Source organism: Salvia splendens, chromosome 16, assembly GCF_004379255.2.
Source record: "Salvia splendens isolate huo1 chromosome 16, SspV2, whole genome shotgun sequence".
Classification (NCBI taxonomy): domain Eukaryota; kingdom Viridiplantae; phylum Streptophyta; class Magnoliopsida; order Lamiales; family Lamiaceae; genus Salvia; species Salvia splendens.
In genome coordinates, this window is record NC_056047.1 from 7,481,164 (window position 1) to 7,591,116 (window position 109,953).

General features: G+C 36.7%; 6 protein-coding genes, 1 long non-coding RNA gene, 2 other non-coding genes and 1 pseudogene across 13 annotated transcripts; 4 read left to right on the forward strand and 6 right to left on the reverse strand.

The window, feature by feature from the left end:
* Positions 1-6,092: 6,092 nt before the first annotated feature.
* Positions 6,093-11,336, forward strand: LOC121772540 (glucose-6-phosphate isomerase 1, chloroplastic-like). The gene is made up of 14 exons (XM_042169675.1): positions 6,093-6,793; positions 7,063-7,179; positions 7,598-7,696; positions 7,791-7,874; positions 8,126-8,269; positions 8,373-8,438; positions 8,905-8,973; positions 9,084-9,191; positions 9,433-9,485; positions 9,616-9,754; positions 10,040-10,196; positions 10,358-10,436; positions 10,850-10,916; positions 11,007-11,336. Exons 1-14 carry the CDS (start codon positions 6,287-6,289, stop codon positions 11,139-11,141), a joined length of 1,824 nt encoding a protein of 607 aa, XP_042025609.1. The 5' UTR covers positions 6,093-6,286; the 3' UTR covers positions 11,142-11,336.
* Positions 11,337-13,325: 1,989 nt separating this feature from the next.
* LOC121771484 (BEACH domain-containing protein B-like) lies at positions 13,326-40,786 on the reverse strand. Of its 3 annotated transcripts, none has more exons than XM_042168270.1 (41): positions 40,638-40,786; positions 39,811-40,048; positions 38,996-39,059; positions 37,371-37,590; positions 35,337-35,483; positions 34,310-34,636; positions 33,942-34,161; positions 33,384-33,452; positions 32,643-33,101; positions 32,118-32,445; positions 30,825-31,286; positions 30,570-30,728; positions 30,324-30,473; positions 28,632-28,787; positions 28,372-28,413; positions 27,896-28,237; positions 26,017-26,190; positions 25,702-25,862; positions 25,311-25,626; positions 24,784-25,213; positions 24,340-24,667; positions 24,027-24,215; positions 23,306-23,567; positions 23,008-23,199; positions 22,716-22,934; positions 22,451-22,627; positions 20,892-21,007; positions 20,319-20,780; positions 19,780-19,993; positions 19,045-19,266; positions 18,488-18,952; positions 18,095-18,400; positions 17,565-18,011; positions 17,438-17,484; positions 17,245-17,338; positions 16,747-16,953; positions 16,154-16,279; positions 15,705-16,076; positions 15,388-15,619; positions 14,124-14,874; positions 13,326-13,750 (listed from the first exon to the last, which is right to left on the reverse strand). In XM_042168270.1, exons 2-40 carry the CDS (start codon positions 39,930-39,932, stop codon positions 14,180-14,182), a joined length of 9,720 nt encoding a protein of 3,239 aa, XP_042024204.1. In that variant the 5' UTR covers positions 39,933-40,048; positions 40,638-40,786; the 3' UTR covers positions 13,326-13,750; positions 14,124-14,179. The 3 variants fall into 3 exon arrangements, with proteins under 3 accessions (XP_042024204.1, XP_042024203.1, XP_042024205.1); XM_042168269.1 differs by having other exon boundaries at positions 24,781-25,213; XM_042168271.1 differs by lacking the exon at positions 28,372-28,413 and having other exon boundaries at positions 24,781-25,213.
* Positions 40,787-48,875: 8,089 nt separating this feature from the next.
* LOC121772488 lies at positions 48,876-52,295 on the reverse strand (annotated as a pseudogene).
* A 719-nt stretch (positions 52,296-53,014) lies between these two features.
* Positions 53,015-53,087, reverse strand: TRNAA-AGC. Its single transcript has one exon. It is a non-coding gene; the product is annotated as a tRNA-Ala (tRNA).
* Positions 53,088-57,315: 4,228 nt separating this feature from the next.
* LOC121771498 (protein SABRE-like) lies at positions 57,316-86,001 on the forward strand. Of its 2 annotated transcripts, XM_042168289.1 has the most exons (23): positions 57,316-57,599; positions 60,053-60,164; positions 60,421-60,681; positions 62,185-62,432; positions 65,243-65,462; positions 65,759-65,929; positions 66,007-66,084; positions 67,311-67,562; positions 70,599-72,689; positions 73,309-75,163; positions 75,450-75,547; positions 76,530-76,886; positions 77,003-77,121; positions 77,655-77,904; positions 78,308-78,532; positions 79,709-79,848; positions 80,449-80,521; positions 82,710-82,811; positions 82,895-83,056; positions 84,033-84,344; positions 84,437-84,604; positions 84,781-85,150; positions 85,426-86,001. In XM_042168289.1, exons 1-23 carry the CDS (start codon positions 57,529-57,531, stop codon positions 85,563-85,565), a joined length of 7,875 nt encoding a protein of 2,624 aa, XP_042024223.1. In that variant the 5' UTR covers positions 57,316-57,528; the 3' UTR covers positions 85,566-86,001. The 2 variants fall into 2 exon arrangements, with proteins under 2 accessions (XP_042024223.1, XP_042024224.1); XM_042168290.1 differs by lacking the exons at positions 57,316-57,599; positions 60,053-60,164; positions 60,421-60,681; positions 62,185-62,432 and adding an exon at positions 64,381-64,725.
* A 680-nt stretch (positions 86,002-86,681) lies between these two features.
* Positions 86,682-87,098, reverse strand: LOC121770121. Its single transcript, XM_042166913.1, has one exon. The coding sequence runs from the start codon at positions 87,096-87,098 to the stop codon at positions 86,682-86,684; it is 417 nt and encodes a 138-aa protein (XP_042022847.1).
* Positions 87,099-96,363: 9,265 nt separating this feature from the next.
* On the forward strand, positions 96,364-97,868 carry LOC121771698. The gene is made up of 3 exons (XR_006044199.1): positions 96,364-96,483; positions 97,062-97,154; positions 97,781-97,868. It is a non-coding gene; the product is annotated as an uncharacterized LOC121771698 (long non-coding RNA).
* A 1,123-nt stretch (positions 97,869-98,991) lies between these two features.
* Positions 98,992-102,702, reverse strand: LOC121771711 (protein CLT2, chloroplastic-like). 2 transcript variants are annotated; one of them, XR_006044201.1, is made up of 6 exons: positions 102,133-102,702; positions 101,486-101,585; positions 101,212-101,404; positions 100,456-100,830; positions 99,547-99,672; positions 98,992-99,479 (listed from the first exon to the last, which is right to left on the reverse strand). XR_006044201.1 is itself a non-coding variant. In XM_042168565.1 (6 exons), exons 2-6 carry the CDS (start codon positions 101,564-101,566, stop codon positions 99,322-99,324), a joined length of 540 nt encoding a protein of 179 aa, XP_042024499.1. In that variant the 5' UTR covers positions 101,567-101,585; positions 102,133-102,702; the 3' UTR covers positions 98,992-99,321. The 2 variants fall into 2 exon arrangements, 1 of the variants encoding a protein (XP_042024499.1); XM_042168565.1 differs by having other exon boundaries at positions 100,456-100,579; positions 101,212-101,262.
* Positions 102,703-103,560: 858 nt separating this feature from the next.
* Positions 103,561-109,603, forward strand: LOC121771710. Its single transcript, XM_042168564.1, has one exon. It carries the CDS (start codon positions 103,841-103,843, stop codon positions 109,475-109,477), a length of 5,637 nt encoding a protein of 1,878 aa, XP_042024498.1. The 5' UTR covers positions 103,561-103,840; the 3' UTR covers positions 109,478-109,603.
* LOC121773099 lies at positions 104,393-104,499 on the reverse strand. The gene has a single exon (XR_006044672.1). It is a non-coding gene; the product is annotated as a small nucleolar RNA R71 (small nucleolar RNA).
* Positions 109,604-109,953: the final 350 nt, after the last annotated feature.

Here is a 109,953-nt window from a genome sequence, read left to right on the forward strand (position 1 = left end):
AATAATGAGTGAATTATATGTTGACTTTTCAGATTGACATTAATTAAATTCGTAAAATAAGTTTTATTTGAGATTTATATTCAAGAATAATTAATTAAAATATCATTATTCATCATCGCATCCAAATAATTCATGGACGACCAATATAACTTTTGTCACTTTTCTTGGTGCGCCACTTTTAAAGGGAAATTAAAGATCAAAATCTTTGTTTTGAGACATTTTTTTCTTACCTCATACCTTACATTATACCGCATACATCATCTTATTGCATTTTACGTCTGTAACAAACCCAATGAATAAAAAAATTTATTCATTGGCGATAAAAATTTTACGTTTGTTTTGGCAATACAAAATTTTATCGCCAAAAATCTCAAACTCTGATTCTACAAGTTAATTTAAATATTACAATGAATAATAATTGTACCATTATTCGGTTTGCAAGATTAAATAGTATCAAGACATAATCTATGATAAAACATGAGTACTAAAAAAAATGTTTGGTTGGAATTTCAAATTTAATACTCCTTCAAGCATGTTTTGGTTTGAAATATTATATAGTGCCAAGATACTGTATATTTACTATGATACCCTTCTAATACTTCTCCCAATCATTTGGTCTAATATTTTATATTACTATATGAATTTGCTCCGAAAAAACAAAAATATGTTAAATTCCATTTCCAAATGATCTAGCAAGGACGTTATTGTTTTTATGCTTCAATATTAAATTATCAAAACTTCAAAATCAAATTTCTATGATTCTATCAAATCTGCAATCATTCTTATGCTTCAATAATAGAAGAAGTCTTATTATAACTGTCATTTTTAAAAAAAATTAGGCATAATGCATAATATATTAATATATGATAAAAAATACACATTTTAATAAAATATTATAAGAAAATTATGACCATACCGATTTAAAAATATTATAGGAAATAGGTTTATTAATCACATCAGACCTATTGACAAAATTAAATAAAAAATTACAAATCAAATACTACATTGCACAAACTGTTGACAAAATTAAATAGAAACACCAAGTTTAAATATCAAAAGTTGCCAATATCATCAAGTCATATCTCGCTGCATATATATGTTTATAAAAAACAGCCAACATCACCAACTAATACTACCTAAATAGATTGTTTAAAAGCAGCAAATCATAGCTGTTAACATGTCATAAAAAAATAACACCCAACGTTTGGTGATATGCGTGGCATAATAGTTTGGTAAGTTCTATGGCAATACCTTCTTTGTCATCATCATATTCACGAATGTAATATGTTCTAAGAGATTGAGGAATAAATCTGTGATAATTGGCTTCTAGCATATCAACAATTCAGAAAACCATGTTAAGGCCTTTGGCTCTTTCCTATGCAGGGATTGAAACTTGAAGAAAAATGAGGTGTCACCAACTAACAAAACTCAAGTATCAGTAAAATTTTACTTCGATTTGGAAAGGAGATAAGACTTATCCTCTCGAACCTGTAATGGATCATAAAATTCTAATAGGCAAGAGACAATGGAGTAACAACGGTGATTTTCGGTATACCGCAATTTTCGGTAAGGTATCATACCTTACCGATTTATTTCAGTACGGTAACATTTTGAATTTTCATATACTGAGATATACCGGGATATATCGAAAATACAGTATATACCGCAATTTTAGTATATACCGAAAATATGGTATATACCATAATTTTCGGTATATACCGATATCAATATATACCAAATTATATCAAGTAAATTCATACTTTTACCAAACAAATAAATATTTACATGTAGAAATCAAATCTTGTCTCGTTATAGTTGTCGGGTAATCATGTAAATATAAAATCAAATAAACTCAATTAGGAAAACTTGATATCGTTGAATCAATTAGTTTCAAACAAATATAAGATTTTAGTTAAATTAGTTCCAAACAAATATCGTTGAGCGTTATGTGATTGCGTGGAGTTTAATTGTTGCAGTTTTTTTATTGAATATGTTTGAGTTTGATTAAATTTCATGTTTTCTAAGTATTTTTAAAATTTTATTTTCATTTGTGTTTGTATTTAGAATTATTTACAAAATAATGATATTTTGGTATGTCGTATTATAGTCCAATATACCGTAAAACTCTGGTATACCGCAAAAGTACGGTATACCGAATTTAGATATAACATACTGAAAATAAGGTATGGTATCTATATTGAAATTTGTCATACCGAAAATAAGGTATACCGAAAAGGTAAAGATATGATTTTTTATTATATCTAATTTTCGGTAAGGTATACGGTATGATGGTTTCGGTAAGGTATACCGTACCTACCCACCCTTAACCAAACATAAGATTAAACTCATTTTGATATTAGTAGGGGCAACCGAACGGGGGGCTTTATGGAGTAGTTAATATTTCGTATTCGACTTTTATTTAAAGGCCGGATCAGATTTCTTATAGGAGTACTATCCACTACTACTATTACTTAAATGCAAGGTTTCACAAATTTTGATATACACGTTATGTTCTGATTTATTTTATATTTCAGTGATTATTTAACTATAATTAATTTATTTATTTTGATGTAAGATAAAAAGCCTTTTACATATTTTGTATCTAATTACGGTAAAAATAGTACTAGTATTAAATTTATGACTTGCACCTGCATCGCAATCGCAAGTCCCACTAAACTAATGTGATCTATAAACCCAGTATGATAAGATTCTATTTCCATATAGTTTTATTAAATTATTGTATTTTGTTCAAAGTCGACGACTCATACCGTGAATAATGAAATGTTGAATGGGCCTACGAATATAATAAAAGATAGTAATAAAAATAAAGAAACAAATCATGAAGAAGCCAGACAACGAGCATAAAAATAAAGTTAATCATAATTAGATAAAGCAATTCCACAAAGGAATTACTGATTAAAGGAAGGCGGGTAATGTAAAGTAAGGTTCAATTGCAGATCTGAAATTTCAATTTTGTAAATAATTGAATCAGATGGTTAAAATCTAAACTTAAATTATACTCCTACTATTCAATAAATAAGTAACCAATGCTTAATAGTATAATTATTTTTAACTAACCAGTAATTGAAGTTGCTCAAATTCCCTAAAAACAAACGGTTTTAATTTTGTTTAAACAACAAGATCAGTTTTAAATTCCTTATTTAATTTATTTTTTCATACTTTGAACAATGTCTGTTTCCATGCTACTTTATTTTGGATAATATGACGTGCAATGAATATTTATAAATGAAAGATCTTTAATTTGATACTATGTGCATAAAAAACATATTTTAAATATATTTAAAAAGTCAAGAACAAGTTAATGAGACCTTGCATTAATAAAGGACATCTTTATTAATTACCGCCGTCTCCTTCCAGAGTGGACTTTGTGAACCATATTTTCAAGAGTTTAATTAATTTTTAATTCTACTTAGGGTCCGTTTTATAGACTGGATTTCCATGGAAAAGGTTTATTACCTGGGTTAATCCCCTGTTTTATAGCTTGGATAAATGCAACCCAAGGCTCGAAAAAAAAAGGCGGCGGCCCGCCAGGCCGCGTGAATAGTACTATTTTTCACTATTGGGCTTAGTTAATTAATCCCAAAAAAATTGTGGGTTTATGCACTGTTTCAGCCCGTTTCCCCTCCTACCCCTTTCTCTTTCCTCCTTCCCTTTTCTCTTTCCTCCTTTCTCTCCCAATGAGGTCTTTGCCATATCCTGCTACTTCTGCGCTGAATCTCTCTATTTACTCTTGATCTCGAGCAACCCTTTCTCCTTCATATCTCCCTAGCCTTCGTCTGTGCCATGGCCGCAGACGGTAGTGGCAGCGATCGGCCTCGACCACCAAGTTGTAGATCCCCGCAAATCAGCAGCCGTCGTTCATGCCTCATCCGCCGTCGTTTGTGACCAGGCTGTAGTGGTGGCGACTGTTGCTCTGAAAATTTTCTGGGTTCGTTTCTGAGTTTGTGAGTCGATTTTCTGGGTTTCATTCTCAAATTGGAAATTTGCAAAATCCAGCTGTGATGAATTTCCAAAGGATATTCCAGCCTCCTTACTCCCCTCCAATTTCTTCTCTATGCGAGGCTCCCCAACGTAATCTGCAACCTTTGCGCCATATAATCTTCGAGCAAGCGGCAGTGCGCCCTTATCTAATTCTTGCTAAAAAAAATTGTATCTATATTTGCATCGATTTTTCAGCGTTGCTTGTTATATTTGACTTCTAAGTAAATTTTTATGAATTAATTTATCTAAGTTTTGTGCTTATTCATTGGTTCATAGTAATGTTTTTGGGTTTTTTTTTGTGAATTTTGTTGATTTCTAGAGAATATACGATTCTTGATGAAGTTTGGGTTGGAAAATAGAATCATAGATGAATTACAAGGACGATCTTGATGAATTTTATCACAGATAGCGAGTTCCAATTCTATTTGAATTTCGAGCTATCACATTTTTAAAACACTACCTCCGTCCTTGAAAACAACAATTTTTTTAATTATAGTACTCCTATGTCTTTAAAAATTATTTATTTACTATTATTTTAATTTTTTTTCTAATGAAATATTCTCCCGGTTCTCGGTAGTGAAGACATTTTCTTTTCAGCACGCGATTTAAAAAAATATATATTTGATGAATTAAGTAAAAGAAGAATAAAGTTGAAAAAATAGAGTTATTCTATATTAATAATATTTTAATTATTTTTTATCTATTTCTTATTTTATTAAATGTGCATTAAAATTTATAACATTTTAAAAAATTTAATTTTTAAAGAGCATAGTGGCTCACATCAAAGCGCACATACTCAAAGAATATGCACACTACAAATAATGAATACACAAAATCACATACTACAAATACACATAACTAATGAAATTCATATACTATTAAAATTATCTTACTGTTAACCGTCGAAATTTGCTGAGACACAAAGAAATTGAATTGTAAGACCATCGTTAACGCAGCGGGCTGGATCGCTGTTGGGTCCCGGCCCGCGTCACAACACTTTGGACGAGAGCAATTTTCGGCCTGGGCCGGTCCCGACCGCGCGTTAATCGTGCTCGTGCCGCACGCCCAGCGTTCCGGCCCGGCGTTGGATGTCTTCCGGGTCGGGCCGCAAGTCCCCAACATTTATTTTTTTCCCGTTTTATTGCCTATATATATTCCATTTGTGCACCATTCTTCCACACTTTGCCCATTTCAATCCTCTTGTATTACAATATTTTGAATTTCTAGGATTTTTAATTTTCTTTTTTTAGGATTTGTAATTTTCTTGTTTTCGACTAAATAATAAATTTTTCCCGTTTGAATTGTTCGACGTATTCTATTTTATGAGTAAAATAGGTTGAAGTTATGAATAGTGCAATTTAATAATTGTGGATCGGGATGGGGCCTGCAGTGTTAGAGCAATTGTGGTATGTGACTCAAATTTATGAGAATGATGACATGGAAGGAACTTGAGGCCTGAAATGGAGATGGGTTAATGATACTCTAATTATCTTATCATTAAAACAATTAATCAAACGTGATATCACAATGGAAGCAACTAGACACTACTTTTACAAATTTGAAATGACCTAAAATAGCCCGGGGGCGTAGCGCGGTTGGCAACAAATGGGCAGATCTTGCTGCAATGAGCCTGGGTTCGAATTCCACTGCTGTCGGCCTCCCCCTTAACGGACTACTGCGTTCTCTGATTGAACCCCCTCCCCCTTAACGTACTACTGCGTACTCTGATTGAACCCCCTCATATAATGTCGGGCCGGAGTGTGGCTTCCGCCAAGGTGAACCCCCTCCCCCTTAACGGACTACTGCGTACTCTGATTGAACCCCCTCATATAATGTCGGGCCGGAGTGTGGCTTCCGCCAAGGTGACGGAATCGCCTTGAAGACATATAATGGCTTCCGCCAAGGTGAACCCCCTCCCTCTTAACGGACTACTGCGTACTCTGATTGAACCCCCTCATATAATGTCGGGCCGGAGTGTGGCTTCCGCCAAGGTGACGGAATCGCCTTGAAGACATATAATTGTTTATTAATTAAATACACAGAAAAGAGGACCAGCGCTAGTACATCAGCTGAGTTGGCAAACAAACCTAACTCGAAAATATCGAAAGTCAAAATAAAAAATAATCTCTCTGCAACAATCAGTCGCTCTCTCTCTCTCTCACAGCGCTCTGCAGAGGAGACGACAAACCCAATGGCGAATCTCATTCTCTCGTCTTCTCTCATCTGATCCATCGCCATAACCAATTTTAATCATCACTCACACATCCAATTTTAATTTTTCACCATGGCTTCCTCCGTTTCCGGCGGCCTCTCCTTCAAGCTCACCCCGCACTCCCTCACTCACCGCACCACCCCGTCTCTCTTCTTTCACCCCGCCGCCCAATTGAGGGTGGCGCGCCAGGTCCCCCCGGAGACGCTCTCCAATTCCGCCTCCGCCACCGACGCCGCCGTGCGGTCGTCAGCGCACGCGCTGGAGAAGGACCCCCGCGAGCTGTGGAAGAGGTACGTGGACTGGCTGTACCAGCACAAGGAGCTGGGGCTCTACCTGGACGTGAGCCGGGTCGGGTTCACCGACGAATTCTTCCGCGAAATGGAGCCCCGCCTCCAGAAGGCCTTTACCGACATGGAGGAGCTCGAGAAGGGGGCGATTGCCAATCCGGATGAGGGCAGGATGGTGGGCCACTATTGGCTCAGGAATCCCAAGCTCGCCCCCAAAGCTATCCTCACTCAGCAGATAGAGACTACGTTGGAGAGTATCTGTGATTTTGCTGACCTTGTCATCAGTGGTAAGGTCAGTTTCCTTTTACCGTTCCTTGCTCAATCAAAATAGGGTTTTCAAATTGGGCAATTCGATGCTTAATCACTGATTCCTGAATTTACCACTGGTCTCGACCTAATTACATTACCTAATAACAATAAATAGATCTCGTTTTAGAACAAGAGTTTTTTCATGTAAGGTGCTAGGGATAGATTTCAAGTGAAGCCAGATTATGGATGAACCTTTCTTTTTTCGTGCCCAATATTCTTGTTGTTTCTGAGATTGAGCTTGTTATGATGCAGATTAAGCCCTCTCAGAAAGAAAGATTTACCCAAATCCTTTCTATTGGAATTGGTGGTTCAGCTCTGGGGCCACAATTTGTTGCAGAGGCACTGGCTCCTGATAATCCCCCACTTAAGGTATATATTAAACACAATCTTGTGTGTATCAGGATGCTCAGTAATATTTTACATGAGCAGCTTGTTTTTCCTTGACTCGCTCATTTCAACTTTCACAACTATCCCCTTAGATGGAATCTCTTGATATGTATACTTTACCTATTACGAGGAAATGGCATTTTATTCGAAACTTCAGAATTTATCTTATTTTTTCCTGAAAGTTCCTCCTGTATCTTGTTTTATTTGGGGGGTTGGGGTGGGGAGCAGACTTTTATTTGTTTACATATCCATGCCTGGTTATGAGCAACAAAGGTTATGAAAAAATCAGAGTTATAAGAAACTTCAAGCTTTGATAGTAATCCTATTCTTGATCTCACAATTTCAGTAGTTTAGCTGTATGTGCTTGTGTCCTAATTCTTTTATTCCATAACATTTCCAGATAAGATTCATTGACAATACAGATCCAGCTGGGATTGATCATCAGATAGCGCAGCTTGGCAGTGAGCTAGAATCTACGCTTGTAATAGTGGTTTCAAAGGTATTAGTGGAAACCATCTTCTAGTTAATTCTGTTTCATGTTTATGGCTTGGCAAATGCTGCAAGCCCAATAATACATACTTTTGGTATTTTAGAGTGGAGGCACACCCGAAACAAGAAATGGTCTACTTGAAGTTCAGAAAGCCTTCCGTGAAGCTGGTCTGGATTTCGCAAAACAGGTATTTGTCTTAGTTTTGTTACCTTCCTGCATTTTAATTATATAAATGACTTTTGCATCCTGGTTTAAAGCAACTGCAAGGCTAACTGGGATGCAGCAGAATGCATTTGCTTGCTCACTTACATATTGGAAACAGTTACTTGAATGTCTTTGTGAATATTTGCTGGCACTCAGCACCTGTATTCATGCGAGCAAGCAAGCATTGCAGAGATTTTCTACTTTTTATATCATCTATGATATTTTTGTGCACAGGGTGTTGCAATTACACAAGAGAATTCATTGCTTGATAACACAGCCAGGATTGAAGGCTGGTTAGCAAGATTTCCCATGTTTGACTGGGTGGGTGGTAGAACGTCAGAAATGTCTGCTGTTGGTTTACTTGCAGCTGCACTTCAGGTTTCTATTTATTTTATTATATATTACTGACTTTTTCTTTCTTTAAGCTGCATATTCTTGATATGAAGAACTAATGCCTCCAAAATTTGCATGATCTTCTCAGGGAATTGATATTAAAGAAATGCTAGCTGGTGCAGCATTGATGGATGAAGCCAACAGAACCAAACTAGTAAGACTATAGTTTCATCTTTTCATACTTTTATCAAATGATTTGTTTAAATAGTCTTGATTCATTAATCTTCCAGGATTAGTTCACTTTAGAGTTTGACTAGAAGTAGGAGTCTTTATGTAATCTTTATACTTATAATCCATAGTTAAGTATTATTTAGGACGGTGGGCTGTTGGCCTCTTTGGAGGATTATCTGATAGTATTTGTTTTTCAGTTGTAAAGCATTTCGTTTTCATATATCTTCACAATCTTCCCTCTTTTTGCTAATCCAGATGCCCAAGCTCAACCGTAATACACTTTTTCTTGATTATGGTACTTGCCAAAAAAAATAATTTCCGACAAATATGTTTCATGTTTTAGCAGTATACATCCTGGTGTCAGGAATTTATTAGTGTAACTGTTGAGATGAATCATATAACAGAAACAGAGGAACTGCATTATAGGCTTTTAATCATATATTATTCAGGTCAGGGATAACCCAGCAGCGCTGCTAGCTTTATGTTGGTATTGGGCAGCAGATGGAGTCGGATCGAAGGTATGTTAGTCTGATTGAAAAAAGTGTGATGCATAAGGATTTCAGTCTTTTGAGAATTTCAAAGTGGCTATTACGGATAGAAATGAAACTTTGTTTTATGGCTACTGTAGGATATGGTTGTCCTTCCTTACAAGGACAGCTTATTATTGTTCAGTCGATATTTGCAGCAGCTAGTCATGGAATCACTTGGAAAGGAGTTTGATCTGGATGGCAATCGGGTACTTAACATTTACTGAACTACTCTTTATTTTTCCATTTAATAACAAGTTGTATCAGATATTACAGCAACCAATGTCAATGAAATAGCCATAAATTAGCTGTGTAGTCAGCACAAAACTCTGCTTGCTATTTGTCATTCTTTTTTAATTAATTAACTATTGAAATATAATTTTGGGTTATTTAGGGAATATTTTTCCATTTAATCCTTCAGTCTCTCATTCACCACCTTGTACATTGTAGGTAAACCAAGGGTTAAGTGTTTATGGTAACAAGGGAAGCACTGATCAGCATGCGTATGTATTTTATTCACATTTTAATATATATATATATATATATATATATATATATATATTTTAAAATCCAAATGATGAGATTTGTACCGCAATTATCTTAAGATCTCTCCACCAACCTCTCTCCCGTCAGATACATTCAACAGCTCAGAGATGGGGTCCACAACTTTTTTGTCACGTTCATTGAAGTGCTACGAGATAGACCCCCTGGTCATGATTGGGAGCTTGAACCCGGTGTCACCTGTGGTGACTATCTATTTGGATTCTTACAGGTTACATTTTGTGATCCTTTTTTGCTATTCCCTTGCCACAACTTATCGTTCGACTTTCTCATTAAGTTATTTGGTTCAAATTATACAAACTTTATTTGGAATCTACCTAAGTTGATTTCCATTTCTAATATTTCAAATTTTCTGCGAGAGATAGCTTGTTTTACCTATTTGATCTGTGATTCCATGATAATGATCCTAGAATTGTTTTTTTGAGTGCAAAGTGTAAGTTCCATACATATTGCTCTCGCCTACATATATTTATAGTGGTTTAAATATTATATACAGGGGACCAGATCTGCTTTATATGCCAATAACCGAGAGTCTATTACAGTCACTGTGCAAGAGGTGACACCCAGGTCCGTTGGTGCTTTGGTAGCCCTTTACGAGCGAGCAGTTGGGATTTATGCCTCATTGGTCAACATCAATGCCTACCATCAACCTGGTATAACATTGCACTTACCTTGTGAATTTCTTGCAGCTGAACATGTGTATATCAATGCAACTAAGTCTCTTCTTGTTGACACGTAGACATCTGTGATTTTTAAGGGTTCTTTTTCTCTGATCCTAGTGTGGAATAAAAAAATTCTTGTTACATATCTGCAGGAGTTGAAGCGGGCAAAAAAGCAGCAGGAGAAGTTTTAGCTCTTCAAAAACGTGTTCTTGCTGTATTAAATGAAGCAAGGTATAATACTGGACATCAATTCTTCTGCTTACAACTCAAGAGATGAAGCAGTCTCTCTGATAAATTGCAAAGGACAGTCTAGATCATACAAATCATCTGAAAGGATTTTTGCAAAAAAGTTGGTTTTGGTTTTAACCAGATGAAACTTAGTTTAACTGCTTCTTTTATGTAAGGTACATATTTGATTCACTTGACTTTTTTTGGCTTTGAATTGTCTCATGTCACTAGGAATATTATTGATAATAACTAGTACTTCACTGTCATCTCTAGAAGCTTGTTAAAGTTGTAGGTCTTACATGAGCTGATATGACATACATTTTTGAACTTTCTATTCTATGCGATTTGGGATTTGGAATTTATTATCGAAAACTTGGAGACTGATATTAATCTTCCTACATTTTTGTACATTTTAGCTGCAAACAACCCATTGAACCGTTAACACTAGAAGAAATAGCTGATCGTTGCCATGCTCCTGAGGAAGTAAGGACACTTGGTCTCCTACTTTGTAATCCGTTTTATATACATGACACAACGAGTTGATGACTGTTTTGTACTTGTTGCTGATTGCAGATTGAAATGATCTACAAGATTATTGCGCATATGGCTGCCAACGATAGAGCTCTAATAGCTGAAGGGAGCTGTGGTACACCAAAAACCGTCAAGGTTTTCTTAGGGGAGTGCAATGTTGATGATATGTACCCCTAAACTTACTTGGAAAACAACTCTTTTTCTTGACATTTTTGTCATCGAGGGGGTTTAAACTGAACGGGAAGGTGAAAATTGTCACGTTTTACCCGCCATCAGAAGTTGATAAATTTGCAATGAAATAATTGCCTTGTGCAAGAATGATTGCCACTTATTTCAAGGAAACGGAATAAACAGACAAATGGTTTTGTCTTACATAGTCTTGCTCGCTTATATTCTGCAGCCAATAAATATTATGCATAACATATACAAAGCACTTGATAAAAGGGATATAATTTCTGCAAGATTCTAGACCAAATTTACATATCCAAAAAACTTTTTAGTCCTACTAAGTATAATAAATTCTAGTTAGAGACAAAATGTTTTGGTTTATGTTCTATATGTAAAATTAAGACTAAAGTCCTTTTTTGGTCCTTAACATTTAAGGATTTTTTGATTTTGGTCCATAACATTATCTTTTGAATTATTTGGTCCCTCACAAATAAAAATCGATCACATTTGGTCCGAAATGGATGGAATCGTTAAAATTTAACAGTCAACGGGTTTTAAATCAATTCTGACCAGATTAAGTTAATAATTATGTTTAATTAATGTCTAATATCTAATTAACCAAAATCTAAAAAATTACATATCGTCGTGGATTTCTTCACTGAGGGAAAATTTGGTGAATGCTTCGTTCTAGCATGGCGATTCCGTTCACAATTAACAAAATTATTAATACAGCAAGGGGATCATGTACATTGAAGCCTTAGCGAAGGAATTAACCCTAAATCGGAGGAAATCGGGATTATTACTGAAGATGCTAGCGAGATAGGAGGACCAGGTTCGCCCTAATCCGGCGGCGCCGACGATTCCTTCGAGCAAAATGTTACCGGCGGCGATGAACGCGATGAAATCCCCTAACTCGAGGCGGAGGAAGGAGGAGGATCCACCAGCGACGGGGATCTCGAAGGCGAATTCGGTGTAGCAGAAGACGGAGAGGAGAGCGGAGAGGCCGGAGATGGCGTAGGAGGCGATGATCGCGGGGCAGGCGGTGTCGCGCGTCTCCAATTCGGTAATGCTGAAGATGCCAGAGCCGATGACGGAGCCAGATCAGGTCCTACCAGGTGAGGCACTTCTTCATCTCGTGCTCGGATTGCTTCTTCGCCTCGATGAGCTCGTCGGATTCGGAGGCGCGGCCGAGGAGACGGTCGCGGAGGCGGCGGTGCGGTGGCGGAGAGGGCGGAGAGGTAGGCGGAGGAGCTCTGGAAGGAAGGCTCCGGGAAGAAGTCGTGCTTGCTGAATCGCGATTTTTCTCTGGCGGTGAGGGGAGAGATGTGAGGTCGTCGAGATTTTGATTTCGGTTTTGATTAGTGTATCGCATTTGTGGAGAGTGATTGAGATTTCTTATAACACAAGAGTAACTGGAGGAATTGGTGGATTTGGCAGAGGAATTGAGATATGGATTTACAGATTTGGATGAATCTTTTTTAAAAAAAAATTAAAATTCTAATTAGATATTAGACATTAATTAAACATAATTATTAATTTAATCCGGTCAAAATTGATTTAAAACTCGTTGACTGTTAAATTTTAACGGTTCCATCCATTTCGGACCAAATGTGATCGATTTTTATTTGTGAGGGACCAAATAATTCAAAAGATAATGTTATGGACCAAAATCAAAAAATCGCCAAATGTTAAGGACAAAAAATGGACTTTAGTCTAAAAATTAACGGATGATCGGATTATTGAGTTAAATAACATCTTTAATTAATTATTTTAACCTAGTAAGTTCGCATATTGAGAAGCGACAAAATGACATCACTGTTTGTTTTGTATTAAAATGTGTTTTATAAATAATAACTATATTAGGTTAAAATAATCGGTCAAAATGTAGTTGATCATTAATTTTTGACCGAACCACTCAATATAAAACAAAACATATTTTCTACGACCAAAGCCTATCACAATTAATGTGTTTGACCAAATATAGGTTTGACAAGTATGCGAGATCTTTGGATTTTACGAAAAGATGACAGTTTTTCAGTTGCGAGAAAAATTCATAAACGCTGTTGCAGAAAACTAAATTGATTTCTAAGGCAATCTCTTGAGAGACAGTTGAAATAGGTCATATTTTATAATATACATCAACCACTGCAACTGGCACAACTCACTCAGAAATTAGTTTCAAGTGCACGCACATACAAAATGTAAATGCATTACTGTCAATACAGATAGTGTCCTATATTACACTTACAACACTGCACAAATCGCACTGATTCCTAGGATTCTTTGTCCCTCTTCTGTTATTTTTTCATATGTCAGCTTCTGCATATTACAACTATCTTATTCCTTTTATCATACATTTAGTCTTTGCATTGCTTTCAAGAGCATGTACATCTCTCTCTCTCTAGTCAAAAACTTGCATGCCAGAGGCAACCTTGTTCGCCTCTACCTACCACCTTCCAACATACTGTATTTATCTCTGTTGCTCCAGTATTCAAGATGTCAAGAAAGAGGAAAAACAGAGCACGTGCGCTGCTCTTGCACTTGGATGCTCCATATCAACGACCCGAGTCCCAACGCTGACCAGCAAAATTTTGACGACCAACAACAGCATCCTGCATCTGAGGTCAAATAGAGTATTCATCAAGGGGATAATACTTCCTGGCTGGCTGATATTGGTTTTAAGGATGCAAGACACAACTTTAGCACCGCAACTTTTTTCTACGGCTCAAATGTATTGTTCTGGGAGAATTGTTTTTCAAGTTCAGAAACTGACAATAATCTAGAGAATGGCAGCACTAAAAAATGTTTTAAAATTTCACCAGGCACAACCAGCTTGTCAAATGAAATGTATATAACAATTTGACTAAACCCGCCAGCATGTAGGGTAACATGAGTTAGCAGGGAATAATATGCAACAAGCATAGAACAGAAATATTCACAAGATTTTGAAAACAGATATCTGGTCATTTGATATATGATAGTTCTACATACCTCATACCAGGATGGCGCTCCCTTTCACTTGTGCATCCACAACTAAACTTATGAAGTCATGTCACAAATGTTTTTGACTTGGAGTTCTTTTGAAGGCTAGCCTTACGAAGTTGGGGATTTTCAATGGAATATACTAGAAGGCTTCCATCTTTAGTCCCAGCTATGAAGCATTCTTCAGGGGTCACATAAAGTGAATTTATTGATTTTCCACAACCAGTATATTTCGCAAGAATTTCAAGGGAGTTCATAGAGCGTACTGTAATCTGTCCCTGATCTCCAGCACAAACTAGAAAGTTACCACAACTACTCAGTTCAATGCAGCTAAGGCGGCCATTGGACTCAGCAGTTGAAATGTGCCTCCCATTTATGGAAAAAAGATGCAAACTAAGATCATCCGCATACAGGACAATCTGGCCATGGCGAGAAGCAACAAGCTTGGACAATGGTCTGCCAGAAGGATGTCGAATAGATCTCACATATCTACCTTCTTGTATAGTATGGAAGACACAAGTTCCATCTTTCGAACCACTTATTACTAGATCAAGCTCATTACTTGCACATATGCATGTAATGATGTCATCATGTCCACAGAGAATATGAAATGGAGTATCAGCAATGATGCAGTCTTTCCATGAAAACTCTGTCCGTGTATTTCTAGATCTCTTATCAGCAGATCTAACACGAAGAATTTCCCACACCATAACGGTGGTATCATAACTTCCGGTAGCAAGTATGCTTCCATCATCTGTCACTGCAAAGTTACAAATGATAATTCAGATCTAAACAAATTCTCAAGGAAATATGAACTGATAGGATAACTGCAAAACAGATAAGACGGAAGAAATTCACTTTTAAACACAAAATATGATTTACATTAGAGAGGCTTCAGCTTAAAGTTTTTCAGGTTTTGTTTTAAATACATTTCTGTAAGGTAATCAAGTTGCAGGTAAGCTGGCTAACCTTTCATCTGATACCGGCTGGTGGCCTTCAGTTCACCCCTTGGATATTTTCAATTATTTGACAGGGACATGCACTCTAATGGTTTTATTCGCATTTGTTCTAAATTTTAGAGATTTATACTTCTTCCTACTCGAGGGTTTGTCGTTCGGTTTATCTTTAGAGTATTAAGAAAGCCCGACTTTTGAGATTTTGGTTTGTGACTTCCGTAAGCTCTAGGACTACGACATTATAATTTATAACTAATAACTAATATAACCAATTGTAAATTGAAACTGTTATAATTTCTAGCTGGTAAGACTCTTACCTGAAACACAGCTAATGACATCTTTATGATGTCTGACACTCTGCACCATCCTTCCATCATTAAGGGACAGGACCTGGAAACTGTTTTCCCAGTTGCCACAAGAGATGAGGAAGTTCTCAGATGGTGTTTGCAAGGTTGCAAAGCACTGTGCTCCAGGCTCAAAGTTGTCAGTCAAAGGACTTCCAATTTTACAAGGAGGGAGTACGTCCGGACCAATAGCAAAAAAGGGATCCTACATAAAATTTTAAGTTCAGGGCATATGCACTTATATTATAAACGATAAAAAAGTCTTCTACATGCATTAATTAACATCGCACCTGAGAACCAGAGAATGTAAAATTCCCACCAAATTGCAATTGTGTTGTCAACCAAGTTTTAACATATATGTTGAGGCTCTGGTCCACAGAGATAATGTACGAGTCCAACACATTGATGTAAACCACAGCTGATGAAGAATTAATTGAACATGGAACGATAGAGGTTAAATTGATAGACCCAGGAGCATATCGCAGAGGATGAGTAATTGGGATTGGAGGCCCCCGCCTTGGGTGTTTCTTCTTGAAAATCTGAATGGGTGTCTGACCAAAATTAGCAATCTGGTCTTCTATGGCCGATCTTTGCAGATCATCTTCCATGTTATCCATGTTTACAGCTCCTTCATAGGTTAAATAATAAAAAATATTTGCAGCCTGTACACCAAGATCACAGATCAGGTAGAAATTCATAATCACGGGTCTTGACATAGAGTAAGGGAAAAGTATCTTACCTCAACTGCTGGTTTTCCACGCTGTTTGTAACCAAACACCAAATCAATCCAGTTGTGAAGGTTTGAACTAACATACTCACTTTCAAGGGCCTCCCTGTTTTTGCTGATAAATTCTTCTGCTGAGCCCTGGAGATTGTTTTGATGGAAGATTGTTATTAGAACATCATAAATTATCAAATTAAATACCAAAAAAGATAAAAATTAACGCTAGTAACAATATCAGGGCAAAGAAATTGATCAGCAAATACTGATAAAAAGAATAAGCATGGCCTCAAGTAATCTATTTTTCACAAGCTTCTCCCACCACTCTTCTTAATTAATCTAATAACAACAAGAGCAGACTAGCAAAAGCTATTACTGGGAGAGAGCACAATCAAGTCAATTAGCTCATAGAACAAACAGAAACCCCAAGAAGGGCAAACCAAAATTGCAATCACTCACAACCCTCACAATTGTAAGTTTTTAAATTAATCTAAAACAGTGGAAACGTGACAAGAAAATTCAAGAGTTTGTCCCAAGGGATGAGAGAACTACCTTTAAAAAACAAGATACAAAAGGAAGTGATTGGAAATAAGTTGAGAAATAAAGGATACCTTTGCCCATGGAGGGAGGCAAACATCACGTATTAGTTCCCCATCTTGTTTTACTCCGAAATGGTATGAGTTCGAATTCATTAAGAATTCTGGCATGTAAAAGAATTCAGGAATCAATTCCTTCACATCACTTGTATTTGTAAGGCAGTTTCGGTATGTGCTTTCAATGCTGTGAAAGAGGCGGTCTGCATGGTCAAATTTACCACCCTGATTGAAGACACAGGAAGGATGGATTTTTTAATAACAACAATAATGGCGATATGATGATGACAACAACAGTGATGAAGATAATAATGATGATAAATATAAACAATCAAAATGGAACTACAGAAACAAAGAAAATCAAAGAAAACAAAAAAAGCCGTAAAATCTTGAGTAGGCTACAATAGAAGAAAGAAATTAACTTCTTCGAGTGCATAACTAGTATCAGATTTCAAAATGGAACAGTAATGTAATAACAAGAGAAAAACCAAGTAATTGTGGGTAGCAAAATCATGCCTGCAGACTGCGATGGAGGGCTGTAAATGGCTCTAACCGAAGTAGGTAATACAGCACTATACCCATGCTAGAGTAATGAGATCCATAGTAGAAACTGTAGAAGGAAGCAGAGGGAGAGAACATGAAGAGCAAGATAATATAGATTCAAATCATGGAAATTGGAACATAAAATACATCGAGGGGGCCAAATTACCTGGGAATATCAGGATCTACAAAGTTATGGTACCTATCCTCAAAAACCTGAATCATTGAAAAATAAGTAAAAGATATAGTAACCGCACAAGGACAATGTACTGGATAAGTATGGTAAAAAAATTAACCTCAAATCGTTTAGGATCGAGGGCTCCAACAGGCTTTGATAAATCTCTGAAAGTGGCAGATTGTTTCAAATCAAGAGTTTCAGATGTATAGTCCGCCAATATCCAAGGAAAGACGGGATACTGGGTTAAATCATTGTATGACCTTCCTGCAAGGGTGTTGAGAATCATCAGATATTCAAAGTTAGTCATCTCTCTTCTTCTCCATCTTTCCTTAGCAGTTTCTGCCATTTCCTGAGCTACGCGTCTGTCAACAAAAGGAATAACTCCGGTCTTTTCCTTATAGCTCTTTAACGTAGATTCATTTCTGGTTTTCACTATCAAACTTCCGACATCCTTCGCATCTTTTTGAGAAGCAAAATTCAAAAATATTGGTGCAATAGAGTTAACAAAGAAGATCTCTACTGCAGTGTTTCTCAGCAAGAATCGAGTCCAATGGACAGCCTTAACCTGCAAGCACAAAGTGGCAATTAGGTTTACCCATATAATGTGCTCGACTGTAACAAAAAAGAAGCATAAAAAGGGATAAGTACATCTAGTATGTTCCACCACCGGTGACGCTTAGTACTTATATGCTGCTTCTGACATCTGTCTCCAATAACTATATCAAAATTCTCTGGGTAACCTAGTCTTTCAGCATCTCCATTCAAACTTGTGGGCCATTTTAGAAACTTCTGCCTCTGAGGTCCTCCAGAATGTTCAGGTTTCAGAACAGGTGATCCTCCTGTACCTTCAACACAAGACTCAGCAAGGAAATGTAGGGATTTCTTTATAATTGCCAATCGCCCAGATAACTTCCTCCTTGGTGTTACAAGAACACAGGGTACTTCCATGAGAACCTGCAAATACATTAGTAAAACAAAAAAACATTGTGAGATAAGAGTGTTCGTTGCTCTATGGCTTCACTATAGATGCTCAAATCATACCTCGCTGGTCTCTGATTCTGTTACCGGCGGGTAATCTTCTCTATCTTGCAAAATTTCCTGCTCGGTACTTTCTCTTGTCACCTCTTGTCTGCCTGATGTATCCTCAATCTCAACAATCTGTTGCTGGCTAGATTCATCCTCATTTTCATTTGGCTCTGAAGATCCCTCGTCAGTAATTCTTTGAATTCCTTTAACAGAAAATTGTTTCATTTTCTCCAAGGTGACACTCCCCGAACCAAATTTGCTATCATTGGTAGAAAGAAGTGCCTCATTGTTAGATGAAGTGGAGGAAGGCTGACAAAGCTTATCATCAAAATGATAATTCCGTCTTAACTTTTGCCTACGGCGCCATCCGTCCTCGGTCTTATCAAGTTTCCAATGTGCATCTATGCTATTGGGGAACGGATTAGCAGACCATGGACCCCTTTCATCAATTAGCAAGCGAAAGATATGAACCCACTTCTCCTGTACAAGGTAAACTTAGATGTGAGCACTACGTGCAAGAATAGAAAATGTTATATAATCAAGGAAGTTAGCCAAAGATATTCATATATTACAGATACAATTTGCTGGTCTTCATCCAAAGAGAGCTGGCAAAAAGATCTTCTACTTTCATCGGAAGAAAGAATGGCACTTAAACTACTCTGTATCTGGTCCTCAGAAGCTTTCTTTTGAGTAGATTCTATAGACATATGTTCTTCCATTTTACTTCGCAGCTCATCTAATTGCAATTTTCGATCTACTGACACACTCTTAATGTATTTGACCTCATCCGCGACCTGCAATAAAAAGATTAAGATTACAGCCAGTAATAGCAACAACTCTTTAAGAGTATCACTTCACATGTTTTCTTATCTCGATAATTACAACAGAAAATCTTGTTCCGCTTATGATATCCTTAGTAAGAAAAAGAAGAAACAAAAAAACAACACTTTGCCTGCGACCAAAGGAAAATTTGACGAGTAACAAGAAAATTCTGGGCCAATGGATGGCTAAGCAGTTTCCACTTGTACCTCACTCTCCAGTTTGGCAAAACTTTGAAGGTATACTTTAACAGAAACTACTCAACAGTCCCGAGGTCGGCTGGCACATTTAGGGATTCAAAACCCTTACCTTAATTGGGAATAAACCAACCTTCTTGTTACCGAGAAAAATAACAAATTTGTTCATGTTAATATATTTTCCAGTTTATCTAAAGTTTTATGTATTCATTTGGGTGCATATGACAAGGATCGAATATTATGTTGGCACAGTAGCTAACTATACTAAAACCTGGAAGAAAAGAAACATACCGCGCCGAGAAGGCGATCTTTCTGGATAAAATTCAATATAGAGTTCCCTTCCTTTGATGCACTACTTAAATCAGACAAATCATCACTATCCATGATGCTTGTAGCTAGCATTGACTTCCCGCAATTGATAGTTTCACGTATCAATCTGGATATAACATGAATACGAACTCCACCATCAAGCATTCCATACTGTGACCTAACAGCATGCAAGGACCTGTGCACAAATCAAGCGGTCATTACCTAAAACATACTCCCTCCGTCCCATAAAAGATGGCACGGGATTTTAGGAGATGCGATTTTGTGTACTAAGTGGAGAGAGAAAATAATATATTTATATTAATGTAAGAGAGAACTTTTTCCAAAAAAGGAAATGTAACATCTTTTGGGGAACAAACAAAAAAGAAAAGTGTGACATATATTATGGGACGGAGGGAGTACATTTTTTATTAATAAAAAACCACCAAATAATAATTTAATGAACCAGACATTAAAACAGATCCTGCAAACATTTTTCAGCTGCAGATGATAAATTTTATTACCAGATAAAAAGTTGCAGCCTACTCTTGCTCTGGTCATCATCAGGAGTCAAAAGGAAAGGCAAAGCAGGAACAACCTGTTGGACGCACCGAGATGCTCTCTCAAGTGATGTTCTACAAAGATAGAGGATCATTAATCGGTTAACGAATCTTAAGCATTTTTCCCCTCTTAAGAGCATAGCCTTATCAACAGCTTTATTTGGTTTTCCAACTAGTGCACTGCTGATCCCCCCTGACACAGCTGCAGCCATCTCAGCAGCTGGGATGTTTAATGATTCTACCAAGCCACGGGCTCTTTGGCTTAAAGATGGCATTAAAAATGACGAAGATATTGGTAAACTCTTGCTCTGTCCCTTTCCATTCATTTCACTGATAATAATCCAAAGGTTGTCGTATAAATTCCACCACTCATCACAGATTTTTTCATCTTCATTTAAGAAATGTTTGTTTGGAATCCCATAATTCCTATTAAGAAAAAAGTGAACTATATTAAAAAGAATACAGAGAGGTTCAAGTGAATCATGGATGCAGTCAACGTCTTCGAATCCCAAATATTAATAGCAAAGATGATGATACCCAGGTAAGTTATTGGCAGGCTCTCCCTGCAAGGCTTCAACTAAAGCATCATTAAAGTCTGGGCAGTTATCTAGTTCTGGAAAATGAGAAGAAAACTTGGAGCTGCATGCTGGAAACTGTTGAAAGGGAAAAAAAGTTTCTTATATACAACACAATAACATGCGATGCAAAAGGATTATAGTTCACCCTACACCAATTTAAAATAACATGCGATGCACACACAACATGGCATCCCAGAATGAGTACCCAGTGCATTTCTGTTGAATGGAATGAAGAAAAGGATTATCTTCTATCAGATTCTTTGGACTTTTCCAAGGCCATGCCATCTTGAAACTATAGAGATGTTTCCATTACACTTAGTTCTTCAGTTCATGAAAATCAAGGAAAATTAAAACCACGATGCACAGATAGGATCTGGCATTGGATGGTCCAGATTAATCATCAAAATCATGTCATTTTGAGGGTTTAATATTGCATTGCGGGGGTAATTTTGTCATAATGGGAAAAATTTAGGCATTTAATTATGTAACAAATTCAAGCTAGCCACTCTCTGCTCAAAATTATATCAAAACTTTAAATTCCACATAACTCTTTCAATTTATAAATATTTTTCACACACATCTATCAAATTAAAGGTAATTTTACGAGAATTCTAATGATATTCTAATTGCATATCTTCACATTAATTATGTTCCTAGCTGAGGAAATATGAGTTAGCTGCTTATAGTTAATGACATATGAAAACATGCAGAACATGGTTTTGTGCCTTTACCGAGCATAAACTTCCCCCATTTTTTCTCTTCTTCTCTTACTTTACTGATTTTGCATTAAAACCCGTTCCATTTCCAAAGTTCAGATGGAGTAATAAAATGTGATTGTAATGAGTTAGTGGAATGTGGGGTCTACCATTTATAAAAATGAACCGGGACTCCTAATGGCAGACAGAGGGAGTAGTTAAAGTGAAGAGAGAGTCTTCTCTATATGTTTCTCTTTCTTACTTTACTCTCTGCTTTAACTATTTATTACTCCCTCCGTCCCGGCTAAGATGACACATTCCTTAGCCGGCACGGGATTAATTGGTGGGTGTAAGTATTAAAATAGAGAGAGAAAGAAAGATGAATATTTTAATAGGAATGGGAAAAAGTGGTTGGGTGTATTAATTGGAGAGAGAAAGTTTCCAAAAAAGGAAATGTGTCATCTTAGTTGAGACAAACTAAAAAGGAAAACGTGTCATCTTAAGTGGGACGGAGGGAGTATCATTTTTTCAAAACGAGTGCAAAAAATAAATGCATCTAGTAGCTTGGGACAGAGAGAGTATTTTCTCTCTACACTTAACACACAAAATAACATCTCCTAAAATTTCGTTCTATCACTACCCAAGTGTGACATCTACCTTGGACGGAGGGAGTACTATTATATACCTAGGAGCAAACTTTAAAAGTCTCTTACAATTATGAAAGATGAAGTGTAGTCTCACTATTTAGAAGTGAGGATAATTAGTCATATTCTAATGGGGCATGGGCACATCAAGTAATGGAGGTTGAATAGAAACAACATACTGGAAGCCGATTATCTAATTCAGAGATGAGCATTTCATCGACTAGCTTTACAAGGTAGAATGTGTTGTCTCGACATGGCTGACAGATGAAAATATTTTCTTCAGCAGATGAGCTTATTAGCTTCTGGGTCAAATCTTCATATATATCACGAACAAATGACTGATACGAGATGCCAACCTGTAGAAACATGACTTTCACAGAGTTTGTTCTTTGGTAATTTAGAAAATGAAAAATTATAAGTTCTATGAAGTAGTAGTAGAAATACTTGTTCACTTTGAATAAGCAGAAAGTTCACAGTCTCTTCTAAATTCTGCCAGCCACCTTTCACGGAAAGAACATAATGAGAAAGCACAAGACTGTAAATACTTTTCACCATCTGTTGCTCATCTATTTCAGAATCATCACGAGTTCCTATTTTCACTTTGTAATTTATTAACACGTCAAGCTTTGCAGAGACTGTCAACCAAGAATTCCACCCATTTTCCTACATAAAACATTTACTTATGTTAGAGGAATTTATTTTTCTTGACAGAGTACAGAAAGCAAAAAATTAGTACCATAAGAGCTTCAATATTTGAAGGATTTGAATCTAGTAGATCTAATAAATCACCCATGAGTTTCACTCTTGAAGTGCGATTCTCACAACCTGACAAATATATGAAAATGAGAGGTAAAATTTGAGGAAGGTAGAACTCAGAATTATTCCTGCTGTTTTTCTGTGTATCAGGTCGGTTCTGCTTCTGCAAAACCTGCAGGCAAGGCAGAAAGAATTGTAAACTCTGCTGCATATTTTTTAACCCACAAAGAGATAAATGTGAACACCCTGATAAAATAGGTTTAACTTCTATAAGCTACCTGTTTTGGGCTAGCACCACCTAGGAGAACATCAAACAGTGTAGCACACAGAAGGTCTGTCTGGGGGTATTTGAAGATCCTGTCTGATACTATGGAAAAAAATGTTTGAGTAACTAAGCTGACTTTCTTATGACCTTCAGATAAAGATTTAGATCGCCCCACTGCAATGTTGAAAAATTTGGACACTTTCTTCTCAGAAGGAAGACCAACAAGAAGTCTTCCAATAAACTGTAACCCAAGCAGTCTAACTGGCTCAAAATCCCTACAGTAATGATAGACACAAAGGTATATGAAACCGAACCACCAAGTATTAAGCAACAAAGCAGTGTTCATGCTTTTGTATGTATTTATAATAGCTCAAAAGATTTTGAAACATTCTGGTAAATAGTGGACAGTGGAGGTGGTAAAACTGCTAAGTACACTGAAGATCTCTCTGACATTCCTTCACCTAAAATAGGTTCCCGTCACTCCACTAAATACTTAAGCATGATGTGAAGAACTCAATAACTACAAATTGCAGGAAAATTTCAGCACAATAAGATGAAAAATAAGTTGAAAGAATTAGAAACAATGCCAAGAATTATAAATGACATCATACCAGATCCAAACACAAAGCAATGTTGTCAAATGTTTGAAAATTCAATGAAATAGTATAGAAGTAAATGTCATCTTTGTCATCCTTTCTATATTAGGGCATTGCATCACAAAATTAGATAACTACCTGGACAGAAGATTGACAAATATGTGACAACCTCCAATTATGTTCACTTGTTCCAGAAAGGAAGCAAGGAGTTGTTTGTCGGAAATTGCGCGTATTATCATATTTAAGATGTCTTCAATGCAAGCCGTATCTTTACAGATTTCAGAAAACGCAATGAGTGCTTTTATGTCAGATGCTGTTATATGCTCCCTACAAATTTAAATAAACCATTAGAATAACTAAATGAGTGTTACAAAAATATCAGAAGCAATACCCAGTAAGTATGGATATAAATACAGAATCAGATGTAAACGCATTAAAACACATAAAGTACCTGAGACTCATCTCTCCAAGACTCAATAAAAGAAGACGGATTTTATGTACTTCTTCACTGTCAGGTTTCTCTCCGACAATTTGGTCTGTCAAGGCCTGCTTGCTCCTGACAGCACGTTTGGTCTCAGCATTGCCCCAGTAAAACTGCCGAATAATATCAAGAACACGAGGAAGCCTACAATGACTCTTGAGCAACCTCAGATCATTATCAAATTGCTGGATAAGGGACACGTATAGCTCGCGTTGCACCTTGTAAACTGTGTGGACCCAGATATGAGGGTTTAGAAAGACATAAGAAATAGCATCTTTTACCAGCAACTCAGACAAGCCTGTAGGTAAATGTGAAGTAGTTATAGTGTGAAGGGCATTTGAAGAGAAGCATATGATCTTATATACAAACTAGCTGATAAAATTGATGAGCAATTTAGGCTTCATTGTTTACCACCATTAGAAACAACACCAAATAAATGCTTTAATGCTGAAAGTGTTTCCAGATTTAGCTGATTGGCTGGAGCTTGCTGCAGCAAAAATCCCAATACTGAAAATCCAGAAAGTAATAGCATCTGCTGTTGATTGGCTAAATTATCATCCAAGACCGATGCTATTAGCTTAATAGTTTCAGCAGTTAAATTTCCCAGAGTAATAGGAGGTAGCACCATCTTATCATTCTGTTTGCTTCCGTCTTTTTCATACATCCCAGGCTGTTTTAAGAGAGGAAAAAATACAGAAACTCCCCCAACACAGTAAATAATCTGCTGTAAAAGCCGTCGAGAGCAGAGCTGTGTTCCACCCAATACAGTAGCTTCTAAAGTCCTCTTATCATTTGCATGGTCAGCAATTGGTGAGACATTGGATAATGTCCTACCAATACTTGCCTGGAGAGAGAAGAAAAGAATTTCTTTCAGTCTCGGCAGTTATACAAAAAATTAAAGATCCTTGTTTGATCTGACATACTGCCTAGGAAATAAGAACCTGCGCATTAAGTCCAAATATGATTTTTGATGCAAGCCCATCTTTAGCATCAAGAAATCCACCAGGCAGAAAGTTATCCACATATGCTGAAATGTCATTATCAAGGAAGTAATACATATAACTTGGTCCTAAAGAACAAATTCCCCGTACAAGTTCAGCAGGGATAGCATCGCTGAACAAGTATGTTGGACCTATCTGGCCGCAAAATGGCAAAGCGTCTTTCACAGAATGCATGACATTCTCGTCCTCGTACATTGGTTGCTTGAATTTAGTGCCAATTGTGCAGGTCGTCAATGGTTCACTGATTTTTGGATATCTGGAATTTATAAGAATGAATATGAAAGATCTTTCATTGGTTTCCTTGAACAAAATCAACAGGAAATTAGATTACCTGCACTTTTCTGAGGATAAAAGAACACCATCTAAATAACACTTCAGCTGGCTTCCCCCAGAAAATGCTCGACCAACAGAATGCACTAAACAGAAAAAGTACCACTTCTTCCTGACAAGGTTGAAACTCATAGATGCACATTGTCTTTTCTGATTAATTGACTGAAATATAAAACCAGGGTTACTAAAAACATGATAGTATCACTTCATTTTGCAATGATATCTATCACAAATTCACGCTCAAAAACAGATTCCAATGTAAAAAAGATAAGGCTACTATAGTGGGAAAGAAAAAAAATGGAATTCGAAGCGCCACCTCATATATTAGCTTATCCATCGCAAGAACAGCATAGCATCCCCGTCCATTTTCCGTAAGGAAACTAAAGACGCCCATTGGTCCATTTTGAGGAAAGCTTTCTATCCTGAGCCAACATGTAAAAGAAAATCCTTTGTTCACAGGCCACTGAACTGGGGTTTTGATTACTATGCCCTGCATAGGTCACATTCACATCTGTTAACCGATAACATATCTTGTTCAAACTTCAAAAGATGAAAATAACTATGGAATAACATCCCCCCCCCAAATGAAGGAATATGTTAAACAGTTAACACACCATATCATAACTGTCTTGCTGAAGTATGATCAGAGGTACACTCACCCTTTGTTTTTTAAAACATGCTAGACTTTCTGAGTCACAATAACATATACCTGGGGATTACATGAAGCATATTTTTCCTTATTAGGGTAGCAGCCTTGTATATTAACTTGGAGTAGTCAGCCTCACACTGAAGTAGTAGGAGATCACATGGAATTGAGGAAAGGTTTTCCTCGTGGATTCAGCTTTCTTTTGTTTTGGACTTGTTTAAAGAGTATAGAGATAGCCCTTGTAATTATTGCTTCATTTATTTTGGAGGGGGCGATGGATATCTTGTCTACTCTATTTATCTCCTCTCTTCTTAACAAATAAAATGTTTATAATAAATTAATAATTAATGATTGCTTTATCATAACCTGCTTCCAGTTGAATATATAATGTAAATCCAAATTTTGTATGAGTACTGGATATGAATAATTGGAAATTGAATATTGTTCTAGAAACTGGATTTTACAGGGTTGAGATTAGCAGCTCTAACAGATCATAATTCTGTACCATAACTTCAAATTTTAGCATAAGTTCTGGATAAGGCACATCTTTTACCAATAACTATAAGTAATTTCTACTGGGTTAGTATACAAATAACTTTCAGTAAGTTCTACTGGTTTAGGTGACTATACGAGTTTAAAACTCAATTACAAACTATGCAAGCAATATTTTACTGGTGCTACTAGAACAGAAAGTGCTAACTTATATTAGAACTTTGGAGCAAATGAAAGAAACTGACTCAAACGTGTGATGATTACTTTTGCAAAAGGAAAAGCTGAGAGACCAAACATTTCAAGTAAGTAAAAAATGCAAATCATAGACATGGTTCTAAGTCCAAATCCAATATCTCTGGTTTGAGCTGCAAGCCCCAACTAGTCATGAGCTGAAGAGTGACATCATCTATAATGATTAAGCACTACAGGAGAAGCATGAAATTCTGACGTAACATAAGTTTCCTTGTAAAAAAATAGGATGTTTGAGAATTTATTTATTGCTAACAAAAAACATGTCAGATAATTCAATGTAATTCTATGGCTTATCTATGTTGGAGTATGATTCAACATTTAAATAAAATGTAGCTCAGAGGACTCCAAACAAAGGCTTGATTATGTAATAATCCCAATTCCTTGTTAATTGAGTCACTTCTTTCGGCACGGAGACTAAGAAGAGATGTTTAGTGTGTTAAGGAGAGGGAGAATAAAGTAGAAGAGAGAATAAAGTAAGAGAGATGAAGAGAAAATAAGAGAGTATTACTTTTTTGCCAAACATAGAAATGACTCAATTATCTTGTAACTTCACGAAGTATAAAATGAGTCAATTAACAAGGAACGGAGGGAGCACAGAAATCAACCTCATATATCATTGGGGTTCTCGGAATTATATATTTGGATACCTAGCAGTTTGATTGTGTGTGTAAGTGTTTGTGGGTGTGTGCTAATTCTCCTTTTCACATGAAAATAAAGTCTAAATGACCCTCTGTTAGATTTATGACACCCGAATTAATACATGAAAATCGAGCAGGCTGTAATGAGGGAGAATGATCGAACTTACAGAGTCAGCACCATTAAGGTCAAAGAACGCTGTTGGCCCTTTCTCATTAAGCATTGCTAACATGCTAGTTAAGAGTAATGATCTTGAGTGATGTTGACCAGCTCTCTCACTCCGAAGCAGAGCAAATATTTTACGGATATCCTTTCCAGATATGCTATGCCCGCCAACAACCTGAATCAACCGAGAAACTTTCCGAACAATAGTTTCACAATTTTCTTCTGAAAACCAATTCAGAAGAAAGTCTAGCATTCCAGCTCTAACACATGATGCTTGATTAGACAGAGAATCTCTTAGCAGCTGTAGGAACACATCCAGCCCATGTTGCTGCAATGAGTCACTGCTCTGCCCAATTATTGAGATAGGTAAATTATTCAACCAAATTTAAATATTATAACAAGAAAACAGATAAACTGAAAGGTTACTAGAGGGAAAAAAGTACAGGAGATAAAGAGCGTGCAAGCTTATAACTAACAAACCTTTTGAAGAACACTAAGATAAAGCAAGATAGCATCTTCATTCTGATCCAAAAAGAAAAAGAAGAAAATATGAAAATTAGGGTATATAAAATAGTATGTATCTGTCAGTTTTTATCCATTGTAGCGCTCATCAAGTTACCTCAATGAGTTTGTTTCGGGCCATGTAATGCAACATCCCCACAGTAAAGGGTGAGGTGTAGGGTCCAGACCCCCATTGTCCCCTTCCCGAGAATAAAGAAATTAAAACAATAGAAAATTACCTTAATGGCATAATTCACTTTAAGATCAAAATCTCCATCTACAAGCATATCGAGCAGAGCACTTAAAAGTAATTCACTAGGCTGCCATTGGCAGAAATCCAGCAGCAAACTCCTCAAAGTCTGATAATCCTTGCCAACAAGGGTCCTAAAAGCAGCCTTGAACATTGAAAGTGAAATTAGTCAAGGAACAGAAATAAAACCAATGAAGATTCCCCAAAAGCACCTAGCCTTTCTTACTAACCAAACTGCCATGATTAGACAACAAAATCACATGAATTTCAATTTTTGTTTTGCTTTCACCAAATACTGTTTATGCTATCTATATATGCTTTCCTGTCTAAACAAATATTGGAGGCATAAATACATCAAATCTTGACACAGATAGTTGAGCATTATAATTTATACTCCCCATGTCCCATAAAAATAAGGACACTTTCCTTTTTCGTCCGTCCCACAAATTTATCCCATTTCCATTTATGGAAAGTGCTCCCAAACTCAATACTCATATTCATCAATTTATTTACAACTTATACCACTAGGGCCCATCATTAAACACTAACAATAATATGGGTCCCACTATCCACTAACACTATTTTAACTACTCTTCTCCTCATCTCTCTTACTTTACCAATTATCCACTAATTCCCGCCGTCCCAAATGTCCTTATTTTTTTGGGCAGGAGGGAGTATGTATGAAGTCAGTCAATTTTCACACAAATTAAGATTACATATATGTTGAGCAGCTGGGATGCTATGAATAATCAATTAAGTTTCTTACATGGGTAAACAGGTGGATATTTGTGAGTTTTTTTAACTCAAAGAAGATAACGGAGTTTAGAAAGCTAGACTGGAACTATTATAAGTGATATTGAGACTTACGAGGCACAAGCCTAAAACTCAAGAAAACTAACAGGCTAAGATGGAGACGTATGGGGTATCTCGAAAAGTAAGTTTCTCACATGTTTGTTTCACATTTTGCGATTAGGCCTGCTAAACCAAGTCAGGATAATTTTCCAAATGTATTGTCTAGCTGAAGAGCCAGAGAACTTGAGTAGCCTAACAGATTTTCATCTGAGTACAAGCTTCCCTAACCTATGCACACATTCTTCCTTCTATATATGTATACTCTACCATGGAAATACTATGAATAACATCCATCTTTGTGCATACCAACTTAATTTCAACACTAGTGTTTAGTGTCAATTTGGGCATACTTTGATAAGAGTACACAGTTTATCACTTAGTTCACAATACAGTATCAATACAATTATACTTTTAGAGTGGTAGGTACATCCTAATATATTGAGCTACAAACTAAACAGCATAGGATGCAATAGTCTTAGAATCTAGCATTTCTTCGATAGCTTATTGTTTCAGCATTCCTAATTAAATATGAAGTACATTATAATCAGAATATACTTATTCGTTCTAATTTTCACACGCTAAACCTTGTCTTTTGTTGTAGCTTTGCATGTCAGTAGATTTAGTACATCGTCTGCATTTTCAGTGAAAGAATTGCCAGTTTCAAGTTCTCAATCCAGAGACTAGCAGGAAAAAAAAGTCTAAAAAAATGAAAAGGAAAAAGAAAAGAGAAACGGAAAGAGGTTGGTGAATATTGTTATATGACTCTCAAACTTATCAATATTGAGAAGGCAACCAGGTTACATCTGCTATGAGGAATCAAAGAGGGTACCTTTGAATCATCATTCTGCGACAGCAATGAAGTCAGAGTTTGAATAACATTTAATGCCAGTTTCTCTCCATTTTCAGCATCCAGATTTCCATTCAACAAAGATACAACATGCAAGAAGCATTCGCCATCTCGGAACAAGATTTGGAAGTACTGAAAAAAAATTAGACATGTGAAATTTTAAATGACAAGACTTCAGATGTAAATCTTGCCATATAAATGAAAAAAATCAAATACACTCATTGGTACTTTTTGATCTGTTAGTAGCATCTCTCTCATCCCGACCAGCAACTCAATTGACAAATCTGCAAAGTTCTTAACCCGTTCTTTCAAATGTGTAAATGTCTCCAAGTACTTGGAGCAAAGGAAACTTTTTGCCTTACGGTCCACTTCAGAAGATGGAACTACCTGTTAAATAGAAAAACATGGAAGAATGAATGGTATTTGCTCATTTTGCAGTATAAGTCAAATCAAAATAGAATACTGGACATAAGAATTGGCTACCTTCATAAGATCAAAAACGTAAGTAAGCATAAGATCTCTGAGATCTTCTTCCCAGAACAAGTCAAATATACAACTGATACATAAGGAACTGCACAAAATGGAATGCTTTGCCTCGTCTGATGCTGAGAAGTACTCTGCAAACAGTTCCAGGAATTTCTTGATACATTTTCCCCAACCCTCAGTCAGCACAGGTGAATAAGAAAGTCCCTGGCTTTGAGGAGATGCCACACCTCTGGTAGTGGTTTCTGCAAAAGCAACTGGAGTTATGGGCCTTTTAGACTCCTGGATCAGGATACAGGCAACTTTAAGCCCCCGAGGAATGGCAGCAAGTCTCTTGAAAGAAGAAACAGTTTTTTCGGATGAAAGTTTCAGTATATGAAGCAGGCAATTTGCCAGGGCAGTGGCAAGCTCATGATTACAGACAGATTGTTCGAGAGCGTCCACCAAAACAGTACATTCAGGCTGCCATATATCAATCATCAGACAAGGAAACAGGCAATGGGAGAGCACACACGTGAACCAAACCCCACAAAATAAATATATATATATAAATAAATAACATGAAAGATTAGTCAATCCATTCTCAGACATTTTAACTAAACCCATACATACTTTCAGAACATAGGTGATAGTAATTATGCATGTAGACCATCAATTCATCAAATCATAATACACTCTGGGCGTGCTCATTTTGAAGTGAGTGAACGGAAATGGAACTAGACATGGATGCTTGGTAAAACCGTGAAAGGGAATCAAACCCTGTATTGTAATCCTATTGGGGGGCCATGAATTTGGAGCTGGATTCATGTTTCAATTCTCATTCCCCTCCCAAAACCAAACACCCTCTAAGAATACATACATGTATTTTAAATGTGTACTAAATCTATTATAAACACTTTTTAATACTCCCTCCATCCATCCCATCTAAGTTGAGTCGTATTCCTTTATGGGATGTCCCAACTAAGTTGAGTCATTTCCTTTTTAAAAAAAAAACAAAACATCCAATCACTCTTACTTTATTCCTCTCTCCTACTTTCCAACACAATTTCTTAATCTCCATGCCCAAAAGTTTTGACTCAACTTAGTGGGGATGGAGGGAGTAGAAAACGAAAGAAGCTGAGAGTCTTATAGCATTGTTTTTTCAATACTATAATTTTGTTTCTTGTTAAAGAAAGGAACTGCAAATGACAGATTAAGAAAATTGTAAAATACTTGACTACATGAAAGAAATATAAGCAAAGGAGTATGATGTCTAACAACAGCAACATCAACCAAAATTGAAGAAGAACCAACCAAGTTATGGGAACTCCCACTTAAAGTTGCTGCAAATTCCATGAACGAGATTACTTCAACTTGGATAGCTTCAACTTCTTTAGCACTTGGTCCATCCTCAAAATTACTTGAATCATAAAATCCTCCATCATCTAATCGAGAAACCTCATTCCTACTAGAATTGTTCCCAAAGTATTCCGCAGGAGCTGGACCAAAGTAGAAAAAGTTCTCAGAGAAGATAAAGTCCCACACACCTTCAGCACGGAAGACATCAATCAATGATGGTGCAGAAAGAAGAACCTTCTTAAATGCAAAAAGAATATAATGTTGCATTGTGCAGGCAAATATCCTGCGGTGAAACCAAAAAATAAAACTAAATAAATATTTAAAAAATTGAAGAACCGTATGATTCTTAAGGCATCAATGAATGTGAAAGCAAAATAAGCCATGCTTAAAAAAAGCAGAGCTACTAAAAGTAGCATACAATCAAAGAAACTGTAGGTGAAGTGGAGGAAAAGATGAAACTGCACAGAGTTGATCGACCACCTTAAGTGGCTAGGAATCTCTTCCTGATCTGAACAAGCCTTGATACAAGGGAAAATTGTCAGAAGCACTCTTGTGAACCACTTCACAGAAAGCCCTGCATAAACTGCAGGAACCAATGGGGAAATTCTGCTGCTAGCTGGTACAGCATGGCAGAGTGCAGTATCTTTTGCATCAAGAAGGAAATAGCAAAGAGCTTCACTCAATTTGGCAACATAATCTTTCCAACTTTGTGAATAAAATGGATCAGAAGGAAATGAAGGAAACAGGTGTGCATGTTCTTCAAAAACTTCTGAAGTTTGTCCTTTTCTTCCCTCAAACTCATTAACATAATCTTTGTTGGATGAGACCTTGCGCTGTTTGTACTCTTGAAGCATGAAAGCTACGGAACAAAAGCTATTTGCAAATTTTTGTACCCTTCCATTCTCGCAAAGAAATTGCAAGTTGTTGAGATTTCCAAAGCTAAAGACTAGTTAAAGAAATTAATTATCGTAAAAAACATAATTCATAAGGAGTTCTTTACTCCACCCTCATCTCATACAAAGAATTGGCATGTAGATATACGAGTCTCATATTTCTGAATTATAGATCAACCCATAACATAGCTGATATTTTTTTAAATGCTTGAACCTCCGACTATTAGACAACTTCAAAGGGAATATATCATGCACTATATGTGGTTTCCATGATTAACAAAAACATAACCATGTGAAGCATTGAAATGGAGGTGTGCTGAAAGGATACATAGCTTCCCTGAGAACCTCCAATGACAGAACATGAACATCAAAAATATCCTGCAGTGGATTTTTCTTCCTGAAAACAGAGAGACAAGAATTAGAGGTGAATTAAGACCTCAACCAAAAAACATAGTTTGATTGAACTAGTGGAGATGATGTATGTATATGATAATCATTAGTAGCCAGAATTATTGCAGATAGCTATTACTACCTTTTAAAACTGATATTTCCATTTTCAGTCTGTGGTCAGTTTTATTTTATTGTCCGTTATTTGTGGAGTTGGGATCTTAACCCCCCTTAATTGTGGTTGTGTGACTGGATGAAGAAACTATAGAGTAGAGACTAGTTATGACAGCGAATAAACAAGCAACAACTTTTTCGCGTAGTAGGCTGTAACAAAGCCGAGAGTCTATTAAATTTTTTATATTCTAGGTCATTTTAAATGGTAATTAAAATTGGAATATGTTTTGACAGATGGCATCGTTTAGTCCACGAACAAAAGGAATGCACAATAAGAAGTGGTTGCATTAGTAAATGAATACTTCTGCAAGCCCAACGAGATCACCTTTCCTCACAGTGTGCTGAATCACTCACAACTAAGCTATCAATTGAAGGAACTCCCAGTCCATCCAAGAGAACTTCCAAACCTCCAATACTTCTAAAGTGATTCTGACCACGGGGATTATCCACTAAAGCTGACCGAAGAGCTCTGAGAGTCATGTGCTGAAGGGAAATATCAGGCCACAGTTCTTTCATTATCAATCTCCTGATCAAACGCAATATCTCTGAAACCAAAGTTACACCTCGATGATTATACTTCCAATGATACATGAAGCTCAAACATCAAACAGGCGAGATATGTGATGTGGGACTCAAGTGTGAGGAATGAACAAGCAGCATGAAAGGCAAAATAACATTAACTGAATACGTTACCTAATAACCAATTAAGACCACCAGCTTCCATGACTGAAACAACTGTTGTTTGATGCCAAGATAAATTTGTGTCAGAAGCAGGAGATTTTACAGGAACAGAAGGGTCATGATATGTTTCTTTGCTCTTTCCAGCAAAAACTTCCATGCCTGTACTTCTGATCAGTACATTTTCTGCTGTACTTGAATGAAAATCAATGAAGTTGCAGATGATGGAAACCACATGAGTGAGTATCTTCTGTAAAACTCCAGCATATTCTACCATAGTATTTGACAAATTCTCATCCGTTGGAAGAGCACTAGTAACAGTCTTAAGTTGGACAACAGAAACTGGAAAAAATGGAATTCATGAGTAACTATTAAGCATGTGATGTGATGTGATATGGATACCAATAGGAACAACTTGGGGGGGGGGGTAGTGCAATAAGAGTTATCTGAAACAAAGTAACACTAGCTAAAAAATGATAAGTATATAACAATAAGTCATACAGAAGATGAGCTCGATTGGAATTTCAATAGTATGTATGTATGTATAAACTTGCTCCTATCCCTTGCAAAGCTAGAGCCCAAGTCAGTATTAACTTATGACATGAATTGCTGACTATAGATTGTCTGACTGAAGGGTGAAACCAAAGGAAATTGATGCAATACCTCAAAACGAAAAAGTAAAGATGTCACCCCCAAGTTCCCAACCACCTCCAAGTTCTGTACTTTAACATCACTCAACTTCCATCCTTCTACCCATTAACTACTGCTACAGAAAAACTATGTGCAGGTGCAAACATGTTGCCGATGCTTGTCTTTAACTTAGAATATATTACAAAATTAAGGGATGGAAGCAACAAATACAAGATTTTGATTGTACTGGTGAAATAAGCATAAGGAAAGAAATATTTATGCAAAAGCATATCAATAATTTTCACCTTCCAAAGACGAACTATAGATCTAAATAAATATTTATAAATCTGATTGCCACAATCTCAGTAAAACAGAAATGATGCTACGGATCTTTGGAACATGTTAATCGTACCTTTCATCAAAGCTGTAAGCTTCTGAATTCCAGCATGGTAACCAAAAACCTTACAATTATGAATAGAGAGTGTCACAAGGGTCAAAGCATCTAAGGCCATCCATGATTCATTTGGTATATTCAGGCTTGTGGTAATGTTCCCTTGATCTGCAGATGATTCTACTACTATTAGCAAAGTGACAAACAACAGGAAAGACCATCAATAACATAGCAAATGTAAATATCATTTCAACAATTGGGAATCATCATTTTGAAGCAGAGTGGTCAAATGGGCATTTTGACTATCCTTGAGCTAGCTAATACATAGACAATGAAGCTGCTCCCACTCTCAAAACTACAATACAATGAGTGTAAGTTAACCTCAACTAAAAAAATTACACGCATTAAAATATTCCAATCCAAGCACACTTCTATACCAGCATTAACCTTTCGTATTTGCAAAACCAACTAAAGATCTTATTTGGCTTATGCACATCACCTTATCAGCGACATAATTCTTTATTAAGTCCACTTCTTCATAGCAGAACAATCGACATTGAACATTAACCAGCATGCAAAAACCTAGCTTACCACTACCATTGCCTATTGCCTGATCAACCTCCTCACTTTAGGGAGCAACCTAATTTCTACTTTCATATAAGCACTTGCATACTGTTTCCAAATAAATAAATAGGCCATATGCTGAGAAAAGAAGAAAAGCATGGGTTTTTTCTTTTTTTGTTCTAGAATAGAACTTAGATTCCTCGTTTGTTCTAGAGTTTTTTTTTTGTTCCGGGTTTGGGAGAGACGCATGACCCTCATGCGTCTCTTTTTAATGAGACGCATGACCCTTATGCGTCTTTCATAGAGACGGCTCATGCGTTTTAGGGAGAGACGCATGAGCCTCATGCGTCTCTACGTTGTATTGATCATAAGTCCACGTTTATTCCAAAATTTATACACAAAACGGAATGAGTAGTTAAAAAAAGAGTATTGAGAAATGGGAAAATTGAGGGAGAGAGCGCGTGGAAAGTGGGAAGGGAGGGGACAAAAACTTTTTGGACAGAGACATGCAGCGTGGAAAGTTGTATTGGAAAGTGGGAAGGGAGTTGTATTGATCATAAGTCCACGTTTTGGACAGAGACATGCAGCGGTGGGCTCGAGACATCGATTTTCTCTTACAATAATAAATATAAGATAGGCCACTAGCCTCATGCACTAGAGACGCATGGATAGGCCACTAGCCTCATGCACTAGAGACGCATGAATGTGATGATGTGATGATTTAAGCAACGTAGAGACGCATGAGGCTCATGCGTCTCTCCCGAAGACGCATGAGTCACATGCGTCGTCTAATAAAAAAACGAAAAAAAAGAGAGACGCATGACCCTCATGCGTCTCTATAAAAGACGCATAAGGGTCATGCGTCTCATTAAAAAGAGACGCATGAGGGTCATGCGTCTCTCCCAAACCCGGAACAAAAAAAAACTCTAGAACAAACGAGGAATGCTAACTCTATTCTAGTACAAAAATAGAAAAAACCCAGAAAAGCATAGCAAAGCAGGGACTTATAGAACATCAATACTTTATTTCAACCACAAATTTTAACCCAAAAAGCTTATGCTTAGATAAATTCATAGCTCACATTAATTCTCAACAGTCCATTACAAACTAACTCATTTTCAGTTTTAATTTATTCTATTAAAAAAACAGAACTGGTTCTATTTTCATTTGAAACAATAAGTAGTTCAGTTCAGTTGGATTTAAGATACCAGTTTAAGAGAAATATATTCAAATAAGTGAATGCATTTTACTCACTGATGAAGTTCTCATCTAAATTTTCCTGCCAACAACTAAATGCAATCGGTGTTTCTTAGGATGAAGAAATCTGCTTTATTTTTTGCATCTCATGTGGAGTTCTCAACACCAACATCAAAGATCGAATCAAGGCAAGTTATTTAATTTGGAGTGGAAGAGGACAGATACAGATTGGCAAAGAAAAACCTATAGCTCACTGACATCAAGAAAATAAAAAATAGCATGCAATTTACTTACTGTCTGTAAGCAATTTCGTTATGTATGTGACTTCCCCTATCAAGATCAGAATTATTTCAGCAGGGTGACCAAAATAGCAACCAGCCGCCACATCCACATCATCTCGCGTAGGTAAATCAGTAAGTGCTTCCTCTGGAGTACCCTGGTTAAATGGTTTCCAATCCCGGAATACTGTCAAGAACTGCTTCAGAAAAATATGGAACAATTTTCGCTTTTCCACCTGAACATTTTCAATAACATGAGAATAACACAAGCTGGTTTTTCACAAATTAATTGGAAGTATATAAACAAACCAAAGATATCAAACAAGGAGGTGTATCCATTAACTGCGTAAATAATTATAGTGATTAAGCTGATATAGCTTGTAACTAGTGAGTTACAGTAGGCACTCAAGAATGGGAGCCCTAACTGCACCCAAAAGCTAGCCCAAAGGTGGAGAGTTGACTCCCACTAACAGTTACTACCCTTTGTTTCAGAATTCAGATAAGAAACAAAAACATCTTATCAATTGTACAAAGGACATATGTAGTAGATAAAACATCTGCCACAATATAAAAAATTGAAAAGAATAAAAATAGAGAGAGAGAAAGACAGAAAGAGACAAGATTACATTCATTTCACAAGAAAGCTATCAGCAATGTCTTAATTAGTCTGAAAAAAACAAGTGGTTCATGATTCTGTATCCATGCAGCCACACTAAACTATATTTAGTCCAAACACTCTACTCTGTTAGACATGCACCCTTACCTTTAAAAAGTTCTCTTTTTTTCAACCATGTAGAATGATCGACACTTCTATAAGCTAGTAAGGATATGAACTACTACTTCCATAAGCTACTATGGGCGCAAATATATTAACATTCCTTTGATTTTTTTTAGCATTTGAAGAAAAAGAGATATGCATTTCATACTTCAGATGTAATAAATACTTCGCTGAGTAAGACCCAGCTGGTATCAGTGTGAAGGTCAGATGAACATAGCATGTGGAGAATAAACAATAGTAGCACAACGTATGTAACTAATGTAATTAGGAATATAACTGCACATGTTACATGCTTTTTCACTAGTCAGAAGATAACATCTTATATTCTTAAGGTTATAAAATGCCAGATGATATAATTTAAATTAAGATAATGATGTGTTTGAATATAATAGTGATACGATTATCAATGTTTAGAAGGTTTCTATATAAGATCTCATTCTCAAAATAATTTAGGACTATGATATTTAAAGATCATATAAGCTCATTCTCATTATAATTTTGTAACAAATGACAGGATATTCATTGAGAGCTGAAGGATCTCGGTACAGGGATTTTGTTTATCAAAACAGAGTGGCTAAGATATTTAAAGATCTTATAATGTCATCCAAACATCCTTCATATTATCTATACATGCCCATCGCAGAGAAAACAAAACATCAAATCAATAATTAGCATGGGACATAATGGCCCAAGTTTTCAAAAAAGTTGAAGTTATAGTCAAAATAAGGGGTGCTCAAGGCAAAGACAGGCTTTTGGAGAAAAGCTAATACGTGTCGGCAAATAAATTAAACTTTTCTAACCAAATTCATTGGATACTTACATAAATAATGATAAATCAAATCCACCATGGCAATTACACATACCTCATCAACAGCATTTGTATATCTTTCCAGTAATTCCTTCAAAATTGCCTCATCGCCTACATCACTGCAGAAGACATGATTGAAAGGTTATGAAAGCATTCATGAATGACTTAATTGCAGCTAACGTCATAGATTAATAGGTTTCTGAAGAGAAACTACAAGCTAACTTTATGTAATTACTTCTTCCATGGACATTTACTGATTTGATTCACAGTGAATCAGCAAATAACGAGATCCGAACAATAAATAAATAAATAAAATAGTGCATTGACTCTCTTTATAAACTCTTTTTACATGACCCAAGTATCCAACAATATAAAGTCCAAGGAAATGAAGCAGAGCTAGATTATATAGAAGACAATAATGATCAATGTGGACATCCAGCATAGTCACTTTCAAATGCTTGATATATTTGCGTTTTATGTGTGCTTAATTTCATAGTATCAAAAATTAGTAGGCAGGTGAATTAACCAAACAACAACCCCTAAGGCTCTCCTAATGCAAATATATACCAAATTTACCAAAAGAACAGTTAGGCATGAGTGGCTTTACAAAAGATATGCAGATATGTGATACTGATAAAATGTCTAATGAAAAACTAAATCAGATAATCTGCTTCGTATCACATGATAAGACTAAAGCTACAGACAAATGCTTCATTTCCCTTTACTTTATATACTCAAATTCAGTGCACACAAAATCATATTTGGGATTTGCAAGTTGATTGTTTTAATGCTATAGTAATCAGCAGGCAAATTGACCCCATAGATTGTGAGCCTGAAACAGATTATCCAGTAACAGGTAGTGAAAACTACCTGAAAATGATATCGGGAGTTGGGGGTGAAAACCTCCCAGATTTTGAGGGTGAACCACATTCTGCACTTTGGGGATTCGAAGTCCTCCAAAAGAGGTCTGCAACACCTTTGACAATGTTCATGCCTCCTTGGCACACCAGCTCGTGGGCCCAGCTAACAGCTACGTAACCATCCACAAATAAGCAAAGAATAGCTCCAACCAACCATAGCTTCCTCGAAACCCAAGCTCCGCTACACACTAGCAGAAAATTTTCAAATATAAATAAATAAAACAAAACTATAGCGAGCTAGAGACTAAAACAATGCTCAATCAACAAAAAATTGAGGCATGATCAGCATAAAACATGCTTAGGAAAAAAAACATAAAAAATGAATTGGACGGAGCACGTAATCAGGGGCGTAGCCAGAAAATCACGCCACAGGGGGCAAAATTATATCCAGAGTAATTTTATGAATTTTAATAAGGGGACATTTAGTGAAGAAGTTGATATATATTTGGAAATTTGTACCAAAATACAGAAGGATGAGTGGGGATGAGGAGGGGCAATTGCCCCATCTAGACATAGGCTAGCTACGCCCCTGCACGTAATCATTCATTAAACAAAATGATACCATAAATAAGCAGCTCCACGCGTATCTAATGAATTGGACGGAGCACGTAATCATTCATTAAACAAAATGATACCATAAATAAGCAGCTCCACGCGTATCTAATTCAAATCCAAAAAGGATTAATATAGGTCAAAACGACGATGGTGCAGCGTGTGAAAACATATGCAGTAACCAAAGAAGGAAGATTAATTGCGAAAGGAACAATTGACGCAAACCTGATCGGATCAAAAGGTGTATATGTTTATTGAACCATAATTCATAATTGTTTAAATCAGGGTTTGGAGAATTAAGATCTGAGATGAAGATTCTTCCTGAAGTTCGACTAATAAGTTGTGTGGATTTCCCAATTTATGAATTTATGAATTTATGCTGTCATTCGCTTCTTCAACCGTTCAGACTCCGTTACTTTTCTATTTTGAAGTCTATTCCTAAATTTAAGAGGTCGGTTGGTAGCTATGTTACAGCTAGATAAAATGATTAATCCGGATTTATTTGTACATTTGATAGCGATGTTACTTAAATTTAATAGTCCGTGTTTTATATCAGACCCGCACAAGACCCATTTTGGTATATTACATATCTAGGATACCTAGTTAATATTAGCAAAATATATTTTTACCCATCGAATTTTATAATCCTAAACTAAACATACGCCTCACGCCTCCCTTCTTTTCTTCTTCACAAAAATTGCTTCTGCCTCCCTCCATTTCTTCTAGCGACTCAAAAATCCGGCGACTACATTTCTTCCGGCGACACCATATCTCCCGGCGACTCTATTTTTGAATCAAGGTTAGGATGTTTGCAATTATTCTTCCAGATTTTTCGGCAACAGATTCTCGCCGCTCGACGCCGGACCCTCTCTCCACTTCTCCTTCATCCTCTTCAACCTATGCAGTAACAGAATGGAATTTCACAAATTAATTAAAAAAGGGAAGACGTCGACACATTTAAAAAGGAAAAACCGAACCTTTGCAGTGGGAACCTCGCCGGAGACAGGAGACCTGAAAAAGGTCCCGCTTGGCAGGTGGGCACAGTGGAGTACAGGCGATCGGGTTGAGGAAGGGAATCGGAGCGGAAATTGGTGCAATTTCTTGAAGGGGGTATGATTCTTGACCGACATTTACAGTCGACATCGGCTGTGATTGAAGGAATTTCCAAGAATTGTAGAGGCGCCGCCGAGGAATTGATTATGGTGGCCGGAGAATATATGGTTGGCGACGGCGATGCGGCGTTGGAGTAGTGTTGAAACGAGGGATTGTTGAAGGGGGGGGAAGAGGGGATTGTTAGAGATGATGTCTTCTTGATGGATTTTTCAGAGGTAGTTGCCTTCTTCATCATCCAGAGCTAGCCTCTCATTTGTTGTGTTCGGTCTATTTTTTCCAATTATTTCTTCACCATCCAGAGCTCGCCCAACGATGATGACTAAAATTTGAGCATTCAGTTTGTAGAAGATTCTTCAACAACACTGAAACAGCTCTCGGTGAATCCATGAACATTCTGTTTGCAAGAGAGAAGTGCAGCGACAATGATAGTTTTAGTCATTAAGTTAAATTAATGAGGATAATTTGTACAGTTCTAATTTTTATTCTCATGTCTGACTTATTGTACAAATCATATAAATAGAATAACTCACAATTATCTATAGCTACCAAACACCCAATCAAGATAAATTAACTAATTAAAACTATTATAACTATCACTAATTGTATCATGTCTTATCTAAACATAACATAGCTATTAAACGATGTCTAAATAGCCGTAGTCATTTTTCAAAGCCTAAATCCAAAAGTGGTTGTAAATATAAAACCGTTTTAATAGTAAAATTGAAAATTACAATACACATTTTTAAAAGTTATAAATTAGTACATAATTAAAAAAATAAAAAATAATTTACAAAATAAAATTCTGAAAAATTAAATTCAAAGTTAAATAAAATATGTAAAAAGTTATTCATCGATTGCGGCGATATATTTGGGTTTAGGCCAAAACGAGGCATGAGAAGCTCAATTGTTTGGTTATTTCTCGTTTATTGTAATTGTTCATACATGAAGTGTCAATCATTGTTGCAACAACAAATTCTCATTAAAACATCTATGGAAGTTTGGGAACCCCTTGGTTTGGTTCACCTAGTCCTCTACCTCTAGTTACTCTCGCCACCGACTCATCCCAACGGGCAATCGTTGCGGATGCTCTAATGGCTACTAACAAGGACATTAATCAGATCAATTGCATTCAATCGATTTCCATCATGGGCCAATATTTCTTCGTGATCAAATCTGGCACTATACAATTAAATTAAATTAAATTAAATTAAAATCAAAATAAATTAAGAAACATTCTATAAAAAACACATGATAAAAAAAATTATTTCAAATATTTCTCTAATTCTTCACAATATAATAGTGTTGATGTGTAAATTTCGAGTTCAATTATCAAGTGTAAGATCACACGAGTTTAATAAAATAGCTCTAATATTACATCAATACTGCAAGAATACAGCGTCAAATGTAATACTTCGAGTGTCGATCCACAGGGAATGAATTGATTATTTAACTCTAAAACAAAGGAAAGACATACTAAAAGGTGATTTGTTTTGAAGGTTTTGATTTCCAAAAGTTAATGACAAAATAAAGCTACAGGTTAACTGAAGAAAGACTATTCGAACGGGAAAATATGTCACTCCAAGTTGCTCACTAGGCTTGTATTGTTCTACACCTTTAATAATGAAACATATGAAGGGATTAAAACATCAACCTAATCACATACACTGAACATGTACACGATGAGTAGTTCGCAATTAGCTGAACACATAACCTACGAACCAATCTTCAATGTTTACAAACTCCTATGAAGCGTTAGAGAAATAAACATCTACTATAATCACCTACTTAATCCACTATCAAATTATCCTTTGAACAATTCTAATTCAATAGCAATCCAACAATCAAACATTCCTAAACTATGTTAAAGAGACAATAGCAAAGGAAATAACAACACTACATTATTAGCCAAAAACATAGTGAATAACATTAAGCACATTGTTGGTAACAAACATATGAGTTCAATGGTGTAAAAACATCTATACAAAGCCTAGATTACAACTTGGAGTTACATAAAGAGCTTAGCCTAAACACATATTGATATTTGCAATAAAAACCATAGGAAGCATGCTCTCGTTGAGTGGAATTGAGATTTGGAGACGGATCGTCGGAATGTTGGCCGGAACTTCTTCCTTTTCTTCTTCCTCCTCTCTTTCTCCCTTTTCTCTCTTTTTTCCTCTCTGGATTCCCCCCCCCCAAAACATGCCAGCAACTCCCCTTTTTCTCACTGCCCAACTGCCGAAAACTGCCCATGAAACTGCAATATTGCAGTTTGAATTGATTCACCCGGTCGGGTGGAATTATTAGGCATAAAATTCACCCGGCCGGGTGGCAATTTTGAGGACTTGCTGGAATTTTCGTATTCTGAAAATCATACCCGGTCGGGTGGAATTATTAGGCATAAAATACACCCGGCCGGGTGCCTCATTTTGAGAGCTTTCTGGACTCACGACGCAAACTGGGCAGTCTGTCAAATTGGGGATTTTGCACAACTTTTTTCACCATCCGAGCTTCATTCCTTGTTTCGTTTCACCATTCATTCCTCTTCCTACACTATAAAACATACTTTTGCAAGCATCAAACTATATAATTCATGTAAAGTTAGGGGACTAAAAATGTACAATTTGATTCGCATCAAGTGTCATTATCACTAAATTATTATGCTCTCTTCTCTTCGTTTCCTAAAAATAAAAATTCTTTTTTTATCTGTAACCTGAAAATATAAACTTTTCATTTTAAGAAATGACACCACAATCCACTAATATAATTTTACTATTTTTTCTCCTCCTCTTCAGTTACTTTATTCATTTTTGCTCCTAATCTCTCTTACTTATCAATTTTACGTCGAGATATGTCCCGTTTCCAAAGTTTCTATTTTTGGAAATTTGGAAATTGGGGGAGGGGGGGTTTACAAAACTATATTTAGAATTGGAATAAGATTATGATTAACACCTAAATATTAAAAATTCAAGGGGCTTGTTTCATCAACTTTTATTCTATTTTCACACTCCTCCTTCAGCTTTTCTCTCTAGTGATCAACTCACTATTTCCCAATTTCTTTTAAATTGCTTTAATGTAGTGAAAGATTTTGTGAATGTGGGAAGACATATATTTATAGGGGAAGAATTGATTGTTATTGAGATATGGTGTTGAATGTGAAATTAATTGTGGCAGATTTTTGGGTGATAGGCCGTTTAATTCCCCTTGAGGTGATTGGGCTGCAGATCCAAAGTGGACTCAAGAAGAAGAAATAAATAACTGTATTGGGCTTCTCCAAAAGTGTCTTCAAATAAAAGAGTGGGCATGAAAGTGTCTTAATTCCCTTATTTACTTGATAGACCCAATAGTGTATAGCCGTACTGTTATTTTGCTTTTGCTTTAGCTTTTGCTTTATAAAAATAAAAGATACTAGTAACTATACTTGTAATGTTTAGCACTTAATTATATTGGTGTTATTTCAAGTACTAAAATTTGAATTTTTTTTTATCATCAATAAAACACATCTCATCCTTTGATTTCATTCGCATCTTTCATAATGGTCGCGAATGAATAATTAAACATAAAAAGAACTTGGGCTTATAAATCTTCAATTAGAGCATCCGCAATGGGGTGGACGATAGGCCGCCCGATGCCTCAGGGCGCGCCATCGTCTGTCCACTGTGGGTGCGCGGACGATGCCTGATGCATCGTCCGCGCCCTATAGATCGCCCGTGCCATCGTCTGCGTCATCGTCCGCCCACTGTGGGCGACGCGAACGATGCAACGCGTTTTTATTTTTTTTAATTTCGAAAAATTTATTAATATAAATACCCCATACCCCACCTTCATTTGTAACCTTTCCATTCACTTTTCCACAATCAAATTACACTATAAAATGGATTTCGGTGAATAACTAAGTCTGAATAGTCCGATGTTTGGGGTTGGTGCACGTTGGCCGGGTACAGACCCTGATAAATATCGGCCGTTCGACTCCAACACGCAGTACGATCCCGAATTCAGTACGGATTCGTACGGTCTGTCTGACATGGAGCCGTCTCCAACTCGCCGCCGCCGCCCCTTCCCACCGCGTCGCCGCCGCGCCCGCCAGAAAGTAGCGGAACCGGGCGTACAAGGTGCCACCTCCGGAAACGAATGAAGAGTACGCCCTCAGGAGAACGAACTACCAACCGGATGAAACCATCGTCTTGGCGAGGTGTTGGGTGGATATTTCGGAGGACCCGGTATTCGCGAACAACCAAAAGCAGGTTGCGTATTGGGAGCGCATCGCTGAGCGCTACAATGAGGCGAAGCCGCCGAGCGCGCTTAAGAGCATCTCCAATGCCGGCGTCAAAATCGCGACGCCGATTTTTCGCCAACGCCGGTTCTGACGCCTAACCATTGGAACCGGCGTCGGCGAAATCGGCGTCAAAATCGGCGTGGCCATGCCGATTCGCGCGATGACGCCGGTTCCGACGCCGATCCTCACGGTGCCATTGTGGGTCCCGGATCGGCGTCAAACCGATGTCAGATTTTATTTTATTTTTTTTTCTTTTGAAAACACTATATATACGCGCTTTGAACGTCATTTTCATTCGCACCACTTGTTTTAACGAGTACTCTCTCTCTACCTTACTTTCTGTACAAGATCAATTTAAGAAATGAGTAATGCCGGTGGTAGTGGTGGGGATGCGGATGAGTACGAGCGTATGATGAACGAAGAGCTAGATGCCTATACGAGCCGTGAGGTTGATCGATGGATGCAGAGTTATATGCAGCCGGCGGCACCTCGCCCACGACCAGTTGTCCACCGTCGACAAGTGGTTGATCGTGATCATGAAGCTGCACATCAGCGCCTGTTCACAGATTACTTCGCAGAGGAGCCACGTTTTAACGCCAACCATTTCAGGCGTCGTTTTAGGATGAGGCGGGACTTGTTTATGCGTATTGTTAACGCTTTGGAGCAGCGATATCTGTATTTCCGCTTCAGGCACGATGCGGCTGGCAGACCCGGCCACACCCCTATTCAAAAGTGCACTGCGGCAATCAGGCAGTTGGCCTACGGCACCGCGGCAGACATGTGGGACGAATACCTCCACATCGGTGAGACGACTGCCATCGAAAGTATGAAGTATTTCTGTCAGGGCGTGATCGAAGTATTTGGTGATCAGTATCTCCGAAAGCCTACCCCGAAGATTGCCGGAATCTGCTGCGGATGCACGGGGATCAGCATGGGTTCCCGGGAATGTTAGGCAGCATAGATTGTATGCATTGGGAGTGGAAGAACTGTCCCGCTGCCTGGAAGGGGTTTTACACGACCGGCTACAAGGGAAAAAATCCCACGATGATCCTCGAGGCCGTAGCTGATTACCGGTTGTGGATTTGGCATGCGTATTTTGGGATAGCCGGTTCGAACAACGACCTAAACGTCCTCAACTCGTCGCCCCTTTTCAACGAGCAGTGCCAGGGCGTCGGTCCGGCCATCAGTTTTGTCGCCAACGGCAACCAACATGATATGGGCTACTACTTGGCGGATGGGATATACCCTAGGTGGCCCGTCTTTGTGAAGACGATCCGGTGCGCATCAGATGCGAAGAAGGCCTACTTTGCGACGCGGCAGGAGTCGGCGCGAAAGGACGTGGAGCGCGCATTTGGTGTGCTTCAGGCTCGGTGGGCTGCAGTTAAGGGACCAACGCGTTTGTGGAATGTCGACTGCATTGCTGATATAATGTAAGCCTGTATTATCATGCACAACATGATTGTCGAAGATGAAGGTGTACAACTGACTGATTGGGCCAACGACGATAATGAGGCCGGTCCAAGCCACGGCGTCGCCACCGCCAACGTACGAGGTGGGGTACCTCACTATGAAGAAGCCCTCCTCCAAGCACATGCCGACATGCGTCAGACGGAGGCTCATATTCGACTCCAAAAGGATTTAGTTGAAGAGTTGTGGGCGCGGAGGATTGCAAGGCGTTAGTTTTTATGTAAATTTATGTAATTTTTTTAAATGTATTTTTTTTAAATTATTGTACTTTTTGAAATTTTAATAGTATTATTCAATTTAAATGTATTTGTCTCGTAAATTAAATTCCGTATGTTGATACGAGTGTAAAGTAAATTATATAATTGTTATTAGTGATGTGGATAGGTAGTGTGAAGGCTATGTGAGGGCTATTTGATGTCCAGTTGATGTGGCAAACTGATGTGGCAGGAGAATTGTAGTGCTGATGATGTGGCAGTGTGAAGGCTATGTGAGGGCTATTTGACGTCCAGTCTTACTGGAGATGCTCTAAGCGTCATAGGGAGCAGCTCTGCAAGCACTGGGATCAGGTGAAGAAGCAAGTCAACCTGTTCTCGGCGGAGTACGAGATGTGCTCGAGGGAGCAGGGAAGCGGCGAGAGCTTGAGCGATGTGCGCGATAGAGCGCTGTTGTCGTACCAGTCAATGTACGACGACTTCAAGCATTTCAACATCTGAGCGCTCTTGAAGAACAAGCAGAAGTACCATGGCGGGATTTTGCCATCGGCTGTGCCAAAGAGGACAAGGACCACCGAAGCCGGTGCTTACACAAGCAGCGAAAGCGGCGCATATCCGGTGGTCCTCAACCGGACGATGTACGAGGAGGAGGAGACTTCCGGCACACCGGTGTCTTCCCGACGTCCCATTGGCGTCAAGACTTCGAAAAACAAGGGGAAGGCAAAGGCGAAGGCGACATCCTTCTTGCAAGCCGCAGCCGCCCCCCATCGCCGATCCCGACCCCGACCCCGGCGGCACTTGCCTACACGGAGTTGGCAGCGGCCGCCAACCGGAGGACGTTGTTGGACACGCACAATGCCCTCATGCAATGTCAGGACCCGGCCAAAGCCGAATACCTCCAGGGGATGATCGATGAGCTGCGCCGCAAGTTGGGACTTTTGTAGAGTAGTCAACTTTTTTTTCATTTCTAACTCGTGTAAAACTTTTTTTTAAATCAATGTAGGATTTGCCGTTTTTAATTAATCGTGATATTTTTAAATTATTTTGCATTGACATATTTGAAAATATTTAAATTAATTAAAAAAATAATAGTGAAACCTATAGGGCGGCCTTTAGGGTAACTTATAGGGCACCCCACTACAGGTAGAAGGATAAAATGCTGACGTGACGGTGAATAGGGCGTCCCTTAGAGCGCCCCAATGCTAATGCTCTTAATCACCAAAAAAGAAACAAAGATAATATTCGACGTCCGTTTGCTAACAAGCTAAAAAAATTAGGATAAGGCGGGGTGTCGCAAGAACCATGTGAAGTTTTATTTCTTACACAACTTAATATTTCTCCTCCTGTCTCAGCCTAAGTGAGGATGCCTTTATATTGTTGCTTATTTACCATAAGAAATGAGAAATAAAAATAGTAAAAAACATAGAAATATTATCACATCAATACCCCATCAATACCAAATGATAATATTATCATCGTGGTCTTGGAACACCTTTTTGGGCATGTGAAAATATTCATTCTATAAAACATGTGAAACGAGTGGGGAAATTGTGAAAATATAAATGTTTCGCCATTTTCCATCAAAGAGTGTGCATCCTGGGTCATACTTCCGGTACCTTACATATATCGTAGATTTTGTACCTATTTTGCATGAAATCCCACCAAATTTGCAAGTGAAAATGTGTTTCTTAGATACAACTTCAAAATGTCTCTTCATTTCTGCTTTGATCACACTTTTCAAAGAGCTGCTTATATCACCAACGGCCCAAGCTACGGATATATGCGGGCGTGGATTCTGTGAAGACCAAAGGTAAAACTTCTTTAATGAATTAGGAACAGTTACATCTTAAACCGAAACATATACGAGACCAACCTGATAAAACTCTAGGATATTGTGAAGCTTGTAGACTCCATTCACCAACTCAATTTGCTTCTGGATCTAAGCAAGAATTGTGATTTCACATCAGTCTTAGCATCAGAAAGACGATGTACACGTCTAGGGGTCCATATAAGATATGCAACTCGCCTCACATAGAAGTTTCAACTGCACTTCATGCTAACAGGAGTGGCATTCAACGAAATGTTAATAGCTAATCTTACCAGCCATGTTATAACTTACAGATGCCTATGATCTTTGATCGTACAGATAGTCTCGTTTTAAGGGGTACTTTTCAGCAAATTTGTCGAAACAAATGTTTTTGTTGTTGTTTACCCAAAGTATCTCAAAAAACCATGCATTTAAACACCTAATTATAATATTAAAAACATGTAATAAAATGTTTTTAAACAGCAGTATGTTCACTAGCACAACAACCAAGAGAAAGTTCAAGCACAAATCAACAGAATATAATCTAATTTGATGAGATGATATGTTAGGCACAGTTATTTTTATGAAAGTATTCATTATTTCTAGAGAAAAAGGTTCAGAGACTAAAATAGAAACTGATGAGAATTTGGGCACGTTATAACAAGAACGACGAAGTTCCATACATTTTGAAAGATAAAGGAAGATGCGATTGGCTTGTATACTTTTTAGTTTTAATCATATCATTTGCAAATTGCATGTGAACCAAGACTATAACCTTTTATTTTATTAACTTCTTGTTTCACCCCAAGATAGACATGTAACACCAAAAACAGCAAAACAGTAAGTGGGCTGAATGGAATAACCTCCACAAAACATTTGCAAATGCACATGAAAAATGTGGTGGTTTCTCATTTACCTCAGCTAAGCCTGCTCCAGTGACTTCCAATGAGAGAAAGGTCCGAGTACAATCATCATTGACAAAAACTTCCCATTTGTCAAAATCAATCCAATACCTATTTCATCTCAAGAACATCAACACGAAGTCACTGCAGCCAAAATAGAACTCTAAAATTCAAATGATGCTCCTTACCGCTTATGACACTGTAGTTTCTGCCGAAGCATAGCTACTAGTGAGTCTCGCTGGTGCACTCGAATTGGAACAGTCCTTCCCAAACTCACATGGAATTCCCTCCCAAGAACCACTTGATTGAGCTTTTGCTCGTCTTTGATTAAATTACTTAAGGGGATGTCAACATCAACCACATGAAGCTCATTCACAGCAGCTGCAACCCTTTCCAGGAAGGGCAGAATCTCCCTTCTTGATGAAATGAGAAAATACACTAAAGCCCACCGAAATTGAAGCACAAACATGCATACCAAAAGTGAACTGGAGAGCAAGATAGTCAATCAAATCACAAATGTAAAATAAAGTATAATGGAACTAACCTGGAATATAAACATGCAAAGCATAATTACCCTCAACATGGGGGAAGCTGCGGACTCGATTTGGATGATCTGTATGCAAAACATATGATATACCTTTTACAAGCACAATATCAAACAGTTTGTGAGCAAAATAGAACTGTGGCTAAAGTGTAAGGGAAAAAAATATAGATAAAATCGGAAAACCAAGTTCACCTGCTGAATTTGGGGGCTGGAGAAGAGACAACGGCGGCGGGGGGAGAGGGCTGCGGTCGGGGATATGGGTCGGACATGATTCTGAATCAGAGTCAGATGAAGTATCACCATACAATGCTCTCAAGGAGTCCATCACCGCCAACTCGGATTACACACAATCATTTGTAGAGATGTAACGCCCCCCATCCCTAGCGAACGAGGAATTGCTAAATATACTATGATACGGATTTCTTTTATTTTGATTTAAAATTTTAATGGGAGTAAAAAAAGAAATATAGTACTACTTATTTCATCATTCCTCCTCATCATCAAATATTATATATATAACAATGTATCTGATCCCTCAGTGGGCTATCAGCTCATGTGATCCCTCGTGGGCCACATAAGCTCATATGAATGACGCACGACACAACAATAAACATAATCATGGCATGTACCCACTATGCTTACAGATAAAGTAAAACCCGCCTCGAAAGTTGCAATCCAAAATAACCCCTTGAAGCTTGGTTCGGTTGTCCATCCTCGAGCCCGGATGCCCCACTTCTAGCACTTAAGTACTTTAACTTATTTTTAAACTTTCAAACTTAAACTTGAAGATTAAAGTAATTTTAAACTTTAAGACACCTAAACCTTATATTTTAAATCATAAAACCAACTAAGCGTAGCAAACAACTTCAACTAAAACAAAGAGAAGACATAATCCTTTTAAAACTATTTTCCAAACCTGCCAGAAACAGGGCAGTCCTTTTAGAAAGTTCATAAAAAAACTCATATGAACTCGGTTGAAGCTAAATTTTGGCAACAATGTAGAAGACATCTAAGGTTATCTACAGGTAAAATATGAGAAGAAAATGAACTCTTCTGGTCTGTCAACAAAGCCCTGAAACCCACTGTTGAAACAATATATTTATTGGCTATCAAAGACTTTACTCCCAAGTTCATTTCTTTGATTCTGTAATAAAGTATAGGATCAATTGCATCAAAAAAATCAATTTTTTGCATCTTTAGGGTTACAGTAATCATACTACCTAAATCAAATTTCTAATTCAAGCCATCAATTTACACACTTACACCCCCAACAACCGAAAAAAAAAACTAAAACAATTAAAATAACTAAAAATCCTAAATTCGTGATAAAAGATAGAAATTCTCACTTTTATACATTGACAACCAAAAGCACAATTCTTCAATTCAAAACCACAAACATTAACTTGGGTTCAATTTCTACCTTAAACAGCAAGAAATGAGTTTGGGGAACAAAGCTTCAACCTTCAAATCGAGGGACGGGCGGTCATCAGAGAGGGCGGAGTGTATGTCGTTGAGGGCGGTCTATCCTTTTAGTTTACGAATGTGATGAGTGTGGAAAAAGATGTGTTAATAATTCATAAATACGTGTAGTGTGTTAAAAATAGGATGGGCTTTTCTTTTAATTCCTTTTATTGTAACTATTCTCCCATTTTAATTTTTATCTCATATTTACTGGAGTAATTTTTTTTTTATTAAAATTCATGTATGTTTTAAAGTTTCTATTTTCTTAAAGTGGAGAGAATATGTGTTAATTGCACATCACATTTAGTGTTGTCAATTTGGATATCGGGTGTCGAGTTTGAATATTGAGTATGTATTTGGGTATGATAATTTTCACCTTAAGTTGGAGAAAACGATCACGTGAAAATGAGTACTATAATTTTGTTATAATGTAATGATATTGTATAATAATAATATAAAATATCTACAGTCGCCTAATATTAATGTTGCACATGTTTCTTTACTAGTACTTTTTGTTATGATATTAAAAGAATAACGATTTTGGAAAATGTATTTTCCACCCAAAAACTAACTTAGAAGAGATAAAATTTCGAGACACTAATTTATAACTGCTCACCAATAAAAACTTTACAAATATCAAAATAATGAAATTGAACAAAATAAGAGAAAAAAACCCTTGCGAATAATCGAATATATAGATTAAAATTTGAATAAAATGAGAGAAAATTAAAGGCAAATGAATATAGTAGAAAACATAAATCATAAATGTATGAATTGAACTTTTTGTAAAAAAGAACTAAAGAATATGGTTTATAAAAGCATATGGAGATGCGGGGTATCGATCCCCGTACCTCTCGCATGCTAAGCGAGCGTTCTACCATCTGAGCTACATCCCCATGATGCTGTTTTGCAGAGTTTTATTTATTAAATTGGTAATTGAGTCCATACATTCATATTAATTGGGCACGTAAATTACTGTTTTATTTATTTAGTAGGGGAAGATACGAAGTGATTATTTTTCATTGACATTTGCAGTGCAATGTTTCATTGATTTGAAGAACTTGTTCAAAGTCGCGCTCAAATATCTAATTTTTGCCTTTTGGGAATGTTTTTGCTACAGTTTTGGGGAAATTGATGATTTTATAGTATATATACGTGAAGAACTTGGTTCATTCATGTTGTTATATTTCTTATTTGTTTATGCAAGATACAGACATATGGATTTATACAATTAAGTAATTGAGTTTTAGTGCCATTTTGATATGTACCAAAAAATTAGTTAATTTTATTTTTAATTTCGTTTTTATTTTGTTAAAATAAATAAAGTAAACATATTTTCTGTTAACAGTAGTTTCATTCGATACCTTTTTATTTTTATCTCTCATATTTACTATTCCATTTGTACTGAAAAAATATGAACGTTTAGTTCAATAAGATTTGAATATATAATTGGTAAAGTAAGAGAGACAAATAAATGGTAGTGTTAATGGAGAGTGGGCACCACATCGTTGTAATATAGTGTAACGGTATAAGTTGTAACTAAAATGATGTGCAGGGTTAATATGTTGTTTAACTATTTCAAAATTAGAAAGTTCATACTTTTCAATGACGGACTAATAAGAAAATAGTTCATACATTTCAGGGACGGAGGAAGTGATTTTTTTACTAAAATTCATGTATGTTTGAAAGTCTCTATTTTCTTAAGATGGAGATAATATGTGTTAATTGTACATCACATTTAGGGTTGTCAATTTGGATAACGGGTGTCGAGTATTCATGATCTGATTGGATTTTTTGGGTATTTTTCTAATATTGGGTCCATATTCGGGTAGGATAATTTCTTACTTTTTTCCGAGTTACCGGATTACTCGACCATGTATCGAAATCTGGTTTTGAGTAGTTCACTTTTAATTTAATTATATCTTAAATCACAATTGCAACAATGAAAAATGACATTTGGTCACACTCTCAAAGATTAATGTACAAACATGTGTATGTATATATGAAAATTAAGTGTACACTTATTATTAAGATTAATTCTTATGATATTTTGATTCTGAATATTGCGTGATTAGTAGATCTATTTCGAATTTTAACTTTTGAACAAGTTGGCAATTTGCAAACTTAATATGATATATATAGGGATGTATTCAGATTCATGTGTATAAAATTGTTAAAAAGGAAAACTAATTACATCATTTGATCATGTGTGATCTAATGGTTAATATATGATCCACTTAGAATTAATTAAAATAATTAAAAATTCCAAAAGAGTATGGATGGTAGAGCCAAAAAATGTCAAATAATTAAAAATTCCAAAAGGGTATGGATGGTAGAGCCAAAAAATGTCAGTTATGCATAACCCATGATTCACGCCTCCCATGATTTGGTGGTTAATGCATTGATTTATTTTCCTTTCTTAATTTTGAATATATAGTTGATTAACTTAATTATTTTTTAGCATCTTTATATCAACCAATAAATCAAGTCCTTATGATGGCTATGTTTAAAAGTGACGACATACATTATTATACCGTTTTCGTACATTATCTTATATAATTTCTGTTTGTATCTTTGGTTTTGGTTTCATACGGAACTTGATATACGAATATGGTTTTGAAATGTAAAAAAACTTAGTTTAATGTACGAAAGAATTAGTTTGATGTCTTGCAGCACGTTGACTCCATATCCTCCGGGTTTAGCATTCCATCGGGCTAGGTTGTAGTACCGACCGACTAACGAAAACTTCACCAAGAGCAGGGAGATAATTCTTTTCCCTCAGGGTTTAGCAATCCATTTGGCTATGGCATATTACCAACAACTTTCTATAATTTTTGTTTGTATCCTTTGGGTTTTTGATTTCACACGAATCATGTGTACGAATATGGCTTCGTAATGTACGAACGACTTAGTTTAATGTACAAAAGGTTCAGTTTAATGTCTTGTAGTACGTTGCATCCATACTCTTTGGGTTTAGCAATCCATCGGGTTAGGTTGTAGTACCGACCGACTAACAAAAACTTCATCAAGAACAAGGAGATAACTCTTTTCCCTTAGGGTTTAGAAATCCATTTGGCTACGACATATTACCAACACTTTCCTTTAATTTCTGTTTTTATCCTTTGATTTTGGTTTCATACATAACTTGATGTACAAATATGGTTTTGTAATGTACGAAATACTTAGTTTAACGTATGAAAGAATTAGTTTAATATCGATGTTAATGAACGAAAATGATATTTGAATGTATGAATCTTAGACATTAATATAATTAAATTACTGAATAATGTATGTGCATATATAGCTACATCATGTCGCATTGAATGATATTTTGAAGTCATGTATAATTATGCACGCGTAATGTATCATGGGTTGAGAAATGTTGCATGTCCTCCTCAAAGTCCTCATCACCAATATTTATTGGGCGCTTTGTACCTATTCAAAAATATTGACATTGAGGAGATTAGACTACAAGCAATATCAAACCAAAATACGAGGAGATTACACTTTAAGCAACATCAAACAAAAGTACATCAAATAACAATGTAGATAATCAACTGTGCGTAATGTACAGAACATGTTTACCAATGTAACTCAAACTACCATAACACATATCAATATAGTAGATATCAATAACTAATCTCATGTTTTTTCCATCAATGTACTTCTGAAAACTATCCACATAATAATGTACAAGTTCAAAGGTAAATACTGTACATCAGGGATTGTATAATGTAGCAGTGTATATCAAAATGATGAACAACGAGATTTTGTTAGTGAGTCGGTACTATGCCCTAACCCTATGGATTGCTAAACCTGTTGGGGACGGATTTAACTTCCGCAACACATTAAACCCACTATAATCTATATTAATACGAATGTGACATACATTAAACAATCATAATCGTACATTAAATTCAAAGAAGTATTCACAGTGATTATTTGATAATCGTATATTAAATAACCATAATCGTACATTACCGAATTAATGTACCAATTTGTGTGAATAATGTACACGATTGACAACAACACACAGCAATAACACATGATTTAATATGAAACACAAATGAGCAGTTTGTAATGTAGATATATCATCAAAACATGAAATCTTTTATTGAAAAAATGAACAAATTATCAATTAACATAAATCGACAACATCCGAAGAAATTAGAGCAAAAACCACATACAATCACTGAAGAATAGACGTCTAATTGCAAAACCCAGTTAATTTATGGTAGAAATTTACCAGAAATGCGGCTCTTTTACATAACGCTCTCCGTCGTCTTCAAAACATCAGCGACTGAATCGATGATGGTTGAATCGCAATAAACATGCCTTGAAATAAAGAGCAATAGACCGTGAATTGATGAGATTTGCAGTATCTTCTTCGGAGAGTGGTCGACTACACCAAAAAAGAGAGAATTTGTGATGATTAGTAATGAACCGAGAGATAAATTGGGGATATTAGGGTTTGAAAGAGAGAAAAAGTGAGGGAGACGGAATATTGGTGGGGAGAGAGGGAGAGGGAATGGCTGAAATCATGGAATTGAAGTTTAAAAACAACTGTAAATAATAGTTTTTGTCGATTTTGCCATTTAATGTACGAAAACGATGTAATAATGTACCGACTGACATTTAATCAAAACCATTGGATTAATAGATCCAAGAGATAATATTAGACATATGTTTTATACTAAGGGGTGATAAGGAGTTTAATGCACCCCTACTGCTATATTCCCTTTGTTTATAAAAATATTTTATTTTGGGATGTTCATAAAAAAATACTATAATTCAAATAATTGAAAATTTCTCTTTCATATTTTACCTATTTTTTTTCTCCTATCGCATACTTTATCAATTTATTTAAATTACTTTCTTTCTTATTTTACCAATTTGTGTTCATGGGCTATTTGTATGGAGAGATAAGAATATTAGTTACTACTATTACTTAATAGACCCAAAACAAATTAAAAAGACAGTAACTTGCCGTACATCCATCCGTATTGGATCCGAGCCCATTGTTCTTCTGTACTCTAGTTTTACCTGTCCATCATAATTTAGACCATACCTCGCGGATCGAATCCTTCCTGCACCACTTCCCCATTACTACATATAAAATGTTTTTTCATTTTCTCTCTCCTACGGTCAGTGCTCCCCACATCTCTCCCCCACCTTCTATCTCCCTAGACTTTGTTATTATTCCGCCAAATTAAATGCTTGATCCTTCAGCTACTGCTCTCGCAATCGTTTCCGATTCGGTACACATATGAAGGCATGCACCGCTGCTGCGTAGACCACAAATTGGGGAGGATCCGCGGCCGAATTCGATTGGGATAAATGGAGGCCTCTCCGGCCAAGTTCCTATCCGGATTCCTCGTCGTCTCCGTCCTACTATGGATCGTATTCATGTACGCTGCCACTACTCATTTTTTATTTTTCTTCTATCTCGATGTCGTTGATGATCACGTTCAAACTAAGCTTATTCCTCTTTTGTGATTAGAGCAATGAGATTCGTGTTGTTGAATTAGGGGATATCGAGTTTCGCTTGCCGTGCCTTTGTTTTCCAACTTTTTAGCGAACTAAAATAAACATGAATTCCGTGCTGATATGCACCTTAGTTCGATTGTTCATTTTGTGTCTCGGTTCTGTGAGATGAAGTGGTATTCGTTTTAGCTGAACCTGTGCGCAACATAGTTGTGTAGCAATTGTACATATTATCTGCTATAAAATTTTTGACTCTCAGGTTTACTTCTAGTATGCCTTATGATTTGCTTTTTGGGGGCGGTTGAACTTGACTCAGTGCATTAGCTAGATGTCATCTTTGCATTGGACCTGAAGGTGGAGCTTAATTTCTTGGAATGCAAAACCTATTGGCATAAAACTTTTTATTAGTTAATTTTCATAAATCTATGTCATCAACTAATTGTAGTAACATTTAATACCCAAACATGAACAACCATTGATCATTACAGTATATGGAGGATGTGGTGTTTTTCTTCTACTAAATGCCATTGGCTAAACTGAACAGTTGGGCACATATATATTCATTGTTCAACTAGTAACTTTCTCATAATTCTATTCTGTTGTTTATTTTGTCCATTAATTGTTACATGTCATGGTACCTCTTGCATTGCATGTATCCCTTCTGTTTTCAAGCAGTCGAAACCCAACAAGACAAATGTAATACCCATGTTGTAAGCAGCAGTGATGTTTAAACAAAAGGAAATGCCCTGCTGAACTGTGCTTTCAATAACTATATAGGGCATTCTCAATCACCCCCATATGCTCCTTTGTAAATTTATTCGGTGTTAGTGATGTAGGATCTAGAACGTGAATGATCCTTTTTATCATTTTTAAAATATGACCAATGCTTATTCAAGGTATTCCTAACAATGATGGACAGGGGGCTTGATAATAAATACTACTAACAATTATGACTTGGAAAAACAGCATAAGAGTTCAAAATATATGCAATCCTGCATTATTACTGAGCTCTATAAATAGAGCCTTCGCATAGTAACCCGTTTGAATGGGCTTGTAGACATAGAAGTCTGCTAGTATAAATTTGTATATTGATGGTAAAGAAATGTACTTATTTCTTAGAATAAGCGACTTCTCTAAAGCTCACATTCTGGAAGTAAAAGTTTCTGTATTTTGCACTCTTCTTGCACTTTTGATGGATGGACAAATAAAAGTATATTTTAGTTGATCACAACAGAGCACTTAAGTTTCAGAAGTGCCACCAAACATGCAGAAATGCAAATTATTCATTGAACAATGTACCATACCATTTTATGGGTACCTTCTAGCCTATTCTTTTTCTATGTTATTTCTGGTTAGTTGTAGATGCTTGGGGAAGAACTTTCAAAGAAATGTAATGAGTTTTATGGTGGGCATGGCGTAAGATCTGTGGTGACTCTGTGTTTATTTAATGGATTCGTTTCAGAACCCGTTGAGTCCTAATTCAAGAAATACATATGCCCTTAGTCCATGTGGAAACCTTTGAACAGAAATAGTCTCGAGTGAAGGTGGTTTATGCATCAAATCTGCTCATCCCAGAGATATTAATATTTAGAATAAGCTTTTGTCTCAAGCTCTGACCACTATCAGTTCTTATAGATTTGTCTCAACTTCTTTTTATTTTTCACTCAACTAGATCACTTTCGTTCACGAGAGGTGTTGAGAAGTTCATGTTATCTGGCTGTCCAAATTCATTACAACTTAATCTGGCTACTTTGGCCCAGAATACCTGCCAATTCAGTAGAAATAGAGAGCAAATATGTCATCAACCCACCTTTACAAACATTTTATTTGACTCAGACAAAGTTTTCTTATGCATTTCACGTACCTTATGAGAAGCTCACATCTGTGAATTCTCATTGTTGAATCATAAGCATTTGCTCCATCAATTATGCGAGGTTTGCTGTAATAATTCTCTTACTTCTTGATATAAGTTTTTAGAAACTGTTGTAATGACTTAAACACATAGATTGCTTAATAAAATTTTAGGTTCCTATAAAAGAAACAATAATTTAAATAAGTTCTTGACACTAGATAAACTTTTTGGTTGGAGGGCTATAATGGGGAAAATAAACATTGTCGAATATCATAGAATAATTTGCATTGTGGAAAGTTAAACATTTTGGAACAATTTGCATTGCTATCCATTTTGCTCTTAGACCTTTGCTGCCTATTTTGATTTCATGAACATGATGTTTGTCTGATTTCATGTTGTCTTTTCACTCTTTCTGTTGTGCATATGGGCAAGAAACCCCTTTTGAAATTTCTATTTATTAATCTATCAGCAATTGGTCATGACTCAAAGGATCTGTTTAACGAATAATGATGATCCTTCTTCCAGGTTTGCTTCCAGGTTGCTGGCATGGATATTAAGTCGAGTTATGGGAGCTTCAATTGGATTTCGCATTGGTGGATGGAAATGTTTGAGAGACGTTGTTCTGAAATTCAATAAGGTATTTATTTTCCGAAAATGCTAGACTACTTCGAAGCTTTATAAAGGGCAACAGATCAAAGTGCTTATATCCTTTTGACATGTAAAGCAAGAGCTAATGGTCCTAGCCTTACATATTCTTAGAAATCTTATCCTGATTAATCTCAGAAAAGAAATCTCCGATTTTAGGAAAATATTATTGTCACACTTAGCAAGTAGCATGAACAGTTCGTGCTGACATTGTATTTTCACATATTCGGTGGATCTGTTGACTACAGGGTGCTGTTGAATCTATCTCTGTTGGTGAGATCAGACTCAGCTTACGGCAATCCTTGGTTAAGCTTGGGGTAGGCTTCATATCAAGAGATCCAAAACTGCAGGTGTTAATAAGTGATTTAGAAATTGTCATCAGATCTTCGAAGAAAAGTCCTCAGAAATCCAGATCAAGGAAATCTCGCAGCTCAGGTCGTGGGAAGTGGATGGTTTTGGTTAACATGGCAAGGTTTTTGTCGGTTTATATTTCCGATTTGGTATTGAAGGTAAGTGGTATCCAGTTTAAATTAATACTTCCACTTAGTCTTAGTTTTGCATCACCATTTATTTTTTTCCTGAAACATGCGAATAGTGCTTTTTCTCTGTGCATGAAAAGATTCTTAGAAATTAGCATCAATATTAGTCAAAAGATGAAACTGTCCTTTTGCCCTTGCCTCAAACCTAATTCCTTATATCCTTGTTTTTTCACCTTGGCGAAGATGCTATCCACATCAAACATAATTTGAACTCACGATACACTTTTATTCAGGTCAAAGATAATGGAGATGGTGGTCAATGACATAGTAAAAATCCATAAACTAAGATTATGCAACCTTTGGTAGGATAGGAACTCTTTATATTTTTGTTAGCATTGATATCTGACAATTACCTAAAGATAAATAAATGTAATGATCCAGACAAATCAGGCCTTATAAAATAGCTTGCCCTTAAGATAATGATTCACATAGAATAGGAAATTGTACTTTGGTTAAGCTATTGAAAAACGGTAAAGCTTAGCAATGCAAACTCGCTTTCAATTTCAGTTAGTCCCGACTTTGTGTTTACCAATGTGTTGAAAGGAATCCTAGAATCGTCAAGGAGTGGTAGGTATGCTTACCAGCTGCTCGGGAAACATTAATTTTAGGTTCATTTTTGAATTTTCGTTAGCAGTAAGATTATCAGTCATATGGTCAGTCATTATTCCAGTGTTTGTGCTTGTTCCTTAGTTTGGTGGGTGTCAAATCATGTCAAATCATATTTGGAGAGTGATGTTGTATTTTCTAGATTGGATGATGTCTGTGCTGCCCTTTTATCTAAAGTTATCTTTGGTTTGAACTGTCCTCTCTTATAGAACTCCGTCCCTTTTAATGCTTGTTCTATCATAAGTAAAGTTTGTTCTTTCTCAAAAAATAAAAAAGAAGGAATACGAAAGAACATCTTGTTTCCTCCAAAACCCTATAAAGCCCGGAACTGGTGAAATAAGATGAATTAAACAAGTATTTTGTAAATATATAATTATCTTGAATATATTAACTAGTTCTTTATTTTCTGTTCACCTGGAAGGGACAAAGGAAAATTTTGTTGTGTCTTCAACAATTTTTGAATCTATAGTGGACCCCTTAGTAGGATTCTGACCCAAACAAAGGTCTTACCATGTATCAGAGCAAAAAGGACGAACCACTTTTGTATGATTCACAACAAATTCATAGATTTCTTTTGGAAGCAGATCATCTGCTACTCACATTCTGTGAACAGTATGCTGGCTTGAAACTTTACTAAAATTGGGACATATGTAAAGAAGTGCATAGATATTTTGATGTTTGCTTGGGGAAGCTAAGATACATGGATGATTGATTGTTCTGGAATAAAAGTAATGCTATATGCTTGGCACCATCTGCTGTTTTCTAGGATATTCAGAAGTTTGTGTTATACGTTCATATGGTATCGAGAAAGTTTCTAGCATTACTGGATACTCACAACTACCTTAAACTCTATACTTGATATTGCAGACACCAAAAGCTACTTTGGATATTAAAGAACTGCGAGTAGACATATCTAAAGATGCTGGATCTGAGGCAGGGTTGTTTGTAAAGCTGCTGCTTTTTCCCATTACTGTTCACCTTGGTGAATCACGTGTGGCATCTGACCAGACAGTGGTCTCTGGTGAATCCTTCTCTTCCAACCAGTTGATGGATGGGGTTTGTGCTCCTTTCAGCTGTGAAGAATTCTCTCTCCTGTGTGAGTTGGGCCATAACAGGTCCGTCTTGTTTCTTGACTGCTTCCAAATGATTCATGGAAACTTTCTGGTGGATATGACCACGTCTTCTACATGCTAATTTTTTTTTTGTATTTTCTAATTTTAGCTTCAGTGCACTTTTTTAGCTGTCTACTTTGTTATTAGAATAGGCTTCTGTGTCATGATGAATATGCATGTGTTTTTTTTGTTTGGGATTTCTTGTCATGCATGTGCTGCTGTGCATCTTCTTTTGTTCATCTCCTTCCCCTTTTGAACTCTACACTAGTAACAAACTACACCTAGCTTGAGGTAGCCATACAAAAATGATCAATGAATATCTATTTTAACTCATCCTCTTTGAAGACAAACACAGAGGATCCTTCTCTTTAATATTGGAGAGCAGGTTAGTCTCTTAAGTTAGTTTACAAGGCCTGAGGAACAAAACTGAAAGTACCAGACAATTATTGTGTTTGTCTTGAATTCCTTAAGTTCACCTTTCCAATTTGGTCAGAGATATTAGTGCACAAAAATAATATTTGACCCTCTCCACTTTTTTTGCCTTTACACTCTGAACAAATTACATAGAACTGGTGCTATATTAACCATTTTTATTAAATATATTAAATACAGTTGATGCATCACAACTGTGAAGCTTCTTTTAGAAATCTTTAGGTTTTGTTTTTTCTGTTATGGCATCCGGAGGAATCTTGGAAACACAACTATCATATCAGTGAGACTTTGATTGATCACAGTTTTAGTGATATTTGGAAGGAAAGTGCTGATTGCTGGACAGAATGTGCTGAATAGGAAGATTATAACTTATCAACTAATCCTTTTCAGCAACAAGAGCAATGCATCAGAGGATGGTACAACCAATATCAAACAATCTCTTGATATTTTACCTGTGGAAAGAGTTGGCAATTAGATTTAAAAAAGAGGTCAAAAGGGATTTGAATAACCTTAACATTGGTATTGTGAATTGTAATCTGTGGGAAGTGTATGGGTTGGGTTCTTGTCAGAAGTGGTAATAAAGTGAGATTGTAGGAAGATTTGAGGGTGAGTAAAAAGTTGTTATCTTTGTTGTTCCATCGTATTTTTTCATTCCATCATAAACCCATTGTTTCCGTTGTCTCCATGATTCTGATTCCCTTCCTTGCTCTATTGCTTCTTGAGATTTACATCTATTTCATGATCTTGAAGATTTTGGAAATTGCAAGATTTTGCTTTTTGCTTAACCTTTTGGAAGGGGTTCATCTTATAGATGATTTGGATGATGCCAGTGTGCTAAGGGGTGGGTTTTGGATCCATCTGGTAAGTTAGCTTGCAAGTTTGAAACCGTTCTATCTGTGGATTCTTTTTTCCCATTTTCCTTTCTTATAAGCAATCTGGAATATCCAAGCCTCAAAAAGTTTAGGTCTTTTCGTGGCTATTGGTTTTGGGGAAGCAGGAAGCTGCTCACTTGTGATGCTTCACGAAGATAATTCAATAGGCATAATGGCATATAGTGGATTCTGCCACGCTTGATCTATGATTTATCTTTGTCTAATCTCGGGAGTTTGATCTATATAAGAGGCCAAGTGTAGACTGTGTAGTTGTTACAGTGGTTAGAAAGGAATAAGGGAATCTTTGATGATAAAGAGAAATCTTTAAAAGAAGGAATGTGATTAAGCTAAGTTCAGAATTGCTTGGTAAACCCCATACAACAAAGATTTGAAGCTTTTTTTTTTGTGATAGACATTACTAGCGACCTGAGTTTGGGTTCGAGAATTTGCTTACTTGAAGTCAAGAACTTAGTAGATTTGCTACGTTTTACAAAGTGTTTTCATCGTCTCATGGAAAACAAAACATCTAATCACTCTTACTATATTCATTCTCCTACTTTACTCTTTCTTATCTCTACTACTTTATTTCCTCTCCTATTTTATTTTATCTTCATTTAACCCATTTAACACAATTTCTTAATCTCCTTGCCCAAAAAAAAGGCCTCAACTTAGTTGGGACGGAGGGAGTATGATTTATAGCCAATATTTCCAAAATAAGCTTCAGTTATTTTTGAAAAAATTACTACTACAAAAAAGTGAAGCTCCTTGCACCTTCACGTCGTATCGTGACTCACTTCGTGTCTGAGCTCCCTGCCACCACACCGTCGTCTCTGCCATCCTATTCTTTCTTGCCTGCAGTTAAGCAATAGTATGTCGAGTTTGGAGCAAGAAGATGATGCAAAATTGTGCATCTTAGATTTCCATGGCCAGAATCAGGATGAGTCATTGTTGTATTTGACGGCCAGAACCATTAAGAATTTTAGATGAATTAGGTGGGTGATTGTTTCATTGGATTTCAGTTGAAGCTAGTTCGTAGGGACGTGAGATGTGAAGGTTACATGAAGAATGAAATGAAAGCTCGAATTTAGAGGTCTTCTTACAAATGAAACTTATCTAAAAGCTCATGCTATAAAATAAATTCAAGTTTATGCTATAATTGAAAATGTTTTCAAAACTTTAGGATATTATTAGATTTTTTCTCCAAGTTCAGATCCAGTTGAATCTTTCTTAAAGTTGTATGTTAACTGATAGTATAAAAATATTTTAAGCTGTATCGTTTTTCTTTTGTAAGTTTTTCATTTTTCATTCTAGCAATATAGAAATAGAAAATTGAAGTTTCAAACGTACAGTCCTTGTTTACTGAGTACTCACAATGATGACATGAATATTTTTTCACAGTAGTACTGGTTTTCCAAATACAGAAAGGTGGTCTGCATGGAAATTTTGTTTGATTGGAATTTGTAACTAAATATAATAACAATTCAAACTATCTTTTATCTGTTGGTGCAGGGAAGCAGGGGTACTCATTAGGAATTTGGATATTACTAGTGGGGAAGTCCGAGTAAATTTAAATGAGGATTTACTGCCCAAGGAAAAGAATTTGGCTGACACATCGCCTGACCTGCCCCAAGAAGTTGCACAAGTGAACAACGAATCTGCACCTGATGAAACACAGCCGGGCGAAAAAGTTCCTGCTATATGCAAGTACAGCTCCTCAATACCTGAAAAGGTTGACTTTGCAACTGCCTTGACAATGCTTTCCTTGTCATTGTCCCTGGCACAGTTTTCTCTATTATATCACGCTTACATTTCTGAAGACTGGAAATAATTTTTTGTTTATTCTTACATAAGCTATACTGGACCATCATTGGGAAATTGATGATAAACCCTTGGCTTATCAAGGGTCTCTTAGTTAAAAAATGTTTTCTTCAATTTTTCTTGAGACCCGGGTCATGTTCTTCGATTGGTAGGCTTCTTTAGATAATGTTGAATGAGTAATTGATGTATGGGTGATTTTTTTTATAGGCCACCTTCACTCTGCCTAAACTTGAAGTAAAGATTGGACATCGATGTTATGGGCTTTTGGTTGAGAATAGCATTAGGGGAATCCATTTGAAGTGCATGAAATCTAAATCTGTGGAAGATCCGGGGGAAAGTGTGAGACTTGATGTTCAGATGGAATTTAGTGAGATATATGTAAGTGCATAAGAATTCCACCCCTGAAAATCTATAATATATCTCCTCTTTATACTGATGTGATCTACTTATTATAGCTGCTTAGAGAAACTGGCATCTCTATCGTGGAAATACTGAAACTTGATGTTGTTTCCTCTGCCTACATACCACTACAGGTATTATCATTCTCAAACTGCAGGCTATATCATCTGTCTTGTCAAACTGAATTCATTTTAGATTTGCTTTACAATACTCGATTAAGCTATGTATGGTGAAGTACCATTGAACAAACAAGATATGTATGATTAAGCTTGGAGGCACTCTTTAGGCACATCCAAAGTAGATTCCAAAGAGAAAATTGACTTTTATACTACTGGAAGTCTGAGAGTATCACTGAAGATACTAAAGAGAAATACAATTCTGGGTAACTTCTGTTTGTATGATCGAGCAGAAATTCAAATCTTCAATTTATTCACTAAACTCAAGTCTCGAATAAAACATGCCTTGAATTTATCTAGCTCTAGATATCTCACTTTAAAAAAATCTGAGGAATCCTACTAAAATCAACTTATAACTCATGAAATGTCGTAAGCATTAGTCAACCAAGACAAGACAAGAACTCTCTACTGTAGTCTTTATATAAAGATCCGATGAAATATCAGTTGTCAAAATGCTAATCCTAAAAGAGCTTCACTGAACAGCAGTGGCATGAAGCATGTGGACGAATGTATATGCTTGAAGAAAATAGATATTTCATATTTATATTAGTTCCAGAGACCGGTTTCTTTGTTCCAATTAAAGCTGAGTATAATGTTATACTATAATCTTACTCAGTCATTGATACTCATCACAACGTGGCAATTATTAGAGAGGCTGTCCATGATGTATCACAATAAAAGAAATAGTAAAGGTAGGGATGGGAAAGGGCATGAGAGAATAAATAAAGATGGAAGAAGGAAGGCTGAACAACAACCGAATCAGCAATTACCCATTTTATTGCTTTTATTATTAGTTAATCAATAGTTGATGTTAGGATTTATATAAACCCTTGAGGTTTGGAAGGGATGGGTTAGATTATCGAGTTGTCATTTTGACGTTATTTCCGTGGTATTCTTTGAAGGATATCGCTCAATTATTAGATAAACACTTGTCTGAATATTTATCTGTCTTCCAGCCTACATCGTCTTAACACGTCTAACAATTATTGCATAAATATTGAATATTAGAGTTAACTGGTAGCATGACACTTCTTTCATACATCACACATAGAGTGGTTTGTTGACATCTTGGAAATACTATCTGCACAATAATATTAATCCCTTATTCAGTTCTTTAATGTCTTTTGAAAATATATTCTTCTTTTGCTTCTCACCATTTTGTTGATTTGTGCCGTCTGCTGCAGCCTAACGGCCCTATCAGATCTGAAATTGATGTTAAGCTTGGAGGCACACAGTGCAACTTACTTTTGAACAGGTTAGAGCCATGGATGTCCATCAGTCTTCCGAAGAAGCAAAAAAAGGAAGTACTAGAAAAAAGCCCAGCTAAAGAGAAATCACATTCATCTGGGCAGAAAACAATTATGTGGACATGCACCCTATCAGCTCCGGAGATGACTGTTGTGCTTTATAACTTGAGTGGGTGTCCACTGTACCATGTAAGCACCTACCCTATGATGAACTACTCATGCCTATATTACTATCATGAGTTTTTGCTTTTATCCATGAGCAGCTCTTCTGGTTCTGCTATTTTTTATAATCTTTAATAGTACTCCCTCCTTTTCAAGATAGTTGAGTAGCATTCCTTTTCGGGCCCTCCCATGATAGTTGAGTCGTTTCCTTTTTTGCCAAAAACTTTATTCTCTCTCCACGTTAATCTTCTAAACATCAATTTCTTAAATTTTGTGCCCAAAAGAATCACCTCAACTAACTTAGGACTTTGGGAGGACTATATTTTCAATCTTTCTTTTTTGGTTCAGTGTTTTGTTTTTCAAGCATGTATAATTGCTACTGATGCAAAATGAATGATGTGAAGCAAAATTTGAGCATCTTGTATATGTTCTATGATTTTCCACGGTTGCATGTAAGTTGGTCGGCCTTGCTAGTTTTTTGTTAGGTGATATATTGTTTGAGTTTGACAAAAGAGCCAACTTACTTGCACGTGATAAATTATTTGTATTACTTGCATAATCATGTTGCTTTTATCTCTACTTGATAATTTAGCATATAAACTAGTCTTAATTTGCAATCTAGTGTCATTCAACCTCTACCCTAATAGTGTAGCATCCAGATGACCTATTTCCTTTAGATTGAAACAAGACCCACACATACTCCTCCTTACATCGTTCCCGTTATTTGTGGACATGCCTTTTTCATCTGATGCCACTACCTCTTCCAATGTATCTTTATCCCTCCTCTCGTCCTATATACGCATACTCCTTCCATCTCACTCAAGATGTCCACCTTTCCTTTTTAGTTTGTCCCACTCAAGATGTCCACTTTCTATATTTTGAAATAAATCTCTCTCTCAGTAAAATATTCAATCACCTTTTCCACCCTACTTTATCACACACAACTACTCCACCCAAAATCCTGTGCCATTCAAGAATGTGGACATCTTGAATGAGACGGAGGGAGTATATCTCTGAGCAGATGTTTGTGTAAATTTCATGTCGCACTTTTATGTGTGCGTGTGTGCTGCGTGCAAGTGTGTTAAAAATATACATACACTAGTAGATTGAACAACAATAGAGAAGTGAACAAGATAAAGAAAAAGAAATTTTAGCAATAAATAAATGTTGCCCTTTCTTAAACAGGAAGCAGTTATATCATCTGCTTTAGATATTCAAAACTACATCCCAAGCATCAATACAATATACTACATTACTACTATTGAAATATTAAAGGGTAAGCAAGCTAGGCTATGCTTGTCCTTAAGTTATCACCATAGCTTACTATAGTTTCAGCAAATGCCAACTTTTGAGATTTGTATATCAAATACCTCAGATGTTTGGGCACTATTGCATGTGACCTTTTGACTGTTGTAGGAACCCCTAACCAAGACATCTTGTGCTAGTCTTATTTTAACTAGCTACGTAAGACTGTCTTTGCAACACTTCTCATTGTATATCACGTTTCTCGCAGATGCTGATAAATTTTAGTACTACCTACGTACTTTAAAAATAGAAACAATTTCATTTTGGTTTCTCTCTAAAAGTTAAAAACTTTCAATTTTAGGAAACTTTTTTATCTCCAATGAGGTGAGACCCATTCTCTACTAACAATACTTCAATCACTTTTTCTTTCTATCTCCTCTTATTTTACCAATTAGTTATATAAATTTCTATTTTTAAAAGACGGAGGTAGTATATCAACAATTCTTCTAATTTTTGACTTATATACCTCAATCCTTGCTCGAGAAACAACCACTTCAGAATGATCTGTGATTGCTCCACTCTCAGTGCATCAGTATTGATCTTTGGTAGTACATGCCATTTAATTTAGTGAATCTTTTTCCCAAAATTTTCGTGTAAGATAAGTCATTTTCTTATTCACATGATATAAATATTAGGACCAATACTGTTATATGTCCCAAGCTTTTAGTTTTGTATCAAATTTTCCCAACTTTAATATTTCCCATAAAATGTCCCGCAATATACAATTTGGGAGTTTGAGATAAATTTTTCTTTTTTCCACTTCAACACATGAAACGTTGCTTTAGAAAAAAAATAAGAATGGGCTAATAGTGTTTTGTGTCCTCGACTTTTAGTGTATTCTAGTAAGTGTCCTCAATTCGAAGAAAAAGCAACAATTGGGGACATTTTTTAGAAAATGCTAAAAGTTGTGGACACAAAACACTATTAATCCTTCCTATATTAGCTAAAAAGACGCCGTTTATATGTTAAGGTGGGTAAAGTTTCCACCATCCTTCCTATATTAGCTGAAAAGACGCCGTTTATATGGTAAGGTGGGTAAAGTTTCCACCATAACTCTGACGAGATGAATAAACTTTCCATCACCGAATTAGTATAGCGGGGCATTTTATGCAAAACGCCTAGAGTTGGGGAAATTTATAAAAAGTGGAAGTTGAGACATTTTCTAGAAGACTAAAGGCCAAAATAACTTTTTGGTATTACACATTAAGTGTGTTAGCTTATGGTCCATATGTAATGATTTTGTAAAAAATTAATGGTCCACCGTGTTTTGAACGGATTATGAGTTAATCAAATGAAAGTCCGAAATTGGTCCCGCACATTTGTACAAAAAATCTATTTGGTCCTATACACTAACTCATTAATCAGGTCAAAATGCGATTGACCGTTAATATTTGATGAATTCGTTAAATATGGACAACATATTGTCTAGGACCAGAAGTTAACACACTTAATGTGTGCGACCAAAAAGTCTTGGGCGTATGTAAGGGACTAATTTTGGACTTTGCTTTTCTAGAATATTCTGGAAGTTGGGGGCATAAATACTATCAACCCAAATATTATCCGTGTTTGTTGCTGTGAACCATAACATTGTAGCATTAGGTAGGGAGGGACATGTAGATTTTTTATTTTTATGGGAATGTGGGATAATAATGATATTTAAACTTTGGTTTCTTGTTTTCAAATAATTTCCAACGCGCTGCTTCCCATTATTTGTTTAACTGCAACTTTGTCCTAACAATATCCTTTTGAAACTGCCAGGGCTGCTCACAATCTTCACATGTATTTGCTAATAACATATCAAGCACGGGTGCAACATTGCATATGGAACTAGGGGAACTAAACTTACACATGTCTGATGAGTATCAAGAATGCTTGAAAGAAACCTTGTTTGGCGTGGAAACAAATACAGGGTCACTCATGCACATTGCTAAGGTCAGCTTGGACTTGGGCAAGAAAGATATGGATTCATCAGATGGTTTGAATAGTAAGATGGTTCTTGGTGCTGATGTTAGTGGCATGGGTGTTTACTTGACCTTCAGGCGTCTTGAGTCACTGATATCTACTGCTCTTTCGTTCAAAGACTTAGCGAAAAGATTATCGAAATCTAGTAAGAAACCGACACAAAGCAAAGAAATGAGATCATCCAAGCCATCTGGAAAAGGGATTCAACTCTTGAGACTAAGTCTTGAAAGGTGCTCTCTGAATATCAGTGCAGATGCGAGCTTGGAGGACATGGTCACTCCCGATCCTAAGCGTGTAAATTATGGATCCCAGGGTGGTAGAGTACTAATCAGTACCTCAGCAGATGGGAACCCACGGACTGCACATATAATGTCTACAATTTCAAAAGAATGTAAAAAGTTGAAATATTCTGTATCACTTGATATTTATCACTTCAATGTTTCCATGAACAAAGAGAAAAAATCTATTCAACTGGAGCTTGAAAGAGCTAAATCTATCTATCAGGAATATCCTGAAGTTAATGATCCTGGAGCAAAAGTTATCTTGCTTGACATGCAAAATGCAAAACTTGTCCGGCGGACTGGTGGACTTAAAGAAATTCAAGTCTGCTCTCTCTTCAGTGCCACAGATATCTCTTTTAGGTGGGAGCCGGATGTGCATATTGCACTGGTTGAACTGGGGTTACACTTGAAATCACTGGCACAAAATCACAACTCACAAAGACATGATGACACAGAGAGTATTTACATGAGAAAAGATAAGGTTCCAAACATGTCATCAGGATCCTTAAAGTTAGAAAAACCAGTGAAGAAAAGTGAATCTATTTTCGCTATTGACGTGGAAATGCTTAGTATGTCTGCTGAGGTTGGAGATGGTGTCGAAGCCTTTGTCCAGGTTCAATCCATCTTTTCTGAGAATGCTAGAATCGGAGTGCTTCTTGAGGGACTTATGCTTGAGCTAAATGAAGCTAGGGTCTTTAGAAGCAGTAGGATGCAGATATCAAGAATCCCCAATGCCTCGGGAAGTTTATCAGATGCAAAATTTGAGACTGTAACTACCTGGGATTGGGTAATTCAAGCCCTTGATGTGCATATATGCATGCCATTTAGGTTGGAGTTGCGTGCAATTGACGACTCTCTGGAAGAAATGCTTCGAGTTTTGAAACTTGTGACTTCTGCTAAAGCTAAATGTATACTTACTCAGAAGAAAGAGCCATCAAAACCCAAAAAGCCCAGTTCAACTAGAACTGGTTCCATAAAGTTTGCCATTCGTAAACTAACTGCTGATATTGAGGAAGAACCACTACAGGGTTGGCTTGATGAGCATTACCAGCTTTTGAAGAATGAAGCTCGTGAATTAGCTGTTAGGTTAGATTTTCTTGATGAACTTATTTCTAGGGGCCAAGGTCATGCTACTGATGAACCATCTGATTCTCTTGAAAGAAAGATTCACTTTAATGAAGAGGAGATTGATCTTCGTGATGCCTCAGCTGTTCAGAAATTGCGTGAGGAAATATATAAACAGTCATTTCGGTCATATTATCGGACCTGTCAGGGCCTAGTTCCGTCACAAGGATCTGGGGCATGTAAAACTGGATTCCAAGCTGGTTTCAGGCCTAGCACAGCCCGAGCCTCTCTTTTCTCTATTTCTGCTACTGACTTAGATTTGAGTCTGTCAAAAATTGAAGGTGGTGATGCCGGAATGATTGAAGTTCTACAGAAGCTTGATCCAGTGTGTCGTGCCCACAACATTCCATTTTCAAGGCTGTATGGAGCCAGCATCAATTTGCTTACAGGTTCTCTCGTTGCTCAGATAAGAAACTACACATATCCACTGCTTGCTGCCTCTGGTGGTCGATGCGAAGGACGTCTTATTCTAGCTCAACAGGTCTGCCATATAATGTTGTGCTTTTACTCTCTCGTGTAGCTATGTGGACCTTTGTGCTAATAATTTGATTTAAGCTCTTAGTTTAGCAGTTGTAAATTTTCAATCAAATTGACCACCATGGTTGATTTTTAGACTAAAATGAAATATTCAGAGCCCCAGTAACAGTAGCGTTTGTTTCACAAGCATCCACGCCCATCTAGAAGTAAAAGGGTTGATAACATAGTATCCATGTCTTCTATAGCCCATCTAGAAGTAAAAGGGTTGATAACATAGTATCCATGTCTTCTATAGCCCATCTAGAAGTAAAAGGGTTGATAACATAGTATCCATGCCTTCTATATACCTGCTCTATGCCCCAGTTTCGCATTACCTGATATTTTGGCTTTATTTCATTCTTACCCATTTTTTTTAATTCTTGTGCAAATCATTAATTTCATTTCCTTCCAAACTATATTATTTTTAGGACATCCTAACAGTATGAAGGTTCATGGAGGTAGATTTCGTTCTATCAACGATTAACTTTTAGCATGTAAAATATACTGAATATTCTATTATTAAGTTCTGGTCATAAGCAATAAATTACTGCTTTACTTTTATGTTTTTTTTTTTAATTTTGCAGGCAACTTGTTTTCAGCCCCAAATTCACCATGAAGTCTACATTGGAAGATGGAGAAAGGTGGACATTCTTCGTTCAGCCACTGGCACAACTCCACCAATGAAAACCTTTTGTGATCTGCCAATACACTTCCAGAAGGGAGAAATTTCCTTCGGTATTGGATATGAACCATCTTTTACTGACATCAGCTATGCTTTTACTGTGGCTCTTCGTAGAGCCAATTTAAGCATTAGGAATCCAAATCCTGTGATCCAGCCCCCTAAAAAGGAAAAAAGCTTACCTTGGTGGGATGAAATGAGGAACTATATCCATGGGAAGACCACTTTATACTTTTATGAGACAATTTGGAATGTTCTTGCAACCACTGATCCCTATGAAAACATGGATAAACTTCATATCAAGTCAGGCTTTCTTGAAATTCAGCAATCAGATGGTTGTATTTATGCTTCCATTAAGGATTTCAAGGTTTTCCTTAGCAGTTTAGAAAGCTTGCAGAAAAATTACACCTGGAAACATTCGTCTGGATTGTCTGCACCTTTCCTTGTAGCCCCAGTTTTAACAGTTGAAGTGACAATGGAATGGGATTGTGAATCTGGAAGTCCGCTAAATCATTATCTATTTGCTCTTCCCATTGAAGGCACTCTCCGTGATATGGTTTTTGATCCGTTTAGATCCATTGCTCTTTCCATGAGATGGAATATCTCCCTCAGGCCTTCCCTTCCATCAGATCAGTTACAGCCATCTTCAGCCAGTGATGAGGTTGGTGGTGATGGATCTTCTTGTAATCCATCGATATCAGAGAATGCATTGTATGATTCACCTACAGTTAATCTTGGTCATCATGATCTAGCATGGCTTATCAAATTTTGGAACTTAAATTATCTGCCCCCTCATAAACTACGGACCTTTTCCAGATGGCCTCGCTTTGGGGTCCCCAGGATTCCTAGATCAGGAAATCTGTCACTGGATAAGGTAATCACAGAATTTATGTTTCGAGTTGAGGCAACCCCTACGTGTATAAAACATATTCCTTTACATGAGGATGACCCTGCAAAGGGACTGACATTTAAGATGACAAAGGTGCAATATGAACTCTACTTTGGTAGGGGAAAGCAAAAGTTTACATTTGAATGCATCAGGGACCCCCTTGACCTTGTCTATCAAGGTCTTGATCTTTACATGCCGAATGCTTACATAAATAAGGAGGATTGTGCGACTGTGGAAAAAGTAATTCAGATGACAAGAAAAAAGTCCCAGTCAGCATCAACGGAAAGGGCACTGACTGAAAAAACCAGCTCTCCTAGGAACACTACAGAAAGGCATCAAGATGATGGATTTTTGTTGTCATCTAGCTGCTTCACAATCCGCAGACAGCACCCGAAAGCTGATCCTTCTAGGTTATTGGAATGGCAAGAAGCAGGTAAAAGAAATCTTGAGATGACTTATATAAGATCTGAGTTTGAACATGGGAATGAAAGTGATGACCATACCAGATCAGACCCCAGTGATGATGATGGATATAATGTAGTTATCGCTGACAATTGTCAGCGGATATGTGTTTATGGTCTGAAGCTTCTGTGGACTATTGAAAATAGAGATGCTGTTTGGTCTTGGGTAGGTGGGCTGTCCAAGGCTTTTGAGGCTCCAAAGCCTTCTCCTTCTCGCCAATATGCCCAAAGTAAAATGCATGAGGATAATATTGCCAGTGATGGACCTGACATCCAGAAAAATGATAACCAAAATTCTCCTTCTGTTGTTGATGGTGCAAATACGTCATCCCAAAACATGGAGGCTTCAACATCTCTCGCCTCTCCTTCAAACTCAGAGGCAGTGGAAAATCCCTTCTCCAGTGCAATCGGTAAGCTTAAAATTGCTCCCCCTGTTCCCCACTCCCCGTCTTGTTCATCTTACTCATGCGGCCTAAAGACATAACTCTGTTTGCTAGAATTTTAGTCAGTTGCAATATCTATCCTCATGTTAATGGATCCTGTTTCTAGTTTTGTTGTATGCTGAGTTAATCACTTGTGTATATATATATACATCAGCCTCCTTTTTAGTCTTCCATGCATGAAAAAGTTCACATATGAAAATGTCCAATATTCCGTTTTTTTCTAGTTAATATGCTTCTTTGTTGGTGTCTACAGCAAAATACAACTTTGATGACTCTGATGAGGAGGGTACACGCCATTTCATGGTGAATGTCGTTGAGCCACAATTCAATCTTCACTCGGAAGAAGCTAATGTAAGTTCTGAGACTATAACAATATATGTTAGATAGCTAAAGCTATTTCTTGGAAAGCACCTTGAACATAAGTAGAATAATTAAGATTGCATGCTCTAGGTTTATGGGATTGACAAGAATTTAAAGATAGTATCTTGCCCTGCTATTTCAAATTTTTTTTGGGGGTACATTTTCTAAAAGAATTCCAGTGGAACCTTGAAGTTTTTTTGCAGTCTTTGAGCCATAGAGACCAACATATGGTTGGACCAATACCCCCAATAGTATACAATTTTTGCAAATGAAGCTTTCAGGATAGACAAACATATACAGTCATTGAGCTTAGCAATATCTAATTGTATACTGAAATCTTGAAACACTCGATGGCATAAAAAAAAGCGCTGCATAGAAATGTGATTCAGGTCTTTCAATTGAATGCTCTGATACCAATTTACGCAGAAAGTACCATGAAATTGATTAAAATTTTCGAGGTATTGAAACTTTCTGGATAGGATTAAGAAATCAGTAGGGTGGGAAGAAGTTTTAGAAAATAAGTGCAAGAAAATTTCTTAGATGAATAAAAATCATCTTCTAACATCCTCCAATAATATGAATCTTGTGGATTTAAGAAACATAAATATGCCCAAGACTTGTTCTTGCAAATATTCAACAAACCCAACAAAAACCAACCAAGAAATGAAACAATAAAACTGGTGACAAGGAAAAGAAGATGAAGGTGTTATGAGTTAGATTAATGTTTGGGACCTTAGACCTTCTCCAATGCGATGAAGACAACCCAAAGGCTACTTTCACTACAAAATAATTGAATAATTTACTTTCATCATATTCATGAGTAGGACCAATTTTTTAAGTTTAAGCTTTTGAGCTCCAGATCTTTGATCCATTAGTGAATCAATACATATTTCTAAGAAGCTATCAATCACAAAGAGACAATAGTTGATAATGTAACATCTGTTATCAAACTTAAAAAAATATATTTTGACAGGGTAGATTCTTGCTCGCTGCTGTGAGTGGGCGAGTTTTAGCTCGATCATTCCACTCGGTTCTACAGGTTGGACATGAGATGATTGACCAAGCTCTCACTGAAGGAAAGATCCAAGGTCCTGAATCTCAGCCTGAACTGACATGGAATCGTATGGAGTTCTCGGTGATGTTGGAGGAAGTGCAAGCTCATGTAGCCCCAACTGATGTGGACCCAGGGGCTGGACTGCAATGGCTCCCTAGAATTCGTAGAAGCTCGCCAAAAGTAAAGCGTACTGGAGCTTTATTGGAACGGGTATTCATGCCCTGTGATATGTACTTCCGTTACACTAGGCACAAAGGTGGAACTCCTGACTTGAAGGTATTTACTTAAGTTTGAGGTGATAAATTAACTAGCAATGGATTATCATGCATCCTACCAGTGCTGGAAACAACATATCTCACTTTCTGATGACAATTCATGTTTAAAATTTACAGGTCAAACCTTTGAAAGAGCTTACATTCAATTCTTGCAATATAACAGCTGCAATGACGTCCAGACAATTCCAAGTCATGCTTGATGTATTAACAAATCTTCTTTTTGCTCGACTTCCTAAGTAAGAACAATCTTGACCTTTAGAAGTTAAGACATCCTGTGTACTTTTCATTTAAAACGTTTTGTCTTTTTGTCCAAAAGTTACTTTTCCATTGCTGTGGTGCTGGTCAGATATCCATAGTTCAAATTACGTTCACCTCTTGTTGGTAATTTATAGCTCTTTCCCTTCTAATAACTCCTCATGTCCAGATATCTACTAAAGGTTATTGTTATATTTCTTATTTCTTAATCACTTCAGGACCAACAATGTATGGACTTGCTGGATTATGTATGATTGCACATGTGACACATGCACTGATGCATTCTCTGAATCTCTATAATGACTACATATATTATTATGGACTAGAGACTTGGCAGATAAATACTTTTCCCAATGGAATCTATTATACTTGTAGTGATAGAGTTTTTCCCACTTGGAAATTGATTACTTTGTCAACCAGTTTAATGCTCAATCTACAATGAGATACACATTTGTCCATAGATTAGCTGCAGTTCAGACTTATTTGTGGACTCAGTATTAAGTTCATTATCCAGGCCAAGGAAAAGTAGTCTATCATATCCAACTGATGAGGAAGATGATGTTGAAGAGGAGGCTGATGAAGTGGTTCCTGATGGTGTAGAAGAGGTGGAACTGGCAAAAGTTGACCTCGAACATAAAGAGAGGATGAAGAGGTTAATCCTTGATGATATAAGGGACTTGTCTCGGCAGGCTGATATACCTGGAGATCCACATGCAGAAATTGAAATGGAACTCTGGATGATAACTTGTGCAAAATCCACATTGGTAAGTTCTGAGCTAATTGCAATGCATTAATAACTAAGCCTAGTACACTGTCTATTTGTTATGTGCTGGAATTGGCTTGCTTGGCGATAACATTATTATGTTTTACCACATCTTTTGTATAAAATGTGTATACCATTTATAATAGTAATACTGAGAAAATCCATCCTCGGTAAGTTGACCATGAAGAATTCTCAAGTGTACTTATTAATCATCTTTTTGGTCCTGCGTTCTATTCTAGTTTCTTATAGCTATTTATCAGATTCCTGTAGAAATTTCTAAGACACCGAAGACGACCATCATATTTAAAGAAGTTAAATCATATGAGGGGTGTCCTGTGTGTTTTTACTGTATGGCTTTTCCTGCCTGTTTTTATGTTGGATTTTATGATTTGATGTATTCCCAGGTGCAAAGATTGAAAAAGGAGCTAGGTAATGCCCAAAAGTCCAGAAAGGCAGCATCAGCTTCCCTAAGGACGGCTTTGCAAAAAGCTGCACAACTACGATTAATGGAAAAAGAGAAAAATAAAAGTCCTTCTTATGCTATGCGTATTTCTTTGAAAATTACTAAGGTGGTCTGGAGTATGCTCATTGACGGGAAGTCATTCGCCGAAGCTGAGATAAATGACCTGGTATGTCTCTATAGTTTAGGTGCATTGCAATTCTTTTGAAGACAACTATGTTTTAAGTATTTAACACACCAAACAATATTAAATTTAACTTTTTGTCTTTAAGTAGGAAGGCTTATGTTAACACTATCACATCCAAAGTTTGAACCCACCAACCTCTGAAACCTATCCCCATAACAATGAACCCTAAAAGCAACTTCAAGACGGGTCCTAGTCCTATATATATAATACTTCTATACTATATATGTTTACAGTATCCATTTTCAAAGTATCATATACCATAATAAGGCATTTTCGTGTCTTTTAATTTAATATGCATATTGCATATGTTGACGGGAAACAAATTGCATGAAAAGAACCAAAGAAGATAAAAGAGAAAATTAAATGAAAAGACCAGTCGAAGACATTCATAAGTATCATAATGAAAATGAAAACTATTCAACTTAGGAAAACTTGTAAGAAATTGTATTGTTCAATGCTTGAAATGTATTATAGACACATTCATAATAATCACTAGCTTATATTTTTATATTTAAAAAACTAAATATCTTCATCTCTAATAGCTTCAGCTTTTCGATGATAATCACTAGCTTATATTTTTATATTTAAAAAACTAAATATCTTCATCTCTAATAGCTTGAGCTTTTCGATGAGATGGGTTTTTTGCAATGGTACTGAAGCAAGGACCATAAAAAGTCAGTGTGCATATTCTCCACCTCATTGAAGTCTAGAAATTCCACATCCCAGAGTTAAATATGAATTTAAATGATTCCCTCTTTGTTAGCTGTAGTTTTTAGATGTCAATGTTCTCTACACAATTGTTTGTGTGTATCTTCAAGTAATATGCTTTTGAATACACGTATAGGCATATTCCATCTTTACAGAATTTGTGGGAAAGCAGAAACCGAAAAGGAAGGATGTTGTAGTTATCATATTATTACTCAACTTTAATCCTCCTATTTTACTTTAATCCCTTTCCAATAACATGATTGGCTATGTGAATGTATCTAAGGTGTTAGCATCAATGATAAAATTCCAAATTTTGTTATAAGAATATTGACGTTTAAGCTCCATTAGATGCTCCCCATGTTTTAATAGAAGCTTAAAGGCGAGCTTTTTATGTTGTTTATTTGCACTTTTTTGTCTAGTTTTAGCACAAAAGTTTAATTCCCTCTGCAGATTTATGATTTTGACAGAGACTATAAAGACGTTGGTGTTGCTAAGTTCACTACAAAGTACTTCGTAATCAGAAACTGTCTTCCAAATGCCAAGTCCGACATGCTCTTGTGTGCATGGAATCCTCCTGCAGAATGGGGAAAGTATGTTCATTTCTATAACATATTTTTATCTGAGGCTATAACATTTTGACAAGAGAATATTTGCCTTGCTAACATTTATTTATCATCTGCATGGAATCCTCTGCAGATCATGATTTTGATAGAGACTATAACATATTTTTATCTTTATCTCTGACTTGGTCGCAGAAAATAAGATTCAGTTGATTCATCACATTTTTAGTCCTTGCAATCTCTCTCACATGGCCATGTGGACGTGCTCACATCCTAGTGTATAACTATGCTTTTTATCGTCATCCTTGTGAAATTATTTCCTTTCTATTTCTGCTGTGAGTGCTTACCAGCTTTTTTAAGTTGCTGAAGCATATTGTTTCCAAAATTAGCACAATTTTCTTAGCTTGCACTGATCCTTGTCCTATGCTCAGCACTAATTAGCAAAACGACTAATTGACCACTTAAGTTTTCTTTTCCTATTATAACTTTGTCACATAGGTCCTCTATGCAACAGAGATGTAAAAATGTTCCAAAATTTTGTGAAGTTTTTCTTCAGTGATGAATCACAGGCAAGAGATTGGCTAATCATCCCCTCTACATTGTCCCCCGTGTTTTTTTTTCTCGACGCAGAAAAGTGATGCTCCACGTAGATGCAAAGCAAGGCTTTTCTAAGGATGGAAACTCTCCTCTTGAATTATTCCAGGTTGGTACTGCTTCATTAATTAGTGAAATGTCCAATTTCACTTGCATCCAACATTGGTCTTCATTTCTCAGTGTGTATGTGTGTGTGTGTGTGTATGCATTTGAATTATCAATGCAGAGAGACATCCTGATAAATGGATGAATATGCACACACTGCTGGCATTAAATGTAACTGTTTCAATTCTGTTCTTGAAGTATTTAAGTGGGGGTTAGGTATCCAGAAATCAATTGAGGTTAGTTCATGATGCAGTGCTGCTAACTAAGACTAGGGGTTCATAGTTTAAAGTTCAGAGATGAAACAGCACATGCAAAATCTTTTGTGGGACAGGTTACAGTTTATATAACTTTTATGCTGTTACTATCAGCACATAGGATTGTACATCTTGGGCATTAACACATCAAACTGAAATCCTCAGAGTTTAAACTATTCATGAAATGGAGATCTTATGAAAACTAATTTGAGATGTATCTAGTTTCAACATAAGGAGTTGTGATTTTGTTTCCATGTATGAACGCATGTTATGTATTTATCCTTATGTTTTTCTTTTCATGCTAGTTGTTTTCTTTTCTGGCAAGGGAGATGTACAATACAGAAATACATCTTGGATAGAAATCAATCATGCTGCATTAGTATGCAGAATTTATGCCAAATTATAACTTTCACTATAAGCTTGGATTTAAGGTTGATTCAGTACATCAGCCTTCCTTACATCTGAAATTATTAGAGGATGGAGTACGCTGCAAAAGTCTGACGAATATTCCTCTGAGATGCTTCATGCTATCGTATATGTAACAAATAGTTTTTCATTTCTTGTTAATAACACATATGCCTATTGATCTCTCTAAAAGGGCTAGTGACATGTCTTGATACACATTAATAGGGACTTGTTTGCAGTTCTCCTAAAAGTACTGCTTCATGCATGCTTAAGTGCATCATATTTACTCATTATAAAAGAATGGAACTGTGGATGCATATTATTTTAAAAAAACAGGGAGTAGGAAGGCTGTTCCCATTGGATTGGCTTTCACATATTATTTTTTCTGTTAACACAACAATATATCACAACATTTGCATGTCAATCTATTGTCTGCAGGTAGTTATTAGTGCATGCAGAAGAAGTATTATTAATAAGTGGAATGTTATATTTATTTAATAATTTTGCTTAAGAGAAAAGAAAATGTCATTTCACTAAGGTCTCTCCTCACCTGTATAGGGTTTAGGGGTTGTCACTACCTGGCTTCTTTAAATGATCGTTTCATTTATAGCGAGGGGTGAGGGTAGTTGTAGTCTATCACTGAAGGTGCGAACTGTGCAGTTAATATTTTTTTACAAAGCAAAGTGCATTAGTTTTGTGGCCTTAACTCTGAGCTCACTTGGATCAATTCATATATATGATTGATGGAGGTGCAGTTTCTGGTACGTGATCTATAATTTGATATAGTAAAATGATTATATCAGCCAATGTCTTCTGATTCTGATGGCACTTTACGATCTTCTAGGAACAAAGTAGACCATCATCGCAAAAAGTTAGACCATAATCTTTGTTAAAACAAAGGTAGAAACATGATGTTAAGGAAAATTTCTTTGATGTTCTACTGATGAAAGCACCTATAATATACACAAGAGTCCTAATTGAAATAGGAAAGCACTAACGTGATCTGCAATTTATCCCATCTATATGAATCTAGTTCTAACAATCTCAAACTTCTATATTTTTTTGAATGTCTAGTACCGATTTCGGCATGTGAAGCCATACTCAGTGAATTCAGTCACTTGTTATATAGTGCATATGGTTTTCTGTAGTAGGAATAGTACTTATTTCTATGTGTTTTTAAATCATACTAATTTATAATAAATTTAAAAATAAGTAAAATGTTGGAAATGTTACCAAAACTTTGCAATAGAGTCCTATTATTAGTTTCTATTGATAGGTTCTCTATTAACAAAAGGTAGATTTGATAAAAAAAATTATTTAAATTATAGGATACATTAATGATCTGATTTTCCATTTCATCCTCATCCACAGACATGCCAATTTAGGAAATGTCATTCACGATCATTTTCAATTTCAATTGCATTCCTAGTTTCCATCCATTTTTCCTAATTCCACTCCATATTGATCATCTTCTACTCAGAGAGTTCCAGTTCAGGTTTTTTTTCCATAACAAGCTGCTGTCCTACTATTTAGGTGGATATATACCCTTTGAAGATACATTTGACTGAGAGCATGTACCGCTTGATGTGGCAGTACCTCTTTCCTGAAGAAGAACAAGACTCCCAAAGGAGACAGGTTTGTGTAATCTGAACTAACTGAATGTCAACCACATAATCATCTAATCTCTTCATTTAGTGATATTTATCTGTGATGTATAGGAAGTGTGGAAGGTTTCGACAACAGCAGGTGCAAGGCGTGTAAAGAAAGGCTCAGTAATCCATGATGCATCTCAATCTAGCAGTTCTACAAAAGAGGTTGACACGTCCAAATCAAATTCAGCTGCAGCTAACCAGATTGGCACTCAAGCTGAGTCCTCTCAAGTGAGTATCTTTTAATATTTTCAACAGTTTATGTATTGTGCTCTGGACATTTACAAATTTAGGGATGCAGCGAACAATTCTGCATCTTTCTTGCTATAACTTTTATGAATTATATTCCAAAGAAGCATATATCATCACCTAGCACAAATCAAGCTAGCATAGTTGTTTCTATTAGTCCAAGTATTTCTTCAAACTCCCGTAAATAGGTGTCCTATTCATTATTGGACTGAAAGATAGAACAGCTGTATTTGAGAAGTTGATTGAAGGAAAACATGTTTATGGGCTTCATATTAGAACGGAAAATCTTCTCAGGAAATGGTGTTCTTGCAAAATAGACTAAATAGTCCATCTGCGCTCAGTAGCATTTCAAAAATTTTGGCAGAATATGGATAAATTCACAAGGAAGTAAGGATATGAATATAAACCAAACAAATATTGGAACACCTAATCATTATTTGTACTGTACTGATCTTTCTCTGCTTCAATTTGGGAAGTTGACTTCATCTCAGCTCATTAGGCTAGAGAGGCATACAAGTGCCAGTGCCTCTAGTATATTATAAAGTGTTGGTTGTCAATATGTTTATAGAAATTAATCATCACCACCTCCTGATTGTCAGGTAGTAAAGGTGTTAAAACAGTTTTAAGCAATCAACTTTCTGGCAGATGTGTTCTTAACCACTCAGTCCTCTGAGGATCCTGGCCTGTTAGTATGTGAGGAGTTTATTGTTATGTGTTTATTTCCCTTTACGAAAATTCTGGTCAACAAGAGAAGAAAACAGTACAATAGATGATCACAGCTTGCCAGGAATATTATGCACCCTGTGTGATACTCAGTACCCCATTAAGGTTCCTCCACGGTTTTATCTGTGATAACATCACCACCCAGCCACCATTCTCCAGATATAAGATTTGTTTTTCATAAGTGTTTGGGACAGGCATATAAAGTTATGTACAAATTCCTTGGCATTAACTGCAGGCATCAAAGTTGCAGAATCTAAAACCAAACTCAGAGCTAAGGAGAAGCTCTTCCTTTGACAAAACATGGGAGGAAAGTGTTGCTGAGTCGGTGGCTAATGAACTTGTACTTCAAATGCATTCTTCTACAAAAGGGGGTTCCATTTCTTGCATTGAACAGCCAGATGAAACCAGTAAAGGTAAGTTAAAAGAGACCAAACAAGTAAAACCTGGTCGGTCCTCTCATGATGAGAAAAAGGGTGCAAAAGCTCAAGATGACAAAAAATCTCAACCTCGAAAGCTGAGGGAGTTTCACAATATCAAGATCAGTCAGGTTGATTCTTTTCTAATAGAGTTGTTTCTTATTCTTTGTCCTAATATAATATTATTTGTGCTGAAATTTACTTGTACATCATAATGATTTAGGTTGAGCTGCTAGTTACCTATGAAGGATCAAGATTCGCTGTGAGTGAGTTAAGGTTGCTGATGGACACCTTTCACCGTGCTGAGTTCACTGGGACTTGGAGAAGGTTGTTCTCCCGTGTTAAGAAGCATATAATATGGGGTGTTTTGAAATCTGTCACAGGGATGCAGGTATGGTCTTATTATTGTTCTCTCTCTCTCTCTCTCTCTCTCTCTCTCTCTATTGGGCTAAGATACACAAATCAGATATCTCGACTGATGAATACGTGCACAAGCATGTTTAACCTTCATAACTAGCACAGTGTAAACTCCCTTGTGACTATCTTGCCCATAATTTAAATATGTAGGGCAAGAAGTTCAAATACAAAGCAAATACTAGCACCGCTGTTACTGTTCCAGAGACTGAACTCAATCTGAGTGATAGTGATGGAGGTTCAGCTGAAAAAACTGACCAGAACTCACTGACCTGGCCAAAGCGTCCTACTGATGGAGCAGGAGAAGGCTTTGTGAACTCAGTAAAGGGTCTTTTCAGTTCTAAGCGCCGTAAGGCAAAGGCTTTTGTTCGGAAGACAATGACGGGTGAAGCCGAGAATGAGACCCAAGGTGAGGAGGGGAGTGAAAGTGAAGCTGATTTCTCACCATTTTCCCGGCAGTTGACCATAACAAAAGCTAAAAGGCTTATTAGGCGTCACACTAAAAAGTTCCGTCCTAAGAAAGGTCAGTAGATATCATCTCTGTTTTGGTAATTTGTTATTTTCATATAAGCTTACATAAATACAAATCATATTAATAAAGCCTTCTGATATCATAAATTCATAACTGTTGCATCAACTGCCACATGTATACGTAGTCAATTTTGTGACAGATAAAGTGTCTGCGGAATGCTTGTTTTTATGTTATTGTTTGAAGTTCATGCCTGTATCGCCACTTCTCGTCTTGGTAGTTACCCACAGTTTGTTGACCATCTTGAATTAATCGTACCATTCTTTCAGGCTTAACATTGCAGCAGACAGATTCACCTCCTGATTCTCCAAAGGAGAGTGAGCCCTTTGAAATGTTTGAGAGTGACTCTTCAAGTGGATCCTCAATGTATGAGGAATTTACACGAGGCGAGGAGTTTCAAGGAGTGTAGAAAGCACATCATACTTCTTAAAGTTGGAGAACCTGCCGCATGGCATATTGCTATATGAATCCAGGAATCCAATGCAAAGATATATATATGTGCACACAACCTTCCCAGAAATATTTGATTGGTTTCCCAGCAATGCGGGAGTAAAGCGAGTTGAAGGAAGTGACGATCTACCAACCAACTGTTGGTTGCAGGTAGAAAAACCAACCCTGTTTATTGGTAAGAGTTATATTCAGTGCTACTCTCATTTCTTTTCTTTTTTTATGAAAAAAAGAAGAAAAAACAGTAATTTTTGGTGTTTCTCCTTATGAGGAAGTTTGAGGTTCACAGCCCCCAATAATTTTGTAGCATAGCAATAGGGCGAAATGGGGTAATACAAATCTTGTATTCTGTATCAGCATATACATATTTATAATGTATCCATATGTTGGAGTGAAAATGAGTACTTGTATATTTTTTCATTACAAGCGATTACTATTCATTTTTTTAGTTGTTCCATTACTATTTTTTTTAGCAAAACTACACTTTTACCTTCTTTTATTTATTCTTTTTTCTATTTTATTCTATCTCCTATGTTCTCTCTTCATTCAACTCAATTAATATTTTTTTTTTATATTTTGTGCTGTAAAAAGTTGATCACTTAAGATAAGATTGAAGTATACATTTAATTATTGCTTGCGACATAGTGGTAATTTGGAAGCCATATTGTTAAATGGGTTAGTACTCCTTCAGTCTATCAATTATAATCGCATTTTGATTAGGCATGAATTTCAAGAATAAAAAAATTTAGTGCAAGATAAGTTCTATTTTTTATTATATTAAATTTATGCTAAAATAGAATAAAATAAAAGTTTTATTTTAATATATTAAATTTATAATAAAATATAAATGAAAATTACATGAAGTCATTATTAACGGGTAGAGAGGTGGAGTCATTATTAAAAGTTGCAAAAATCAATTGTATAATTATTTAATGAAAATGACAAATGGTAACGATTAATAACGGGTAGAGAGGTGGAGTAGAAATGTAGCATATCAACTAAGTTAATCAGTATAGATGAAAAAATAAGGCTTTAATAATAAAAATTCCGGCCGCCGCAACCAACTAACCCTTGGCGGTTATCCCCCAATTCCGTCAGCCAGCGCCGCCCGCTTGAGCAGCGCATCGCTCCTCTCGGCGTCGGTCAGCGTCTTCGCGGCGAGCGGCGACAGCGCGGTGTCGATCGAGGCCAGGGCGGAGGTCCGGAAGCCTTGCTTCTCGAGGGCCAGCGCCTTGAGGATGTGCGAGGCGGCGTCGGTGGGGTCGAGGGCGATGGCTCGGTCGGCCTCGGTCTCGGCGCGGCGGGCGTCGGCGGCGGAGGTGGCCTCGGAGAGGAGCTGGGCGGCGACGACGAAGTGGCGCTTGGCTTGGAGCTGGGAACGGCGGCGGAAGAGGCGGAGCTTGGACAGGAGCTTTTGGGGGATGTTTTGGGAGAAGAGGAACGTTAACGCTAAGATCACGAATATCGCAATCTGTAGAATCACATCGAACACCATTTTTTCTCTGGTTTCTATTTTTGTGAATTGTTCTTCTTGTTGATCAGTTGTGTTCAGTTAAATCAGTGGATTTGGATTGGGTCAACTCTAGACGACCAACTCGTTTCTTCGCAGCCCATGTTTCTTGACTACCGATTTTAAATGGAATGGACCCACCAATTTCCTTTTGTTATCAAAATTAAAAGATTTAAACTATGCAGTAATAAATAAATGTTTTAATCAAACAAATCCGTGAAGAATGGATAATGCACCTATTCTGGACATGAATATACATATGACACACCTTTATATTTTAGTATGTACGTTTGATTTTTAATTAACTAGTGTCAACACCACGGGACATAAGCTAATGTAAATAAACATAAAAGGGTATGAGTTAGTTAGAATAAAATAGAGTAAAGGCCAAAACTGGTCCTGAACATATGATCATTTTACAATTTTGGTTTTAAACCTTAGCTTTTGAATTTTTGCATCCTGAACATTTTAAATCGGATCACAATTGGTAATCCGTTTACAATTTCATTAATTTTATAACAGTCAACGGGTTTAACCCAATTTTGACCGATTAAAACTCTTAATTATGATTTTTAAGTCACTAATTATATCATTAATTATTATTCTATTTATTATTCCTAATAAATCAAAACAAATATATTAACAATAAATATACACTTTCTCTAACACAACAAATTGAAATATATTTTGAAACTGAATCGTCTTCTAACTGAAATATAATAAAATAAAACAAATATATTTTGAAAATGAATCTGTCATCTAACAAATTGAAATTAAAATAACAAATCAAAATTAAAACAAATTCTTTCTCTAACACTTTGCCAGAAAATGAATCATGTTCTCCCTCTCCCTCCAGCGACGTTTAACCCTCCATCTCCCTCCCCCCCACTTTGATCGCCAGCGAATCCCAATCCTGGACGAGGGATTAGAGTAGTTCTCGACGAAGCCTTGTACTTGACTAACCCTTAGGCAATGATTCCACATCATCGTCTTCTTCAATTGGTTCGATTGGTGAGCACCACTTGAAAAAAGTGCACTCTTTTTTCTCACAAACAAAGTAGAGCTTCCCCCTTGTAGGTTTGTCACGTCTTTTGACGATACGAAGTGAAGCAAGTTTCTTGCAATTTCAAGACTCGTATCGGAATCGCAGGTCAAATCGACCGCCGCCACTCTTGCCGGACCCTTTGCTGAAAGTTGAACGCTCCATAACTAGGGTTTGAGAGGAAGAGGAAGGAAGAAGATGAAAGATGAGAGAAAGGAAGAAAATGAAAGAAAAAGAGTAAACGCGAGGTGAGGAAGATGAAATAAGAACCCTAATCTATTGTAAATTTCTGATTTTAAATGAATATAATAAGGAAATTAATTAAGGAGTAAAAAATCAAAATTAAAAGTCTAATTTGGTCAAAATCGGGATTAAACCCGTTGACCTTTAGTTTTTAACGGAATTGTAAACGGAGGACCAATTGTGATCCGATTTGAAATGTTCAGGATGCAAAAATTCAAAAGATAAAGTTTAGGACCAAAATTGTAAAATGGTTATATGTTCAGGACCAATTTTGGTCTTTACTCAATAAAATATTAGTAGTAAAAATAAATACAGAATAGAAAGAGAAGAAAATAAAACATATGTAAATAAAGACAAAAAAGTAAAAATCGGATAAATGGAACAAAATAAACAGCTCAACAAAATTTGATCAACAAAAAACAAATATTTATATGTAGGGACCAAAAATAATTAACTACTCCCTCCGTCCCACAAAGATTGTCTTACTTTGACCGAGCACAAGTTTTAAGAAATGTAATAAAAAGTGAGTTGAAAAAGTTAGTGGAATGTGGTTTCTCCTTTTATATACTCCCTCCGTCCCATTAAAGATGACCCACTTTCCTTTTTTGTCTGTCCCAACCAAGATAACCCCTTACTTAATAAGGAAACAATTAAGAAAAAATAAGGGATTTTAAACATAATTAACTGTTAACCCTAATTAATTCACTAATTAACTAAACCTGAGAACCCACCCACCCAATTGACCGCCCACCTTCCAACTTCACTTTGGAGAAACCCTAGATCTAATCGGCGATCTCGTTCTCCGGCAATCGTCTCCGGCTCCTCCGACACCACAACTTTCGATAAACTCTTTCATTGTCTTCTCCTTTCACCGATCTTCTTTATGTTTGTGCCAATAGCGCAGAGGATGTCACCCTCTCCACAATGACCGACGAGAGCGGTGCGGTTTCCGACGGTGCCCTTTCAGTTTTTCCAAATTTCAGGCGTATTGCCGATTTTTAGGATGAAGATCGTGGATGAATCTAGTTGGGCCAAATTTGACGGTACAGTGACTAAATTTATTCGTTTTTAGCATCGCATTTGGATTTTGATTATTAAATTTCTTGATATTTCGATTGTTTCTTTTTTTTAAGAAATTCTCATATTGAATGAAAATTCCCAGGTCTCGATGGGGTTAAACTATCTGGAAAAGTCGAATTTCAGTGCTTGCCTCCTACAAAATTTCTTAATGGATCTTTCTAGTTTCACATATCAAGTTGAGAAAAAAACAAATGATTTTCATCACTACGAGATTTGACAAGAAAATTGGAGGCAATTGAAAGATTTTAATGCCTAAACTGCTGCTTGTTTTTATTGATTTTGGGTTTGTTCATGACAGATGCTTCAGACCGTTCATCCACCCTATTAGATGGGCCAGTGATTCGTATGATGTGAGTTCCTCTGAAGAAAACAGGCGGTACCCTTCCCACCCTTCTTTCCTATCTGGATCTATTGTTGGTTGTGTCTATTGTTGCTGGACTCTCTTTATTGTTCACTGATTATACTAGCTATGTTTCTTGGTTGTTGGCTATATATTGTTGTTGGCAGGTGAGTCGATGTACTGGTTGTGGTGGTATGGTGGTTGTTGGCTATGGTGTGTACTGTGTTGGCTGTGGTTGTAGGGCAGTGAGAACTTGCGTTGAGCATCCTTGAAGATGCCCCGAGGTGGTGTGCCGTCAACACAAGCCCCCAGGATAAATTGGACGACAAGATTAATTTTTTGTGTGGAAGACTCCTTTTTGCCTACCATGACTTCCTTTAAATCTGCCGTCGTTTTAGTGTTAGTGTTAGTGTTAGGAAGCAATTTAATGTTCAAAATCTATTTATAGATATTGCCTCATCTATTGTTGAATTCTGCCGCCAACTTGAAATGTTTCAAAATGAAATGAATGAAATCCTCTATTGTTAAATCTGCCGCCAAGTAGAAATTTTCAGAATTGAATGAATGGATCTGCCACCAAGTTAAATTCTGGTTTTATATTCCGTGTCTATTTTAAATTCACATAATTTTACACATATAATTTTTAATTTATTGTTTTTCACACTTAAATTAAACGAAAAATCAAATAGACAATATTAAAAACTACAATCATGTTTTCGGTTTTGATAACTCATTAACTTAGAAAATGGCAAAATCATTTCCTAAATTTCAAAATTTTTGATCCAGCATATCATTAATGAAAAAAATTCGATGATATTGTCAATATTTAATTGTGTATTTTGAGAATTTCTCTCTCTTACTTAAAACTTCCAATTATATATTTTTTTCTTTTAGTTGATTTCTCTCTCATACTTAAAACACCTACCAACCTTTTCTCCTTCTACTTAAACATCTTAAATAAGTATGCATAAAATCCCGTGTCATCCCGGGAAGGGGTCATCTTCCCTGGGACGGAGGGAGTATTAATTTTATAATAAAATATGAGTGGAATATGAGGTCCACTACCGAAAATGATTAAAAGGGAAATTGGACAAATTTTGTGGGACAGACGGAAATGAAAAAATGGGACAATCTTTGTGGGGCGGAGGAAGTAATATGATTATGCTCAAAATAAAATACTTAACACAACTAACATTTTATAGTTTGCCATAAAAGAACTCCAAATAATTCCCTAAGAAAAACCTTGACAAAAAGAATCAAACACTACAAATTCCGTCAATCTTTATCCCGACCAAACAATTGAATATTTATTTCTTGTATACTATTGAATTAATATAGGATATTAAATAAAAACAGGCCATAACAAAAATAAGGAGCCCAATAAATATAACACTACAACCCAAATTAAACTAAAATCTCATAAAATCTCATACAATATAGCCCAATTATTAATTGAAAAAAGGCCGAAAAACAAAAAAAATAGCCCAAACAATTTACCAACAATTAATACCAATACTTTATAATATTAAATGACAAAACAATAAACTTACATAAGACTAATCATCTTAGCAGTTAATTAAAATTTAATTACACCTACACATCAAATTAATAAAGTAAAGTAATAAAATACTTAAAAAAATCCCCCTCTCTCTCCGAAAACCCTAGGGACCTTTATTCCTCCCGTCGCCTCCCTCTTCCTCCACCACCACAACCCCGCCTCCCTCTTCCTCTACCACGACAAAGCCGCCGACCGGAAATCGTATACACTACAACAGATATCCAAAGATACATCCTAAAGCACAATTAGTTTTACCCAAATCCGCAAAAATTAATACTTCAAAACACACCAAAATCTGAAAAAATGAAGAAAATCACACAATGTACAGAGGTAGCGAAGAACGGAGGGCGCCGGAAAGGATGGAGTCTCCAGTGAAAACACGAAAATATCGACGGCGGTCAACGCATAAAGGTAATCCAAAACTTTATCAAAACCCTCTCAAATTCATTCTTCTACACGATTTTCACAAATTAGACTAAATCTAAGCAGGAATGAGGACACAGTGATTAAGAAATCAGACGCTTTTGGAGCCGGTGAAACACCAAGAGGTAATTTTAATCCATTTCCAGAACTAAATCGTCGCCTTATTTCTATATGAGTGTCCAATGTTGAATAAAACCTAGCAAATATGAGCCTAATCCAGAAAGGATTTTTTTCTTCATTAAGCTCCTATATGAAAAAACTTGAATTTGTTTATGGAAGAGATAACACAATTGTTTATTCAATGCATGCTTAAATTTTTTACTAAATAGCTTCAAAGGTACTTAAATGGTGTTTCTATATATTTTAGTCTTGATTTTACACATAAACAATATCTAATGCCATTGTTGAAAATACTGAATTTTTAGTTTTTTTCAACAGAGGGATCAATGTTTAAAAGCTCAACATAAAGGAATCAAAGAGACATAAGCATGGAAAGAAAATCGGGAAATAAGAAGATGAGTACCTGAACTTGAATATGTTAAGTGCTCAAATGGCAAACTCTTGAGCATTGCAGATTTTTTCAACTTCATCATTGATTATTCCTTTGATATGTGTATCCAGATAGAGATTATAGGGTAATATGACAAATAAATGAAAATGGATCTAAGATTTAAAAGGTATAGAACCAATTCTAAACCATGATAACCTTACACTCTGTAAACAGATTATATATATAGGATGAAGAAGAAAGTTGTGAGAATTATAGATAAGTAAAAACTGAGAGACAAATAATGTGAATGCTGGAAATTTAAAGGGTTAAAACTACACATAAACCAAGCAGACCTTTCAGTTTATCATGGTTATCAGCAATCCAAACCCTGCAAAATAGGCTTACATAAGACACCTTAGAATTATTGATGTGGTAATAATAAATTTTACAAAAATGACTTCAATTTAGACTTAAATCAATTGTTTGCTGACTGAATGTTTAAATTATGAGCTTAAGAGATTCACAGATGCAGAATACTAAAGTCTACAGATTTATTTTTATTAGAATACTGGGTTCTCTGACTTATTTCATTGAATTAAATATACACAAATGTTTTAGCTATTTTCCAACTATTCAATTCGTAATTGGTAAATGATAATCCATCAACTTCTACATTACTTCAAAGTAGGAATAAAATGATTGTAGATACAAATACTGGACTTGAATTGCATTTCTGTATGTTTCTTAGTATTGTCTGTGATTCAAATTATCTGAATCAACTGTCTATTTGTGAATTTCAGAGACTTAACTTGTAAAAGGTCATCTATTAACTTGTACATTGCTTCTAAATAGGAAAAAAAAGATTGTGAATACTAATATTGGACTCAAATGGTGTTTCTATATATTTCTTTAAATATGTGATTCAAATAATGTTAATCCACTATCCACTTGTGAATTACAAGAAGATAAGGCTATTTTGCAAATGAAAAACATTGATAGGGATGGATGATAAGACTCGTTTCATGCATCTATTTTATAAATAAATTATGTGTTTTCTACGGTGCTAACATGCATTAATAAGTCAAGGTGCGTGAATTATCTGTCAGGCCCAAGAACGAAGAACAATTATCAGGGCAGAGAATTAGAAGAGAAAAAAAGTGAAGAAAAAGAGCGAAATCCTCGAGAGAACAATCGTCAAATCAAGAAGACCGTTGCCCTAGGGATTTGGGCCACGCCTATAAATACCAGGAAGCTTGCGATAAAAAAAGAGCACTTTAGTTAGAAAATTTCCTTGGCATTTCCGGCTCGCTCTCTATAATTCACTCACATAGCTCACGCACTTGGTTCCATGGAAGATCTGGGGTAATTTTAGTGTGGTGTTTTGTTTAGTTAGAAGGTGTACACCACTCCGAGAAGGAGTGAAGAAACAATTTACTTTTCGCACGTACTTTTTATATAGCCGATTTCCTTACCGGAAATCCGGGGACTGCTTTGTGACTCGTTTACAGTTTATGGTTAATCTAGTTTCGATTCTGTTTTCATTTGATTCTGATGCTTACTGCTCTGAATTACCGTGTTGGATGCTTTTCGCAATTGATTTGTTGATCGGAGTTGAGATCGATGTTGATCGGAGTTGATCTTCTGAATTGAGATTGAATCGGAGTTCGAATGATGTTGAAAGTTGTGGATCTGGCCTAGTTGGTGATGAATCTGATAGATCTAGTTTAGATTTCTTTTAATTGTTCGAATTTGAGTACGTAAGTTTGGATCTGCATGGAAAACTCTGTTGCCACTGATTCGCTCAGTCTGGTATATTAGACTTGGTGGTTTTTAGTTTAATCAAAGCTTTCATCGTTCGATCTGAAGTATGCTCTGTTTTCATGTTCTGTTCTGTTTGTTTCGTATTTGATTGTTGAAGAAGATGAAGTCGATCAGTAGTTATAGTCGAGTTTGCTTTAGTTGTTAATTGCAGCTTTCTGTCAGTGGCCAATTAGGGAAATCTGTTTTGCCGTTTGCTTTTGCATGCCTTGTGTTTGGTTACTTTAGGAAACTCTTTTACTTGACCCGGGAATTTAGTGAATACTCTCAAGTTGCATTTGGATACGAATCATGCATGGAAAAGATGCAAATGGTCTAACATCATCCAAAAAGTGCCAAGTTCAGTGTCAACAAAAAACACAACTAAAGAAACATAAGATGAGGATGCAAAACACAAAAACACCAATTCTGACTTCCCTCCAAATTAAGACCACCAACTTTCTCTTTTTGAGTTGAACCCCTCTCACATCATCACATTCTTCAAATTCCCAATCCAAACATCAATTCGCAAAGCCTTCAGCAACCCATTCATGACCTTTCTCAGTAGTAGCAGTGGACAGATCAGGGGTTTTGTAAACATTCTGAGAAACCTATAATAATATTGAAATTAAGTTATAAAACAGTTAAAACAATTGCGAAACATGAAAAGGAAAAAACACAAACACAAAATTGAAATACCTCATCAACATCAGCTCCAAAAGGGAGTTCAGATCCTTCAACACACCAATCATTCATATTCTCATTCACAAGAGCACCTGATTTGTGAGAAACCTAAAACTAGAATGAAATCAACTTTTTTTTTCAACTAAGAAATATAGACAAAAATCTAAACTAAATAATATATACTGTATACATTAGCAAGATCATTTCCAAAATAGTAAATATAATGTTACAGTCCTCTGCAGATAAATTGCTACAGAGAGGTACAGACAAAGCCATTTGAGAAAAGAGGAGACATCAGTGACAGAAAAGGGAGGACAAGAAGATTTTTTACCAAAGTGGTAAGAATGCACATTACTGCAATCAACATAAGTGTAATAGAAACAGTTAGTGTACTGATTTTGTACTGCAACAATAACTATAAACTCCATCTATGTGCAGGAAAAATGCTACAAAATGGGAGATATCAGTGAAAGAAAAGGGAGCCCAAGAAGATCTTTTACCAAAGTGGTAAGAATGTATATTGCAGTAATCAAATTCTAATAGAAACAGTTAGTGTACTGATTTTGTACTGCAACAATAACTATAAACTCCATATATGTGCAAGAAAAATGCTACAAAAGGGGAGATCTCAGTGAAAGAAAAGGGAGCCCAAGAAGATCTTTGACCAAAATGGTAAGAATATATATATTACAGCAATCAAAACAATTCTAACAGAAACACTTAATCTACTAATTTTGTACAACAACCAATAACTATAAACACCTCATATGTGCAGAAATAATGCAACAAAATGGGAGATATCACTGAAAAAAAGGAAGGCCAAGAAGATCTTTTACCAAAATGGTAAGAATGTATATTGCATCAATCAAAACAATTCTAACAGAAACACTTAGTCTACTGATTTTGTACAACAGCCAATAACTATAAACTCCACACATGTGCAGAAATAATGCAACAAAAGTGGAGATATGAGTGAAAGAAAAGGGAGGCCAAGAAGATCTTCTACCAAAATGGTAAGAATGTAGATTACAGCAATGAAAACCATTCTAATAGAAACAGAGATTAAACATTTAGTCTACTGAGTTGGAATGGAATGTAAGTTTTTAAGAGAGTGTTGCTAACTGATTTGTAAACTGAGTGATTAAACGTATTTATAGAAGAGTGAAACCAGTCTGCACTGCACACATGTAAACCACTACCTATTCCCAAAAAAACAGAATGATTATTAGAACCTTTCACATATCTCCTTTAATATATATATATATATCAAATAATATTTTAGAAAATTTTTAATAAGTATAAAAACAATAAAAAGGTGTTAAGAATGCATTACCAATATTAGGTTTTAAATATGCCGAATTAATAAGAAGGAATATAAATGAGTGGCAGTTATGTCTTGGAAAACGAATGAAACGGTAAAAGCTATTAATTGAATGGCCCATTTGACTTGCCCAATAAATGAGTTTGCTGATTGATATTTCTCTATTTAAACTAATCCAATTTTACAGGAATGCAAAATGGATTCATTATAACCCTAAAAAGGTAACCGCCAGCCATTCTCTACAAAAAGAAAAATAGAGAGACACAAAAGTTAAGATAGGCTGCTACCTACAAAGACCGCAAAAGTTCTGAGAGGGGATTCTTCCATAAGAAACTCTTCAAGTCTGCATCTGAAGTTAGAAGAAATCCAAAACGGTGTTGCACATTAAAAAGGTAACACATTCATAAATAATACTCCCTCCGTCCCGGACTACTCGCACATTTCCTTTTCGGCACGGAGATTAAGGAATGAGTGTATAGCAAAGTCAACAATTGCGGCTGTAGGTGATAATTTTTACTAAAAATGGAAAGAGTGCAAATAACTTGGGACGCCCAGAAAGGAAATAAGTGCAAGTAGTCCGGGACGGAGGGAGTATTAGTTTAAATCAAGTCCAACAACTATCTTAATACCCTTTATATATCAGATTCAATATTATTCGGATTACTTCTAATATCACTATCAAATTCCCTTTCTGAATCTGATTAATTAGTTTTGCAATAAGCAAAAGGATATCATACACAGAGAAATAGTTCTAACTATCTCCATGCCCTTTTTTGAATGTGATTATTAGAGAAATAGGTCATAATGACCATTGTAGTTTTGTCAGTTAGAGATAAACATCCTCTATAATAGGGGAAGCACACCAATGTAAAGCATTGCAAATTACTCATATAACAAAGTGTGCAATATATAACTGTGGAATTTCAGTAATACATAGTTGAATAACTAATAACTCTATTTTTATGCACAGGTTATCAAATCATTTAAGGAAGAGAAACAGTTTATACAGAAAGTATAAATCAGCAAAGATTATTAGGAGATTTATGGCAAACAAACTTTTCAGGTAATTACATAAATTTCATGGTAAGATTCCAATTCTCTTTAATGATGCACAAACTTTCCACTTGATTATATCACATATACCATAACTATATATATATATATATATATATATATATATATAGGGTTGTATTATATACCAAACTAGTTTTAAACACTAAACGCCAAACACATCATTATATAATAATGCGGAGTTCATTACAACTTTATTTATAGTTCATTATAGGGAATTCTAAGATTTAAAAACAATGACATCATCATGCATAATTTAGAAATCTGAAGTTCATTATATGTTTGTTATTAGTTCATTATAATGAACTCCATGTTATCATATAATGATGTTGTTCGGTGTTTAAGGTTTAAGAGTGGTTCGGTATTGATCACAATCCTATATATATATATATATATATATATATATATATATATATATATATATATATATATATATATATATATATATATATATATATCTTAGAAACAATTTTAAAACTTATTTGCAGATATGGTATGTTGCAACCTTAATGTAGATAGTTTCAAATATTTATTGCACCGTTTCTCCCTATATTTACAGACCTCAATTTCTTAAAAATATATGTACATGAATACTAACATATTATTTACCTTTTTCAGGGATAAATGCATTGGAACCAGATTTATTACTTTAGAAAGTTGCTTTGCAAGAAAGATTTATGTAATTAATAAGTTGTCTCCCTCTCCCTCTCCCAATTTGTGTGTTTCTATCTCTATCACAATCTCGTTCTCCTCTCTATGCCTCTCTCTCTCTCTCACCCCATCAATGTGTCTCTATCTCGATTTCTCTCTCCGTCTCTCTGCCCTATTTTTTATGTTCTAAATTTGTGATTTGATGCTCTTCCCCCTCCCTTTGTTTTTTAATCTTCACTAAGGAGTTCAGGTGCATGAGATAAGATCTATGAAATTAAGATACCAATACAAAAAAATTAAATAGATTCATTATCATTATTTCTTAGTTACATAATCATAATACTAATACTGTGACTTTATTTCCTTGCACATTTGGACTAATGAAATATTAAAGAAAATACACTCAATACCAGCATTGGGAAAATGGAATACATCTTGTTTATCACGTTTTCACAGTATCACATATGCATCACATGTGTAGACAACTTTTTTTTTTTTGAAACAGTATAAAATAATAGGAATCCAGAAATTGCAACAATTATAAAAATAAAAAAAAAAGTAATTACACAGCAGTTTCTGATTTCCCGCCCAAAAGGGTAATATAGTAACTTCAACCAACGGCTATCCGGTAGAGAAGTTGCCATACATGTGGTGTGGATATGTTAATAGAGGGAGAAAAAGATGGCTACAGTAATAACAAAGTCAAAGAAAAGTAAAGATGTAATTAATGATAATTTATGGTTTTCAAATTTAAAAAGATGACATCTTTATTGGAATATATTAACAAACCTCTAACAATGTGTTGGGCCAAAAATGATTTCAAAGAAAAATCTAACGACAAAAAAATATCATAAAATCTCGAAAGGCCATTTATTATAGATAAATTACATTCTTCTATTAGAAACAACATCAGTTATAATCAGTCTTTTTCCACGCTAGCAATTTGGACAAACACATTAGCTTCAATGTAGAAAAAAATTAAAGTTCATATATTTAGATTAAGAAAATTAGAAAAAAAATAATCATATATTTACAAGAAAATAGGAGTAACTCTATAACTTTCCTAGTTAAACTATTGAATTGTTTAGATGGACAAGTTGAAAAAAGCTCCAGCCCGGACTTATCAAGTGTGTCTGTCATTGTAATTTGTATGCTTGTATAAAAATACAATATCTCCGTTTTCCTATTTACTAGTACTATTTTCTTATATGAATTGTAAACTTACACAATTCACATATGTATGTCTAATTATCTCAATAAGTTCTATAAACAATTTGAATTCAACTAAATACTCGGAAAGCGAAATCTTGTAGTACATATTATTCTGAAGGTGCGGCCAGTACGTTAAATGTGCAAAATCTTACCCAGGAGGCATGTCGACGTAGTAGTTTTTGATGATTGCTCACGATATATGCACAACCTTGAACATCCTAAGCCACAACCAACCACAATCAGCCATCAACCTATACAAACATTACAACATAATATAGACACAAGTAAAGTCATTGTCATGAGGTGTCTGAGTCCTGCTTGAGAGGCCAGGAAAAGTTATATAAGATTAGCCCCAACATAAGAACCACGCTGCCCATGACGAAAAAGGGGCTCAAGGTTACACCTCCTGGGATGTATGGTAATGGAAGTGAAAGAATGTAGATTGAGATTGGCACTGCAAAACCAAGTAGATGTTAAAATAGCTCGATTTTCACATAGTATGCCAACAAGTGATGAGGTACCTGATGACATCACAGCAAGGGACGATACAACAGCGGATGAATATTTTAGAAGATTGAAGGCCGATACGTTGAAAGCAATATTGGTTATTATGTAGAGGAGAGGTAGTAGTGAGGCTCCATCACAACCTGACAAAAATGCAAGGTTCAAAGACTACTTCATAGTGTACTGCATTTAGGAATGGGCATTATGCAAGAAACATGGAGGTTAGAGTTGTATTTTTATGCTTTATTAATTGTTTTAAGAGTTTTAGATGTTATATTTTTATTATTTTCTAATTTTTGAATTATATATATATGTATTATTTTATTTATTTAAATATCGACCGACATATCCAGCCATACTAATACGCCCATATCCATGTGGCGGTTTTTAGGCGAACCGCCATACGAGATTGATAACATTGTTCATATATAATGTTCTTATTGCTCTTAGATTATTAATATAGAAGCATGTTTTAACTCATTGAACCTACTAAATAAAAATATAACACTCAAGAGTTGAGCTTTATTAAGCCACAGCTTTATTAGCATGCCACTATTGGTCTTCTTCAGATAAACTTCTGCTTTTTCCCCTCCTGCTGAACAAAATTATTTCTCTGCACTTCATTAGAAACGAAGTTCAAACTCTTATCATGCCTTGTTCAATTAGTTTGTACTATTTGATGAATATCATACTAGTAAGCTGACATGGCTGCTATGGCTAATTGGAAACCACTAGGGTGAAGACTAACAACTACACAGACATAGTATAATTTTTCTCCATATGAGGATCATATGTTAATCAAAGTAACTAGTAAAAGTGAACAAGCACCACAGTTTTGCACTTGGGAGTAAATTGATAACCCAAGAACTACTCCTATGAACTTTTATATGCAACGGTCAACACTGAGATCAAAGGGAAGTGAATACCTGTTGTATCAGCTCCAATATTAATGAAACAACCAGCACCACTTTTCAAGTATGAAGGCAGTTCAGGTAATGGTATGCCCTCCAAATTTGACAAAACTGGCGGAAAGAGGAGTACAAAAAGCGCCTACAAGTGAAAGGAAGAATGAGATAAAGAAAATAAAATGTTCAATTCAATTTACAGTCGAGCTATAGTTAATGACTCAATGAGTTGCATTCACGTGACTAGACGTAAACCCAATGTATTTTTCAATAGTAAGGAAGTCCAAGGTGGTTTAGCGGTCTGCAGGAACACGGCCTGAATAGCCTTCCCATCAGCCATGGGCATGGCACTCATACTACTTCCTTATATTGTCTTAATCATATTGTTTCATGAACCTTCAAAATGGGAAAAAACAAAATAAAGATCAGTAAAGTCCATTACTGATGAGGCTGCACTTTTTACTTTTTATTACAGTCATACTTAGGCATATTATGACATCCAGATAAAGCTAAACTTATCTCTACTAATAAAATGGCTTTATTGTTTGATTCGTTGCTGGATTAAATTTGATCAGGCCAGTCAAAACAAATCACTGTGAATGAAAAGCCTTAGAGATATCATTGGTGTGGAATGTGGATTAGAACACACAACGCAGATTGCAATTTGCAAGAAGGGTTATGGAAAGAAGACAAGTCAAAAATCTATGACCAAAAAATGCACATGCATGAAAGACTTAAATGAAATCATAGTAAATGATATCCTTTCAACATATTTACCTGAAATCCAGATCCGTATGAATTCACCATAAATATGTCTAGCAGCTTTCCCTGTATCAAGTGATCAACAAGTAAAGTTTTTTATTTTATACACTAAATATGAAATAGCGTTTAATCAAACTGAAAAGAAAAACATGAGGGGATTCAATTTTGGAAGCTTAAGACGGGTCGCAGCATCAATGAAAACAGATTCCTGTACACATCCAAGAATTTGAGAAAATTAAAGTACATTTCAGGTGGTATTTTAGATACTAGATACAGTTTAGGCAATTACCTTAAGAACAGAAGCAACTGCTTGAAATGCAGTTGAAGTTATCATCATTGCTGGCCATATCATTCCAACTCCAGAGAGCATTTGATCCTGTTCTGATCCGCTGCAATCCAGAAATAAAACTATTAACAGAATATCAGATGTCTACAAACAGCCACATTACTATTATTTTAGACTTGTTTTTCTAGTGCCATCTATTAATGCCAGTCCTTTAACTTGTCATCCAAGGACCAACAAGTTACTCTTGCAGATGGTATCAGTGACGAAGCTGAAACACTGAACAAGTACAAAAAAAAATTAGCTTGATCCTTACGCATCATAGTCCTGTGTTTTGATAAGCCTGGAAATTATGCTTAAATTTTCTAGTAGAACTAAAGTAAGATTTTCATAATAGTGGCAATTCAATCATGCTCAAGTCATTCAACAAGCAGCAGACCTGTCTCAAACACGACTCTAAAATGCACAGCACAGTCAAAATTAAAATGATTCATAAGACTCAACTTGGTGTCTTTGTAAGTGAATGAGATGGTACAATAGAATGATGGTTCCCAAAAGATAATAAAATTGAACATACCCCACAATGAAGTACATATATTTCCACAATATCTCTGATATTTACATAAAAGTGACTCATTCGAAGGGGAACAAACCTTGTAACGGACAGTACAACACCAGCAGCAACAAGAAAGCATCCAGCGAGTCGGTTCCAAGAGTATCTTGATGCGAAGCTTATTTCCTATTCTTTACCCCGGATTTCATGTTAATTATAACTCACCAAGTCGTGCTTTGAGTGTAGTTTCGGGTGTTAGAAGCTGGAAGTTCGTCGGAAATGCATAGCTGAGATTCCAGAGAGTTCGCCCGGTCGGGCGTTTTGATGTTGCTAAACGCCCGATCGGGCGTTTCCATTTTGTGCATGCGGAGTCCAGAAAGTTCGCCCGGTCGGGCGTTCTGATTTCAACTAAACGCCCGGTCGGGCGTCTCCCGCGAAGCCATGCAGAAGCATATCGCCCGGTCGGGCGATTGGTCCTTCTAATTTCGCCCGGTCGGGCGTTCGGAGTCTCGAACAACTCCAGGCAGTTGCTCGGCAGTTTAGGATAAAAAGAAGAAAAGAAAATGAGAAGAAAAACGACAGATAGAGAGAAAAATAGAGAGAAAAATAGAGAGAAAGGAGGAGAGGAAGAAGAGAAGGAAGGCATTCCGGCCATTATTCCGACCATCCATTCCCGAATCCCGACTCCACTCGACGAGAGCATCACACCTATGGTTTTATTTCTACATTCTACCATGTGTATAGGCTAGGCTCTCTTTGTTGCTCCCAGTTGTAATCTAGGCTTGTGTATTTGTTTTAACACCTTGAATCGTATGTTTGATACCAACATTGTGTTTGATAATTAAAATGCTACGTTTTTGGCTAATGATGTAGTGTTGTTAAATCTTAACTATTGTCTCTTTAACATAGCTTAGGATTGATCGTTTGTTGGTATGCTATCGAATTAGAACTGTTCAGGGGATAATTTGATAGTGGATTAGGTAAGTAATTATAGTAGACAACGTTTGTTCCAGCGCATCCGCAGGAATTAAATGTCGTTGAAAGTTGGTTCATGGAACAAGTGTTCAGCTGACTGTGAACTATACGTCGTAGACATGTTCAGTGCACGCGATTAGGTTGATAATTCTAATCCCTTCATATGGTTCGTTGTAATGGTGTAAAACAATGCAAGCTTAGAAAGCAACTTGGAGTGACTTGTCTTTCTCGTGTTAAAAATCTCGTTTCAGTAGTTTAAGTTAGTTAACCATCTCAAAATCAAAATAAAATATTTTTATGCTTTGTGTAGTCTTATTAAGCGTAAGCAATCTCGCCTCCCTGTGGATCGACACTTGAAATACTACTACGATACTGTATTCTTGCAGTAGTGTAGTATTATTAGAGTTAAAATAATTAAACTTGATAATCTTTATGCTTTGATTAAGAACTCTAAAATATCACATCAAGTTTTGGCGCCGTTGCCGGGGAGGCAATAGCTTGTTTATGCTTAAGTGTTTTAGTTTTTATTTCGTTTTGTTTGATTTTTCTTTTTGAGTTTTTTTTTAGGTACATTGTTCGTGTTCTACGGTGTGATAGCCATCTACCACGTTCGGACTTGAAGACGAAGGAGTGTATTATTTTAGGTAATTTTTACCTAACTCTTAGTTTAGTTTTAGGTAGTTTTGTTTGCACACTAGCACACACGTTTTATAGGACTTACCCCGAAGTTGTCGAGAGGTCTCGCTTTCGGTAATTAGGAAATATTTTATGCTTGTGCTTGGTGTATTTTCTGTTGTGTAGGTAAAAATAAAAAAATAAAAATAAAAAAGTGAATGCACACGCGATCACAGGGTACACCACCGTTTGGGTTGCTCTGTTATCAAAGAAGAAGAGTTAGAGGATCGCCTACTGAAATCTTCCCGGACTATCCGAGTCCAATCAGAGGCAACTTGTTCAGCGAGCCGAGTACAGAAAGAGATTCAGAATCAGAAAGTGAGATGGCAGATAACAATGAGATACCACCACCTGTTGTGAGGTTTGGCGATACACTGAGATCGGGAATTGAGTACCCCGGAGAGTTTGCTTATGCGAACAACAACATCAACATTCCACCTCACTATATTAGTTTGGTGAATGGGGGGAATCTTTTCCATGGACGGGATGATGAGGACCCGGTGAGCCACCTCAATGCCTTCTACGAGTTGACGAACTCTCACAGACCCCCGAATGTGGAACACAATCTAATCAAGAGGGTCTTATTCCCATTCTCTCTGAGGGAGAAAGCAAGAGCTTGGTATGACTCTATCCCGGGCTACAACATAGCAACGTTCCAAGAGTTGAAGACGTTGTTCCTCTTGGAATACAATTCTCCTATGAAGATTGAGAAGTTGAGAGAGGAGATCACCTCTTTCCGACAAAAGTATGACGAGTCCTTCGCGGAAGCATGGAAGAGATTCACGGAATTGATAAGGAAATGCCCAAGTCACGGACTAGCTCCGGGGCATGACCTTTTGAAATTCTACAAGGGACTCAACAGTGAAGGCACGGGATTGGTGACTGCAGGTTCGAATGGGAACCTAGATGATCTAACTCACGATGAGGTGAGGGCTTTGTTTCAAAGGCTGGCCAACAATCAACGGAATTGGCACAATCCAAGGCGAGGGGCTGATAGAGCGGGAGATACATTTGGTGCTACCAAGGATGCGGAAAGAGTGACCGCAATTGAGGCTCAACTGGCGGACATTAGCACTCAAATGTCGTCGATGACAAAGGCAGTTAAATCTCTTCAACTGACTCCTCAACCCCAAGCTGTGACGGTGATGAGATGTGGGTTGTGCCAAGGCGGGCATCATACTGATCAGTGCCCAAGTCTTCAAGGACCACCTGTGGAAGATGTGAACTATATTGGCAACAATCGCCAAGGGTTCAATCAAGGCAACCAATACAACAATCAGCAAAATTGGAGACCTCAACAAACGGGATGGAATCAGGCTGGTCCTAGCAACAACTCGGGAAATCAATGGAGGAACAACACTCAACCGCCGGGTTATGAGAAGAAGCCAACCGTCGAGGATCAGTTGGGGCAGATTCTCTCTTTCATGACTAAGAGTCAAAAGGAGAACGAAAATTTCAAGGAAAGGACGGTGGAAAAGTTTGGGCAGATGGATGCGACAATGAGGAATCTTGAGACGCAGATAGGGCAGCTTGCCACGGCATCACACACGAGGATTCCTAACACCATCCCGAGCAATACCGTACCTAATCCGAGAGGCAATGAACAGTGTAAGGCAGTGGTCTTGAGAAGTGGTCGTGAGTTGGATTCGACACCATCAATGGACGGCCAAGGTACTTCCGGCATCTCACACGCAGGGGCGGATGAGATGTTAGGCTTGCATTCCTCGCACGCAGGGGCGGACGAGGCATGTAAGGGAAGTCCCGCGTTGGTGCAGGGTGCCCAACATGGTCAAGAACAGGCTGCATCCGGCAGCAAGGAAAATGGTGTAGAAGCCGAGTTAAGTGAGAAGTTTTTGGCAGAAAAGAAGGGAAAGCAGAAAGTAGAGATGGGATCAAATGGACAGCTGATGACAAGTCCGGCATTAGACCCGAAAAGCAAGTTCAACTTCCCTGATCACATTCCTCCTCCACCATATCCACCGAAGAGGAAGAAGAGAGCTCCAAAGGAGAAAAGCTTCGAGTGGATGATGAACGTGATTCGAAAAGTGAATGTGGATGTATCGTTGGTGGACCTCTTCACTAATTTCCCCAAGTTCTCCAAGTTCTTTAAGGACATGATGGCAAACAAGGAGAAACTTCAAGACGAGGGAATAGTGGCATTGAGCATGAATTGCTCACAATTGATTTCGGGAATGATGCCCATGAAGAAGAGGGATCCGGGAAGTTGTGTGATTCCTTGTGAGATAGGCAACACAATTTTCACCAAATGTCTATTGGATCAAGGATCGGGGATCTCACTGATGGCGTTGAAAACAGCACGTGCCATTGGACTGGAGAACAGAATGGAGCCCATCGACATTGCTCTACAACTGGCTGATCATTCCATTGTGAAACCCACTGGAATAGTAGAGGATGTCTTGGTCAAGGTAGACAAGTTCGTCATCCCCGTTGATTTCATAGTATTGGATATGCCCGAGGACAAAGAGGTGCCAATTCTGTTTGGCAGACCGTTTCTTGCCACAGGGGACGTGTTGCTAGGAGCAAAGGACAACTCGGTCACGTTTAGAATTAATGGTGAGCAAGTGACCATTAATGTGGAGAAAGCGATGAAGCATCCTAGTGATGCAAAAGCGTGCTTTAGAGTTGATGTCCTCGACAAGTGTATCTTTGACAAGATGCGTTGCTCGGCAAGTATAGAAGGAAGCGTTTATGATAAGGGGAGCTTGGAAAGAGACTTTGGTTCGACAATTAAAGTTGATTTTGATTTTGATGAAAGTGAGGATGCTCAAATTGATCAACCAAGTCTAGAGAATGAATGTGTGGTGGATACTTTCGTGGCGGATGTGCAGCCCTCAATTGAAGTACCACCAAAGCTAGAATTGAAGCCACTCCCGACAAATCTGAAATACGCATTCCTTGGTGAGGATGAATCTTTACCGGTTGTGATATCGGCGATGTTGAATGATGAAGAGGAATTGAAGTTGATAGAGCTACTGAAGTCACACAAGAAAGCTCTAGGTTGGTCCATTGCCGACATCAAAGGAATTAGCCCCGCAATATGCATGCATAAAATCTTGATGGAAGATGGAGCTAAGCCGGTAAGAGAGAGACAAAGGAGGTTGAACCCACTTATGCAGGAAGTGGTTGAAAAAGAAGTGAAGAAATTGCTGAAATATGGGATGATCTATCCCATTTCCGATAGTGAGTGGGTTAGCCCGGTACAATGTGTACCAAAGAAAGGGGGAATAACCGTGACCGTCAATGAGAAGAATGAGGTTTTGGCAACTCGATTGGTGAACTCATGGAGAGTTTGCATGGATTATAGAAAGTTGAATACGGCGACGAGAAAAGATCACTTCCCGTTGCCATTTCTGGATCAGTTGCTCGATAGGATTGCGGGTTATTCCCATTATTGCTTTCTAGATGGATATTCGGGGTACAATCAGATTGCAATTGCCCCGGAAGATCAAGAAAAGACGACATTCACATGTCCTATTGGAACTTATGCCTTCCGTCGGATGCCTTTTGGTTTGTGTAATGCACCGGCTACATTCCAACGTTGCATGATGGCAATTTTTTCTGATATGAATGAAGACATCATGGAGATCTTCATGGATGATTTCTCCGTCTTTGGATCCTCATTTGACTTTTGCTTAGAAAACTTGAGACGGGTCCTACAAAGATGTGAAGAATCAAATCTCGTGCTCAATTGGGAAAAGTGTCAGTTCATGGTCAAGGAAGGCATAGTGTTGGGACACAAGGTGTCAGAGTTGGGGTTGGAGATGGATAAGGCGAAGATTGATGTGATCTCAAAGTTACCTCCCCCAACGAATGTGAAGGGCATCCGTAGTTTCCTTGGACATGCGGGATTCTACCGACGTTTTATAAAGGATTTTTCAAAGATTGCAAAGCCACTTTGCAACTTGCTTGAAAAGGATGCCAAGTTCGTCTTTGATGGGAAATGCCTTGAGGCATTTGAATTGCTGAAGAAAAAGCTAGTCGAAGCTCCTATTATTATCACACCCGACTGGTCAAAGCCGTTTGAGCTGATGTGTGATGCTTCGGACTATGCTGTGGGGGCCGTTCTAGGCCAAAGGAGAGACAAGGTTCTACACGCTGTCTACTATGCTAGCAAAGTACTCAACGAAGCTCAACTGAATTACACCACGACAGAGAAGGAAATGCTAGCAGTAGTGTATGCTTTTGAGAAGTTTCGTGCTTACTTACTTGGCACGAAGGTGGTAGTGTTTACGGATCATTCGGCTATCAAGTACTTGATGAACAAGAAAGATGCAAAGCCTCGGTTGGTGAGGTGGATCCTTTTACTACAAGAGTTTGATGTGGAAATCAAAGACAAAAAGGGGACCGAGAATTTGGTAGCCGATCATCTGTCTAGATTAGAGGGATTGGAAGAGACGGAAGATGAAAGAAAGAAAAGGATAAATGAGAAATTTCCCGACGAGCAAGTGTTGCAAGTGGAGGCTCGGGAAACATATGTGCCATGGTTTGCCAATTTGGCAAACTACCTTGTCACGGGCATTATACCAGAAGGGTTGTCATCTAACCAAAAGAAGAAGTTTTTGAGTGACACCCGCACATATGTTTGGGAAGATCCGTTTCTCTTCCGGATTTGTAGTGATGGAGTGATTCGAAGGTGCGTTGGAGAGCATGAGCACCTTCAGATTTTGTCTGCATGCCATGATTCGTTGTATGGCGGCCACTTTGGAGCACGACGAACTGCTTTTAAAGTGCTTCAGTCCGGATTCTTTTGGCCATCGATCTTCAAGGATGCAAAAGCCTATGTAGAACGATGTGACAGTTGCCAAAGAGCCGGCAATATCTCGTGGAGGAATGAAATGCCGATGAATAATATTCACGAGGTAGAACTTTTCGATGTTTGGGGAATAGACTTCATGGGACCGTTTCCCAAGTCTAATGGGCAGCAATACATTCTCGTTGCTGTCGACTACGTATCTAAGTGGGTAGAGGCAGTGGCCTCGGCAACCAATGATGCCAAAGTGGTGTTGAAATTTATCAAGAATCACATCTTTAACCGCTTTGGGACACCACGAGCCATTATCAGTGATGGAGGAACTCATTTTTGCAACAAATTGTTTGAAAACCTCCTAGGAAAGTATGGTGTCCAACACAAGGTTGCTACCCCTTATCATCCCCAAACAAGTGGTCAAGTTGAAGTCTCCAATCGTGAGATAAAGCGGGTGCTTGAGAAAGTTGTAAGGCCGTCTCGGAAGGATTGGGCTCAAAAGCTAGATGATGCTTTGTGGGCCTATCGAACGGCGTATAAGACCCCGATTGGAACTTCACCATACAAATTGGTATTTGGGAAGGCTTGCCATTTGCCGGTAGAGCTTGAGCATAAAGCTTTTTGGGCTTTGCAAAAGCTTAATTTGGATTATGATGCTGCAGCCGAGAAGAGGATGTGCGATATGAATGAGATGGATGAGTTTAGGCTTCATGCATATGAGAGCGTTGATCTCTACAAAGAGCGTGCTAAGAGGGTACATGATGCAGCCATTAAGCCTCGTCAATTCCATGAGGGACAACTGGTCCTTTTGTACAACTCTCGGCTTAGACTGTTTCCGGGCAAGCTCAAGTCAAGATGGTGGGGTCCCTATGTGGTGCACAAGGTATACCCCTATGGTGCTGTGGATGTTCGGGATCAGAAGAATGGTAGCATTTGGAAGGTGAATGGCCAACGCTTGAAGGCCTATGTTGGAGTTGAAAGTGGCACGGAGACAGAAGAGGTGGTCACACTAGAGAATCCGAAAGTGTAGACCAAAGATGAAGAAGGTCGAGCCAACGACTATAAACAAAGGCGCTGATTGGGAGGCAACCCAAGTTTTTATCTTTCTTTTATCTTTTGGTTTCATATGTTGGAGGTTTTGTTTGCTCAATTCTTTCCTCCAACATTTATTTTGAATTGAGTGTTCTTTTTGTAGTTTTTGTTTTTTTTTGTAGGAGCAACTGGGAGTTAGGATTGGAGCTTAGGAGGAAGCACACCTGCAAAGGATTTTTACACCCACCCTCCCACCCGAATGCACTATGGACGTCATGCCGAGTTTGGGGGAGTTTCCTTTCCCTTTACTTTATTTGTCTTCTTTGCATGCATTGAGGACAATGATGCATTCAAGTTTGGGGGGTTATGAATGATTTGTGATGTATGTTTTTTGGGTGTTTTGCGTGATAAAGATGTTTTGAATCTATGTAGTTGACGGGTGCATGCTTTATCTTCGGCTTTCTGGTTGGGAAA

Bases quoted from the DNA above. Each gene is read 5' to 3' on its own strand.
- LOC121772540 (XM_042169675.1), top strand. From the start codon at position 6,287: ATGGCTTCCTCCGTTTCCGGCGGCCTCTCCTTCAAGCTCACCCCGCAC. The intron at 8,270-8,372 runs GTTTCTATTTAT...TGATCTTCTCAG, and splicing joins TACTTGCAGCTGCACTTCAG to GGAATTGATATTAAAGAAAT. The intron at 9,755-10,039 runs GTTACATTTTGT...TATTATATACAG, and splicing joins ATCTATTTGGATTCTTACAG to GGGACCAGATCTGCTTTATA.
- LOC121771484 (XM_042168269.1), bottom strand. From the start codon at position 39,932: ATGAACATTGTCAAAGGTGTTGCAGACCTCTTTTGGAGGACTTCGAAT. The intron at 37,591-38,995 runs GTATGTGTAATT...GAAAATGTTCAG, and splicing joins ATACAAATGCTGTTGATGAG to GTGGAAAAGCGAAAATTGTT. The intron at 16,954-17,244 runs GCATGATTTTGC...GTCTTCAATCAG, and splicing joins CCCTCCATCGCAGTCTGCAG to GGTGGTAAATTTGACCATGC.
- LOC121771498 (XM_042168289.1), top strand. From the start codon at position 57,529: ATGGAGGCCTCTCCGGCCAAGTTCCTATCCGGATTCCTCGTCGTCTCC. The intron at 60,682-62,184 runs GTAAGTGGTATC...TTGATATTGCAG, and splicing joins TTTCCGATTTGGTATTGAAG to ACACCAAAAGCTACTTTGGA. The intron at 78,533-79,708 runs GTATGTCTCTAT...TTCCCTCTGCAG, and splicing joins AAGCTGAGATAAATGACCTG to ATTTATGATTTTGACAGAGA.
- LOC121770121 (XM_042166913.1), bottom strand. From the start codon at position 87,098: ATGGTGTTCGATGTGATTCTACAGATTGCGATATTCGTGATCTTAGCG.
- LOC121771711 (XM_042168565.1), bottom strand. From the start codon at position 101,566: ATGCTCTCTGGAGTTGGAATGATATGGCCAGCAATGATGATAACTTCA. The intron at 100,580-101,211 runs GTAAATATGTTG...TTTCACTTGTAG, and splicing joins CATACGGATCTGGATTTCAG to GCGCTTTTTGTACTCCTCTT. The intron at 99,673-100,455 runs GTATTCACTTCC...CATTTTTGTCAG, and splicing joins TATTGGAGCTGATACAACAG to GTTGTGATGGAGCCTCACTA.
- LOC121771710 (XM_042168564.1), top strand. From the start codon at position 103,841: ATGCACACGCGATCACAGGGTACACCACCGTTTGGGTTGCTCTGTTAT.